The sequence below is a fragment of the Gymnodraco acuticeps genome, unplaced genomic scaffold, assembly GCF_902827175.1.
Source record: "Gymnodraco acuticeps unplaced genomic scaffold, fGymAcu1.1, whole genome shotgun sequence".
NCBI classification, from domain to species: Eukaryota; Metazoa; Chordata; class Actinopteri; order Perciformes; family Bathydraconidae; genus Gymnodraco; species Gymnodraco acuticeps.
The window spans coordinates 478,696-584,009 of record NW_022989937.1 but is presented as its reverse complement, the minus strand read 5'-3'; the positions used below and the strand labels follow the sequence as shown (position 1 = coordinate 584,009).

Genomic DNA, 105,314 nt, shown 5'->3' with positions numbered 1-105,314 from the left:
GACAGACAGCAAAAACAGAACTTAAATACACACAAGACTAATCAACGAAACAAGAGACAGGTGAGGAGGGAGGAGAAAACACAGGGGCAACAGGTGAAAACAATCAAGTAAACAGGTAGGAGGGAACACACACAGACAGGAAACCAAAGATGGATCTAAACAAGACAAAACACAACGCAGATAGAAAACCAAAGACAGATCTAAACAAGACAAAACACAACACAGACAGATCGTGACACATTCTTTCCTCTCAGTAGAAAACTGTAAAAAAAAAAAACTTGATTTTTTTATATACTAACTTCAAAACACCCTACCGTGACAATTAGCATATGGTGCATTGTGTTTACAGTTCATATATATATATATCAAAGAATTGGAACGCACTATCATCCCAGTAGGCTTAAAACAATAGGAAAAACCCTCTGAGATGCATTTCAAAGAATGATCCCTCCCTTGGAGAGTTGGTGCACAATACATTAAAATAAACAGAGAGAGTTGTGACAGAAGAAAATGAGGAAATTATGTGAGACTTTAGTCAATAATACTTCACTATATGCATGCAATAAAAAGCCTGGAAACATATTATGTTGTCCACAATGGACAGTGGATTATCTATCATTGAGGCCACTATACTGCCTATTAGGACTCCAGCTACATTAATGCTACTTTAGTGGAAAAAGCATGAATGTCCATCAAAATATGGTTTCTCTCCAGCACCAGCAAGAGTGCACAAACTACATATTTAATATGAGTGTCCTTGGAAGGAAGCCCTAACCACAAAACAAGTGTAGTGTTATACTAAGCTCTGTTGGCCTTCGTTTTAATAGATAAAGTATTCATTCACGATACATTTTTTTACATAATTTTCTTTTATTAACCTTATTGAGGTATAGAAACCATTAATTTTCGTATAATATAAAATAAACAGGCTTTGTGTGTAACGGATTACCTGTAGCTGGATAACGTAATTAGGATAAAAAAAAACTGTATTCCCTTATAATCACATACAAAATCTTAATCAGATTATATATATTATATATATATATATATATATATAGTAACCTTCCTGCTAACTACATATATATAATATGAGTCTTCAGAAGGAAGCCCTCACCTGAAAACAAGTGTAATGTTATACTTTGTTGGCCTTCATTTAAATAGATAAATATAAGTATTTATTCAAACCAACAGACATGTATTATACTTAAGTACATCATTTCTTTAATTAAGTCTATCAAGATATACAGTAGAGCCTATTTTAAACCATGTTTTCCACGTTTCTGATCAAATATCCTTGTGCTTTCCAGTGAGTTACAGGCACAAGTGTTTGTCGACATCCTCATTTGTGTCTTCTGCTCGTTTTTAATGCCTCCCTATTATGCAGTCTGTTGCTGCCTTTGTGCACTTGGCTTGCATTCACCCAACTGCTGCAGCCTCCAACAATTCAACGCCCACCTCGGAGACACTTGTCACTTCTTTGTGGTTGTTATCTCTCAGTAATCCTCCAAACAAGTGCATGATTTGTGCGTGTGAGTGGATGAAGGATTGTGTTGTATGAATTTAATGCGCAGAATTGACTTTTTCGTTTAACTGCTGCTCTGAGGGTTCAAACAGTACCGAATTCTGCCTTGAGTTACATAACTTCAGCTGAAATGACACGATTTTAGGAGCTTAACTCAGGATAATGAACATTTAAAGTCATTACAAACACTGTTGCAATAGGGAAGCAATTCTTAACAAGGGTTCTATTTTCTTTTATGTTAATGTTAGTATGTTGTTGTTCTATAAACACATTTCCACTGAGCAAGCAAAGCATTAAAAGCGTTACATTTGACACTTATCTTCAAAATGATAACAACACGCTGCATATTTTATTCACATTAGGCTCAGCCTGTTCTCATGTCATTCCAATTATGACCTGTTTATAGCTGTGTGGTCTTGAATCCTCATCCTCTGATCACTGCCTGCGTGTTCTCATTTACCAGATACTGGTGGTACAATGAATTCATTACACGTCTTGATCACCCAGCCGCTTGTTATTACAGGCAGACACCGGGTTTTGCTGCTCTCTCCCGACCAATTTCGCCTCCCACAACACAGGAAAAGATTGCAATATTCCTTGCAGGTGTGGTTAGGTCACGGGCGCTGAACCAATGATAAAGTGTTTAATACCATGCATCTCTTTCCCTATGGGCCAAGTATTAAATTGTGCAGTTGGTCTAAAATAATACAAAGAGCTAAACAGAAATACTTAATGGTTGAGAGTTATTGCAAATTCTCCTATTAATAAAAAAGTTTAATGTTTGCGCTTTTGTATTGTGGAGGTTGAGAAGATTCTGAAAATAAGTCCCTATGGTATTTTGTACAAAGACACACATACATATGTTGTATCCATATATATATATATATCAGGTGGTTAGCTTAGCATAAATCAAGAAGAATCAGCTAGCCTGGCTCTGTCCAACCTGAGTACATCCCTTCCTATCTAATGAGGACCAGTGACAACCCGGAGTCACGGCTGGTTGCCTAGCAACCTCACGGTCTAACCTCACCTGCTGGCTCCAGCATCATATTTATTGTTCAGACATCAGAGTGCTGTCCGTGTTCGAAATCCATTGCTCTGCAAGAAAATTATCAAACTATTATATTAATAACACCTTAACCCCAATTGATTCCAGAAAGCATTTATCATTTTTTCATCAGTTATAAGATAATAAATTACATAATGACAAAAAAAAGGGTGATTAGAAGGAGAAGTCACAACCTTGTGTATTTACCAAATGTGAGTACTTCTTTGGTAATATTGGTTACCCAATTCGTATACCCCTTAACCATTTTCATGTATAATGCCATAGAGTGGTGCAGTGATGACATTTTGTTGTAGACCCTCCCTCAATAAAAAGCAATGGTATTTTTCCAGCTGGATGTTGCGATATTGCAGCAAATGAGCTCTGTGGCCAACACACGTTTTTGATAGTTAACATGGTTTGTTTAGCATGATTATCTCCACATATTAATACACCTCTCTGATTTTGGAAGCGTTAATGCATTGCCCATAGTAAAAAGCTAACGTTTCGCTAAAGGTGGACTTGTGTTAGGGGTGTCACGATTCTCATGTTATGTCACGTTTTTAGGTTTGGGTTTAGTTTGCAGTTCGGTTCTCCCTGTCTCCCTTGTGTAATGTCTATAGGTTACTTACGTAACCCCAGTTCTCAGAGTAACATGAAGTGAGATGTCTCACTATGGGATGCGCCTCATCGCGGAGCAAACAGAAGCATCAATCTCATTACGCCAATCCTGATTGGCTGGTGATCTTGACGTCAACGTCAGGGAATCACCCCCTATAAGTAGCTTGCGCCACGACGCATGCGTCATTCAAAATAAGCACCTCTTCTCGCTTCACCATAGCAAGGAGGGCCATCTGGTGAGACATCTCACTTCATGTTACTCTGAGAACTGGGGTTACATAAGTAACCTATAGTTCTCATTCATAACACTCCGTTCGATGTCTCACTATGGGAAATTGTAGCTCCCGTATTGCCAGACGAACTTATCTCGAAAATCACCAACCAAACAGAACTTAACAGGTAGAGTCCCGACTCAACAAGGTGCCCAGCACTGCTCGGGCCACGCTTGGAGCGGAGACGTCTAGCCTGTAAAAGCGGACAAAAGTGAGCGGCGAGGATCAGCTCGCTGCTGCACAAATGTCTTGGATAAACACCCTTGAACAAAGCCCAGGATGTAGCCAGGCCCCGAGTCGAGTGAGCCCGCAGACCCGAAGGTGCTTGCAAACTCTGACTCGTATAGGCCAAAGCAATTGCTTCCACAATCCAGTGGGAGAGCCGTTGCTTAGTAACAGGCTTGCCCTTGTGAGGGTTAGCCCAGGACACAAAGAGTTGGTCATTAAGACGAAGCTCCTTTGATCTGTCCATATATGTGCGTAAAGCACGGACTGGACACAACAGATCCTGCTGCTGTTCCCCGGAGGAAACCAGCGCCGGAGGAAATGCCTCAATGTCAATTGGGGTACACGAACCAACCACCTTTGGTGTAAAGGCAGGGTTGGGCTTCAACAACACTCTCGTTTGCCCTGGGGCGAACTGAGTGCATGAAGGAAGTTCAGAAATCGCATGAATATCACTGACCCGCTTGGCGGATGCCAGGGCCAGTAACAGCACTGTCTTGAGTGACAGATGTTTCATGTCAGCTCCTTCCAGGGGTTCAAATGGGGTCATTCTGAGCCCATTTAAAACCACTGCCAAGTCCCATAAGGGCACCAGTGACCTGGAGACAGGGAGGAGCCTGCGAGCTCCCTTCATAAAACGGCAGACCAAAGGATGTTGGCTAGCCGTCTTACCCTCAAAGCCCACATGGCATGCAGCAATAGCAGCCAGGTACACCTTGATCGTGGAGAAAGCTCTGTGTTTATCGATCAAGTCCTGTAGAAATGATAAAATCACCCCGACAGGACATTGAAAGGAGATGTGTCCTTCTTGAAGGCACCACTCCTCAAACACCCTCCACTTACAGTCATAAAGAGACCTGGTGGAGGAAGCTCTCACACTCTGAATAGTGTTTATCACCTTCTGAGGGAGTCCCACTGTATTCAGATTGTACCACTCACGGGTCAGGCCCATAGTGCCCCGCGCTCTGGGGGTGGATGAAGGATCGCCCCCCCCGCCTGAGACAATCTGTCCCTGCGTAGAGGGGGCTGCCATGGCTGCCCGCACAACCGCTGATATATCTCCGCCAGCCCGTACGTTGCGGGCTAGGGCGGAGCCATCAGGATAAGTGTGTGGCGTTGCTCCTTCACTCTGGCCAGAGTTGGGGGTATCAGAGCCAGGGGTGGGAACGCGTACAGAAGACCCGGAGGTCAATTGTGTACGAGTGCGTCCACGCCTAACGGTGCGTTTAAATCGTGCATTAAAGAGAACAGCTGTCATTGAGCATTTTCTCTTTATGCGAACAGATTTAACGCGGCTCTGCCGTAACGCACCCACAGCGGACTCACGATCCTTGGATGTGGAGTCCAGTCTGCATAGAGTGGTGCACCTCTGGACAGTAGTTCTGTCCCGAGGTACATCACTCCTGGTACATGCGTCACTCTCAGAGAGAGGAGACGTCTGCCGCTCCAAGGGATCAGTTTGTGTGCCAGTGTGTGTGACTGGAGACAACGCAACCTCCCTTGGCGGTTCATACACGATACTGTGGTCGTGTTGTCTGTCCTCACGAGGACATGGTGTCCTCTGATAGAAGGCAGAAAGCGTTTTAGGGTGGGGAACACCGCTAAAAGCTCCGGGTGATTTACGTGCGCCCGCTGGAGGTCTCTGCTTACGGCGACCTTCGTAAATACCCTATCAGCCTGTCAGACATGCGTCCGTGGTGGCCACCTTCCGTGAAAGGACAGCACCCGTAGGCGCGCCCCGTACTAGAAAAGTCGGGTGCGGCCAGTGGCGTAGTGCCATTACGCATTTCATAATAACCAATACTCTCCGCACGCCGTGGCGCACGGGGTTTAGTTTTATTATGAGACCCATGTTGAGCAGGTGCTTTACGAGGACATTTGTCTGCGTAATCTGACTCTGCTCGGCGGGCATTATAGATAAAACCCTCCTTTCTAGGAGAGAGAGAATCTCTCCCTCCAGAATATGGGTTGACTCTCCCCGGGCTTGTGAATACAGATAGCCCGAGAAGCGAGGGGAGGTGACGGTGACTTGGAGTCTGTAGCTCCGTGTAACCGTCTTGAGAAACCCAAGCAGATGTCGTGAGCATCTCCCGCTGTATGCTCCTTAGAGCCAGCTGAGATGTCACGTCTCTTCCCCTCTGAGTCTCTATTTGTTGTGTTATGGGGCCCTCCAGTGTCTGAGCACTGTGGTGCCCCATTTCGACAATCCCCACCGACACAGCGCATGCGTGTGGCGGTGGTGCCCTTACGGCTCCAGCCGGCACTGCGCATGCGCGTGGCGGTGGTGCCTTCACAACCCCAGCCGGCACTGCGCATGCGCGTGACGGTGGTGCCTTTACAGCTCCAGCCGGCACTGCGCATGCGCGTGGCGGTGGTGCCTTCACAACCCCAGCCGGCACTGCGCATGCGCGTGACGGTGGTGCCTTTACAGCTCCAGCCGGCACTGCGCATGCGCATGACGGTGTTGCCTTCACGACCCCAGCCGGCACTGCGCATGCGCGTGACGGTGGTGCCTTTACAGCTCCAGCCGGCACTGCGCATGCGCGTGACGGTGGTGCCTTCAAGACCCCAGCCGGCACTGCGCATGCGCGTGACGGTGGTGCCTTTACAGCCCCAGCCGGCACTTCGCATGCGCGTGACGGTGGTGCCTTCACAGACCCGTCAATTGTCCGCCCTTTGAGAGAGGCCGCTGCTCTCAGAAGGGGAACAGTTGACGGACTGTTTATTGTTTTTATTGTTTTTCTTTTCATTTTTTCGAGCTGCGCCCTTGGTTCGAAGCCTGGATGCGTTAGCGGAAAATGATTTATGACAGAAAAATCAATAAGTGTGTGACATCAATCAATCAATCAATGTTTATTTATATAGCCCAATATCACAAATGTTACAGTTGTCTCAGTGGACTTTACAGTTTGTACACAATATCAGTATGACAATATGACACCCTCTGTCCTTAGACCCTCACATCGTACAAGGAAAAACTTCCAAAGAAAACCCACAGTTTAAAGGGAAAAATGGGAGAAACCTCAGGGAGAGCAACAGAGGAGGGATCCCTCTCCCAGGACGGACAGACGTGCAATAGATGCCGTGTGTAAATTGAAAAGATAATACATTTGCAACATAGGTAGTCCAAATGTTTGGAAATGCATGTGTGTATAATAGGAAAATGAATCCACGAGGATATCCATCCAGGACCTATGATCCAGGACCACAGCCACGACTCAAGATCCAGGGCTCACGATCCAGGACAGAGGAGCGCAGGATCATCCATGACTCCGGATCCCGGCGTATATAGACACCAAACAAACATGTGTTTATGCGGACTTGAGGATGGTGTTGAGGCATCTCTCGAGGCGGCGGGAACACATTTAGAGCTGGGGAACCGTAGACTTCCAGCTCTGTCACAGAGGGGAGAAGGAGGGGCTGTCACGCCGCTCGCTTCTTCTTCCTCGACTGCTGGCCGAAATTCTGGGTTGGCTGCGCCTGGGCTGCAGCCGGAACCGGAGATTTTCTAGGCCAGCTCGCCTTCGTCCCCTGCCTGGGCTGGGGACTTGGGGCGGACTGCGACCTCTGCGTTTTCGGTATTTTGAACCGAGCAGGGTTCGGGGCAGCTTGGACGAAGGACTGAAGCGGCTGGGCCCTTCGAGGGAGGCAGAGGTGGAGGGCCTCGTCCTCCTTCTTTTTCGACTCGCATCTCCTCTGCATGGAGGCAAGAGCGGAGCCGAAAATCCCCTCGGGAACGATGGGCATGTCAAGCACATCCTCCTTTTCCCGGTCTGGGAGGTTGGTGAGGTTGAGCCATCTAGCTCTTTCCTGCACCACCATAATCCCCATTGTTTTGCCCGTGGCCTGGACGGCGCAGCGTTGGACACGGAGACAAATGTCTGTGACCGCGGCCAACTCGTCCAGAACGGCCGGTCCAGGATTACTCGACATATCCTCACAGAGCTCCGCTTGGTATGCGGTTAGCAGTGAGGAAACGTTCAGAGCCCTGGCGGACAACGCTGCGGCTCTGTAGGACCGTTCAGTCATGGTCGACTGGAAACGGTCCACCTTCGCTGGCAGCGTGGGGTTCCTGCTTGATGACGGGCCCATCCTCGGTAGGAGGTGGGCTGCCACCAGCAGTTCCATCGGCGGTATGCGGAGCAGGCCGAGCCTCTCCATACCGTCGCAGTCTAGGGAGGAGGCACCCTGGATTGGGGCCTTGTTGGTAAAGGGTCGGTCCCTCCACGAGACCGACACCTCATCCAACATCTCCGGGAAGACCGGGAGGAGTTGCCTCCTTGTCCTCGTTGCTTGGGGAGAATGTTTCCCCTCGTAACGGGACCTGGCGGTCTCCTTGGCCATTTCGGGCCACGGGATGTCTAGCCTGGACGCAGCGCGCTGACACGCGGCCTGCAGGTCCATGCTCAGACAGGGCGAAGCTGGTGTGCTATCGCCCGGGAGAGCAGCCATCGCTCCTGGCTTTGCCGTTTGAGCCGATGACATGAAGATATCTTCTTCTTGCTCATCCGAATCAGACAGGAGGGACTCAGAGGTGTCCTCTTCGTCCTCCATGTAGTCTAATTCCAGGATATCCTCCGCGGGCGAGATCATGGTGAGGTCTCGCCGGGAGCTCCCGCCTGGTGAGGCGTGGGGCTCCGTTCCCACGTCTCTTGCCGCCACCGGGTCCCGGCCTGACACGGCGTGGGATCCCGGTTCCGCAGCTGCCGCTGTTAGTGAGCCCCAGACCGACACAGTGAGGGGCTCAGTCTCTGCAGCGGACGCCCCCGTGTCTTGATTGCCAAACGGCGAATCAGTGGACATGAGGGAGTCCTGTTCCAACAAGCTAGCTTGGTGTGCTAGCCGTCGGTGGAGGCTCTTTCGGGTGAAAAGGGCGCAATGCCCGCACGAGCCGGAGTTGTCGATAGCCTCCTGGGCGTGTTCCAGCCCAAGGCAGGACGAGCAGACCTGGTGTGAGTCTGTGCCTGCTATCTTCAACCCTTAGCCGCATGACCGAGCCTCCGAGTCCCTGACTCCTCTGGTGTGAGGGGGAGAGGCGTCCATCTTGTTCGCCTCGTGGCGTGGAGAGGACCCGCTCGTAACAGGTACGTCGTTGAGAGAAAAAGTGTTACCAACCCGTCCTTAATCCGGAGAAAAAGGGACGGTGTGGGTCCTTTGTTCTCAAAGAATATTGACTGGTGTGTCAATATACTTCTAATCCTTTTCTCCTCCGTGAGAGAGAAAAAGAAAAGCGTCCTCGCTACCGTGGTGTCGGTAGTAAGGGGAAGCTAGCTAGCAACGGGTGCGTAGCTAGCTTGAGAAAAAATCAAAACCTTACCTTACTTTTCGGGGAAAGAAACGGCGAGGTCGATTTTAATACTAACTGGCGTTAGTATTACCGTCTTCTTGCGAAGCAGAAGGAGTAGCCGGCGAGCGCCCGTCGACCAAAATGGTTATATTTGGGTTCAGTCTGTGGACCGTTAAGCTTGTCCGGCTACTATAGAGATGTGCTCTGAAGCGAGAAGAGGTGTTTGAATGACGCATGCGTCGTGGCGCAAGCTTCTTATAGGGGGTGATTCCCTGACGTTGACGTCAAGATCACCAGCCAATCAGGATTGGCGTAATGCGATTGATGCTTCTGTTTGCTCCGCGATGAGGCGCATCCCATAGTGAGACATCGAACGGAGTGTTATGAATGAGAACTGGTCCCTCTCTCTGTGTTTTTCCTCCCTGTCGTTAGTTTCCCTGGTATGTCTGATTGTGTTCACCTGTTGTCCTTGTGTTTCTCCTCCCCTGCCCGGCTGTTTCTCGTCTCGTGATTACCCCTCCCTGTATTTAGTCTTGTCTCTTCCTGTGTTCAGTGTTGGTTCGTCTTTTGTTGGTGACTGAGTTCACCGGTGAGTGTTCTGTTTTGTCTGAGTTAGTTTCATTATCCTTGAAATAAAGGTTTATCAGAGTTATCTGCATTTGGGTCCTGCTTCCTTCACTCAACCTTGACAGTACGAACCAACCAAGAAATGGACCCAGCAGATGATCCATTTGAGGTGGAATTACAACATTTTTCCTTTTATTTGGCTTGCTGCTATGATTGGTGGAAGGGAGCGTCCAGTGTTCTGCAGAAGGAGGCCGCTCTGGTAGAGGCGCACCGGTTGGCTATGGAGAAACCAGGCTTGGTGAAATTCTTACCTGGCTGGATTTTGAACTTCCTCTGGGTGTGTGATTTCCAGCCTGCTGACTACAAATGTCTCGGTGTGTTTCGTCCGGAGCAGAGGTTGCGCTAGACTTTTTCGCTGCCCGTCATTTTGACGGACAGGATCGTAAAACTTCTGTCAAAATCCAGAATTACCCGTCGGCCTTTACACTTTGGCGCTGTTCCGAGTTTGTTCTAATCTGTCAAAATGACGGACTGCTTTCAGATTTGTCCGTCATTGTTAAAAAATCCGTCATAGACAGAAAATATTCGGTTAACGCGACCTCTGGTCCGGAGTCAAGCCCTGCTTCTTCTCCATGTCCTGCTCCTGTCCAGGAGCCGTTCTCTGGAACTCATCTGGCTTTCGGAGGTCCACGGAGCCTCCAAAAGGCTCCTAAGAGAAGGAGTCGCAAGTCCAGGCTAGCAGCCCGAGCCCCAAGAGCCATGGTTCCAGCCCCAGTTATGGCCCCAGCGGCCATGGTTCCAGCCCCAGCACCCATGGTTCCGTGCTCCAGTGCCGGCCCACACAGCCAAGGTACCGTGCTCCAGTACCATCCCACAAAGCCATGGTTCCGTGTTCCGGTTCCTTGCCCAGCAGCCATGGTTCCGGCTCCAGTGCCGGCCCCAGCAGCCATGGTCCCTGCTCCAGAACCGGACCTTACAGCCATGTTTCCGGCTCCAAAACCGGCACACACAGCCATGATCCAGGCTTCAGTTCCGGTTCCCACAGCCATGGTTCCGGATCCACTTCCCGCCATGGTTCCGGCTCAAGTACCGGGCCCAGCAGCCATGGTCCCGACCCCGGCTTCTCGTCGCCTGTTGGCTCTGCGGCCGACGCCAGCTCCCCATGTCCTGTCGGCGTACCGGCCGACTCCAGCACCTCGTCTCCTGTCGGCGTACCGGCCAACGCCAGCTCCCCGAGGCCTTACGGCATACCGGCCGACTCCAGCACCTCGTCTCCTGTTGGCTCTCCAGCCGACGCCAGCTCCCCGTGTCCTGTCGGCGTACCGACCGACACAAGTTCCCTCTCAAGTCCCCTCTCAGGTCTCTTCTCGAGTCCGCCCGAGACCTCCACCATGGACTCTGCCTTGCCCCCGGGCCGTCCGCCCGAGACCCCCACCTTGGACTTTGCCTTGCCCCCGGGCCGTCCGCCCGAGTCCCCCTTCTCGGCTTCTGCCTTGCCCCCGGCCGTCCGCCCGAGATCCCTTCCGGGCCCTCCGCTGTGCTCCTGGGCTGTCAGCCCAAAACCCGTCCTCCAGACCCCCTCCACCCACCCTGGTGGCCCTAGTTTTGACTTTTTGCCAAGGAGTAAGCCAGACGTTTCTGTGTTGTGTATTTGCTGTGCAGCGTGACCTTTAAGCAGATTTCTGACTGCTCGCAGTGTGGATGAGCAACCTGATTTAACCCCTCTAGCTGGACGTGCTACTGTTTGTTTAAAGGACAGCTGTCACACAACCTAGCATGCAAGGACTTATGTAACCCCGCTGAGGTGCACGAGATCACCGAGGTAGGGACAGGCCTCTATACAGACTTGTAGAAGGTATGATGGATGTGTAACTTTCTCACTTTTTGCCTCAATGCATACAGTTTGTGATACATAATGACAGATTCTGTACACAAGAGAAGGAAGGAATAAGCTAGTGAAGATCTATCCGTGGATATATAAGCACAGCAAGAGGAATTCATTTATAAAATGGTGGCAAATTAACCATTTAAAAAACTATTATAACATTAAACATTTAAAATAGTTATTTTTTTGTTTTCCAATGTCGTTTAGAATGATCTTGAATACTTAATAAATCATTTACATATTACTTTGATAAAAATGTCTTCAAATCAAATGTGATCTTTATTTAAGTAAATTACTAGTTGAATTGCCTTTCAAGTTATTTTTCATACAACTTGATAGGAACTTTCTTATTTCAATCCCTTACTTTTTTCCAAAAGGGCTACATACAAACAGGAATGTATAATTATTGATATACACTGTAAAATAAATGAGTTTGTAAAATGGTGGCTAATAGAGAACTATTAAAAAAATACATTACTTTTTTCACCAGGACTACATAGAGATAGGAAATACAATAGCAATATGACAACAAATATGTGCAGTACATCAGAATCTAAAAGTGGAAGAGCTGTGCAGTTTAGAAAGAGTTAGCATTGAGCAGAAATGTGCAGCGTATACAGGGAGGCTCACATTCTGTATGCATGTACTGAGTACACCATCATGACACCATCATGACACAAACACTGTACATCCAGCGTCCCAGGGCTCACTCCAGTCACAGAAGACCTTTGGAAACATGAACGCAGGAAGGCATGATTGTTTTCTCAGAGGCCTTGGAGGTGAAACCAAATGTTGAGCCTTCTGTCTCTGTTGCTTCTGCTGCCTGTCTGCACAACCTCTGCGTGAGTATAGGCGACATTTACGATGTAAGCCAGATGCCTGTGATCCAGAAGGCTCTGGGACAGTGGTAGGGAGTTTCGTTGAGAGGAGGGACGAGGAGGGACATACCTGCTGCCTGTCACTTTGTCCCTTTGGATATATTTTTTTTAATTAGGTTTATTTTACGTTTAGGTTACACAAGAAGAAGTTCAAACACTTATTACACAAGAAGAAGTTCAACACTCATTCGATTTATTGTAAATATAATACATCTTAGTTTATTTTTTTGTTTTACATTCTTCCCTTTATTTGTTCTCACTGAAGAGCGCCGGGTGTTGAAGCAAATGTTCATAGTGGCCAAACGGTTGTACTACACGTTTTAGTCCGTGTCGTCATTTTACACCCAAAAATACTTTCCTAGAGACATTTCCTTACATTAGGAAGGAGATAGCTGTATACCACGATTATATTTTTGGAGCTATATCAACTACCCACTACAATCACTTGAATAGCCTTTATTTAAATCATTAGGGTCTAAAAGTTGTCAAATGTTCCTTCTCTTTTCATTTGACTAGCAAACAGCAGACAATTGGAGGCAGGGTCAAATCCAGTTCTCTTAAAACATCCATGTTCCTGTTCCTATTTTTTAATAGTTTCCTTTTTTATTTTCAAAGTCTTCTCCTCCTGTTTCACATCTATTTCCTGTCTTTGTGTGTTTCCCGCCTTTATTGATTGTCCTGGCTTTATTAACTCCACTTGTTCCCAATTAGCCCTGCAACTACCTGCACCTTATCCCCTCATTTGTTCTGCTTGTATTTAACTCCCCATTTTTCAGTCAGAAATCCTCTACAACTTTTACAGCTTTAAAGCAGCTAACAGACAGTTAAGATAAAGAAAAAAGGGGGAGACTTACATTAAATAAAAAGGCAAAAACACGTTAATAAAGCAAAACGTGAAGTTACGTTAAGTTTGGTCCAGTTCTCTTTGCCTTGCATTTATCAGGCTATATGTCTTTATTTTAGACAAATCAGTTTGCTTTAATATCCTGTAAACCCCAGCTCCGCTTTCCGTGACACCCTTACTAATTTCCCTGATAACCCGTCTTGGAAATAGTGAATAAAACAAACTGATATTAAATATCACTCATAATAATTCAAGACAAATTTGATGATTGCTAAAGTGACTTTCACTTCATAAGACATAATTACTCTCATCCAGACCTGGCAGTGAGCACTCGTTTTTTATGAGAGCACAGTCAGTATCAAATTAGGTTTACTGTCTCCTCATCCGACCTTTTGAGTTAGATTATAAAATTGAAATGTCATGTACCCTATGTTTTAATCACTCGGGATATTAACACAGTGAAATAATATGTCCTACTTATCAGTCTGAAATGTCAAAATGAAAGTTGCTTATATTTATAGCTTTGCCTCCATCATTATTTGCTGTCAGTCAATAAATAATTATCTCACATTTGGCAGGAGTCTCAAACTGTGCAGACATGAGGAGAATACTAAGTATAATATTTGATTATTTATTGACTTACATTCTTTGTTTCACTACTGTATTCATCTCGATAGTTATCAGGTTCCTGCTGTATCTTTATTCAGGGTTTGATTTCCATTTTGCACAGCAGGTAATTACAGAGTAGACAATGTTAACTCTTACCTTCCACTAAATCCGATTTGTTGTAATAAGGATGAAGAAAGATTGACATGGCTATTAACATCGAAAAACACTTGTGTTATCTGGTGGCTGCCTATTGGTTGCGCAATCCTTATTAAAAGTAGTACTTTCATTTGCATTTGCAAAGGACGGGCATTTTAAAATGAAGTACAAGTACATATCATGTTGTATTATTGCTTTTCATTTGTTGTTTATGTGTTGCTATCCGTCTAAGGTTTTCATCGTCATAACTACACTGTAGCTATGTACGTACGCATGACCAATAAAAAGCCTTGAACTTACCTGCAAACTTGAGGGCGTAGGTTTTAACGAATATAATACCATAAGGTTATAAGCTGTGAGTGGGTTATTTAAACATATTGACATTGAAAAATATTACTGAGATCATATGTTCTCCTTAGAATGTGATATTAAAGAGGTATTAAGATAGGGGATGTAAATACCCTCTCAACCAAGCTAGCAGCTCGGACAGGCAATACTTAAAGACTGACATCAACTTGCTAACGTGCTCACAATGAGAATGTTAATCAATCAGTCAAAAATACATTTTGACTGAAAAAAAACCATGGATAAGTGACAGTTTCACCATATTAGAATAAAATAAAAATAAATAACAAACTATTATTAGCAGGTATAATATTTATCATGTTAACTCACCTTCGTTTAGCGTGTTAGAATTCCGTCATTTGCTAATTAACACTTAAAAACAGGCAGAACAGATTGGAATGCCCTTTGTTTTGCTAGCTTTTGGGGTAGCTATGGCTCAGGAGGTAAAGTGGCCATCTAATAGTTGTTGATATACTGTATATATTGGATTGATATGTAACCAAGGTGGTTCACCGATCAATGGACAGCGGCTGTGACCGAGTAAACATCCTGCCAAAAAACGAAAACGTCACTGCAGGTAGTAGGACGTGTTGGGAGGGAAAAAGCTTAACCGTGAAATATTACTGCCTTACAAGATTCAAACTAAGTGTTTTGCAAAGTTGGCAGTAAAAAATTCAAGAGCCACTCTTGAATGTTAGTTTTATGAATGCAGATATGTTTCAATAGATAAGAAAAATGTTGCTACCAAAACCAAAACAATTGAGAAAAAACATCCTGTGATTTAAATTCCTGGACTGGGAAGTATTGCCTCAAGCAACAAATAAGCCAAATGAAGGGATACATTCCTCTCATTTAACCTGATAGTTTTGTTTTTCCTTTTTTCTAGTGAGCTGTTTCATGTTCAATCCATTAAATGTTATATTTTACAGAGCCTCAATTTGGTGTAATTAAAATGGCTTTACAGCGTAAAAGCTGAGATGAGGACATACATCAAACCGGAGAGAAAATATTTGATGTTAACATTATGAGTAATTGGGAGTGTAATGAATTATGAAGCAATAAAATGTGTGAACACATTTGAGGTTTTATATCTTCCTCTGCATGGTTTCCATAGATGCCAGAGCTGTGTTCCTCTTTGGTCTCTGGTTCTGTCTTTACTGCTTCTATTTTGGTCTCTCTCTCAGTCCAAAGTGTCAAGGGGTGCAGGTGGGGAGTGGCGAGCCAGTCTCTCACCACAGGGACAGCAGCGGTGGAAGGTTGTCTAGCCAGAACCCCATAGAGACATTAGCCCCATACTGTAGGTACATGCTAATGAAGAGAGTGGAATCAATATTCCTGCCATCCTCCCCCCAGACACACACACGTTTGTATTTATGCACCTGTGAGGACCACCGAGGACTAATTGTAGTCCTCAGTCCCAAAATTAAATGCAAAGCACAACCTTGACTCTTAAATAATTAATTAATTGTATTTATTTATATTTTCAGGGAACTCACTTTGCTTTTAACTGCCTTTAACACTTCAGATTCTTACCCTTTTTTAGATGTTTGTTGACACGTATGTTAAGAGGTTATTCATGTTTGGAATTTGTTCAACATTTTCGGAATACTCTCAGTTTATTTCTTGCCAATTGTTATGTCTTGTCTGTTAGTTTAGATTAAAGGAATGGTTTATATGATTTAGTGGCATCTAGTGGTGAGGTTGTAGATTGCAACACATCGAACACCCTTCCGCTCGCCCCTATCAACTATTGTGGCCTTCAGGTAACGTGAACATGTTAAATGCCCTCTTTTTGGTCATTGTTGCATTGGACAGTTGTAGGCTACTGTACACACAGAGGCCGACTATGATTTGTTGTTCTGTTTGGTGGTGTTTTTCTTGTGTAGCATAAATGGAATAAGTGAACACCACATTTCTTTGTGCAGGCCTGTGTTGCATCATGAAAATAAATTATCCTTGAAAGAACACTTGCTCTTATTTGTAAATACAGCTCATTTTCAGTTTAAGAAAACAAGATGATTCATAATTGCAGGTGATTATACACTAATGAAAACACTATAAAAAAAAACAAGTATTTGTTTTTAATTATTTCTAATATTTCACCCAAATCCTACACACTGGTCTTTTTGAAGTCTTGAAGTAGAGGAAAAGGCCAGCTTGGCTCACTCCAAGGTAAAAAGAAAATCATCCAACTGGCATCTCTCAAGCTTGCCAATTTACACCATATCTTGTTAATCTCCCCACGAAGCCAGACATTTCAGCGATTTTTTGCGTTCACAGATTTCACAGGTATATTTCTTGTTAGTCTTTATGCCAAGCTCATATAACGTCTCCGGAAACCACATTTTAATCCTTTCCACAGAGCAGGACCTGTATAATGATCTATTGCCTCTATGGAGAAATGTCTTATTTGTCAATGTCTTTGTGAGGAAATGTGGTCCTCATTAGTATAGAAATGTAAGAAAACACGCTGACACACACCTCATATCTTCATGCCACATGCGAGACGGGGCTCCCCTGTGAGTCAGTGTGAGGGAATGTCATAGAAGATTAAAATATGGGAAAGATGAATGGGTAGTGTGGTGTGTATGGGGAACAAGGATAGGGAAAGAGTGTGTTAAAGCTGATCTCAGAATAAAAGTTGCATAAAGCAGATTGAGATAGAGAGAAGAAATAATAACAAGTGAAATAAAAAATAAAAGAGATCCCACAGGCACTCCTTTCTTTTCATGGCGTCATGCTGTGATCTGCTGTTCACTGGTAATACAGTAGCAGACTGATTAACTCTGAAGACTGGATTCCAACCATCTCATTGGCAAGCTACCAAGGATATGTAGCAGGACTTCCTTTGAAAACCTTCAAAATAAAACAATAAACACGAGGGATTTTTACAAAATCATTCCAGAGATTTGGAAATAAATCAATTTATTCACAGGTATATATACAAATCTTGTTTTTAGATGTTTGTCTCGACACTATATATAGACACTCAATTAAATTGTGCACAGGAAACAGTGATTGAGTGAAATGTGAGCCAGGTATTGATCTGTTTTAAAATCCAGAGCTAATCTTGAAGTCAGCATTGTCCACCTCTGATGTAATGATTTATCTGTTTCAACACAACTTGATTGGAGAACTCATCACCGCTGAGTATCTATGAGAAGCCTTTCAGGTGATGCTAATGTGACATTTGATCTAAATCCACTGTTCCCCTCTTTGTTGTCTTCTTGTGCTTTTCGTTTTTCTAAATTTGGGATTAACACGAGACATACCTGTCTCCCTAAAAACCTACGTAACCAGTCAAAAAAAACTGCATTCTCTATTATTATTTGTAAAATGAATAAGCAAATCTTTTTTAACACTTTAATTTTTTTGTTCGGTATGAACAAGGTAAGCTCATGTCTTAGGTCAAGTCAGCACTTTGGCAAAAATGCAGTGAGCGTTACATTTAAGTAACAGGCTTATGTTTTAAATGTTATATTTCATTCCAAACACAAACAGCGGCCTCTGGGGTGAAGATCCCGTGTCCTTCCTTATGCAGGCGTCAGCAGACTGACCACGAATGTGAATCTGTGAATCACGGAAAGTGTATCTATGAAACTGAAAATATTTTTGGTTGCAATGGAACGTAGTTCGTGGAACAGGCAGAACGTTCTAGTAAATTATATTTTTAAAGTGGCCATACAGTGTGAAGCTCTTTGGTCAAATGACCTGCTGGACAGAAGAACAATTATGACTTGAACACAAACAAATGAAAAGGTTAATGGTGATGTTGGCAGTAGGTAACTTGCCACCATAACAATAGAGTGGTGCAGTAATCACGTATTTTTGTAGGCGAAACCAGAAGTCAGCATCACAAGGGCTCCCTACTCAAAATGTCCACATTGGATTTCAATATATTGCAGAAACTAAACTTTGAGGCAAACACTTTTTTATGATACCTGACACATTTTGTTAAGCAGGATAATCTCCACATATAAAAACCACTTGCAAATGCAATTGGAAGAAATAAGAAAGCTACGGTTATGCTAAACTAACTGCATCACTGTCTCATGGCTGCGCGTCATCGCCGCTAAGATAGAGGCGGACTCTTGTCGGCGCGATGACGGATAGTTGTTTATTTAGTCAATGATAGCAACTGCCGTTTCTATGAAAAACAGAAGGTTTGGCCATTCACCAGTGGAGTGTTTACCAGAGGTGTGGACTCGAGTCACATGACTTGGACTCGAGTCAGACTCGAGTCACACATTTTATGACTTTGGACTCGACTTGACAAAATCACAAAAGACTTGCGACTCGACTTGGACTTGAACACCAATGACTCGGGACTTGACTTGGACTTGAGCCTTCTGACTTGAGGTGACTTGCTACTTTAATTCAGGAGTCTCCAACACGCTGATCGCGAGCTGCCGTTAGAAGAGAAGACTCCCGTCGGGGAAAGCAGAATCTTCAGCCGCTCCTACTCTTGCTGAGAATCCTTGCAGGCAGGGGCGGGTCTTTATTTAGCTGGGCCACCATGCGGCCAATCATGCGAGGACACACTAGGATCATGGGTGGGGGGCAGACGCTCCAAAGAGAGCAGGTGTAGTGGTACAGGCCAGCTGCACAGAGCGACGGGGAGACGGATTTAAATGCAAGTGCGTCGGAAAAAGTCAAGAAATGAGCGAAAACCGAAAAAAGAAGCAGCATCTGCTGCTTTTCAATGATATTGGAGAAAGCAAAGCTGAGTGCAGGATTTGTAAAATGAAAATAACCTTCAGAGCAGGGTTTTTTTTTGGTAACCTCAGGATTTACTGTCAGAGGTGGGAGAAGTTCAGATCTTGTACTTGAGTAAAAGTACCAGAGTGTAGGAATACTCAGTTACAATAAAAAGTCCTGCATTCAAAAAGTAAAAGTAGAAAAGTATTAGCATCAAAATATACTTAAAGTACCACCTGCAGAGGGATCTAGATGCAGGTGTTCTCTTCCCCATAGAGACCGCCTCGCTGCACATTATCCCTTGCATAAAGATAGATTGTGGGTCCCTTACAACATGTTGTACACAGTGGAAATAAACATTCTGGTTACCTCAACATCAGGGATCTTATACATTAAACTCCTTCTGAATCAAACCGTCACGGTAGCCTTACCTTACTGATCCCTCTTAAATTAGAAAAACACACGTTACTTTACCAGCAGAGAGAAAATGGATTATTAAATTATTAATGTGACTAATAAAGAGCAATTTGATTATTAAGTATTATTCTGTTGATCGATGTCATTACATTTGGTGAAAAGCACATAATGACTTGTTTAAGACTCGTTTTGTCAAAGTGTAGGACTTGCCCATCCTGACTTGAGACTTGACTCAGACTTGCAAAACAATGACTTGGTCCCACCTCTGGTGTTTACTGACATAGAAAAAAAGGGGAAAATCGATTCAGCTTGTGTTAACCAAAGACCTTATTTAATCTGGAAATGTATCTCCCAAAATGACTAGGAAAAAAATAAAAGTAAATAACAGTTGTCATACCTTGTTATTAAAGATGATAGGGATTTGACTTTGACGAGGAAACACATGACAAATAGCAACTAAAAGAGACTGATTGGATTTGACCAAATATAGTTTGGACCCAGCTGGATTACTAAGAACTAATAAACACGAATGTTGTTGTCACTTAATTTCTTGCCATTCTTTATTTTTTTTGTGTCACCTATTGCCAGCTGGTGTTCACTATTTACCAGCCATGACTCACCAGTAGCTTATTCCTCTTTCCCAGCATCTTCAACTGTGCAATAGAACCCCCTCTCTGGTGACCTTCATCTGTTCATCTCTGGTCTCTCCGCTAATTTACTATTAATGACTTCCTTAATCAATCCTCTGTTCTTATTGTGTCTGCATTCTATAGAAATAGGCAGAACATTGTATAGTGACTGTGGTTGTCACTTTAAAATCTCACTTTTCAGAAGTCCACTTTAGCTTTTTTGAATTTTACCTCGAGATTCTTAATTCTTTGTAATTGACTGGATTTGAATTATCTAAGGAATTAGTGTTTAATCTAAAATAAGACACATGGAGTATTGAGTCTTTGAGTATTTGGTTCAACTTTGGTTTTCACAATGTCTCTAACCAATTCATTCATTTCTTCAGTGTATCCATTCATTCCTCCACATGACAGCATCAGGAGCGAGCCTGACTTGCAGCCATAATTAAGGATCAGTGGATGAGCAGAGTCCTGCAGGCTTTTTTTCTTTATGATCCCCTTTGCTAACATTTGCAGTGCATACAAATGACGTCAACCCTGTTGTCTTTCGTTATTTAACGTTTTCATCTGTATTGAAGGGGCTTATCTTTTATTCTATTGCATGCTTTTACTCTGAAGGCAGATGCAGCCCAGTCTCACAGCTGTTGCCTTGACTACACCCCCCCCTGTTCTGTCTCTCCCTCTCTCTCCGTGCTGATGCCTCTTTAAACCTGGAGCTGCCACCAGGAAGGATGCTCTGCTTGCTTACTGGAGAGAAAACATAAATAGAAGAAGAATAGATATTTGTTCACAAGGAGGTAGTTTTCGTGGAAGCAAGAGACCAACTCAGTGAGAGAAAGTGTGGGAGTGTGTGTCAGTTAGACCCTCGGACTCCCCACTCAGTGATGTAAAACGTGAAGGTGGATTTTGGCATGTGGAGGAGCAGGTAACAAGGTAAGCCTCATGACACTTCACTGATCACTCACAGCATGGAGTTACAAGCTGTTTCCTCGCACGACTCAATATTAACTGTTAAAAAAGAAAAGATATTGACACTTGGTTTCATCAGCAGACAGGCGTAATCGTGAGGTGTGAAGATTTGGGCATAAATGAACAAATAAATAAAGTTCCCCATGCTGTTTTATGATGAATGAGAATGGATTTGCTGTAGGTGTTGAAAATGTGGTGCATTCACAGTGAGAGTTTGGGTGGATGACGACACTTCCCTCCCCCAACATTGTGGGATGAAAATGTAATCAATGAAGTGATTAAAAAAGTGGCATTATGGGTGAACGGTTTGGTGAAGCCCGTGGATGTGACTCGTTTTTTTTAAGCCGTAACGAGATTGCATGTGTACCCAGGCCGAAAAGATGACAGCAACACACTTCACAAGGTGGATAAGACCCTCCCCGAGAAGCTCAGCGGGGGTGACACATGCACGGTGTGAAGTTGGCGGCTGGTGCGCGGCTGTGAGTGGCCCTGCAGCAGAGCACCACAGTCCTTTTTCTGTACCCCCCAGAGTAGCCCTCTAAAAGCCTGTGGGTGGGGGAATAGTGTAGATATACTCTTTCATGTGGATGAGTGCTTGCTAAAAAAAAAACTTCTATCCTGACCTTAACTATGAGAAACAGAACTGAATTATAAATGAGTTAAGCTCCAGAGAAAGGGACTCGGCTACTGACTTGGGCGGGCATTAATGGAGTATGGCAATGACTCCGAAAATTGCGTGCAAATTAAATATTTTCGTTGTAATGGAGAGTAGAGTTCAGGGGAAAAAATTGTCAGGAATGCATTTGTAAGCCGGATCTAAAAATAAAAAAGGGGCGTTCAGGAATAACAGTTCGAAGTGCGTCAAATCTCGTGTCGATGAATATCAAACTAAGTTTTCTTCGTGATAAATGCTTGTCGTTTTTCTTCTTCTTTTTTTGTGTGTCTGTAAGCAAGAGGGATGCTAATGGAGGAGAGATAGGATACAGGCGTCACCGCTGCAAGATAGAGAGAGCGTGTCTGCGAGAGAGTGTGTGAGGTGTTTCCATGGCAACCTGTCAGGGGTGTGTTTGGTCCCCGGAGACGGTGAGGAAAGGAGGGGAGAAGAGAGATGAGAAGCGAGGAGAAAACTATCCCTCGTTAAGGGTGAGAGGGGGATGGGAAAGGAGATAATAGAGGGAAGAGGGAAAGGTGGTATTGTCTCCCCTGCCCCCCCCCCCCCCCCCACCTTACATTACCCCTCCTATTGTTTTCTCCTTTCCCGGATTCCTTCCCTTCTCTCACGCCACCTCCTCTGTTCACTTGAAAGTAACTGTCGTGGCTTCGTTGGTGTCATACGCGAGGCGTTCACTGTGATCATCAAGTGCATCAAAGTGTTTGAACTCGTCGTAATTCGTGATCATTCTCTTTCGGCTTTGGTTGACACATACTTCCTTGAGGTGTCTTTAGTGAGTCATACTGACCGTGACCAGAGTCTCTACATCCACAGTTCAGACCTGTTAATTTATCACTCGTCCTCAAGAGACTTAACATGCAACCATGTGGCTGCATCAGCCAGCTGGACACTTTAATTTCCTTTTACATGGAGCCATTAATGTAGGGAAGCGATGCCAGTCTTTGGACTTAATCTGATTCGTTTTTTTAGTGCTGATTAGAGCTGATCTCTTATATTGGCGTTGTTTGGACCTCCATGATCTGTGGCTATTAGCTTCAACCCAACACATCCATACCACACCAATAGCCAAATATAAAGACCCCAACATTAATATACAAGGAAAACGCAATGTAAAAATGAAGGCAGGAACACTAAAGCTCTAAAAAAACAACGTTAACATTATTGTTAAAGGACAATTGCCATCTGTTGCAGCAACAAGTGTCCATTTTTTTTTTAATGACGTAGGCCTACCATTGAAAAATATAAAAGCCAGTATTCTGATACTTGGTTCTTTGCCAAAATGGCATAAAAGCTAAAGACAATCTCATCAATTCAAAAGGTTTTTAAATGATGCCTATATCTACTACTTGCACAGAAGTTAAGCAAATAATGCCCTGGTGAATTAAAATAATAATATGATGAGGCAGGGGCCTCATTTATAAAGCCTTGGGTAGGATTGACGTGGGAAAGTTGCTTACGTAGGACAAAGCAAACAATTACGCACCGACATTTTCCGATTCATAAAAGACTGCGTACCGGCGCAGGACTTGCGTACGGCACTTCCTACGCCAGTTTCCCTTTATAAATCACAATCGACTCGAAATGCGGCGCAGCTTTTGCGGGCTTCACGTAACGCCCATATTTGCCTATAAATAGTCAAAGAAACGCCCATTCATTCATTTTGACTGACTTTATGAAGAAGATCGCAGGAAATGACGACAGAACAGCTAAAAAAGACATCTCACACTGTGTCAGATTTTGGTTATTTTGGGGAGGTCGAGATAAATCATATTGTTTGGTGGATGCAGTTTGAACCAGAGTAGCAGCATGGAGGTCGGACTCATCAGAACAGAGTGGGCGAGCTGACCAATCAGAGCACAGTGGGCTCACAGGGAGGGGGGGGGGGAGGCACGAGCTCCAACAAGCCGTTTAGGACAGAGTGAATACACATACTATACAGAGATGCTGTAAGTATGAGAAACCAATGTGAGTTTGGAAAATTGCACAATTTAAATCTATTTTAGTATACGTCAACAATGGAATTATGATCAGTAGAAATGGCCATGACATGGGACCTTTAAATAAATGCAAGGTGTTGCACTGACGTATCACTGAGGCCTGCTAAGCAGTCACTGTGTTTAAGAGCAGCTGCTGCACGGTCGTACTAGAAATAATTAATGATCAGCTGTCCTTCTACCAGTGCCTGTTTTATTGTGCTTGCTAAAGTAAGAATGACAGAAAGTAGTTAATTAGAGGGTAAAATGATTTGTATTCAGACAAATTCAAGTTGAAATTGTGGGTGTCTTTAACACCTATTCTGCTTTTAGTGCAAAATAAAGAACAGCTGGCCGCCTGAGCAGCGCCATAACTGATGAAAAGACTAAAGTAGCTTTAACAATTATCTTAAGTGTTTCTTAAGTATTATTTTTTTTCCAGATGTTGGAGATTTCTGCGAATATATGAACATGCTTCTATTTGTCTGACCGAAATCGTATCATGCTGTTTTTGCATTATTATGTAGTGATACAGTATGGTCAATGATATGGATTACCAATGCAAAGCAAGTTTAAGAAACCTTTTTTCCTTGAACGGCCAATGCTGAAAATGGTGGGCCACTGGCCAAAAGCAAACACCTATTGTATTTTAATTTGTTGTGTAAATACAAAATGGTTCTAGCATAATCAATAATAAAGGATCCTTACTTACTTACTTACTTACTTACTTAAAGAGCATGTGCACCTAACAAAACAACTGAAGAAATAACTATAATTTGTAGTTATTACTAAGATAATAATATATATTGTGGTTTTCGGTGGGAGATATCTGGTGGACCAAATAGGACCTTATAGAAAATTCATCCAAACACGGAATTATAAACGATAAGGTTCTTTAAATGAAGTGATGCAAATGGAAATGCTTTTGCGATGGCATTAAGAACTCCCTGACCTCCCAACAAAAGGCTCCATTGGTTGTCTATGCAAGCCGAGCCCCCAATGTCTTTTAAGCAAATGTTCAAAGTGGCCAAACAGTGGTACTACAAGTAGAGACTCTTTCCCATTGACTCTTCCAGTTCTCTTTAAACATCCATGATGCGAGCAGCTTATTACGTCCCATATTTACGTTTATTGTTGGGCCGAGATTTCAAGTGGCAGCAGTAATTATGACCCAAGGAAGTAAGGTGATATACAGAACTAAAAAGTATGCGTACGAAGGAGGAACAGGTCAAACAAACACAAGACCTTTTCCAAGGATTAAAAGTTAACATCGATGCCAACATTAAACATTAAATTATGCCACGTGCATATTGCCCCAACCTCACGTACACAACATACCTAAGTTACGTAAAAGCAGTTATTTTGACCTAATTGTGATCTTTTTCTTTTCTCTTTTCAGGAATCCTGAAGTCAAATGTAATACCTTTTAAGACCTTTTTTAAGACCCTTTCCATACATTTTAAGACCTCATCGCCACTTTGAGTTTTAACCGGTTACCTTGGCGACACACTTTACCTCACATTGACTATATACAGTATTGATTGTCCTTCCTCCTTATCTTCCAACCATTTGGACGCAAACTTGCATTTCCCCATAACGATGTTGTTTAACAACCGGCGTAAACGGACCTTCACACGCTATCAAGCAGTGAGCGTGCGATGTCCCGTTCAGATGACGTCAAATCCAACGGGATGCCAGAAATAAACTACACAGAATCTCACTACACAACTACGCAATGATTACATTCAGGCAGACTGTAGAATACAACCTCTTTGGACAATTGATATACTTATTGAAAACAAGCTACAAAATGTAATACCTTGGAAAATGCTGTTTAATACTTTTTAATAGCCTTAATTTTCGCTAAATTGATTTATCAACTTTTAATACTTTTTAAGACCCCGCGGACACCCTGTAACATAACCAGGTCGTTTTGTTGACTAAACCTTGAGCATGTTAACCACATGTTTGAATCTGCAATTGTTCACCTGTCGCTGTTACTCTCCTATGATCAAGTGTTTAGTTATTTGAGCCTTTGACAAATAACCTCTTCTTTTGATTGTGTATGAGGAGGTTTTTCTTCAAGAGCCTGCTCAAAAGATAGTTAAAAAGTAAGTAATCTGATGGGTTAATCTAAGGAGGTTTGCTAAAATGGCTTAAAAACTAAAGACTGTACTAAAAGAGGAAATTCCAAATTCAAAGGATATTTGTGTTGTGCAAAACAGCTACAGTGAAGATTAGTTTTAAGGAACTGTTGTGTAAAGGAGGTGGCAGAGAAAGTGATTCACACATATGATTTAAGACAATAGAACATATATACATTCTCAACTAACACTTACGGAGAAGCAAAAATAGAAACACATCATGGGAAAAAAACCGAGAACAACCATTTAGTGTAGCAGACCGTATGCTAATTTTTTAATCCCACTGCTCTTGTCCTGAATGCAGATATTGGCGAACAGGACAGTGAAGGCAGCACGCTATGGGTGGTTACTGGAGACACTTTTTTCAGTTTGACAGAGAAGACAAGGCGAGTCTGTGAGGCCTTTACTCGACTGTGATTAGCATTGCAGATGTGGTTTTCTGTAGGCGTCAGATTCAACAAACTCAAGGTTCCCCCTATCTCCAGTGCATGATTAAAATGTAACAGTTATGCGTAGGAAATTCACAAGAGCAGAATTATGCTCCGACACTCACAAAGCCTATTTTTTGCTCAGGTATGTTGAACCTCCTCCTGCACACGCTCTTTTTCTTTCCCACTTGAACATCAATACAAGGGCACGACCCATATGGGTTTGTTTTTTACACCATAGCCAAAAGCCAAAATCGTCTCATAACACCTTTTTATTTTCTATACAGTATGTGAATTTTGTAGAGACACGAAGAATAAAGACAATAATGGAAACTATTTCAAAACATAACCTTTCAAACAGTCATATTTCTTCACTCAAAGCATGGTCACAAACATCTGCATAGGCATTATAAACATAACAATAGTCGTATAACCGACAAACCCGTCATCATAATAATGATCATAACAATAAAACGCCTTCACGGTTATGCAATCCTGTTGAAATGTCACGATCCAATCAATTCAGGTCACGATCCTCACGCCAGTGTAGTATTGATCTGCTTTTAAAATAAATATGTGATCAATCAAACATATATTGCTCTAGACAACAGAATGAAGCTGATTCTTAATGAAAGCCTGTAGCAGCTGGGTCATTTATCAGAAAACACACTACACACTACGCACACAAAAACACATGGACAATGGCTGTAGTTTCATGGTGCACAGATGGTATGAAATCTAGCCGCTAGAGGAAGATGCACATACGTATATACGTATGTGTAGGTTTGTAAAATATCTTTATTATTTATTAAATAAACTGTGACAACTGCAATATTTAGATTAATACATTGTAACCACTTCTCTCACACATTTCTGCTTTAATAATAAATGTATTCCCATTTAAATGCCACATGGGACATGAGCACTGAGTCCATATGCTCTGTACTGTCTTGACCCACTGCAATTACACATTGCATTAATAAATAATAAGGTTATTTACTGCCTTAATGTAGGCAAATCTATATTCTGTGTTGTATCACAGCACATATACTAGATGAAAGTGCTTATTTGTGTAAAATAAAAACCTTAGAGGTGCTAAAAGTCAAAATGTTTCAAAGGGCCTGCCACTCTGCTGCCACATATAAAGATGCGGCCTCTGTGATGTCAACAGCACATAATGGCACACTTCGTTCCCATTGAGGGGAGGAAAGCAACAGGCAGGTCTCTGGAGGACACACTCCTGCAAGAGACGCCAGTTCAATGGGGAAAGGCTTTCAGCACTATCGAGTTCTCCTGTTAGCTTGGGCTTCCCTTCCTCTGGTATCATCACGTACACGGAGGAAGGTTGACATTCTTCATAAGCCTATTTTTACATTATTTAAGAGCACGGTCTGTAAAAGGAGCTGGGCACCCTTTTTTAAGCAGTACATTTATTAACACAGAAGTGGAGTCACTTTCTGAGCTTCTTATGCAAGATTTAAAATCCTAACCCTATCCCTTTTCACATCTTCAAAGTTAACTGAGGCCAGGGGTATTATGTTTTCCGGTTGTCTGTCTGTAAATTCGTACGTTCAATTGTTGTGAACGCTAGGAGGGAATTTCTTCAAATTTCGTTAGACCACAATAATTTTTAACTTATCCAATGTCTTCAAAAATGTAGCATTAGCTGCAAAGCTAATTGCTATGGCTAACAATGGCTTTCTTTGGTTGTTGCATATTGTTAGCTAATCACACAATTAGCTAGATGCTAATTGACAGCAGCATAATGATTTGCAATTTATAGAAACTCAAAAAATTGTTTTACTCTTGCATACAATTGAACACCATTTCCTTTTAAAGTCAGTTCAACCAAATGACACGTTTTGCCCTCACTCTTTTAATTAAAGGTGGGGTAGGTAATTTTGGAGAAACCAATTGACCGAATTGAGTGCGCTAGAATTTTAAAATACACAGCCGGAAAAAATCTGCCACTTCCTTCAGACTTCCTTACAGAGCCCCTCCTCCAACACACACAAACGTGCACATGACCAATGAGGGCACGAGATAAGTTTGTGCACAGATGGAAGGCTGACAGGCAGGTAGGCCATCCAGTTACTTTAGCCGGGCCGGCTAAAATGATTGGTCGTGCTTTTTACAGTACTACGGCTTCCACAGATGACATTTTTTTATGGATTTTTTGTCAAAGCACTTAAGATATTCATTGCTATCGGGATGTTAAGAGCATTCCATGGAATATAACAAAAAGTGTATCTCGAGCCGGTTTCTCAAACTTACCTACCCCTCCTTTAAGATGTCCATCTCTGATAAAAAAACAATCTTGTTTTTCTTACCAACTGAATTTGTTAGTTTTGGTAATCCAATTGCCTATTAAATCTACATTCTAATGAAAACAATACAGACTAATGAAAGAACCATGTTTTTTTAACATCTAACAGATGTCACAAATGACCCTGGTTGCATTAAAGTTAATAGTTGCCATAGTGTATGGCAAAAAGACAAACCTTGTATCTTATATTCTGCATGATATTTGTGTTCCACTGGACCAGACAGATTATTGTGGAAACAGACAGCAGAGGTGAGGAATTAAATGTGACATTAGCCAGGAGGCAGATTTGATATCAGAATGTCAGAGTACCTGCCTGTCCTCCTATCTGTTTCCACTTTGGTATTTTATTCATTTCAACAGCGATGCCCGTAACCCTGCACCTCCAGGAGTTCTGCCTGTATTTGGCCTGTAGTCTATCATTAGCTCCCTCTGATCTCTCCCTCGCTGCCTCCCTCCCCCTCTGCTACGGCAAATTGACTTTAGTCCCAAATACAGTCAAATAATAGAAAGGCATAAGAGGGAAATATATGACACATTGTTCAGGGGATAGCAATGTCAGCCCTGAGGGGTTTAGGAAAGTAAAACATAAGGAGACCAAAATGAGCAATAGAAGGTTATAAAGACATTTCTGAATTGGATAATAGAGCAGAAATGATGCCAAGAGTCAACAGGGAGGCATTTCAAAATGCCATTTAAAGTGCACGAACGGCAGAGCATGAAATAAAATAAATCTGATACAGAAATTGAAAGTGAGAGCAGTGGTAGGTTAGCATGGAACATGATATAAAGGAAATGCTTTGACCTCAAAGTATAATGTAAAGACACATTAAATATTTTTCCTTTTCAATTTTGAATCCGCAGCTTTCGTGAAAATGAATACAGATGACTGCAAGGCTAATATTAGCTGTTTATGTATAAATGTGTTGGATTCCAATGTGTTGCAGCAGCAATTAAGTACAATTATCCCCCTCCCCATATAAGCATGCAATTGCCCTGTGAAGTAAAGATAAAGCATATCAAGCTGTAGAAATGTAATCGCAACACCAGGTGATAGACAAATACAAATCACCCCTATTTCCTGACATTGTATCTGGGGTAATAAAAACATATGCTGATTGCCTGTCATGTATGATAGAAGGGAAGATATGGCCTGCTGTTGCACATCTCAGAACAAATATTGTTCCAATCTAAGATGGTCAATATGGCTGTATTCACCTCTGTGACAGCATACAGGATGGCTTAGCTTACGAGCTCAAATAAAGGCGGCGAGTGCCGATACAAACAGGTTGTTTGCTCATGCAGGGAACATAACAGGAGATAACACCTGCTGTACTTTTACTTACTTTCCTGTCAATGCCATTAGTCCAGCTAGCTTTAATCTGAATGCAATAACCCTGTCCCATTATAAAGCACTTCACAGAACACAAAGGCCAACAGTGTAGCAACAGACCTGTGTGTTTCCAGTTGTGGAGCCTCTGGCCTCTCAGCTGTGCTGTTGTTTGGACGCCAGTGCTCTGTCATTCTCTGTCTGAAAGCACACTCCTTGCCGTGGGGCCGTGTGGCTGGTTGACGGCCAAAGCCACAGCTTTAGTGGCTTTTTTTAGATTGAAAACATCATCCAGATAATAGCTGTGTCCTTCCTCGCTGGTACACTGAGCATCTGAACCAGAGGTAGTTTGCATTGCTGCCTATCAATCAGGGTTTTTTAAAAGTTCTGTTTTATTTTAGGTTTCAATAGTATTATAACCTATATAGTTTAGCATTATACATTGTATTTAGTGTATTTCAGTCTGGTCTCAAGGGTCTCACTAGCATGGCATTTAATACTAACACTTGGGCAGTTGTTATCATGTGCTACAACCAGTGTTGGGTGTAACCATATACTGTATATATAAAGGGTGTAACGCGTTACAAAAGTAACAGAGTTACAGTGATGTATTACTTTTTGCTGTAACGCAGTAATGTAACGCATTACTAATTACATTTGGGTGATATAATACCCGTTACATTTCTCAGTACAGTACGTTACAACACATTTTAACCCGAAATTAAGTGGTATTTCGTTTTATAAGAATTCACCAACATCGCGAGACATTCCGACACCAGAGAAAAATTGTGTGGGTAGATTAGTAAGCCTGGTGTTAACGTAAGGGTTGACGGTCATTATGGGGAAAAGAAGACCCGACAGGCTGATCAGGGAGCCCGACCCGAAGCGGAGGGATCTTCATGAGCCTGAAGGGTGTTATTTTCCCCATAATGATTACCTTGCTGCACATTATCCCGCTTATTACACGGCCATATACTAAACAAACTAAGGAATCGACCCCCAATATCAATTGAAATGATTTTATTGACTTAAAAATTATCATATTTCTTCCGCTAAGAAAAAAAAAACTCCGTTCAACGGCGCACCAACGGCTGGAACTGCGACAACAACAACTTTACGGCAGAACTGTCTAACTCTGTTTACAGTTTCTGATCCACTAACAAGTCCTTAAACACTGCAGAGCCCATACCGTGTTCCAGTGGCGTAACAAGGTTGTGATTGGCCCCGGTGCAAATATTGTTTTGGGGCCCCCCCCCCATCGCCCCAAACATAAGCGCATGGACACACACAACCACTCATAAGTTCCACATGTAGGCTATCAACAACAGCCTGCCCTGGCCTCAGACCACCACAGCCTTACAATGGCACAGCGAACTAATCACACAATTACTTTACAGAATTAATCGAGATTTCAAGGACGCTGTATGACAAAAAAAACTGTATCCTTTCTCTTTTGAGTGCCGCTCTTGTGCTTTGGTTTGCTGTACATTATAAATGCAAGCTATTCAATTTTTTATAATGCTGCCGAACTTGCTGCTGCTAGCTACAGTACCTATAACTTTTGAGGTTGATTAAACGGTTCGCTCATCACACAAGGTATCACATGACATGAAAGGGAGCAAGGTCATTGGACAGACAAATTACAAATGAATTTAGGTTGCTTGGTTACTTTGAAGATTGCGTGAAGCGGTCAATGTAAATGGCGCCCCCCCCCCCAAAAAAAAACGCCACTGCCGTGTTCCTGTTACGGCCCGTCTACACTACAGGCATAAAAAAATCTTGAAGCTGGGCATGTCTGAGGCTTGGCAATTTCTCGCGCCCAAGGCGACCAACAACCAATCAGGAATCTCCCGCCCGCCCCCGGCATACAAAGCAATAGCAATGTTAAAACGAAGTAAACTGGATATAAAATCCCCAAACAGGCGAAAACCTACCAGTTTCATCCACTGTCTCTGCCACCTCCCTCCATGCCTCGCTCCTCCGGTTTGTATCCCGGTAGATGAACAGAGACTGATCATACAGCACCGGGTGATTCACTACCGCTATAATGAATTTTCCCTCCATTTTTTGGAATATGAGGAAATGACCTGCGTAGTCTCTCTCAGCATACACACGGTTTGATTGGCTAGCGCTTGTACTGTCAGATTTGCATACGCGGGATTTGATTGGTTGATGCCAAGCATCGAGCCTCAAAAGTTGAACATTGTTCAACTTTTGCCGATAGATGATCGTGATGCTTGCAAAGCCATGCCATGCTCCCCACAATGCAGTTCGGCGAAGTTTAAAAATGTTCTACGTCACCCCATTCAAATGAATGGGCGAAGCGTTGAAAGCATTTTACGATGCCTGTAGTGTAGACGGGCCTGTCTGCCTTCTTCGTGCTATATTGTTGTGTTTGCCCCAGCCGGCGGGGGAAATCGGGCTTAAGAGGTTAACAACGTGTCACATGTTTTTAATTTAATTTAATTTAAATTCAAACCTTTATTTAATCAGATTGGTCCCATTGAGATCATAGATCTCTTTTTCAAGGGAGACCTGCAGCATATAGGTTCCACATGAAACATAAAACAATAAAGGACATCATACATTATATTTACAGGATACATTTACATAGTTATAGACATTTACAAGTGCCCATAGTATCAACGAGCATTTCATTTAGCCTAGCTTTAAAAACATGCAGAGGAATGAGATTGCTCAATTTCAATTCTTGCTGAAGATTGTTCCAAGCAAGTGGAGCTGCGCACATAAAAGCTGTCTTACCTAAGACAGTACTTGCTCTTCTTGGCACATCTAACAATACTACATCATGCGATCTCAGACAATAGCTGCTTGCAACTCTCTGTGTTATCAGAGAGCAGATATAATACGGGAGTTTACCCAACAAAGCTTTATAAATAAACTAGTGCTGTCAAAATTATCGCGTTAACGGCGGTAATTAATTTTTTGAATTAATTGCGTTAAAATATTTAACGCAATTAACGCATGTGCAGAATGGCCCGCCCCATACGTGCCACCAGTGGCAGCGCCAGGGTATGGCTGGGGTAGGCTACACCCATACCAAGAAATGGCTTAGCCCCACCATGAAAAATGATGTTAAAGTAAGCAAAATAAAGACTGCCAACTCGCGCGGAGTAAATTGCACAGACAGCAGTTAGTAAGATTGATTTCAGTAGCCACGGTTTTGAAAACTTTTGTCACGTAGTGATCGTCTTCTCAATAGAACATCTTTGATAACGGCGTGGTGTTGTTGCAGGAAGTCCCGAAGGAGAATACTTTTGCTGTAGTACAGGGGTGCACATAACTGGTACGCAGGTTATGTGCGTAATCTGAAATGCGTACCGTCACTTGTGTCAAAAAGCGCATTTGCGTACCGACGTACTTGTGAAGCTTTTCCAGAAGGCGGTTAGATCACCGGACGACAGAGTCGGTCTCTGTGTGCACAGACAGGGCTGCTGTTAACGTCGGTCTGTACAATGGAATTGTGCCAAAACTACGCCAACCGGCTGCGGAGGGAGACTCCCCCCCTTCACTGGAGAACTGCGCTAAAACAGCTGATCACAACGTTCACACTCTGTGATCAAGAAGTACTCCACTAGCCGCCACCGCCGCCCCCCCCCCCCCCCCCCCCTCTGTCGACTTTCCTGAAGTACTCCCCCGTTGATAGAAATCAACACGTAATGTATTAAGACCCCACGGTCTGTGGGGTCTTAATACAGGTGTGTGGGTTGTCTTTCATTTTGACACGCAGAAAAATGTTATAATAAACATAGATACTGTATGTTAAATGGATATATCCGCCTTCTTTCATTTATCTTTCCATTCCCACAACAATATACATAAATAAATAGCATATTTTTGACATAGTTCGAATGGTGATTAATCATGATTAATTAATTTTTAAGCTGTGATTAATCTGATTAAAAATTGTAATCGTTTGACAGCCCTAAAATAAACGTGTACCAATGACTGAGCCTCTTTACAGTAAGTGATGGCAAACCTGCCTTGGCATACAGGGTACAGTGATGTGTAAGTGCGTTACAATTTGTGACAAATCTCAGTGCGCTGTGATAGGCGGCATCTAACTTGTTCAGGCAGGTGCAATAGTCCAGCACAGGTAAAAAGGTCACAGTGACTAGCCTTTTCCTGGCCTCAAGCGAGAAACAGGACTTGTTTCTGAAAAAGAAACCTAGCCTAACCCTCAGCTTTTTAAGCAGGCTATTGACATGAAGTTTAAAAGTAAGACAATCATCAAGCCAGATACCTAGGTATTTTTAACAGGCAATCACTTCTAGTACTTGTCCTTGCATAGTAACAATATCTAAAAGAGGCTCTGGTGTCTTTTTGGCTTTTGAAAAGAGCATTACCTTGGTTTTGAATTGACCAATCAGAATCGAGTATTCAACTAAGCAGTGGCGGTGCCAGAGATTTTCTTTTGGGGGTGCTGTGGGGTAGCTTGACGTTTAGAGGGTGCTCAAACATTTAGGGTTTCCAATTAATGTACCGGTCGCAACACTCCCCACGCAAATACACAGTATATCAGTGACTGTTACAATGAAGTCTCGATAATAAGCTCACGGCATATAGGTGTAAGCAGGGGTAAAGTGCTATTTTTATAAGTGGTGGGTGGACCTAACATCCTCTAGGGGGGAGGATTTTAAATGCAATGTAATGTAATTTTTTTTTTTTATATTGAAGTTAAAAGCATCAATCTGGTGCACTTTGAGAGCAAAATGAAGAGATCAATGGATACATCTCTCAACACCCATATGAAACAGAACTGTAAACAGATGTACTTTTTCTTTATGGATATTTTACAAATCACTCCCCTTTTAAACTCTATTCTTGTTTTACTGTCATATAATATTTCATACCTGTTTTTCACTTATTCTCTTATTTTTGTATACCTATAATCAGTCGGGGTCGTTACTCCAAAAAGTAATATATTACATATTACTCATTACTTTAAAAAAAGTAATGTATTACTTTACTTCGTTACTCTCTACATAAACTCGTTACATTACTTTTGCGTTACTCAGCAACAGCCTATAACAAAAACTTAAAACTTAGGCCTACAGTACATGTGCACACATATCACAATCACTATTGCAATAAGGAAGACATAACACAAGTTAAAGTTATAGCTGTTAATGACTCAGCCATGTCTCTGCACTGCAGCACAACCCCTATGACAGTTGCATGTGGACAAGTCACGCAAATGTTACGCAAATATAAACCTGCGGCGGAAATCCCTAGTGACTAGAAATATTTTAAATTGTTAAAAGTTAGACCTATCACATTTACCAATCTTATCTACCCCTGGAACTAGCTAAACTAGTAATATGTTTATTATTTACTGTCGTGTCGGGTCACTCATTACTGGATCAGCGAGCTGCATGAGACTGATACAGACGGGCTGTCAGGAGAGGGAGATGAAAAGAGAGGCTCCGTTTATTATTCCCGTGTTATTATCCAAAGTTACTGTAAACTTCTGAATAATGTAATTACTACTAGAGTCTGTCAAAGGGATAATCTAGTAATTTTTTCGCGCAATGTTATTAACTGTCAATCAATCAATGTTTATTTATATAGCCCAATATCACAAATGTTACATTTGTCTCAGTGGTCTTCACAGTGTGTACAGAATATCAGTATGACAATACGACACCCTCTGTCCTTAGACAGACTGTAGTGTGATTACTGAATGTATAACAGTAACGCGTTTCGTGCAATGTTAGTAACTGTAGTGTGATTACTGAATTTATAACAGTAACGCGTTACATTACTCCGTTACGGAAAAATGTGATTACAGTAACGCGTTACACCCAACACTGCCTATCAGTGACGTGCGGCGAGGTTCATGGCTGGTGAGGCACTGACTCTTTCAGAGTCAGATTACAAATATTATATTTTGACCTTAATCGAAATATTCTGTTATTTTCAAAAGCTTTTTTAGTCTCATGCTTCGAGTCATTTTAAACAGACTATTCAACAAAAGGATACCCACAATCTAAATATTGGATTGTTCTTTCTTAGTAAGATCCCATTTTCATTAAAATTGTGGTCTTACCTTGACTTGAAGATGAAGTCCATGCTATCCTTCTGGACAACAATCTCTATTACTTTTTTGTAAAAGTCCTCCTTATCTTCCTCTCGTTTCAAAAGTCTAGTTTGTTGTTTGCGTCTACCGTCTCTGCGTAGAATAACAGTAGCAACAAGAACCTGTGGGCTCACGTATGCCCCCTTCAGTGCGGCAGAGGTTATGGCTAAGGACAGAGGGTGTCGTTTTTCTCATACTGATATTCTGAACAATCTGTGCTGTTGTATTTGCTGTAAAGTGTCTCTACTGTAGGCTAATTTTATTATATGTACAGCACTTTGGCTCGACCAAAAATCGTTTATAAATGTGCTATATAAATAAAACTTGATTTTATTTTATTTGATGGCTGCCTCCACTGGTGCGTTCTCATTGCCGTTGTATGATGAGACCAGCGAGCCTAAATATCATATACGTGAAATAAGTTATTTAGAGACTATGGATGGCGAGGACACATGTAATAAAGGGATCTACAAACATTACAATTGTGACCTACAGTGAGATGGTAACAGGCATGTGCTTAGTCCCTGCGCTCCAGCCAGTTTCTGTGGGGCAGTGGCGGCGCCTGGGTATGGCTGGGGTAGGCTACAGCCATACCAAGAAATGGCTTAGCCCCACCTTAGCCCCACCATGAAAAATGATGTTAAAGTAAGCAAATTAAATTAAAAAATAAGCAAAAAAAATGTGGAGAACACGGCTTGCGAAAATATACGGGTCGTGTCCACAACACAAACTGCTCCTGCTGTAACAACAAGTGCACGTTACTGATGCAATATGGTTGAGACCATTCGGGCTTATGCTAGAAGAGGGGTGCAAGGAATAGTCCAAGTAGTGGGGAGTTTTATACACTAAAGGTGTGGAAATTCTCTGGTGTTATAATATCAGCGCGGCCGCGGTCAGATCAAAATGCCTCCGAATGCAATTTGAATAGACCTACAGCCAATCAGAGCAACGAAACGTTGGGTCTGCGTCATGCCTTACTGATCGAGATCAATCGGAACCGCCATTCAGTATTCCTATTGGATCTTCAACGTGTACTATCATACGTCACGTTCACAGTGATCCCTTTTTATTTACTACAAGACAAATGTACCGTTTTATTTCATACAGTTCCATTCTGATTGAGACAGGGAAATAATCTAAACCTCACGCGTGGCGTTTCACTGTCAAGGGGGGCGATATAGCGTGTATGTAATTACATTGCAAATACTGACTTGAGTCCCACCACTGTATGGGTTAGCCCTACCATAGATTACCCAACAAAAATACTCTGGCGCCGCCACTGCTGTGGGGTGACGCATATGAGGTGAGGCAGAGCTCATCTGTGCCTCACCACAGTAACTGGCTGGATCGCGGGCACAAAAGAAGTGCCTGCGCTCCAGCCAGTTACTGTGGGATTACGGGAGGCAGAGCTCGTCCCTGCCTCACTTCTCATCGCTCCCATGTAGTTGTAGTGGAGCTCGGCAAATTTGGCGATTTTGACCATAAAAAGCGATTGGAATCATACAGAAATCACATTTACAACACAGATCAGTGGAGACATTTTATTATTATTATTATTTAGTTTTTCTTTAGATTTTCCCCCGTTACATTGGAGTATGCCTCCCCTGCCTCCACTGACTGCACGTCGCTGCTGCCTATAATGATCATATAAACGTGTGCCTCGGAAATAATTGTTTACATTAATCGTGACCAAACCGTTTGAGACCCACTGAGATAACTTAGACTAATGTTAACTATCTAAACACTGAGATAGTCTTTTACTTCACCTGAGATTCACAGTCTGACAGGAGAGAGTTCTCCCTCCACCTTGTTGTTGAAAAAGCTTCTTACTGTATATCCGTTAGCGTAGCACCAGATGCTAATAACAAAGATCTCCGTTACCGGTGCGCTCTCTCTCTCTCTCGCTTGCTCGCGCACACACACAAAATGGCTCGTGCCACACAGAGCCGAGATTGAATGAAACACAGAGACCCAGAAGTATGTGTACTGTACTGTAGCATATTATTTTCCAATCAATCATTTTTCAAATTATGAATTTCACACACATAAAAAAAGAAAAGACATACATTTATTGGGGGTGCTTAGGGGGTGCTATGGCTATCCTGGGGGAGCTGCAGCACCCTCTAGCGCCCCCCTGGCGCTGCCTATGCAACTAAGCCGTGTAATAAAAGTTGTTAGTAGCCTTGATGGGACAGAATCATGCTCTCACAGAAACAGAGAGCTCCTGCTTCAGGACACTGAGAAATAGAGCGAATGAGCTGCAAGGTGTTATGTCTCACAGGCAAATATTACTCAGTATTGCATAGAAACCTCTATGCAGAGACGCACACGGTAGGGAACTAACACAGAAAAGGTTTCGAGTCTTTTGCCAGGTGTTTATATGTCTGTCTGTGGACAAATGGATAGTCGTGATTAAAGAAAAAGGTTGATTTTAAATATGTGCATGGTCAGATTATGGGGGATTAAGTGACTATTGACAAAATGGTCTCTTTTCTCATTTATTTAGTTAGTAATTTATTGATTATTATATATCTTTCTTCTATTTATCTCTACTCTTGCTGTCTTTGTGCTGCTGTAAGAACTGGTTTTCCCCTCTTGCTATGCATAAATGTCTTACTTAGCTTTTGCTATGTTGCTGCTCAGAGGGTTTTATTGAGTGGTACATTACCCTTATTGCTTTTTATTCCTTTGATATATATCTTGGCTTGGTTCTCAAAGAAGATACAAGCTATTCAAGGCTGTTTTTACATTTCAGATTGATTCTAGGTGAATTTTTGACTCATCTTTGAACAGCTAAAAGGTTATTTTATAATTATAATACAAGAATGGATTGAATTGAGTTCTGATTGAATTAGAGAGAACTGTAGTTTCGTATGGTTTCCCTAACATTATTTGAATTACACAAGTTCCAAAGTTCTGTTTGAAATAACACAACTATCAATGACTGGGAAAAAAGAGGACTATTAGAAGATTCAATTGTGTTTCTTCCAAAACATTTCCAATTTATATGCTCTTCCAGATTATACGTAACATTCCACAGCTCTTGTCCTTCCAATTTCGTACGGAATCCCTTGAGCCTGTGTATGCCATTTAATCCATTGTGACTGTCACGATCTGTCTGTTTCCTGTTTTATTTTTGAAATATCTTCACTCCCTGTGTTAGGTCTGTTTTTACTTCCTGTTTCTGTGTTTTACCTCCTGTTGGATTTCTGAATGATGTTCACCTGGTGCCTTTGTGTTTTCCTTCCCTCCCCAGCTGTGTCTTGATTAGTATTGCATGTATTTGAGTTCTGGTTTTCTGTTTGTTGTTGTCAGATCCTTTTATGTCATTTGGGAATTATTTTATGTCAAGGCATTTTTTGTTGCATTCGTACGTTCTGCATTTGGGTCCACCCTGCTGTCCTCTCAATCATGACAGTGACTCTGCAAACTACTATAGCCTATGGAGTTTTAACTTATGGGTGTACTGTACATACATTTGATAGCGCAATAGCAGAATAAATGCTATCCATAAATATTATCGAAAGAAAATGGGGTTGGATATGTTCAAATCAAATGTATAAACCTACTGTATGCCCTCATAAGAGAATAAAGCGGATTACAGAATGAATTCACTGAAAATATCTCAAACTAAATGCTGATACAAGCAACCTCATAAACTGAAAAGATTATTTTGGTTTTTGTTGGCTCTTTCTCTCCTTTGTGATGAACAATTCTGTTCTTTCACTTAATTTTCCCAAGTCAGATTTCTCATGAGAGGATTGCCTCTAATTTCACCCTTAGACATGTGCAGTGTTGCACAAAACGCCATTATTCTGCTGTTAAGTGGGATATTTGACTCAACAAAGTGGTTGAATAAAAAATGTTGTTGTATCAACTTGCATTTCAATCTCCTTGTTTATACATAGAGTAAACTCGTTGCTTCATACGAATTCTGGACAATCCAGAGAATCAGGTTTGGACATTGTCCAGAGTTTACTTTCACATGTGTAGCCCAACAGAAGTTTTTCTCTTACTTAAAAAATACTCCTTTGGCTAGAGGAAGCACGAAATGATGCAGATTACACCACAGTCCTGTAGCCGGTACATCATTTGATCATACACAACCTAGTTTTTGCAGTTCTTTGTACGACATTCGTCAGCCCTTCCTGAAACATGTTTGCCATTGTCCTTGTCTCTCCAGTTAGAAATATTTGTGTAAATTACCGTACTCCTTCATCCTCAGTTGTGTTTTTTTTCTCCAATTTTGTGCCAGCGGCTCATCAAACATTAGACATTAGAAGATGTTGGACAAGGAAGCTGGCAGGGAAAAGTCCAGTTAATGTCCTTTACAAATAATTTGGAGATTGACATTTGCCTTCTTACAGTTTCTTCAAGTAATGTCCAGATTTCAGACTTGTCTAAGGTTTGAAAGCATGTGTTCATTTCACAGAATGGGACATGATCATAGAAATACTATGGATGGACAGAAATAGTATAATTTATTGTGTTCAAATTATAGTGTGACTTCATTGCATTGAGGTACTGTATACAGAGTCATGGCTTGTTGAGCTACAAAAGCTCAAAAATAAATTAATAAGTCGGTTTGTTGCAGATTGCTCTCTCTAAAGAAAGAATACTATTTCGGCGAGCAACTAAGTGGTTGTAATGTTTCCGGCCATTTATCAGTTTTAATGGGTCATTAAAGGAGAGGGAGCTCGCAGGATGCACTCAGGTTGCCAAGACATGTGCTAAGTGCACTCAGCATTCCCACATGGACCCCCAGTCACTGGGCTCCGCCATATTTGGACAATAATTTGTAAAGCCGCTCATGTCTACAAAATCAATATTTCTTCATGTGTTATTCACATGCATTTTATATCGTCTTATGAGTTGCTTGAATTTCTTATTTTCCAAAAACCCTGAGATTATTTTTGGGAAAACAATCATGAAAATGGTCTCAATGATTCAAGTGCTACTAACTTTGGGTGCTGCCCAAAAATAAAGAGTATTGCGCCTGTGTGTCATGAAGATGTTGCATGATGACAGAAATTATGGAAATGCCCTCAAAATACCCTTTTCTTGATGTGAATATAGTTGTCAGATATTATTTGTGAGAGAATATTTTAATCCGATCTTGATTGTATAGAGTTTCTCAGCTTTTCTTAGAATCTGTCTTATTGCAAACATGCTTTTCGTTAAAGTCATATGATCCTCTCTGTAAGTTGAGGTCACAGGTCAAGAAGCTTCTCTGCTCGTCCTGTGGGGGAGGGTTTCCTTTTCTCCTTCTTTATGAGACAAACAGTCCTTTGTCTCGACATCTGGCATTCATTAGAGGAAAGCCCGCGTTTTCAAGGCTCCTCCCTTTCTCATGTAAGGTCCTGTGTGTCTGTCCTTTGTGGTCAGAGATGGCTTGGTGGCTGCACGAACAGTGTGAAACTATGTAATCTCTCCGGCTGTATTTTCGTACTCTTTAATAAACTCAGTGTTTTGGCTAACGACGATCCAGTCTCCATCATTTCACCTCAGCATTGCTGTACGGAAGTTTTCCTCACATTATTTATATACAATAAATGTTGGGTTGGTAAAACAACAGATGGTTACAACTGGATAACAGTTTCATGATATTAAGGCATGCCACAGCAACAAAACTAAAGAAAATAATGGTGCCAAAAGTCCAACGCCAAATGATATTTTTTAAGGTTTTGTAAGGAAAGGCACACCCAGAATTCCACTGCACAGTAAACACCTTAATCTTGCCTGTGACCTTTGAGGTGATCTGACTTGGGCCCTATGAAAAATAAAAAGACAGGACTAAAAACGTATTAAGGTCCAGATGTGAAATATTACTAGAGAAAGGTGGTATCAATTTGTTAGAAATGTCTCTGGTAGCCGGAGCAGCTGCCACCATTTACTCTGCTGCTCTGTGCTCAGCTGATAGAAAATAGATGAGGTGCTAATGGATGCGTGCCACCAGTAGTTCTCCATCCTGTGTAAAAACCCAGGCATGGCTACAGAGGCCACTTTGTCCTCAGTTTCTCTGTATTGATTTCCTGGCATTTTATTTATTTTCTTGAATGGTACAATTTGTAAGATTCTGAATGTTGGGACAGCTTGGTTGCTGCATATAGACAGAGAAAATGTGACGTTTCACTTTACCAAAAAAGGAGTCGGGCTGAAATATTTCATGTGCTACTTTTTCAAATGGATGGGTTTTTTAAACTAGCTTCTCCAGGAGGTTTTACTTTAGGATACCAGTGGTTTTGAAGACTACATGAGTGAAACACTCTTTAAACGTATACTAGAAGCTCTATCCAAACCACACTTCCTTCCAGCACAGGCAGTATGAACTCATCATTGTGCAGTGATATCATTTCCCCTTCTCGCTTGGTCACAAAGTGGATATCACACTATGCATAATCTCTGGGAGTATTGATGCATGCCTGTGAATATGAGTTATTTCAGTTTGTTTAATCACAATTAAGTGGTTCAAACCCATTCATTCCCAAAAGAGTTCAGTCTATGTTTGCAGACAGCCAATTATGCGGCAGGTGTAAAAGGCAGGTTGTTTCCTTTGAAAGCATCCAAACTGCTCACACACACACACACACACACACACACACACACACAGTAATTGAATGCTTTTACATTCATTCTGTGGATCTGCATTCTGGAGTAAACAAATCACAGAATAACAGGTTCTCAGTCTGGGTGAGCCTCAGGCTTTTGTTACATTTTAAGTAAGACATCCACAAACACTATAAAGCAGTCACTGTTTTTATTAATGCAACAGCTTCACCTATGGAAGAGCTACATTAGTGGAATTAAGTCATTATTGATTCTGGCAACCAGTAGAAATTGCAGAAATGCTGTTGTTTAAGCCCCTGTCACACTGTCCCGAAATTGACACCCGATGGACACACGAATATGGAATTGTGAATTTCGCACGAAGATGGCCCCGAACCACACACGAAGGCAACATTTACATTACATTTAAGACATACAACTGCAATGAAAGTACCAAGAACAATTATGTTACAGTACTATGATACTGTACTGATATCTTCAGACTTTGTTCTTTACTTTATCCGTCGTTATATGTAGAAAATATTACGTTTTCTCCGTAATGTTGTTTCCATAACAACAACTTCCTGTCAACTGTCCTTCAAAATAATATATTATATCCTTTTTAGTTTCACAGAACACAAATTGGGTTATTTACATAATATATTTACATGATTTTGTTGTGCAATAAAACAACCCGATGGACACACGATAAAGGAAATGTTCAAATTCGGCTGTGATCGTAGCAACATCGGGCCATTCGTGACGGCATCTTAAGCCTTCGTATGATCGCCGGTGGAGTTTCTCAGGCTCCGGCAGCAACTTCGTGAGCAGTGGCAAAATCTTTGGCATGCCAAAAAATTGCCGAAGGACCTTGCGAAGGTTCATTTTCGTGTTTAATTTGTGTGTCAATTTTGCCCTTCGTAAGGCCATCGTGAGGGCATCTTGTTTTCATCGGTGCCATCGGGCATTCGCCCCGATCAGAGTGAGGGTGAATGCACCGATGATAACATGAAGATGACACGATTTGACAAGATGCCCTCACGAGTGCCTTACAAAGTTGCCGCTCACGAAGTTGCTGCCGGAGCCTGAGAAACTCCACCGGCAGTCATACGATGGCTTAGATGCCCTCACGAATGGCCCGGTGTTGCTACGATCACAGCCAAATTTGAGCATTTCCTTTATCGTGTGTCCATCGGGTGTCAATTTCGGGACAGTGTGACAGGGGCTTTACTGGAAAGATCTAACTGAGGAACCTGGTCTTATGAAACAACATTTTTTAAATAGTACTCATTGATCAATCTAAAACAGTGGTTCTCAAATGGGGGTACGCGGACCCCTAGGGGTACGTTGGAGTACTGCAGGGGGTACGTGAGATTTATTTTATGTTAATGAAATATTTATACATATTTCAAAATGCGAAGTGTAATAACTGCAGTGGCCTTCCTATCACTGAGAATAACAAAGATCCTCAGTGAAGCACAAGCCCATGTTTCTCACTACATTGTAAGTACAACTTCTTAAAAAGATCAGTTCAATGCAACTAATGTCGTCTTAATGTTATTGCATGATGTTGAAATTGGTTTGCCATGAATTTAGTGATGGATTGTAAACATTTGAAATGTAGCATTTAAGTGTTTCTCAGTTACAAGGTTGTTGTTTTAATAAATCAGACACCGATGGTGCAGCGCTGTACTGTACCTCTTTATATAAGCATTTCTTCCCTAACAAATTGTTTTTGCGCTGATCAGGGGGTACTTGGCTGAATTTTTTTTTCAAAGGGGGTACATTATTGAAAAAAGTTTGAGAATCACTGATCTAAAAGATAAACATTACTGGTTTCTGAGATGAGAGGATTTGCTCGTTGAACTATCAGTTGGTCCCTGGGGAATTTTGACGGCCATTTTTTGTCAAATCTAAAATGGTGTACTACATAGATAGACTAAAGACTATGACCCTAATGGAGGGGTAAGTTCAACACGGTGTGGTTTGTGTGATATATCATTAAACTTGTGAAAAAGGTGATTATAGCGATTACCTTACTCTAAGGTGATAAAGGGAGAGATATAGGTAAGATGCAACAGTTGGTCAAATTCAACACTGTTTGGCCGCATTATAGCCCATAGTAGGGGTCTCGGCCGATATAATGGTGCCAGTCCCCTTGTGGTGGACCCGGTATCAAATCTGGCCTGGGACAATTTGCCGCAAATCATCCCCTTTGTCTTCCCCTTTCTACTCTGTCTCTTCAATAAAGGCCCCCCCAAAAAACGTTAGTACGCAATCAGGATGTCAAAAAACGCTTGGTAAGAGTTATTCTCTTTCTCCTGAATCAATCATCAGTCCATTAGATTATCAGCTGAATTATATATCGGATTCTTTGATAACAAGTTGAAGGTACATATCTCTGTACCAAAGAACTTAAGAGGGTTAACTTGGACACCAAATGGGTATATCTAATCAATTACCACTCCAACTTCATCATCAGCTGATTTGGCTTGTGACTGTCTTGGGAACAATGATATTCAGCTTGTAAGAGAGAAAGAGGTTGAGAAGAGCCATTGCCCGATTAACCCGGGTCAGCTCCAAAGTAACACAAAACTCCTTGTTTCCCCCAATGTCAGTTTGCTAAATCAATATTGTCATGATTTAGATTGTTAGTGTTCTATTTAGAAACGTTTTCTGCGGTGCAGTGTTGCGTAGTTTCAGGTTCATATTATGTTCATATTCGTCCCATTACCTAACCCTTACCCCAACCCCCTGAGGCTCTTGGAAGATCTGACCAAAACCAAGCCAAGCCCAGTACGTTTCTTAACACGTATTCATCCCTATACCCTAACTAACCCTTACCCCAACCCAACCCCCTGAGGCTCATTGGTATTCTTACCAATAGAAATCCAATGTCCAAAAGAGTTCCCTCACTGGGTTTTCTAACTCATTATCATCCCAATGCCTAACCCTAACCCAGAATCAGCAGAAATTGAGCTGTCTTTTGCTGTATACCTTTCCAGATGGTTGTACGCGGACATTTTGACAAGCCTGACAATTGTAGCATTTGTGTGCACATGCTACACACCAAGTTCGGATTTTATTTCTACTTGCCCAAAACCCTTAACACTAACTATACGTATGAGTCAATGACAATCATATCAAGGGAAGAAGCTAGAGGTACTACATACTGGTTTTCTACCCAATTATAAATGAATAAAACACTTTGTTATACATCTTGCAGCTGACTAAAGTGATTGGTAGCTGATTTACAGTATGTTAACCCACCTGATTTCCTACTGTCTCTTGAAAACTCCTACGTAATGTCCGTCATCCTAACACTGTGCATGCTGAGGGAGACTCTGTCAGAAAGGGTTGATGAGAATGACTCTTTCCTTTCCACTCCAATGTCACCTTGGCTGTCACAGCGACTTGAATTTGCTTCGAAGCCCGAGCGATTTCTAGGGAGTGGAGATTGCTAATCCGTCAGAATGATTTGGTGACAGGCGAAAGTGCTAATCCCCCTCAGTTATTCAGTGCCAGCGAGGACAGCCTAATCCCTCGCTGTGGGTCGAATGTAAAAAAAGATATGACGCCAACTAAACGACTCTCTAGGAAAATGATAGGAGAAAGTTCCAGATATTAACAGCGCCAATATTTACTGCTCCCCAGTGTATATGGTAGTAAATACATTTTGGTTCTAAAATAAATTCATGGGAGTACTGACAGATGAGTAGTAAGACAGTCTGTTCCTCAGGCTAATGGAACTGAATGTGAAAACCTAAAAAGTTTCTTTAACCTGTTTAAGGGCTATATTTCTATTTTGTTTGTGGAAAAACCGACTTAGTTTTCACATATTATATCATGTTTTAAAACGTTTCCAGAGGAACCCATGAATGCAAGTGATGCTGCTTATTTCTCTTACCCTTTCCCAAACTCATCTGAAGCCAGTGAGAACATTTCCTGGCACAAAACGTCCACTTGAGTTCAAACATCCGTCTGAAAAAGAGCTACTTCAGAGAACCACCTCGCAATATGGCTTTCGTCAAAATTCTTGTTATTAATATTTGCTAGCGGGCAGAATTAGTTCCTAGAAATGTGGATCTGAACACAGAAAATAAGTGGAAGAGACTTTCCCGGAAAGAAGTGTAAGTTCTTAGAATGAAAATAGTTGGGAATGAGAGCATATGAGTGTGAATCCCTTGGCAGATAATAGGAAATGACTGATTTTAAAAGCTTGTATTCATTATAAAGCTGTCAGAGGCATCCTGCTTTAGTTCCGAATGTTTACTTCCGAATGTTTACTTCCGAATATTTACTTTATGGAAATGAGGTGTGCAGTGACCCAGAGGGAGTGTGAGGAGAATAGCAGCAAGATGTCCTCAAGCACTGCAAATGAATTGGAAAGTTCTATTCAAACTGGACGAGTTAATCACGTAATTATTAGCACTCGGATGCAACTACACTTTTGTTCTGTGTGACCTCTCATTCACAGCGGTGAATCACCATTGCTGACTGAATTAGTCTGAATGAGTGATTTGACAAAAAGGTCTAAAAATATGTTTTCATTCTGGAGCACGCATGTAGAAACGGGCAAAAATAAAGAATGAATTTGACATTTGGGAAAGAAGCCTCTGCACTAGCTTACCAATATGAATTAATACAATGTAATATTACGTAGGATTTGATGTTTATATGAGATAAGAATAGATTATACTTTTATTGCAAAGTAAGTCACAATTGGGTTTTAATTAAAAATATATATATCAATATATCATTTTGACATATATCATGTATTATCAGATATCCTTTATTCCTCCCACAGCAAGGGAATATACATTAAATTGTATTCCGATATATTACATACATTCATATACATTATACAAAACATTTATACAGTAACATTATAAATATTGAACAATGCATATTTATAATTGTATTTATCAATCATTATTTAATTATAGCATATTTAAATGCATTAAATTGTATTGTGCTATTATCACTCTCATACTTGGCGAGGCATATCCATTTCAAGGTATATCCATTTCACTTAAATGTATTATTACCTATACACATTAAAAAACATATGTACACTGACTAAGTGCATCCAATTATACATTTGTTTGCCCACTTATGGATCACTATTAATGTTATTAATCCCATTGGAATAAATACACACATATATCTGTATTTGGTTAATTGAATTGATGAATTGATTGATTGATGTTTGATCCACACATGAAATAATAACAAATGAAAGACTACAAAAAAGACATGCCCCCTCAATCGCATAAATGTTCATCTAAAGTATTGGTTGAAAAAAACAAATACACCTTTCTCAATATTAGCAAAATAGCTAGCTTGATAGGTCACATGAGTCATGACAAAACAAGAATATTATTGTCTTGAATTTGGTAAATATAGCCCTCTACTTCCTGCATTACATTGCTAGAGGGCAGTACCCTGGCCCTTTCTCATTTCTCTAATTCCCCTCCTCGACTCCTATCCTCGTGTCTTAGTCCCGCCCAGAGGAGATGCGAGTGGAGGAGTCAAGGAGTCAAGGAGGGGAACCGAGGAGAGAGGAGGGGAAGCAGCAGGCGGTTAGAGAAATGAGAAATCCTCTCCTCTGAGCGGTCATTTTAAAGAGAAGTCCATCAATGATGACAGGAGGTACAGCAGCCCTCTGTCTGATGGACAGATGTGTTCATGACCACTTGTATATTTACATTTAATTCATTCACAGTGCGGTATAATTTGACAAACAGGCTACAGATGCGGACATATATACACACACACACACACACACACACACACACACATATAGGTATATATTTATATAAATATATACAATTTCAGAATTAAACAAGTATGAGAGCACTCTCATAATAACGTAAGACTATCAGAGACTGGATATATCCCCCCCCCGGTTGCTACAATGAGGAAATGAAATTACGGGCCAAAAGTTTTATTTACAAGTATTAAAAGTAAGCATAGGACACCAAACCAACTGAGACCTGTCTGTCCGCCGCATCTACAGTACGCACACACACACACACACACACACACACACACACACACACACACACACACACACACTGTACCACACGCACTTAAGGTAAGGCAAGGCAAGTTTATTTATATAGCATTTTTCAACACAAGGCTATTCAAAGTGCTTTACAAAAAATGAAAGACATTAAGAAAATGGCATTTAAAATCAGTCATTAAAAAGAAAAGCTAATAAAATAAACATTACAAGAAAAAATACATGGATAAAAGTTACAGTGCAGTCTAAGATATGAATTGTTCAACTAAACATTACAAGAAAAAATACATGGATAAAAGTTACAGTGCAGTCTAAGATATGAATAGTTCAATTAAAAGTAGCGACAAAAAGAAAAGTCTTCAGCCTGGATTTAAAAGTAGTCAGAGTTGCAGCGCACCTGCAGGTTTCTGGGAGTTTGTTCCAGATATTTGGAGCATAATAACTGAACACTGCTTCTCCATGTTTAGTTCTGACTCTGGGGACAGAAAGCTGACCAGTCCCTGAAGACCTGAGAGATCAGGATGGTTCATAATTTAGCAGGAGGTCAGAAAATGTATTTTGGGCCTAAACCATTCAGTGCTTTATAAACCAGCAGCAGTAATTTACACACTTTACAACACACATTTACAGCTCCTAAAGCAGGGATATTCAACTAAAATTCAACGAGGTCCAGTTAGAGAAAATGTCCCCATGCAAAGGTCCGGAACATCAAAATGTCTAACTTGCTTTATGAATTAGTGTGTGATATATATTGAAGTGACCTGTAGCTTTATCAACGTCTGCATGTAATCAACAACTGACTGTCAATCAAATAAAAAAAGTACAATTCAAAAACAACAATATTTATTGTCAATTAACATTGCACTATACAGATATACAATACTGTGGCTATGTGTAATGTTCCTCTCGGGCTGCATTTACAAATAAAATAGAGAAAATAAATAAAATAGCTTTTGAAAATATGTGCATCTTAAAAGTGCTTAATTTTAGATAAATAAAATAAAGTGTAGCAGCAGCTTGAGTTTCCCTTGTTCTTTGTTAACCGTTTCACATCATGACTTAACAGTTTCAGCCGATTATAGAACAATATCAGTCTTTACATCATAACAATTGAACAGTTTTAAAGTTTCTCTTTCTTTCCCTCTTATATTGCAGTCCCTCACTCACTTTTTTTTATTCAGTGCGAGAATTGAGCTCGAGCTTGTCCTGCCAGGAGTTTGTAAATCTGGGCTGAAATGGTGTCAGGGCCATTCTCATACACATGCAGGTGCTCATTGGTTACAGTGATGCAAACACAGGTATGGTGAACAAAGAGAGAACTATTCGAAGCAGAAAAAAACAGCGTAATATACCATCTGACAAAGGCCTGTGCTATAATGCTTCAATTAACTGGCTATTCTTTATAATATACTCAGATCAATAGGAGACAGAGATGTTAAGTTATAAATCAAGGGTTTTTATAATTATTTAGGTGGGGACCTTTTTTCCTTTCAATTTTTACAACATCCTCCGAGGGCCGTACAAATGATTGAACTCAACCTCTGCTTAAAAAAACTAAAATCACAGCCCATTCATTTGGCCTTTCTTTCATGCTGTGCAAAGAAAAAGCAACCTCTTAATCCACATATCTCACCATGACTCGCGCATGCATGCATGTGCACGGTTGTGGCATGACCACCAAAACAGAAAGATATGGACACAAGATGTGTGTAAATGTATTTAGTATCCTATCCATGACCATGTGAACATGACTTAAGTGTGGGGGGGGGGGGCTAACCTCCTCTAGGGGGGTCCGGGGGCATGCTCCCCCGGGAATATTAAATATTGAAGTTAAAAGCATCAATCTGGTGCACTTTGAGAGCAACATGAAGAGATCTATGAATACATCTTTCAACACCCATATGAAACAGAACTGTAAGCAGATTTTTCTTTTTAGATATTTTACAAATCACTCCCCTTTTAAACTCTATTCTTTTTATTTTTAACAACTTTTGTGTTACTGTCATATAGTATTTTATACCTGTTTTTCATTTAGTCTCATTAATAACTATAATGATCATATCAAGGTGTGCCTTAACCTCACTGAGTTGAGGTTATTTGAGCTTCTCAGGAGAGAGCTCTCTTCCACCTGGTTGTAGAAAAGCTCTTTAAATTCGTTAGCATAGCTAGCTAACCAGATGCTAATAACAACAGATCACCACTGTGCTTACAACTAAAGACACAGCCACGTAAACGGCTCCTTATGGTCAGGGGCGGATCTACGGGGGGCAAGGGGGGGCAGCTGCCCCCCCCCCCCCCCCCCCCCCCCCCCCCCCCACTGTAGAGCCTTGCCCCCCCAGCTGCCCCCCTAACTTTTGTTTCCCTAAAACTGTACTAAAACAAACCTACACTATTTCCACAAGCTTCTCAAGCAACAAAACAAGCATTACATTAGTTAAAATTGAATCATTTTAAATATCATTTTAGGCCCGTTAAAAACGCAGCTACGGCCCTGCATTAAACTGCGGAGCGGCGTTCACACAGACCGCGGCTCCGCTCACACCGCTGCAGAGAGGGAGCGAGCTGTCCCAGCACCTATGGATCAGCTTCCCCTGGGAGCATTTCCGTTTCCACTAGTTTTGTTTTTACTAAGGACGAGAGCTTGAAACTAAATATTAATAAAACGCTGCCGTTTGAATCGATAGCGTTTAACAGACGGGCGCTGTTTGGGGCGTTACGTTACAAAATACTACGCAGACAGCGTTAGCTGGGAGATCGATCACTTTGCTAAACTACGCGGTAGCCTACTATTAAATCCACGTAAACTACATATCACAGCCATGAGGCCAGATCAATGAAACCAGGATACATCCTTTACCGTAAAAACTGGATCCAAACACAGCTGCCTGTGTGCGCTTGATCAATGCTTTCTGATGTTATATTTATGATATGCTACATATTAGCTAGGCTACATGGCCCTAACGTGTAAAGTTATACAAGCATTTGTACCAGTGCTTTTCACAAGTAGACTCTTGCAGGCCAGAGTATAGGAGTGATTCAACAACAACAAAAAGACATAGAGAACAGAAAGAGGAAAAGGAAAAGAGAGATGAAGAGAGCAGGAGGAAGAGGAGGAGATGAAGAGACCAGGAGGGTCAGAGCAGGAGGAAGAGGAGGAGATGAAGACATTAGTGAAGAAGAAGAAATGTATGTGAGGAATAAAGATGAAATATCAGAAAGAGGGACAGAGGCAGGGATCAGGAGGCAGATGAAACTCCAGCTGGACCACATGGTATGTTCTTATTCTCCTTACATATTCCATTACAGCAGCACAATCTAGCAGCTCTTAGTATTGACAAATATTGATTGAAATGTGTTGCTGCACAGGTCACCTGTAGCTCTCTGAAGAGATGGGTGATGTCATTTGTGTACTTAATTATAATTAAGTACTTACAGTATGCAGAATTCTGAGTATTCTCTGAATCAGGTGCCTTTTGGGTCTTTATATCTTTGAAAAATGAAACCAAAATGTTTGGTCATAACATCTGGTATTGGACTACTTACATTTACCCACCTCAGTCACAAAATATAAATAATTACTAGGAATTTCCTTGAAAAAATGTAACATGGTTGAAGTTTTTGACAAAAAGTAGGCATGAGACCTTGTTTAGCTAAGATATGGCACCACATGGAAGTCAAGGACATTACAAAATTGTAATATTTTGCAAAACTATTGTTTATTTTTGTAATAAACAATTATTTACTATTATTAATTCATACAACATAGTTGAAATGTTGAGCTTGTCAATCTTAATCTGAAAATACAAAAACTGAAATATAGGTAAGAGAAGAAACTGACACTTTTGTGATGTAATTCCCTCAATGCAGATCACACATGGACTGATCCATTATTTTAATAGGAGGGTAAATGGTATGGCGTGACGGGGTTGAAACAAACTGAGGGACAATATTGCAATTTCATAGATAATTCAAGTATTTTTTCAGAATTGATTTTTGATCAGTTAAAGTTGACAAGCATATGATTATATTAGCAGCAACATTTTGGGATAATTGGCCATTTTGATTTGTTTAATATTAAATGAATATGTAATAATGCTTAGTGAGGACATGCAAATATGTCTGTCTAAGACAACCAATTTTTTTTTAAAACAAAATATATATTTAATTTTACATTGTAATGCAAAACAACCTGTTCCATTAATTCATTGCTTTAAAATACATTTTGTAGTTTCCTTTCATTTAAAATGGTTGAGGTAAGCTTGGGGGACTCAAAGAGCACCCGATTGTTTGTCTGAACACCTTGTTTCTCTTGTGCATTAAGAACACTTGTGTTAGGGCATGAATTAACAATAAATAGGTTATATAAAGTATAAAATACCACGTACTGTCCGCCCTCCTATGCCACCCTGGCATGACCTCTTGCCTCCCCTTTGCCCCCCCATGTAAAATGTTCTAGAACCGCCACTGCTTATGGGTACTGCAATATTTGAAGGGCTGGAGCAGCGTTCCGGTGCTCTCTGTCCAACCCAGTCTCATGGCATTTCGTGTTATAGCTTGCACATCTTCCGGTGCAAACTGAAAACTCATCTCTTTCGACTCCACTTCGAGCGATAGAACTATTAACGAAGCACTTTTATACTAATAAAGGACTGGCTTTTCTAAAGCCATTCGAGTAGCACTTGAAATGTTTTTGCTCTATGAAACCTGATGTACTTATATGATTCTGTTTTCTTCAAGTTGTATTTTGTTGGACGAACGCACTTCTTGTAAGTCGCTTTGGATAAAAGCGTCAGCTAAATGCAATGTAATGTAATGTAATGTGTTCACCAACACGATTTTTAATCTATTGATTCGTGTTTACCAACACGATTTCCCCCTTTTTTTCGTGTTGCACAGCACGATTTTAAAAGCAATGTATTTCTACTGGTAATGACGCTCATGGAAGCACGGCATTCGTTTGTGTCAACTGCCCTTAAAGGCAATGTGAGCGTCCATTCTCATTGGATAACGGAGAATTGTACACCCGGAAGTAAGTATTCCTCTTACTGTCGATTGATTTTACAGTGATATCTGCACTACTCACCGACTAAAAAACACCGGATTATCCTTGTTAATTACACAACATTGATTGGTTTAAATTGTGTGCAATGCTTTTGTATTTTTCCCCTTCGATTCGGAGAAACAAATATTTTTTCGGAGTAAAGGATAGCAGAAGACACTACACTACCCAGAATCCCCAGCTATCGTTTAGGACTACACCATGTGCTCTGTTCGACAAACCCCGTGATAGTCCTCAAGCTCTGTGATTGGAGAGTGTGCTCCGAGGGTTACCGAGCCTCGAACAGCACTTGAAATGGGATGGAACCACGCAGACTGTCCAAAACTGGATTTGAACGGGACCACCGCATCCCCCCCACCCCGTCCCCAAAACTACACATGCTGGCTATTCTGTTTCGCAACATGTTCTCTATCTATGGCACGTCTCTACTGGGAGTTGTAGTTTTAAAAGACGTTTTCATATTTCCCATAATAAGAAGTTGCCAGTATTAAACTGTGTACATCCCTGGAGGTTTAGGGGATAGGAAACACTCACATTTAAAACATATAATTAATAAATGGGTGAAAATGGCTTGTGCCCATAATGGGCAGCATTAATATATATACACACATGCCAGCTAAGGTCAGAAGAGCTTTATTTAGCAGCTGGTCTTGTGTTTTTGACCCCTGTTGTTAATTGATAACATTACATTACATTACATTAATTAATAAGCCTGAAACATGCACTTGTCAAGGTTCAGAGGCAAATTTTGCAAATATGGCAGTAGCCATCGATCAGCTTAAGATATACTTTATTGATCCCAAGTTGGAACATTTGCGTTACATCAGCATGTGTAACAGTTGTATGCAGTGGTGTTTATTTGTAAATCATTTAGTATAATCACATAAATTCTGTGTTTTATATTTAACAATTCTGTGTTCTTTATTTATTGATTGTTCAATACCTGACAAGGCCGGAGATTAAATATCTACATACATCTTATAAGAGTATAATACATTATGTATAATATCAGTTAAAATAAGTGCTTCAACATAGTTAACATTGCTGGAGGTATGCACAAATATTGATAGATGTCTTGTAATGCACTATTGAGGAACCTGCAACCCAAGTTTTTCATTCAATGCAGAACTACACCATAGTTGTGTGGGCCTATATGATATGTCAATAAACCTTAGAAAAACTTGAAATCTTGAAAGGGATGTGCAAAATAGTCATTATATACAGTCTTTAATTAACTATTAGTAGAGAATAACGAGTAATGAATATACTTTATAGGGATCCTATTAATATCTAATAATAAAAATAATGAAATTCAATAACATGCTTTAACCACTAGGTGTCCCTTTATATCAGCTGTGCACCTTTATGGTGTAAATACAGCATATCTACCAATTGGATCAAATATAAAAGTCAGCCGAATTAGTGTTGATACTGCAAGGAGACGTATTGTGTGAAAAGAAATGTAAGATGTTGTTTAATTGCTGATATATTTATGACCCACGTCACGTTTTCAGTTCCTCATGTTTGTCTAGAAGTCTTCTCATCAGGGCTCTATAAATACAGAACTACGGCAGATATGTAATATTTAATGCAGCCGAACCGTGTATTACAATGCCGGTATGTGATGACTTTCAAAGAGAAAAGCAAGCACACTCGGAATAAAGTATTATATATATTTTAAAAATGTTTTCGGTCTGTTTCCGGTATTTGTTAATGACGATGTGCTGTGAGATGTGAGACTGGAATTGCACATGGGAAAATAACGTATCTTTAGATGCGGATTTTGTTAAACTAATATGTTTGCACTGTGGAACAACACTATACATTGACGGGGAAGGGGGTAGCAATAAAGATAACACCATTAAACAGTTACACAACATAACAGAAATAATATCGATAGTAGCGTCCCTAGCAACCACCTTGGTAATAATGAAAACTTCCTGTAAAAAAGTAATCTTCGTAATAACTAGCAAACTAAAGATCATGTACATCCACTGCACACATAATCTGAAATAACAACTCATATTTCTCGCATCAAATGACATCAAAACGCATTTTAATGGCCAAACTAACTTTAAATAGGCATTTTTCACCGAGAATAAAACGAAGTTCGGCCATGTTTTTTTTTTTCTGCAGGGAGAAATTTGAAGATCACGTGACATAGACGCTAGCCATTGGAATGAATGGTGAAAAAAAACGGGGTTTGTCAAACAGAGCACATGGTGTAGTCCAAACGATAGCTGGGGATTCTGGGTAGTGTAGTGTCTTCTGCCATCCTTTACTCCGAAAAAAAATGTTTTCTCCGAATCGAAGGGGAAAAATACAAAAGCATTGCACACAATTTAAACCAATCAATGTTGTGTAATTAACAAGGATAATCTGGTGTTTTTTAGTCGATGAGTATTGCAGATATCACTGTACAATCAATCGACAGTAAGGGGAATACTTACTTCCGGGTGTACAATTCTCCGTTATCCAATGAGAATGGACGCTCACATTGCCTTTAAGGGCAGCCGACACAAACGAATGCCGTGCTTCCATGAGCGTCATTACCAGTAGAAATACATTGCTTTTAAAATCGTGCTGTGCAACACGAAAAAAAGGGGGAAATCGTGTTGGTGAACACGAATCAATAGATTAAAAATCGTGTTGGTGAACACGAAATGCCATGAGACTGGGTTGCTCTGTCAGCACTCCTTTCAGACGAGACATACCACGTGAAGACACGTTACGCTCGTGTTGTGTTCAAGGAACCTGTCCTTGGCCAGGAAAAACAGGTACTCGCTTGTTTAATTATTTTTGCGGTCGAGATTTCTTCTTCTTTTTTGAAGTGAGAAGTTGTCCATCAGTCGGACTGACGGACGGACTCCCCACCCCCAAAACGAAAACTCTTCGGTTCTCCACGAATTACAAAAGTCACCCAAATCAGCGTTAAAAAAGCGGGAGGCGGGAATCCCCTATTAATGTATTAATTATAGCTCCGGGTCCGTATAGGTCGGCGTCTGGGTCCGGATCCGGACCGCGGTCCGCCTGTTGCCGACCCCTGTAGGACCTAAAGTACATAATATATATCAGGATACAGCGGTTGTGTATTTTATTATGTGAAGCACAAAATGGTTTTTAGACAAATATCGACTCTTTGTTTGTAGATATCTATTAAAAAGCATACAAATAAAGAGAGTAGGCCTGTTATACTGAGTGATATATAGTATACACACTGCTCTGCTTTCTGCACGGACCTCACAGCTGTTCTCACTGTAAACATCGCGTCTGATGCAAGCAGTTAATAAAATAATATCCAGGGGATGCATGCAGAGCTGTCATTGGCTGAGATAAGTCCGGCCGTGCTCGACTCGACTCTTTTAAACATCTCTGTTGCCGAAAATACATCCGTGGAGGAGTCGCGGAGGAACCATCAGTGTATCCTCGATTATAGCTCCTCCAGAGAGCCTCCTCGATGCTCGATCCTCGGTCCTCGAAGTGCATTTAGAGAAATATGTTAAGGTTCGGCAAAAGGTAGGACCCAAATGCAGATTAAAAGGGAAGCGGGTTTCAAAACAAAAAGCGAGCTTTAATACAAAAAAGCTGATGAACATAAATAGCATGACATGAAACACATAGGTAACACGAGGAAGATACAATACCAAAAATGATCGTGACCAACATGGAGGGAGACAGGAAAAACAATGAACCGACAAGGCACACAGGGGAAGACTGACTAAATACAGAGAGGGGTATGGACGAGACACAGCTGGGCAAGGGAGGCAGAAACACAAGGGCAACAGGTGAACACAATGAGACAATCAGACACAGGAGGAAAAACAAAGGAAGGAAAACAAGAGACAGGGAGAACAGAATGGCAAAACAAAACCCATTACCAGACAGACAAAACTAAAACCGTGACATAACACCAAGATCGTGACAGAACCCCATAGTCAGGGAGCCGGGTAAAAGGACGGACCGGGTTTGTGACCGACTGGACCACCGGCGGAATAGGAACCAGTGTTGTCCGGACAGGAACCCTGGACGGCACATGGGCTGGTGTTAGTGGGACCCCGGACGGAGCAAGGGCTGGTGTCGACGGGACCTCCAACATGACAGGACATGGTGTTCGCAGGGAATCTGGCGGCGCTGGTGTCTGCGGAGCAGGTGTCGGCGGGACCCCCAACAGAACAGGACACGACCTTGGCAGGAAACCCGGCGGAGCAGGTGTTGGTGGGACCCCCAACAGGACAGGATATGGTGTTGGCAGGAAACCCGGCGGAGCAGGTGTTGGCGGGACCCCCAACGAAACAGGACACGGGCCGTTTCTCAATCTCGAGGATACTGGCTTGGTAGTCGCATACTTCCAAGTCACTTCCTTCAGAAACGAAGCAAGTATGCTTCCAAGCCACGGCTTCGGAAAACGAAGAAGAATGGAACAGGCTAACAAGTGTGCCACTCTCTCTAACGGTTTCAACATAAACTGTACCGAAAATAAATACCTCACGATGTCTATCTAATTATAATAATAATAAATTATATTTCTACAGCGCTTTTCTTGAACCCAAAGATGCTTTAATTATGAACTTGCAACATTTTTGGTGATAACAAATATAACAAAGTAACATATTTACCAACACATGTTCTACGCCACTACATACTTACATTTAAATGTGTGCTGCGTCGGTTCAGCCATTCTTCGCAAGGGTTTTTGAAATTGGTCCGTGCGCAAAGCATTGTGGGGATTTTAAGGACGCAAAGTCTACCCATGTGCAGCCTCAAAATCTCCCCCAAACCAAGGACGCAGCCTCGGTGGAATTCCAACTATGCTGGAGATTGGAACAGTACTTCGTCGGCACTCGATGACGTAGCATCCTTGAAATATTGGCTTGGAAGCCAGTATCCTCGAGATTGAGAAACGGCCATGGAGTTGGCAGGAGCTTCAGCGGAACCCTCAACGACACAAGGCGTGGAATTGGCAGGACCCCCGACGAAACAGGTGTCGGCTGGACCCCCAACGACACAGGACATGGAGTTGGCAGGACCCCCGACGAAACAGGTGTCGGCTGGACCCCCAACGGCACAGGACATGGAGTTGGCACATGAGTTAGGACTTGAGAAGGGACTAACGAAGGGAAATGAGAAGGGACTTGAGAGGAGACCTGAGAGGGAACTCGAAAGGGGACTTGAGAGGGGACTCAAGAGGGGACTCGAGAAGAGACTCAAGAGGGAACTTGAGAAGGTACTTGGAAAGGGACTCGAGAAGGGACTTGAGAGGGGACTCGAGAGGGGACTCGAGAAAGGACTTGAGAGGGGACTTGAGAGAGGACTTGAGAAGGGACTTGAGAGGGGACTTGAGAGGGGACTTGAGAGGGGACTCGAGAGGAGACTCGAGAGGGAACTTGAGAGGAGACTTGAAAAGGGACTTGAGAGGTGACTCAAGAAGGGACTTGAGAGGGGACTTGAGAGGGGACTTTAGAAGGGACTTGAGAGGGAACTCGAGATGAGACTTGAGAAGAGACTCGAGAGGGGACTTGAGAGGGGACTCGAGAAGGGACTCGAGAGGGGACTTGAGAAGAGACTCGAGAGGGGACTTGAGGAGAGACTTGGAAAGGAACTCGAGAGGGGACTAGAGAAGGGACTTGAGAAGGGACTTGAGAGGGGACTTGAGAAAGGACTTGAGTCGGTCGGTACGCCGACAGGACAAGGGGGGTTGGTGTCGGCCGGAGAGCCAACCGGAGACGGGGAGCTGGAGTCGGCTGGTACGCCGGCAGGACACGGGGAGCTGGCGTCGGCCGGATAGTCGACCAGACACGGGGGGCTGGAGTCTGCCGGTACGCCGACAGGACACGGGGGGCTGGCGTCGGCCGGTATGCCGACAGGACACGGGGAGCTGGCGTCGGCCGAAGTGCCAACAGGAGACGAGGTGCTGGAGTCGGCCGGTACGCCGACAGGACATGGGGAGCTGGCGTCGGCCGGAGAGCCAGTACTGGAGCCGAAACTGGAGTCGGGACCATGGCTGCTGGGGCCGGTACTGGAGCCGGAACCATGGCTGCTGGGACCAGAACAGAAACCGGAACCATGGCTGTGTGGGCCGGTACTGGAGCCGGAAACATGGCTGTTGGGGCTGGAACTAGAGCTGGGACCATGGCAGCTGGGACCGGAACTGAAGCCGCGACCATGGCAGTGTGGACCGGTACTGGAACCGGAACCATGGCTGTGTGGGCCGGTACTGGAACACGGAACCATGGCTGTGTGGGATGGTACTGGAGCACGGAACCATGGCTGTGTGGACCGGTACTGGAAACGTAACCATGGCTGTGTAGCCGGTACTGGAGCACGGATCCATGGCTGTGTGGGCCGGTACTGGAGCACGGGCTGGCCTCCTGGCCTTGCGTCTATTAGAGGTCTTTTGGAGGCTCCGTGGAACTCCAAACGCCAGGCGGGATCCCAAGAAAGGGTCAGAGAATGGAGACTGGCTCTCAGGGCTAGGTGAAAAAACTCTGAGAAACTCAGGCAACGAGCTCCTCAACCATGGCACGTTGTCCACCTCCATTTGTGCTTTTTTGAGGACAGCCTCTTTGTCCCTTCTAGCCGAGGTTCTACTCCACTCAGCATGAAGACACCGAAGAGTGTACTCTAGATCGAACAGATCTATGTCAAGAAAAATATCCGCTGGGACCATAGCTGGTCGGTTCATTCTGTTAAGGTTCGGCAAAAGGTAGGACCCAAATGCAGATTAAAAGGGAAGCGGGTTTCAAAACAAAAGCGAGCTTTAATAAAAAAAAGCTGATGAACATAAATAACATGGCATGAAACACATAGGTAACACGATGAAGATACAATACCAAAAACGATCGTGACCAACATGTAAGTAAGTAAGTAAAGTTTATTTATAAAGCGCTTTTCACAGACAAAGTCACAAAGTGCTTGACAAAACAATAAGACATCCATATAGGAGGCGTACAATGATCAATGAACCCACATGTTAAGAAGTCATAAAAGCACCAGAGCATAATTTGAGACACAATAAAAACACAATAAAACAAAACTTACAAATGAAATTTAAAACAAAGAAAAAGAAAAACATAGTATTAAATGGAATAAGATCAAGCACACCGGTTACCCAAACGCCTGACCAAACAGGAATGTCTTTAAAATAGTTTTAAAAGAGTCAACAGACTCCACAGACCGTAGATGAGCAGGCAGAGCATTCCATAATTTAGGAGCCACTGCTACGAACGCTCGATCACCGCGGGTCTTAAGGTGGGTACGTGGGACAGACGTACCCACCATTTTGCCTGTGAGACCTGAGTGCGCCCACTCAGGTCTCACAGGCAAAATGGTGGGTACGTCTGTGCTGATGTATAAGGGTGAATTAAGTCGGCCACATAAGCAGGAGTCTGACCGTGCAAAGCTCTGTAGGTGAGAGTGAGGATTTTGAACTTAATCCTATAAGCTACAGGGAGCCAGTGAAGGGATCTGAGTATCGGGGTAATGTGGGACCATTTATTTGACCGGGAGAGAAGTCTTGCAGCTGCATTCTGGACTGACTGCAGACGACCAAGGGCAAACAAGCTGAGAGAGGAGAACAACGCGTTGCAGTAATCAATGCGAGATTAAATAAATGCATGGAAAATCATTTCTAGGTCGGGTGTTGAAACTACAGATATCAGTTTGCTAATATTTCGTAGGTGGAAGAAACATGATCTCGTCAGTTGCTTAATATGGGTATCAAACGATGCGGATTGGTCAAATATTACCCCTAAGTTGCGTAGTTTGGAGTTGGCAGCAGAGGAATACGGTCCAAGACTTTTCAGAATCAAGGGCGTAATCATTTCTGGTGCAACAACTAGAACCTCCGTCTTATCAGCATTGAGTTGTAAGAAGTTATCTGCCGTCCAGTCCTTAATGGCGCTAAGACATTCTAAGAGTCTTGATATCCTAAAAGCCTCACTAGGTTTGAATTAAATGTGGAGCTGGATATCGTCCGCGTATAAGTGATATGTAATGTTAAAGCTATTTATGATCTGTCCTAAGGGTAGCAAATATAGGGAGAATAACAGAGGCCCCAAGACCGAGCCCTGCGGGACACCACAGGACAGTGGAGAGGAGTCTCCAATCGAGACGGTGAAACTTCTATCAGCAAGATATGATGCAAACCATTCTAATGCTATGCCAGATATGCCCACCCAGTCACGTAACCTCTTGATCAGGATATGGTGGTCTACAGTGTCAAACGCTGAACTTAGGTCAAGAAGTACTAACACAGAGCAATCACCCACATCAGAAGCCATCAGGATGTCGTTAGAAACCCTCAGGAGAGCCGTTTCAGTGGAGTGCTTTTTCCGAAAACCTGACTGGAACTTATCGTAAATATTGTGCCTCTCCAGTGCAGCAGTGAGTTGGTTGGCCACGACCTTCTCTAGAACTTTTGAGAGAAAGGGTAGTTTAGATATAGGCCTGTAGTTCACGGGCAAGGCTGGATCTAAGTTAGTTTTCTTTAATATGGGCTGAATAGTGGCATGCTTAAAATAGGAAGAGACACATCCTATAGACAAGGAAGTATTAATAATAGTTGATACAGCACTGCAAATGGTTGGTAAAACTTTTTAAAATAGGGAAGTCGGTATTACATCCAGGGGGCACGAAGATGGCTTCATTTTCCTAATTAAATCCATCAGGTATTGTTAGTTGATAGGTTCAAAGGAGCCAAGCATAGAATGGGATGGAGAGGGGCTAGAGTTGGGCAGTGAAATCCCATGATTTAGATAGCAAAGTAAGCAGTCCGGGCTTCTTTTACTAATGCATTAAAAGACAATCTTAGATCTTTGAGATAAAGGCGATGCACTTCCAGCCCAGTGGTTTTCCATAGTCGTTCTGTCCTGCGACACTTCCGCCTCAGGCAGCAGACAGCGTCCGTTATCCATGGAGAAGTATTGCAGATAGCTCTAGTCCTATCCTTTAGTGGTGCAACTATGTCCAGCAATGTGGAGCAATGCTGATTAAAAGACTGTATTAAAAGCTCTACATCGTTCATATTAGTGTAAAAATATCACAGCAAAAGTGAGCTGCGAACTGATCAGCTGTACTCTGTAATAATGCGTGAACGACGTAATGATGTTTTGAGGCACATGGGGTCGGTTTTTACAGATAGATTAAAGAAAATACATTTATGATCACTGATCAGTAGATCCTCACAACGGATGTGATCAACATCTAGTCCCAGAGAAAAAACAAGGTCTAAGGTATGACCACCCACGTGAGTGGCGCCAGAAACATGTTGCTTGAAATTAAAAGATTCAGTAATATTAAGAAATTCAGTGGCTACAGAATTTGTGGCATCATTAATGTGCAGGTTAAAATCACCTACTAATAAAACTTTGTCCAGCTTGATAATAGAAGTAAGAAAGTCAGTTAACTCAATTAAAAACTGACCTGCTGGACCAGGAGGTCGATAAATTAAAACACAATAAAATGGCTTTTGCCCACCAATTTTAGTCACCTGTAGTTCAAATGTAATGAAAGATTCTGAGCAAACCAATTGGCAAGAGAACTGCCTCTTCCAGACAACTGCGAGACCACCACCGCGGCCCGACAGACGTGGAGTGCCAATGTATGAGAGCAGTCCGCTGGGCACAGTTCATTTAGATGGATAAATTCCATATTCCGTTGCCACGTTTCAGTCAGGAATAAGAAGGACAAATTCTCCCTTACAAACAAGTCATTTAAAGTGTGAGCCTTGTTTGCAACAGAGCGTGCATTAATCAGACACATTTTAGCTGAGGAAGCCACTGTATCACCATCAGCATAGGGAGCTTTGATTACAACTGGGCTGATCACTCTCGCACCACGGCAATTGTGATCATAACAAGGGCGTGACCGCCGGTCCGTAATTCTGACCGGGATCCCCATCGGCATTGAAGTGGAAGCTGAAATATGCACAGGTTGGGGTATAGTTGTAGGGGACCAAGCCACAAGTGGGTGCTAGTGTGGTTTGTAGGGGAAACAGTGGCCTGAGATGACACCGCCGGAAAGGGGGGTGTGTGAATGTGGAGCGGCAAAAGTCGGGGGAGACAGGAAAAACAATGAACCGACAAGGCACACAGGGGAAGACAAGACTAAATACAGAGAGGGGTAATCACAGGACGAGACACAGCTGGGCAAGGGAGGCAGAAACACAAGGGCAACAGGTGAACACAATGAGACAATCAGACACAGGAGGAAAAACACATGAAGGAAAACAAGAGACAGGGAGAACAGAATAGCAAAACAAAACCCATTACCAGACAGACAAAACTAAAATCGTGACACCAAGATCGTGACAAAATGAGATGTCATTCAACATGTTGCACTGAAATCAATTTCCGGGTCACTACCGGACAACCGAGGAGTCGAGGAGGGTAAATTAGTGAAATGAGAATGGCCCCAAGCCCCCAGGAAGAGCTCTGGACAGTGACGCAAATGTTTGTAGTGGCAAAGTATTACAACTTCTGTGTGATTTATATTACCATACAATACAATACAGTGTAGAGCCGATGAATGGGAGTCAGAGGCGGTGTTTAGTATGGAACTCCACACTTTATTTTCCATTAGGTTTTACAAAGGGAAGAATATCTGCTACCTGCAACTGTCAAGCTAGAATCAATACAACAACACGGTACAGTCTCTAACAGGTCCGTGGTGCAACACACACTATATACAATGGTGAATTATGTCCCATAATGTTCCACTACAACAGCTTTATTTATAAAGCACTTTAAAACCTCCAGACCAAAGTGCTGTACAGTCAAATAAACAAACAAAAACATACACAAAATCACACAGCACAGCTCACACACCATAATACAAATAAAATAATACTTTATTCCGAGTGTGCTTGCTTTTCTCTTTGAAAGTCATCACATAACGGCATTGTAATACACGGTTCGGCTGCATTGAATATTACATACAGTGGGGCAAAAAAGTATTTAGTCAGCCACCAATTGTGCAAGTTCTCCCACTTAAAAAGATGAGAGAGGCCTGTAATTTTCATCCTAGGTACACTTCAACTATGAGAGACAGAATGGGGGGAAAGAATCCAGGAAATCACATTGTAGGATTTTTAATGAATTAATTGGTAAATTCCTCGGTAAAATAAGTATTTGGTCACCTACAAACAAACAAGATTTCTGGCTCTCACAGACCTGTAACTTCTTCTTTAAGAGCCTCCTCTGTCCTCCACTCGTTAACTGTATTAATGGCACCTGTTTGAACTCGTTATCAGTATAAAAGACACCTGTCCACAACCTCAAACAGTCACACTCCAAACTCCACTATGGCCAAGACCAAAGAGCTGTCAAAGGACACCAGAAACAAAATTGTAGACCTGCACCAGGCTGGGAAGACTGCATCTGCAATAGGTAAGGAGCTTGGTGTGAAGAAATCAACTGTGGGAGCAATTATTAGAAAATGGAAGACATACAAGACCACTGATAATCTCCCTCGATCTGGGGCTCCACGCAAGATCTCACCCCGTGGGGTCAAAATGATCACAAGAACGGTGAGCAAAAATCCCAGAACACTACGCCGCCAGGGACTCAAATCCTGCAGTGCCAGAAGTGTCCCCCTGCTTAAGCCAGTACATGTCCAGGCCTGTCTGAAGTTTGCTAGAGAGCATTTAGATGATCCAGAAGAGGATTGGGAGAATGTCATATGGTCAGATGAAACCAAAATAGAACTTTTTGGTAAATACTCAACTAGACGTGTTTGGAGGAGAAAGAATGCTGAGTTGCATCCAAAGAACACCATACCTACTGTGAAACATGGGGGTGGAAACATCATGCTTTGGGGCTGTTTTTCTGCAAAGGGACCAGGACGACTGATCCGTGTAAAGGAAAGAATGAATGGGGCCATGTATCGTGAGATTTTGAGTGACAACCTCCTTCCATCAGCAAGGGCATTGAAGATGAAACGTGGCTGGGTCTTTCAGCATGACAATGATCCCAAACACACCGCCCGGGCAACGAAGGAGTGGCTTCGTAAGAAGCATTTTAAGGTCCTGGAGTGGCCTAGCCAGTCTCCAGATCTCAACCCCATAGAAAGTATTTGGAGGGAGTTGAAAGTCCGTGTTGCCCAGCGACAGCCCCAAAACATCACTGCTCTAGAGGAGATCTACATGGAGGAATGGGCCAAAATACCAGCAACAGTGTGTGAAAACCTTGTGAAGACTTACAGAAAACGTTTGACCTCTGTCATTGCCAACAAAGGGTATATAACAAAGTATTGAGATGAACTTTTGTTATTGACCAAATACTTATTTTCCACCATAATTTGCAAATAAATTCTTTAAAAATCAGACAATGTGATTTTCTGGATTTTCTTTCCTCATTTTGTCTCTCATAGTTGAGGTATACCTAGGATGCAAATTACAGGCCTCTCTAATCTTTTTAAGTGGGAGAACTTGCACAATTGGTGGCTGACTAAATACTTTGCCCCACTGTATCTGCCGTAGTTCTCTATTTATAGAGCCCTGATGAGAAGACTTCTAGACAAACTGGAAGAACTGCCGCCAAAACTGAATACGTGACGTGGATCATAAATATTTCATCAATTAAACAACATCTTACATTTCTTTTCACACAATACGTCTCCTTGCAGTATCAACACTAATTCGGCTGACTTTTATATGTTATAAGGGGCGTGGTTCGGCCCTTAGCTGTGATATAATGAGCATATATCACGGCCTGAAGTGAGCTATTGCTTTTATAAAACGGTTACCAAGTGTGGCAATATGAAAGAAAAATACACACTCTAATTTAAATAGTTTTTATTAGTAAATAATGATGTTCAAAATAAAATAGTCCCTCCGTTGCCTTCTGCACGAAACATAGTGCGAGGTGGTTGCTATGCAACAACACTAACAGCTAGCGAACATATTAGACAGAGAGCGTTGATCCATTATTTGTCTATTTATTTACATTCATTTGTATGTTGCCGTTTATTGTGTACCCACTGAAAAACTGTCCAGCATCAGTAGCATGGCTTACGTGGTTACTTGTATTCTTTCACACACAGTGACGTCACGAGCTACCCACAATGCAACGCGCGCCATATATATATATATAAATACGCCATTTTCCTGGAGGTGCTAATATCCTGGAGGTGCTAATATAAACAGCTAGGTAATGTAGCCAGGCAGAGCGCACTAGGTTTTTTTTCTGAATTAACGACCGAAGAAATCGCTGCATGTCTTCGGATTACATCTCTGGACTTGAGGGGTGTGCTCTAGGTCGTTACCAGCGTAAACTAGAGCTGTGTGGGTTGTCCGATTGATTGCCCTTACAGACTGCCTGCAGATGTATGGAAAAACGACTCTCGAAAGTGGCCTTCGGGTCGATTTTGGCAGCATCTACGTCTATCTTCTGCAAACACCAGGTGAATACCCCACTTGTCACAATAATATTATCATGCCAATGCATATATGTGGTATTTTAGAGTTGACTAGATATTGATTAAGGCAATAGACTATGATATTCTGCTTGCACCTCATGTGAAATGGTGGATACCGGAAGTACGGTGTTGCCCTCGGCCCAAAACCCGTATGTGTGTGTGAAAGAATAGGTTGAGGTTGTTCTAGGCCAGGGGTGCCCAACCAGTCGATCGCGGTCGATCGCGGGGAGATTCTCAGTCGATCGCGAGATGTGTCTAAAAATAGAACAACAATATTCTGTTTTATCGTTAATGTCCTATAACATAATCTTCCTGTGCCAGAATAATGCACTTGAACGCATCAAAGCTTTCTGATTGGCCGGCGTGACCCCATGTGTCGGGGCGTGGCTGGTGGGCAGTGGGCACTAGTTGGCTGACGTTGTCCGTGTCAACAGGAGTGACAGTCCGCACACTCACTCACAAGACCGCAATTATGGCAGAAGCAAAAAAGCCCAAAATATATAATTTTCACTCCGAGTGGGAGGATGATTATTTTTGTATCTATTCCAATTCAAAGTCCATCTGTCTCATCTGCAATGCGAGTGTGGCTTTATCAAAGAAGGGTAATTTAGGAGCGGCATTTCAAAACAGTACACAAACGCTACGAGACGGAATTCCCTCCTAATTCTGCCCTACGCACCCAAAAGGGGAGGGGCCTGAAAGGACAGCTAAATGCACAGCAGTCCATTTTCACCAGGCCCAACAAGAGCTGGGTTGCGTTCCGATAATCCAAAAATCAGCTCCTAACGTCTAACCCTATCGTCTATTCCTTGACCTCTGAGTGAAACGTCACGGGGTTAAGGGATAGTGGATAGGATAATTCAAAAGGACTTAGGAGAAGAGACCGCGGTACTTTAGAGAATCCGACTGCACTTTCACTATCCGACGTGTTTATGATGCGCCAGCGGACGTCATGAATGTGCGTCTGCTGCTGTGGGGAAACTATGGAAACTACAGTTTTCTATACAGCGGACTACAACATGGATGTTTAATAAGAAGGAGGGACTACTGTAAACTCATCTAGAGACTCTGCACCGTGCTCTGATGCTGTTGTGTTATGCTTTATGAACGTGGACAACAGAGAAACATATTCTTCATGACCAAAGTTGGAATTGAAAAAAAAAAGGAAAGTGAAACTTATGCTCGTCACCCTCTCCCTCCGGTCCACATTAATACAAATGATCCCAATACGTATGATTGTATGAAAATATCTTAAAATCAATACAAATGTATTTATTATAAACGTTAGTCCTTAACATCTATCACTCTGTATATCACCATTCAAACATCTTTTAAAAGTTGAACAAACTCCACACAGCTCAGTAAAGACTGTGAGATGTTGACTTTATTTGACCATTTCAGTAAAAACTAACGTTCATATTTCTCTTTTTGATTATAATACTGATGAACGTTCAGAAAAAAGCACTTTGGCAACTTACCACAAACGTTTTAAAATGCTTAATAAGCACCGTAACTTTCATGATATAATTTCTCGGTCATAATCGGTTGTTTCCGTGAACGGCCGACTGTTGAGTGACGGCAAATGCTGCGGCTGCAATGCATTGTGGGGCAGCATTTTCTCCTCTCCTTTCGGTTAGGGAGGTCCAGTGGTTCCTAAGCTAAAGGAGGTTATAAAGGAAGTTTGAAACCTCCTTTCCTTTCATTTGGAGAATTGGAACGGCACTTATCATGGCTGCCACTGAGGGACTTCCGGGTCATTTCACACCGTTAGGAAGGTTCCTAAGCTAAATGGACTATTGGAATGCAACCCAAGGCTGCTACCATAGCATCTTATCGTGTCAGTCACGTTCTTGCGAAACACATGAAGTCTTTCAAAGATGGCGAAGTTGTGAAAGAAGCATTCCTGGAGGCTGCTGACGCGCTTTTGGGGGACAGTAAAAATAACAGAAGCATTTCAACAGGTTTTTGATATAATAAAAACTCAAGTTAGATACCGTTATTAATCAGCTGTAAGTTTTAGTTTGTTTGAACTTATTCATTATAATTATTGTACAAAATGGTATAAGAATGCAAACATTCAGATCTGTTCTGTTTAAATTGATTATAGTCTATTATCAATTCAGGTTAAGAAACTAGTGTTGCTTGCATCCTATTTTAAAGGCATTTCTTTGTATACTCTACTAAAATGCAACAAAAAAAGGGTTTGATTCTATTAATTTTGTCTTTTTTATTGCACTTTGGCAGCAGATTCCTGTGTAGCTTCAGATCTGAGTTGTCTTATTAGTAAGCCTAATTTATACTTTTGTAGCAAAACTATTTTTTATATAATGGCAAAGAAAGGGTTCAGAGTCTTTTCTTTTTTTCCTGTGTCATATGTGGCAGCACTGTTCAATGTTTCTTGAAAACATTACCCACTGTAGTGTGACGTGTGAATAAACTCCAACTCTGTATCAACAACACTGTTGTGTAACTTCAGTTATATACTTGTATGTGTGTAGATTAGAAAGAGGTAAGAGAAAGCATCTGCAGTATTTTATGAAGTATTAATCGTACAGAGGTCAGTTTTATACAAGTAGAAGTGTGTATTTACCTGGCAGTAGGCTGTCAGTAATGGTTATGCCTCTCTATTTGGACTGGTAGATCTCGGCAGACTAGCAACTTTAAAAGTAGCTCTCGGTTCAAAAAAGGTTGGGCACCCCTGTTCTAGGCTGTTGCTTGGCGTGGTGAGAATATTGCTCCACTTTCTCCGGTCCCCGAGATTTGGCTTCCAGTAGCTCTGGAAAGCTTTCGCACCTGTGGCCACTAACGGTCATAATGTATCTGCTTTTGTTTCAAGACCCGCATCAGAAAGCTTTTAAATGGTGGTACTTTTCCAGTTGGTCTACCTGCTCTTCACGTAGCTCTGCATGTCGTCGTTTAGGTGCTTTTTTTTTTTCTGGAGATAGGCATTCCTCAATCCACTTCTCCATAGAAAGACCCCCCCGAGGTCGAAGTTAATCTTAAATGTTTCCATCTTATGCGTTGTAAAATTTTTTCGTAACGGAAGAAATGTAAATATATTTATAAAACTGACAAGTCAAATCAAGCAATCTGATTGGTCGATAGTGTTTTTGCAGACCTCTTTGATTACAGATATGAAAACATCGTTGCTTGCTTTAAAAGTAGCACAATTCATTATGTCAAACCTTGGAAAGTATCTAGATATCCCTGCCCTAATGCCAAAGGAACTGCACACTGAATATGTTTTGCCGTTTGATGTCTATGTCTGGACCGCTGCGTAAAAAGGAGGTTTTCTGCCCCGTTACTTCTCCGCTGCTTTCTTGTTCCAGTTTCAGCCCAACGGTATACTGTTTTTCTCAGACGCGGAGGGATACTGACTTGTTGTGAAAAGTAATTTACCCGTGGTATACGCTCAGTATATCACAGCTAAGAACCAATCAGATTTCTTGATTTGACTTGTCCGTTTTATAAATGGTAGTATAGGGTTGAATATTAAGCCAGAGCCTGCGGCTGGTTAGTTTATCTTAAACCCTGACAGCACAGTAAACCGTGAGCTTGATACTTGCCAATGTGCCTAAGAACACGACTACAGCTCACTAATTAACACATTGTATCTTGTTTGATAAATCCGTACAAAATTGATGTGGAAAAACAGGAATTGTGTAATTATAGGGGATTATGTGCGGGACTATTTCTTGGCCGGAGGCAGTGATTTGCTGCAAACAAGATATGATTTCGTTTTTGTGTGAGCTTTAGAGTTACTGGTAGGTTATATACAGTATTTATTATTTATATTTGAACCTTTGGATACAGCCAGGAGAGCTTTTTCCAACTTCCAATAATGTTAATTCAAATCAAATTTAGACAGAAGAAACAGACAGTGTACCAATAACTGATGTGTTGCACTCTTAAACGTGATTTTGCAATGGTAGGTTGAACTTAATTATTTTCAAAATCCCATATGTTCTATATAAGAGTCCAATAAAAAAAGGATATTGTATCATATCCGTTCATCTCCCCAATAATTGAATCCAGCTTGTTGTATTGACTTTTATCAAAGCTTCAATGAACAGAACACAGACACAAGAGGACAACATATCTCTTCTTAAAGTAAATACAAATGCCTTATTTATGAGGTTCCTTGCTGTTTTCAAATGAGAGCACTTTCCATTCTTCTTATTTCCTCCGAGAAACGTCTGTTGAATCTTAAAATCAAGGACGAACTTTAATCAATACTTGGGATCAATGTGGGCACCATATAATTGCAACAGGGCCCTACTAGGACAGTACAAATGCCTCCCTTGAGTTTTGCTTCGAACATAAAAATGTTGACAACAAGAGACCGTCTAACATCAGTGGGCTCCTTTTCCCCTTTAGATGTAAGTTAACACTTGACCTTTTCAGGCGACGCCTCTTCGCCTTTGTGGTTTGGCGTCATCTGAAATTGAAAGGGACATAGTTAAGAATGAAGCCAAGGGAGTTCTTTCACCTTCTGAAGAAAAAATGAATCATATGTTACATTAATCTTCTCTGGTTAAGTAAAACCTTGTATTTGGGCTATTTTTTTAATATGATTGTGAGTATTTCACACAAATGAAGATAATCCCAACCCCTACCCCAGTTTGCAGTACACATTGGAAGGCACTACAAACTTTGCAAATAAACGATAATGCAGTTTTGAAATAAATGACATGGAACTTGTCTGCACAAGATAACATTATAGGACTGGGTGCAGGAAAAGAAAACGCTGTTATATGCTATGACAAATCTTATTTTGGTGAATGGGAAAGAGGCCTATGAATCAGTGTGGTCGGTAGTACACATATACCATGAAAAATGGATGAGTTCTACCTCCCGAGACTAAAATTAGACAGGAACCTAATATGGCAAGTGTCCTTCAAGTAACACTGTGATTTATAAGCAACAACAAGACACACAGGGTGGGAAAAAATCTGCTATTAAAATGGAAACCTAAGCAGCCATTGAGATGAAGCATTGGCATCTTTTCAAGCAATCATTTCACAAATATGATTACTGTGTGACTGTTGTTCAATGACAACAGTGAAGTAGAATACACAATAGCAGAAAGGGATAAACGTACAATGTACTATGAATATTACATTTTCCGTTTTGCAAGCTTTAAATGTGAGTGTGTGCATGTTAATGTTTTGGGAAATATACTTAAGCAACTTAACTAATTAATTAATACGGAAAGACCTTAACGGACCTTTTTTTCATTCCTTTAAAAGCACCTGTGGGCAAAAGCCAATAATGAGTTGCTTACATTGAAAAGTGCAGGCTAAATGGCTTGTGAATAAATCAAATTGTTTAGGTAATGTGTGCATTGATGCAAATTAGAAGCTCACAAAATGGCCTGAAACGTCTTTTTTTTTTGGCTGACCATAAATTGCTTGTTATTAGTCATCTAGAATTAGGTGTCCAGGTTATGGTTAGGGTTGAGAAAAGAGCCACAATGCTTATAAGACCATTCACGCTAAATGCATTTGGTCAGTTCTCTAAAAGGCTGCATCAGCTCTAGATCTTTAAACCTATTTTTCTGGTAAAGTCTTAAATATTCGAAAGTATGAGATAACATGAGAATGAAATGACCAGACGTCAATACTGCTTGATTTCTAATGGCCATTTGTTGCCATTCTGACATTAACTTTAATTGGTCTGGATTGCATTACTTAATAGGTCTCCTTTTAGCTCTGTTTTTTACTCCACCAAGTTCTGATGGATATATTCAACCTAATATTGCAGTGCGCTTACATTGAATGTAGTGGAATGCCTGGTGCGTTTCATGCAGGGGCTGATAGGGATGTGGTTAACCTGTTGCGAACGTCTTACATTTTTTTGTCCTGGGAAGTGTTTTATAGTAGGTTTTTAGAGCTTTTTTGTTAGACCAACACTGATGAGAGCAGTCAAAACAAAACAAAAGGCAGAATTAAATCAACTAAAATGGCACTCAGAGTGCCATTTTTCACCAAGGCCAACGCATTCACATCTTCCTAGAATGGTCCCATTGCCGGGGGTTGGAAAGTCTTTCTTTCATTTGTAGTGTGTTCATGAGCTTTAAGTCATAATGTGATAGGGAGGCCTATATTATTGCTTTCACTGCTCAGATTAAATGTAATGTTTGCGTGTAAACTCATAGCAAAGGAAGTAAATAAGTTAAAATATGCAAACCAAATGTTCTTCAGACTTTCCGACAGGGGCGCATTCTCAAGGATTTTCCAGTTGTTAATTCATTCTTCAGATTATTCTGTCACCATATGAGGCAAGTGAAACAAAAATTGCACAAATCTAGCAAATGTTTATGTAATAGAAATGTGGGATCCGCTCCCATTTTTTATTGGGTTCTTTCTTGACCCATTCTACACCCTTCCATTATGTTTCATGAAAATTGTGCCAGTAGTTTTTCTGCGTACAGACAAACAGACACCCCAAGCAAAAATATAACCATCTTTGCTGGGATAAAAAATAACGTATATGCTTCAGAGAGCTAAGAACTGCATAGTAGATAAGTCTCTGTGGGGTTGTTACTACGAGTGACACCTTTCACATACATGACATGGTCATTTGATCTATTATAAATCTGAAAGCATTTGATTCCGACTTGCCATGTTGAAAGTGTCACAGAAAAGTCATACATTCTAAAGCAGTGAGATTGCCTCCACATAAAAGTGACCTGGGTGCTTATTCAGATTTGAGCACATATGTAACGAAAACCACATTCAAAAGGAATTGAGATTGCCATGAGATTGACATTTGAATTGAAACAGACAATAAATGAAAATATGGCACATGCTGCTGTGATATAATTCCTCTGGTGGAGGAGCGTTATGTTCACATTATTCATGTCTTAACAGCATGGAGGCTCGGTTACAGAATGTTTGTGCTTTTTGTTTCAGTTCTGGTGGCTCGAGTTTAGAAGCACTATGCAGTCCCTCCCTGCGTCTATCAGTATGAGCAAACACTGACTAAGTATTAACAGGACTAAATCCAGAGACTGCAGGGTAAAGCAACCTCCCTGGTGAGCCCGCAGCACAGCAGACGAACAACAAGCCACATGGTGGAAGACAGGATACGCTGCTGATGGCTCAACAAGGCAGCGCTTCAGAGGAAACATGGCCAGTGGTGCAGAAAGGAGCTGCTTAATTGGCAGAGTTTGAATGCACAAGCACTAATTAGCCGCGAGGAACAAGATTCTACTTCCGATTCCCAACAGCATTCTGAAAAAGACATTTCGTACTCTGTAGGGTGGTCAGTAAGCAGAGTTCTATTATTCCCAGAATATAAATTTGGTTGGCATTTGTTATGCATACACAGTGAATTGTCATTAACCAGAGCACAAGCACAGAACTAAATATTAGGGATGCTTGTGCTTTTGCACAATCCACATCTCAATGGTCTCACATCTTGAAAGACATGCAGTTCTCATTCTCTACATCCTCTGTGTAATGGTATGGACATAATTAAAAAGGGCAATCAACAGGGATTTGCTTTGTTCCATCAGACGACTGTATGAATATAATATGTAACTCTCATGTTTCGTTAATGCAGCGTATCACAACCAACAAGGTTCCCTTTTGAATAAGCATCAAATCACATGTAAGACACCGCTAGTGAATTGTAAACACAGTTTGCACGCATGTTCCTTTGCGCAACAACACGCAGACGCAAAATTGATTGGTTTTAACAATGTTTCCTTTCAGGTAAATTATCATGCAGAGTATGTCATGTTATATGCTCAAACTGCAGCAATTATTGCCTTCTCATGTGAAATAATTCCATTATTCATGCCAGTATGATATCTGGAAATGAGCAAAGGCCCATGTTAAATATTTCAAGAGAAAAAAGCAGGAAGAATGAATACTGTGCACTTAATACCAATATACAGTGACAAATTACATTTAAAATAAATACATGGTTCTTTTGTCCTAAAACTGAATAAACAATTGTGGTATTGAGTAAGATTTATGTTGAGAAAAATAACAATGGCTTTTTCCAAAGAGGCGGAGTGTAAATTATTTGCATCCATGTAAGTGAACTCAAAGCCTGATATTGGTGAGACTGTGCAAAGACAAAGGAGGATTTATAGTAGAGATTGTTATGCACAGTCAGCACACAAAAGCCTTTAATGTTGCATACCCTGACCACATATATTTTTTGCTAAAACATTAGCTTAAACCACACATATTTGGCTATGATAATAACGTTAACTTAAACCACACATATTGTGTTAACTATGCTAATAACGTGATCTTAAACAACACATTATGTTAACTTTGCTAATAACATTAGCTTAAACCACACATATTTGGCTATGATAATAACGTTAGCTTAAACCACACATATTGTGTTAACTATGCTAATAACGTTATCTTAAACCACACATATTATGTTAACTTTGCTAATAACATTAGCTTAAACCACACATATTTGGCTATGATAATAACGTTAGCTTAAACCACACATTGTGTTAACTATGCTAATAACGTCAGCTTAAACCCCAAATATTGGGGTAACTTTGAAAAAAAGTTAGCTTTGACAATGCGGCACTGGCTCAGTATGTAGGGAAATGGCCTTGGAACCAAAGGGTCGCCAGTTTTTGTTGAGTGTGAACTGATAGCTGGAGGGATGCCAGTTCACCTTCTGGGCACTGCCGAGGTGCTCTTCAGCAAGGCCGAACCCCTAACTGCTCCCTAGCGCCAGACTGGCAGCCTCTTTGCTCTGGCACCACAAATATTAGGCTTAATTTGCTAATAACATTAGCTTAAACCACACATTTTAGGCCAACTTTGCTTATAACGTTAGCTTAAACCACACATATTGGGGCTTGCTAATAACGTTAGCTTAAAGTTGTGGTATTGCAGATGCTGCTTCTCACAAAGATACAACACAAAGCATTGATTTAATGGACATCGGAGAGAAAAAATAAAAGTGTCAGGCACAAATTGTCAATAAGTCATTATTAATTCATACATAATTATATGGCGATCAATGCTGTAATTTGGCGTAATTTAAAATATTAATTGTAACAGTTCAATTAAGTCCTCCTCAGTTTCAAATAAATTTGCTCTGCTCCTGTCACAGGCAGTAGATGTTAAAAGTGGGGTGATAATGAACAGGATTTTAATAGTGCTCATCTTCACAGATTAAAACCAACATGTGCACCGCAGCGTTGCTTGAGATCTCCTTGGAAGAGCTGAAATCACTCTCTCAAGCTTTACTCGGTTAAATTCACATTCGAAATCAGAGTCAAGTCGTGCAAACAAGGGTTTTATCTAATCTCGTCGGCATGGCTTTCCTCATTGCTTCGCGTATATCTGCTCTCTCTCATATGCCGCTCTCTTTATTCTTCCCTCTCCCTGACTCTAACAGTGACTCATGCATCAGCCTATACAGCTCCTTTTTCAGCCGTCAGATTTTCTACAGTTTCACTGACTCTAATCCAATTCAGAACCAAATCCCAAAACGCTCAATCCTGTAGGCTGCCCTTCTCAATGACCCTCTCTCACCATTACCATTTACCTAGAGTTCTGCTGGATCTTGAATGTTTTCAATCTTGGCCATGACACGGTTGGCTCCGAGTGTTTCTAAAAATATGCCTGGGGTCCAATAGTTGAGAAATGGCCACGTCAAGTGAATTATATTTATATGGCCCAATATAACAAATTTGCCTCAGGGCGTTTTACATTCTGTGAGCACCCTGTGTCCATTACAGAATTTATACATTTCGTTTTTTCAAGCAAATTGATTAGAGGGGTGCCTTTTAGAATGTTTAAAACCCAGAAATTATTCAATTAGTTAGCATTTTACAACTTCCGGTTCCCTCTTCTTCAAGCTGGCATTTTGGTTTGTGTTTTTCGTAAAACTCTCTATGAGGATGATTGTGTAATTTAATCCAGCAGACACTTAACAATTGAGCCAAGATAGGCTGATATTGCTTTTTGACATTACTTAAAAATACACCAAATACATTATAAATGTCACGGTTTGTGCAGGAAGTAGGACCCAAATGCAGATTAAAGTAACAAAAACTAGCTCCTTTATTTCAAGGCTCAACTATAACAAATACAGAACAGAACACTCACCGCAGACCAAGTCAAAACACAAGACGAACCGACAAAGACCTCCAACGGGACAGGACATCGGGTTGGGATTTGAGAAGGGACTAGGGAAGGGACTAAAGGAGGGACTGGAGATGGGACTAGAGAGGGGACCAGAGAGGGGACTAGAGAGGGACTAGAGGAGGGACTAAAGGAGGGAACTGGAGGAGGGACTAGAGGAGTGACTAGAGGAGGAACTAGAGAAGGGAACTCGAGAGGGGACTCGCAAGGGGAACTAGAGGAGGGACTAAAGGAGGGACTAGAGGGGGGACTAAAGGAGGGAACTCGAGAGGGAACTCGAGAGGGGACTCGAGAGGGGACTCGAGAGGGAACTGGAGAGGGAACTTGAGAGGGGACCCGAGAGGGAACTGGAGAGGGGACTCGGGTAGGAACTTGAGAGGGGACTTGAGAGGGGACTCGAGAGGGGACTCGAGAGGGGACTCGAGAGGGGACTCGAGAGGGGACTCGAGAGGGAACTTGTGTCGGTCGGTACGCCGACAGGACATGGGGAGCTGGCGTCGTCTGGGGAGCCAGCAGGAGACGAGGTGCTGGAGTCGGCCGGTACGCCGACAAGACTCGGGGAGCTGGCGTCGCCTGGGGAGCCAGCAGAAGACAAGGTGCTGGAGTCGGCCGGTATGCCGACAAGACTCGGGGAGCTGGCGTCGGCTGGGGAGCCAGCCCTGTAGCCGAAACTGGAGTCGAGCCCATGGCTTCCGGGGCCGGTACTGAAGCCGGAACCATGGCTGCTGGGGCCGGAACCATGGCTGCGGGGGTCGGAATTTAAGCCAGAATCATGGCTGTAAGGTCCGGTTCTGGAGCCGGAAACATGGCTGTAAGGTCCGGTTCTGGAGCCGGAAACATGGCTGTAAGGTCCGGTTCTGGAGCCGGAAACATGGCTGTAAGGTCCGGTTCTGGAGCCGGAAACATGACTGCTGGGCAAGGAACCGGAACACGGATCCATGGCTGTGTGGGGTGGTACTGGAGCACGGTACCATGGCTATGTGGGATGGTACTGGAGCACGGAACCATGGCGGTTGGGGCCTGTAATGGAGCCGGAACCATGGCTGCTGGGGCTCGGGCTGCTAGCCTGGCCTTGCGACGACTCCTCTTAGCAGCCTCCTGAATACTCCGTGGACCTCCATAAGCCTGACGAGTTCCGGAATACGACTCCTGGACAGGAGCAGGAACTGGGGCAGAAGCACTGGCTGACTCCAGACGGACCACACCGAGACGTTTGTAGTCAGCAGGCTGGAAATCACACACCCAGAGGAAGTTCAAAATCCAGCCAGGCAAGAACTTCACCAAGTCTGGTTTCTCCATAGCCAACCGGTGCGCCTCTACCAGAGCGGCCTCCCTCTGCCGAACACTGGACGCTCCACTCCACCAATCACAGCAGCAAGCCAAACCAAAGGAAAAATGCTATAGCTCCACCTCAAATATCTGCTGGGTCCATTTCTGGTCGGTTCGTTCTGTCACGGTTTGTGCAGGAAGCAGGACCCAAATGCAGATTAAAGTGACAAAAACTAGCTCCTTTATTTCAAGGCTCAACTATAACAAATACAGAACAGACCACTCACCGCAGACCAAGTCAAAACACAAGACGAACCGACAAAGACAGACGGAAAAACCAGAACTTAAATACACCCAGGACTAATCAAACAAACACGAGACAGGTGAGGAGGTAGGAGAAAACACAGAGGCACCAGGTGAACACAATCGGGTAATCAGGGAGGGAAAACAGACAGAAAGCAACAGGCAGGAAACGGGGGTGAACAATTTACAAAATAAAACAGGAAACCCAAAGATAGAAAAAGACAAGACAAAACAACAACACAGACAGATCGTGACAATAAAGGTATTTTAAACCCATATGAGTGTCTGTATGAGTAGAATTCTCAAAAAAAACATAATCTCAACTGATATTCTTTTGATAATGTATGTAATAGCTAATGTAAATTTGTTTTACTTCAGTTCACTGAGCTTCCCCTGAAACTGCTTGAAGCCCTCCTGGGGATGCCTGCCTCACACATTGAAAACATCTGTCACATCTATAAATAATTCATACAAAGTTGAAAGTTCCATCAATATATGTTGCCAACATAAAATATAACAAGAACTGTATCACCTTTACCCCTATAAAGTTGATATTGCACACAGCCTTTAATATTATCTCATCTTACACAAAGTGAGTGACATTAGCTCATAGGTATTTCTGTCCATCGAGAGAATATAAGACTGGGAGGAGAGGGAAATATATAGTTTGCTCATAGTGTATTGCATTGATGACATCCTGTATTTTTGTCAGCCGATCAAAAAAATAAATAACAAATAAGCTCTGTGGCAAACACACATTTATGATACCTACACATTTGGTTCAGCAGGATATTCTCCACTTATTAACACCACTTTGGGATTTTTAAAGTGGTTATGCAAAAGGCAGAAGTAGAAAGCTAGTTAAGCTATTAACAAACTACATCACGTTGCATGGCTGCGCGTAGTAGTTTTATGTAGTCACTTTTCAGCAACTGTTGTTTTCATGACAAATAGAATATTCAGACATTTGCAAGTGGGGTAATTACTGACATATTTTAAGTGGTTGAACAAAACATGAAAAGGAGTCATTCCTGCACCACTCCAAAGCAACATTCTACACTATGTTCACCGGCTAAATTCTAAGTGAATATGGTAGCTTGCACCGTGTAGTGCCAGACAGGTAGCACACAGTGGGTTAGTGAGCACTGACATGTCCTTTTATACAGGAAGTTAGATAATATGTATTACTATGACCAAAACCTTTCATATTGCACACAGTATTTGCCTTTATTGTCCAAAAGAATATTGGTTCAGCTCTCAAAAGTCATTTTTAATACCTGTAAATGTGCCATTAAATGTAATTTCCTGGTTTAATGACCACAAATCAATGAGATCACAGAGTACAAATTGGGCTTTCTTGGTCCCTTATTGTTTATTACATTTGGAACAACCTTTCCATTAAACCTGAACGCACTGCTTTATTTCTCCCTACTCCCTAACAATTGAATTAGATTTTTACATTACATTACATTGCATTTAGCTGACGCTTTTATCCAAAGCGACTTACAATAAGTGCGTTCGACCAACAAGATACAAACTTGAAGAAAACCGAATCATATAAGTACATCAGGTTTCATAGAGCTAAAACATTTCAAGTGCTACTCAACTGGCTTTAGATAAGCCGGTCCTTTATTAGTATATAAGTGCTTTGTTAGCAATTCTATCGCTCGAAGTGGAGTCGAAAGAGATGAGCTTTCAGTCTGCGCCGGAAGATGTGCAAGATTTCCACCTGCTTTTCACCCCCTCCTTAATCTGCCATTCCCAGAGAGATTGTTTTAGCTCTGTTTAGCTGGAAAAACCGAAACCTCGTTAAACAAATCTCTAGCAAACTCTGAACAGGTGCTACACAATACAAAATAAATTATAATCTGCAGAAGCCACCGTTCTTTGCCAGCTAGCTATGTTTATGGATTTTCTTTTCACTTACCACCATTGTCAAACTGCTTCTTCTTGGATGTTTTCTTTCATTATGGATTCTTTGAAACACCATTCTGCCATAAAGGATCACATACTATCATATCATAAAACAGTCTGTCAACCCCTATCAGCTGTCCATTCAGGCATTCTGTGGTGGGAGAAAATGTCTTATAGGCAAATAATGAAAACCTGAAAATAAAGAAAAAGGGTTCTGTATGCCAGATATGGATTGGGACATCAAACAGACTGCTGGTCTCAAGCAGAATCAAAGCTACATCATTGTTCAAGGCGGTGCTGAAATAATATTTTAATCCATGATTTACAGTCTTGGGGAATCATCTTTATTTGATCAGTTTCTGCACTGACACCTGTTGATCATGAAATGCTGAACATGTTTTAAGAGGAGCTCTACATCTCTGTAAAAACAAATACATTTGTGTCTGTAAGAGAACTCTTGGTCTTTTAGGATTTCCCACCAGAAAAAGCAAAAGAAACACAAGGATAGGTATTTTTCCTGGGTATTTTTCTGATATGAGCATAAATATGTTACAGAGAGGTTACACCAACTGAGCCATGGTAAGAATTCATGTTTCCTGACACACAACTCTCCGACAGATCACCAAGACCAGTTCCCCCACCAGACAACTGGACTGTAATTATTGAACAGGGAGGCAGCGAGGAACAGAGGCTGACGGGTAAAGGCAGACAGATAAATACAAAAAGACAGAATGGGGCTTGTGGACGGATAACAAGGTAGACAGACAGAGATAGTTACCAGAGACGCAGATGGATGGGCAACAAGACAGCTCGACAAATAGCGAGGCGTCCAGAATGACAGATTGGAAACACCTTAAACTAGCCTGCTATACCAATGACACTGAATTTCCAGGGATGTATTCAATTTGTTAGTTTTCTCAATGCGCAGACTAATAATATGAACAAATGTCACGCTCCTGGCTATTTCTTCCCATTTCCCATTAATGTGATTGGCAGACTACAGAGCGGATGGGAGTAAGGGTTTGTAGTTGCTGTGGCAACGGCCTGCTCTTTGTTAAAGGCTACATTCCTGGCATCTGATGTTTCTGCGCTGCGATCGATAGAAAAGCCAGCCTGCAGGGACTGATGAGCGGACTGCAGCTTTTGCCAGGCCAGACAGGAGCGGGGAGGGAAAAGGAGTTAGGTGGAAGATGTGTGAACAGGAGGACGGAGAGATAAAACAGCGATAGGAAGAAAGAGGGGAGATATGGAGATGCGTGCTGTGCTGCCGCGGAGGGGTGAGTGCTGTGGGAAACAGAAAAGAGTGTGTGTGCTCTCCTTCTGCCTCATCTCAGCTATTTTCCGAATGTCACTCACCTCACTATCAAAGTAAGGTATGTGTCTGTCTGTGCGCTCATCATCTGCTTACCCTGGCTGGATTTTGCTTTGCAGTGATTGACAGAGCTCTGAAGGCAGTCAAAAGCTTTTCAAAGGGCACCTTTCATATTTCTAGCATTTTTCTTTTTCGCCTTTATGATGTGCATTCAGATATCTAATCAAAGATAGTCATTAGCTGAATGCAGATACTACTGGTGATGAGGCAATTATGGTCAGCCTAACTGTCTACACAGTTGTCAATTCAACAACCTGTGGCTGTTAGAGGTGTTTTTCTGTCAAGGTCTGTGTCTTTTCAAGCTGTTAGGAGACATGAGTCTCGGAGAACATAAGGCTTTACAGTTGAACCATGCATCCCTCCTCTAATTAACCCTGTCGTTATCTTCTCTTCCCGTAAAACCCCTGTGTATTGAGACTGGCATTGGAGAAAATGAACGAAATGTAATGGAGAAAGAAAACCCTCACAAATCAATCAAACAAACAAAAAACCCACCATTTCTTTCCTACAATCCTAGCAAACTTTTTTCTAAAATACCGTACAACTTATAAAGACAAAACAATAGGTGTCAGATTTATTTTATTTCTTGGTTTTCACGTATCCTGTTATGTAAAGCAGATAATGCTGCCATACCAATATGTTTTTTATAATAATGAGCTGACAGTGTGCCGAGAGTGTGTGTGCTTCAGAGACAAGCAGTGACTGCAGTGATGTTACTCTGCCCTACCCTATAGACTGGGATTCAAGCCTGCAAGTAATGCACAAACATTCAAAAGCAAATGTCTTTATCATAACATTGCTTTGAAAAAGCTGGGACATTTCAGGAATAAAGGTAGCACTTCAAAATGCAACAACTGAGATATTTAAAAAAGCAGTAATTTGCAATTACAAACAGAAACAGATCATTAAAGCAATGAAGCAAATAGAAAACAGCTGTGGGGATTATGTAAATGTGTTATTTCCCATGATCATTGTGCTCATTGCTTGGTGTTATATGGATCTTTAAAACGTAGATATTATGCATTCTCTACATAGAAATGATGTACATTTAAATGCCAGAATTTAGTAACTATAGAAATCAGTGTACTCAATGTATCAATGAGCCTGTGAAATGACTTTTTGAAGATAGTATATATTGTAAAAGAGATCGTTGATCTCAATGGTATTTTTACCTGGATAAATAAAGGCTACAAACAAACAAACTAACATATTGTTGCCATTCTGGGGTTATGTGAGCAATTACTGCTTGAAACTCATGGAGACAAACAAGCTGCCACATCATTATGTTGATTTTATGTTTTGGTTAAAACAATTGCAATACAGTCCATTCAACACAACACCCCCTCAGACACACATACTGTGTACAGTATACTCACCATTACCATTGATGCAAGTAATTCACATGCAGCAACACCAAATCCACATGGACATTTAGCCTCACTGCACTCTAACAAGGGTCATTTCTCGCCATCAGGCTGAAACATCGACCATCCGCGTGAAACATCCCCAGTTAGCCTGCAACCTTTTCTGTTAACACAGTGTTGAACGTTCACATTTTTCCACAGATGAAATTTCTCTTGCTGTGTCTTACTCGGCTGCTAGTTTAATTGTATCATATCCACCTTGCCAGGAAAAAGGACAGTTCATTAAGGGAGAAAGTACATGGCAGTTTAAAGAGACCTAAAGAGTAAAAGGTTGAGCTTGTAAAAAGGCGGGGGGCAAAGACGTGAAGTCCATGTGAGTGGGAGTATTCTAACACATGTTCTTGTCTTCTGTCTTGCAGAGCTTGTTCGTGATGGTGCCTTGTATGGACAAAAAGCTGTGCCATGACAGAGGGCAACGCGGGTAAAAGAGACATGCGACACCCAGCCCTGAACCACTGCCACCTCTTCCTGGGCGGGGCCTTGCTGCTTCTGCTGGCCAGCCCGGCTCTGAGCTGCCCCGCCCGATGTGAGTGCTCTGCCCAAAGCAAGTCGGTTAGTTGCCACCGAAAGCGTCTGCCCACCATCCCTGAAGGCATCCCCATTGAGACGCGCGTCCTAGACCTCAGTAAGAACAAGCTACGTATCATCACGCCGGACAACTTCTCCTCATTCCAGCAGCTGGAGGACCTGGACCTAAGCGACAATCTTATCAGCGTGGTCGAGCCCGGCTCATTTCGTTCACAGCTTTCTCTCCGCTCGCTCAACTTTCGCAGTAATTTAATTCAGCTGGTTCCTGCGGGCGTGTTGTCAGGCCTGACCAACCTCACCCGCCTTGACCTCAGCCACAACCGCCTGGTGGTTCTTCTGGATCATGCCTTTCAAGATCTGCGCAGGATGGCGTCCCTAGAGGTGGGTGACAACGAACTGGTTTTCATCTCTCAGCGGGCCTTTACAGGCTTACTTGGACTCCAAAGTCTGACCCTGGAACGTTCCAATCTGACAGTGGTTCCTACTGATGCTCTGGCACATCTGCACAGCCTGGTTGAACTGCGTTTGCGCTACTTGAGCATTAGTTTTCTAAAGCCTTTTTCTTTTAAGAGGTTATCACGGCTCCGCCGACTAGAGATTGATTACTGGCCCTGGCTGGAAACACTGCCTCCCCTTTCACTGCATGGCCTCAACCTCACAATGTTGGGCATAACCAACACTAACCTGTCTGCCTTCCCCGGCGCGGCACTGCGCAACCTGCCCTACCTCACACATCTTAACCTGTCCTACAGCCGCATCCAGCACATCCATCATGGAGAGCTGGGCCCACTACCACACCTGGTAGAGCTCCACCTCCAAGGGGCTCAGCTGATTTCTATTGAGCCCTTTGCATTTGTGGGCCTTAAATCTTTGCAACTTCTGGATGTGTCACAGAACCGCCTGGACTCTCTGGAGAGTGGAGTGTTTGCCTCACCAGACAGCCTCCAGAGGCTCTGTCTGGGAGGAAACCCATTAATGTGCGACTGCAGATTGCTTTGGCTCCTCAATAGCCATAAGCCCCCCTCTCTGCAGATTCTGGATGTGCAGCCAGAGTGCAGCGGCCCTGAGCATCTCCTGGGGAAACCTCTCCGTGACCTCAAGGAGCCTCTGGTCTCCAGATACATGACCTGCACCAAACCACGAATTGGACCCAACACGACCCAGCTGCTGATGGCTGATGAGGGTCAGCCTGCCCGCCTGAACTGCAGGGCAGAGGGAGCGCCTCGGCCCTCGGTGGTATGGATTTCACCTCACAGACGCTACATCACAACCAAGAGCATTGGCAGGGTGGAAGTCCAACCAGATGGTACCCTGGAGATCAAGGCAGCGGAACTGCATGACAGCGGGGTGTACTTGTGTATTGCCAGTAACCCTGCTGGCAATGCTAGCCTGTCGGCCTCTTTAGCTGTGAAGAGCCTGGGACTTGCGGACAGATCTCACTATACTAACAGGAGCTCAAACTATCTGTCAGACTCTAATAGCACATGGGGGAATGGGACAGTACTGTACAACATGACAGTCCCTATAGACCTTAAGACTATCATTATATCTACCGCGATGGGCTGCCTGTCTTTCTTAGGTGTGGTCATTTTCTGCTTCCTGATTCTGTTTATCTGGAGTCGAGGAAAAGGACGACATAAGAGCAACTTTGATATAGAGTATGTCCCTCGCAAGTCAAATGGGGCAGCAGCAGAAGTGACAGAAACAAGTGGCCCACGACGGGTAAACATGAAAATGATTTGAAAAAGATGCAGACTGATGCATATGATGGCATAGTCAACTGCAAAGTGCACACACATCAACTGACAAACAAAAGTGATACTGATATAGTGGGTGTCAATATGACAGTGATCTAGTGATAAAGTGGGCATGTGAATATAAAAGTGATATATGAAACCGTGGACGTGTTTATTTGAAATAATGTTCTCATTGAATATATACTATAACCAACATATCAATATGAGAGTGATATAGTGCTGCAATAGGCATGTGTTTCAGTGGTGATGTAATGAGTAATGATGTTGTCGACTCACCGTGACATCAAGGTGAAGAAGGGAGCCGCTGGGACTGACGGGACATCTTGGCGTGGCAATCATCGCTGCAACATGTCAGGACTAAATTGTGTAATACCCATCTTAGCTGCAGTATGAAAGGTGTGTGCTATGTTCATGTATGAGTGTGTGCGTGTATGTGCGAGTGCATCAGTGTGCGCATGTTGCATTTGTGCGTTTCTTTGTGCATGTGCACGCATTGCCTTTCTCGTTGGACGGAACAATGAAAAAGAATGATCGGGTCCAATGCATTTTCCCAGGCCTTTGTTCTTGTTCGGTCATTGTAACAACAGTATTGTCACTGTTGAGTTAAACAGAGGTCTATCTATGTTTGTATGCAAAATCACAGTTATTATATTGAAGAGAAATGCTGCATCAATTTTGAAATAGGTCATTGTCCCCCTTGGAATGACTCAGATTTTTATAAACTCAAGGAAATGTTAAACACACTCACAGTAGTTACAATGTCAAGTCTGAGCTTTTTGTCTTTATCATAGAGCTCACTTACCAGCAACACTAGACTCTTTTCCTGAGAAATGGTAGTGGTCAGTGTTGTTATTACTCTGGAAAAGCTTCCAGCTACAGAAATGGGATGTTAAACCCATTTTATAACATTATAAATCATGGGCAGATTTTCCTGCCAGGAAAATCCCTTGATATGATATAAAAGAGTCGCTCGCCAGACACAATGGTGAAGATTTACTGGCCAGTGCCCTCTTTTGGACAAGGTAAAGTTGAGCTTCGTAGATTTATGGGTTGAGTTTCCCCCCTCTCACATTTTTCTTTAATCGCACCACTTCAAGCTAGTGTGGCCGGATTCTTCCCTAGGGCACCATGGGGTAGTGGGTATTTAATAGATGGCAATTTGAAAGTTGTAGTGGAATCTTGTATTGTTTAGTTCTTCTGTTGAAAATGTTTTAAATGTAAAAAAAACACAAAAAAACAGTAAAACCAATTAAGGGCAATTCTTTGTAATGCAGGGACGTGGGTGTTAACTTGTGTGATCCTGTTGTGATAAAATGTTCAAGGTTGTATAATTGTTTTCATATGACAAATGTATGGGTATATTTTCAAAAGGAAATAAATCTTAATCATACCCCTAAAATTGGACTTCCAATGTTCTGACTTTACAAACATTTTTCCTTTTAAAATCCTTTTCTAGTCCAAATTCCTTTTCCCGAAGTTGATTTTCTTTTAAACCATTTTTTAAATCATGTTAACAATTACATTTTGTGTCACAAGTTTTCCAAGCTTATTTTTGCTATGTTCATCATGTCATATAGTAAATATTCTGTTGTATCTACCCAACACGTCTGTCCTTTTTACTCTACTTTAATATAACAGGGACAATTTGATTTGTAAATTGCTTATTTCTTCTTGCTTTTTAGCAGCCTTACTTGACAGCCCAGCCTGCCTTCTGCCTTGTCTTCAAGATGAATGACAACCACTTTGGGAATTTGAATTTTTTCAATCTTATCTCAAATATAATCATGCTTACACGCTCAACTAAGTTTATGGACATGCCCAACATTAATCCTGCTAACATCAGCATGTTAATATTGTCACCATGAGCATGTCAGTATGCTGACGTAAGCATGAAGTACTGCTGTGCATTATTAGTCTTGCAGAGAAGTGCTAGCTGCATGTGGTTCTCTGAAGGGTCAAAAGTGTACTGAACACTGTTAGCCATTAGCTTGGCTGTAGACTGTGGAAACAAAAGACTTCCTGTCTCAAAACAAACCTCTCTGTTCACTTACAGTGTGGGCTATGTCTCTTGGTTTTGGCTTAAGTGGAGCATCTTCTCACACATAACAAAGTCATGACAGTTCTGACACATTCTTGATCGTGTTTTTCATATCAAAGTTGCTACAGTTATTAGCAAGTCCTGATTTGATTGTGCATCACACTTCCATGTGGTCCAGGTGGGAAGTAAAAAAAGTGGACTCCAAAGAACTTTTTTGCTGTTCACACTGATCAGAAACCATAAAAACTGGGACACATTGAGGGAAATGTCACAATTGGGACTTTTGATTTAGCATGTAGGCTATGTAGCCTAAATAGCCTATAAGAAAGTGAAACATAGGCCTACCACATAACAGGACCTGACACTTAGGCTGCAGCCACACGGAGACGATACGGGTCGTATCCGCTACAGTTCTCTACATGTATCATATAGATGGTTCGGCCACACAAGGCCGACAGGGAAACGCAGAAACGATAACGATAACGGGTCCCAAGGTGGGTAGATCTGCAGACACAACGCTCTGGGGGGCCAAACGGCTCCGTGATTACGCCCTATACGATCATTTCCTGATAACGAAAATACTGACAGGCTGTCAGGAGAGGGGGAGGAAAAGAGAGACTCCGTATATTATTCTTATATTATTATATAGAGTCGTTATTTGTTTTAAAGCTCAATAAATAACAAAGAAGACCTTTGACCGGTACTTTTATAATTTTGACCGGAAGATTTTAACTTTAACGGACATGTTGACCGGCGGAACAAAATTATAACGGAAACTCTGCCGCACGGTTCCCTCGTCCTTTGGAAGAGGCGGAGAGGTGGGTGTTTTTCATCTGCTGGTGGACTACCGGGGAGATTTACAGCAGGAGCACACGCTTGCCTCGGGGAGGGAGAAAAAGAGCCAGAGCCCTGGCCCCTGCCTCTCCCCACCTCTGCTGCTAAATCCACGAGAGGGGTCTGCCTGCAGACCTCCACTCTCAGGACAGTTCCGGTGCAGACCTCCACTCTCAGGACACCTCCACTGTCAGTACAGGAAGTGACAATTCTGACGTGTGCTAGCTAATAGTGATGCTAATGATAGCTAATTCCTAATAGTAGTAGGCTATGTGTGTCGTTTGTACAGTGCTACTTATATGTTATGTAAAGCCTGCATACTTATATGTGTTTTATTTCTGTATTGTTACAGTTTTACAAAGTAAAAGAAGAACAGTAAAGTCAAGAAAGAAAACCTTGCATCTTTATTGGAGGACTTTTAAATGTTAGCTAACTGTCTAGCTACGCATAGGGATACACGCTGTAAGGGCAGAACAGTTCAATCAATCTAAGTGATGAAAAGTGATACTGTACTGATATTAACTACAATACAAGGTGTTCCTATCTATATACGGCAAAAATTGTCAAAATCCGTTAATATATGGATGAGTGGGGAGGGGGGGGGGGGCTGGACACAGGCCGTGGGGGGACACCCGAGACCGGGCAATGTCCCCGGTAGAAACCGGGTGCAATAGATAAAACCGGGGAAAATAGGGGGGAAAGTGAAAAAAGGTGTCCGAAAATAGGCACTCGTGAGCAGTGTTGGAATAACACGTTACAAAGTAACTCGTTACTGTAACGCCGTTATTTTTGGTTGTAACTAGTACTCTAACGCATTACTTTTTAAATTCAGTAACTCAGTTACCGTTACTACATGGTGCGTTACTCCGTTACTGCGTTAGTTTTTTTTATATAGTCAACAGCCAGGCGAACAGAGATGAGAACTGTACTTAAGTACAGTACTTGAGTAAATGTACTTCCTGTGTCACATGCGGAGACGGGCTGTGGGCGTGTTTGTGTTGTTTACTAACAAGACTATCATGGCGGCGGCGGAGCTCAAGTCTAGTTTCTCCACCTGGAGATATTCTCACTATTTCACTTTTGTCGAGCACAAAGAAAAGAACGTTTTAGTTAAATGTAAGTTGTGTCTTGGCAGGTCAAAGATCCTATCTACTGCCCAAACCAGTCATTCAAATCTCTTAAAACATCTGCAAAAACAACATGCTGGGACGAAGCTAGTAACTAAGACCACAGAGACTCAGCCGACGCCACTCCACCTCCACCTAAGCAACAGCGGCTGGATTTTAACCAAGGGACTGCTGGCCAGGGAAAAGTCGATAAAGCCATTGCACGGTATGTTGTAGAACACATGCAGGCTATTGCTACAGTGGAGTCACCCGCTTTCAGGGAGCTAGTTAGCATGATAGCATGTCCGGGCGGCACACGGCATATGGGACGGAAAACTTTTTCCAACTACCTGGAGAAAGAATATACAAAAATGGAAAGCCAGCTAATATCGATGCAATCCAGATTGCATATAATGCATGTCAAGTTGATCAACAGATTGTATTATTCTCCAATGCAATAACAGTACTGAAATGAAGAGGCGCATTCACACTGCGGTACTTTTCCCACAAAGGTTCATGTGAACTTAGTTCATGTGAACTCTTTTATCGCGTTCACACCAAAAAAAGCCGGTACTAAAATTAGTTAATGTGAACCTTTTTACCCCCACGAAACTAGCAGGGACTTTCGAGCGGCTCTTTTGTGAGAAAAGAGCTACATTTCTGATTGGCTGGAAGGATTGCAAACCACGCCCCGCAAAACTCCCAAAAAGTTTTGTGAAGCCGCCATTTTATTATCCTTCCATTAGCATTATTAGCATTAGCATTAGCCCAGCGCAGAAACGCAGAGAGACTAACTTATGGCAACACAAAATAAAACATGGGAGTGGTGGAGATGAGGAGGTGTCGGCGTTCTGGCGATTTACTCGGAAGGCTTCAGTAGAAGCTGCTGGGACTCCCAGCAGCTTCTACTGAAGCCAGTCCCTAACTCCGGGGACTTCCAGGTGGGGACTTTGGGCGGCAGTATACTCCGTGAAGTGGTTTGCGGCCTGCCAGTAAACCCAAAGCAGAAGAAGAACAAGTGACGTCAGCGGCTTCATTTGCCTAATCCACCCCCTGGGACTTTGTCCAGTGTGAACGCGATCTGTACTTAGTTCATGCGAACTAAAGAGTTCACATGAACCTTTGTGGGAAAAGTACCGCAGTGTGAATGCGCCTAAGGCTATAAGGGCATTAATGGGAGCCTTTTTGTTAAGTAACTAAAACGTTACTTTTCACAATAACGCATTACTTTTTTGTGTAAGTAACTAGTACAGTAACTGAGTTAATTTTGAAATGAAGTAACTAGTAATGGTAACTAGTTACTGGTTTTCAGTAACTAGCACAACACTGCTCGTGAGGCGGGCAGAGTTCCCTGTCAACTCCCGTTACATTCCTCCATGGTGTCATTTGAGCGAAAAACTTTGACGAGAACCAGGCTGGGGGGGGTCAAAAGGGCTTGACCAAGGCCGACCCAAAGTGCACAGTGGACGGACTCATCACCTCCGTGATGAGTCTCCATTGTGATTTGAAAAATTCCATCAAACGAGTCCTTCGGTGGGCGGGAAAAAAAACGTGTTCGTCAGAATCTTCACTTCCTGTACTGACAGTGGAGGTGTCCTGAGAATGCAGCCTGCACCGGAACTGTCCTGAGAGTGGAGGTCTGCAGGCAGGCTCCCATGAAATCCACCGCGGAGAATAAACAGAAGGGCAACCATGGCAACCATGCCTGCTCGTGAAGTCTTCTTCGCTGCTTTTGGTGTATTTTGTGGCAGAACAGCGCTACTTACAGGCCCGGCATATGTACTAAAGCGTCTCCAGCGGGTCGAGTGGTCTCGTGTGGACGGACACGTTTCTAGTGCCGATTGCGTGTGGACGGAATACTTTTTTGATATTGAATTTGGTTCGTTACCGTCTCCGCGTGGCTAGGGTCTTAGTTAGGCACATGCCTGTAGGCCAATTTCTGAATTGATAAAGAGTTCTCAGCACCTTCCTTCTTCACTGCCTCACCTGAAAGTCAGATAAAAGGAAATACTAATTTGGTATCCCTATCAAACAAGTCTTATTCAGACAGCACTTCATGCTATCTTGCTAACTTGTGTGAAAGCTCACAGGGAATATTCAGGGTACTTCTGTGGCACCACAAAAACAAGATCAAAGTCACTCCAATAGGCTTTTATCATTATAGGTTCCCTTTTACAGAGCGAGCGCTGTAAACAATGGAGAGGAAATTTCATGAATCTATTACTGTAGTATCTCCCATTGAAAAGGGTTTCTGAATCATGATTCAAGTTCATACAAGCGGTAAACAGAGTGTAATTTGCTTTAGAAGTTTAAAGATTACCTTGCTCAGTGCTCTGGCAAAAAGGAACATGCTATTAGCATCATCTATCGCAGTAAATATGTGGTGCCAAGACTTTAAGTGAATTAAATGAGTTTGATTGGTCTCAAGCAGTGGTGTTCACCATCAGGGTCATGCACCCTTTTTAATAATTTCCCATCTAAGAGATCTTCATAAAGAGTCTGTCAAAACGTTGCAGCCTCATCAGATAGCATAAATCAAAGTCAAGCTGTTCTGTGAGCCTGGGTGCTGCATCAGTGAGAGGTTAGCGTGGTAGTTAGAGATGAGCTCAGGCGGCATCTTCTGGGTCTGTACAGTGAATCCAATGCAAGCCTTCAAACTCTATACTTTTATATTCAGCAGGGGAGGGCTCCACTGGTTGCAAAAGTTATTCAGATTACATAGAAGTCTATGAAAAAATGAACTGATTTCTTTGACCACAGGTTTAAAAAATAAATAAGATTGTATAGAAGTCTATTAAACTATGACCAGATTTCTCAGATTTCTTTGACAACAGGTTTAAAAAAAAAGAGCTGATTGTATAGAAGTCTATGAAAAAAAGGACCAGATGCCTAAAATGTATTTCAATACAGTATATGGTCTCAATCGTGAGTTTTAAGTGTTCTTAAAAAAGCATTATGCTTTATGACATTGCTTACTTGTGATTGTAATGTATCATTGACCTCTTGTGTTACCTGGTTCCAATAAAACAAGATGGCGACGGCCAAAAAGCAAAACCGCATGGCAAAAATGCCAACCCAAAGGCTTTAAGCCGTATAGATCACATACATATGTGTAATATCAAAGTATCTATGTCCTTTTCATACATTTGATGGAGGAGCTTCATCATAATAGAGATCCAGGTTTCCAAGGGGTTAACGAGTTTTATTTATGTTTTTTATATTACAGGAAAAATAAAGAAACATAGACCACCTGTTTTATGAGATTATCTTTACTTAACAGCTCAGATAAGTTTCAATAATTTTTTTATTTGACATATAGCCCAAACATTTTCCGACACTTTTCTGCAAAAGCATTGACAAACCTGCTGTCACGGAGAGCCGCTGTAATTGCCCTCTGTATAATGTGCGCTACACATGGCATTTCAAGTCGGAGTTACAGTAATGTAAGTGAGAAAAGGTTAGGGTTTGCTCTTGAAGTTGCAATATATCTCGGCTGAAGAAATAGGACTAAAGTTTCAAAGTACAAATGTTGGTCAAAAAGTTTACCAAGATTCTTTGAGGAAGTCTTGATTTTGCTTAAAACAATCAGGGCTGATGGGTTTATTACTTAACTATGACATCTTGGCTTAGTTTTGATGATTTTTAATTATTAGCACAAAGTTGGAACATTTTCTAAGTCTTGGCTAAAGCATCAACAAAGCAACTTTCACGGAGAACCACTGTGATTCTCTTCTGTTTAAAGTGTGCTACACAGGGCTTATGTTTGTAGTTGAGTTATTGCTGTCGCTATCATATTGCAATCACTATCTGTTCCTACAGTGGTGACCTGGTCCGCTATATCCCACTCCTGTGCAACTTCCAGAAACTGGCGCCTTCCTCCGTTTTTGCCCGACCTAAAGCAAACTATTGCATTTGCTATTTGTCCGTTGTCCATTGGGGTAAAACTTGTAATTAAGTACATTTGCGTAAATTAAGATGTTCATATGAATCGCCGGCGTAAACACGTTAATATGTATATATGTATGTTGTTTTTTATTAAATATTTCTTTGGGCAACCAGTGCCTTTATTCAACAGAATTGTTGAATGGGGGAGACATAGGGAATGACATCCAGCAAATGGTTCCAGGCCAGATTCGAACCTGGGCCCTCTGTATGGGGACCAAACTGATGTACATGGGCCGCCAGCAGTACCAATTGAGCTGTACGGCGGCCCTGAACATGTAAATATTGACAGCCGTACTCCCATCTAAAGTCCAAGTAAGCTACATGTGGTCACATCTTCACAATTTGTAATGCACGCAATTGGTGTAAAACTAACTGCCAGCCCTCCAGAATGCATCGAATTCAATCAATGTTTATTTATATAGCCCAATATCACAAATGTTACATTTGTCTCAGTGGACTTCATAGTTTGTACAGAATATCAGTATGACAATACGACACCAATAATTAATTCTTGACTCACTGACACGAACACTGGCATGAAAAGATGTCTGTGTCTTGTGAGAGTGAAATTCAGTTGAACAATGGGCCTATTTAAAGCTGACTGCGAGGCTTGTTGTAAGAAGAATTAATGTTTGAATTAATCGCCACATAGCTTTGCTTTTCTCCCTCCATGATTTAGTATCCGCGGGAGGCAACAGGGCAGGGACTCATAACTCACAAATTAATCATTTTTAATCATTCATTTCACTTGATGGCTAACTGCAGTGCAACAGTAAAAAATGGGCTCTGATAAGATGCATCGATATGTAAATGACGTGTTTCCCTCAAAATAAAGTTATCGCTTTGGTATTTATAGGAGCGATACTGCAGTGCTGCTGAGTTTAAGGCAGCTTGAACACTTAGCCGCCTACAGCGCTAGTGTTCACATGGCTTGCGAGTGAATCCCAGTGGGCATCACTAATACGACTGTAATTCTCCATGGCCTCAGCACAAATCACACTGCATGCCATTGCCTACAGGCCCCCAGCTGTCTCCATACACATGTAACGCTCCGCAGCCTTCAGAAGCTTCCGGCCCAGGCTCAGAGAACTCCGGGGAGAAGTCTGTAAAGTAACGTCACAATGAACCTTTTCTACATTTGGAGATTTGACCGACGGCACAATACGATCCGCACCCCAGGGGTCGACCACTGACGCAATGTGCTTCTTCTCGGTTATTGCTCTCATCTTTCACACTGCACCTCTCGCTGACACTTGCCACAAGCTGCGTTTTAATGGGGCTGTTCCACGGAGATGAGATGAGTGGTGCTCCACTTTGACCAGAGCAGGGTTACGCAGGGAGCTACTGGTGGAAGTGGTTTAAACCATCACTGACAAATGAGAGTAAAATCCACTGCTCTTCAGAATGAAATATCATCACATTTCCACAGAAAACTAAATAGCTACTCTAGATATATATCAGGTTTTCTTCATGGTCTTCCAACAGCTGAGGCTTTATTTCAAAATCATCTAGCTACTCTTTCTTCTCCATTGGTTTTATGGCACCCGACTGGAGTATTAGTGTTGTTTTTCTTGAGCCAACCAGCGTTTTATTTGTACATGGTGGATGGGAAAGCAACTGTATTTGAATGTTATTTTTCATAGTTGTTGGACCACATTTCGGAAAACTAACTAGCGCCAGTTTGCACATCGAAGGCTTCATCTTCTTCATAAAACCATCAGATCAGATACTCCCTTCCGTCTGCTTTTCACTGCTGCAGAATACATTTGCCAATGTCTGCCAAGCTGCAACTTTAGGAGCTGTAAACACAATTATAAATCTGGGGCTCCATCTGTTTTACACTATCTAGTGTTATTACTTCTGGTTTTAATATGGGTCTTTAAAAAAATTAATGAATATCAGGAATCAGTTAAATAACTTTCAAAATATTTTTTCTTCTTTGATTTCTCAGTGATATGTGAATTGACAGGTCAATTACTGGAGTATTTTATTTCAAGTTGTTATCAAGCGTGTTTAATGTACCCACCACATCTGCATTAATGTACTGTAAATGCAAAGAAGGCTGAACAACCGTGCTGATGGATGGTCTGAGGAGAAGAAGTTCATCTTTGTGGCAACAATTCACTTTCAGAGCTTCTTATTAGTGGAGTCCTGTGTGGCATGAACTGGCAAGCCAGCTCGATTAGCGACTGACCTTTCATTAACGTCTGTCAATCATCGACCAGCCTCAGGGCACTGCCGCTGCACCAAACTCCGATATTTTTTATGGATTTGGGTTACTGTTAACTTGCATCAAAACAGTACCAGACGTCTGGAGAAACCAGACATTGAAATGATTGGAAACAGAAGTAAGGCAGGGGCACTTTCGATAAAGAAGTTTGATATCTCATCAAGCTGGTGAGATTTGAAGTGTACTTTGTCACATTGGGAAACAAATAACAACCACAGTTTGGAAATAATATTATTGTCTTTTATTGTGATTGTAGTAATGTGTTTTTATTACATGTACAGCACATTGGCTCGACCAAAAATCGCTTTTAAATGTGCTATATAAATAAAACTTGATTTGATTTGATTTGAGGACTGCTACTCAAAGTCTGGATGAATATACAGAGGCTGTGACATCATACATCAGCTTCTGTGAGGACAGCTGTGTACCAACACCACCAGGGTGAGTTTCAACAACAACAAGCCCTGGTTCACACCAAAACTGAAACAGCTAAGATTGCAAAAGGAGGAGGCGTTTAGGAGTGGCGATAAGGCACGTTTTAGGGAGTCGAAGTACGTCTTTGGCAAGGCGGTGAGAGATGCTAAACGACAGTACTCTGAGAAACTCCAACATTAGCTCTCAGCAAATGACTCTGATCTGTCTGTCGTGGTCTAAGACAGATCACAAACTACTAGTGGTGCACGATAATTATCGGTCCGATATTAGGAATTATGACGTCATCCCGATAAACCCAATAAAAGTATTAATAGCCCAGATAATATAAAATATATTTTTTGGGTAAAAAAAAAGAAAGAATACTGCGGTGTGGGTGGATTGGGATGAGGGACGCTTGTTTTTCACTCGGCTCCTCCCGTTTTGCCAGTACTGTGGTATTAGTGGTTTAGGAAGAGGGGAGTTCTTCACAAATCCAGCGCTCCCTAACTCATGCTTGGCTGTGACGTAAATGATGTGCGGCCGTGAAGCCAGGACAGTAAACAAACATGTCGACTCGTCGGTAGTATGGGACTATTTCAAAGTTTCAGAGTTAGATAGTTCGCTTGCTATTTGTATTAACAAATGCAATGCAGAAGTTCCACGAGGAGGGAAAAAGGCAACGAGCTATAATACTTCCAGCCTGATTAGTCACCTGAAACATCGCCATCGCTACGATGGTGTGTTAAAAGCGTACGAAGACGCCTGCGCTGCTAAGCTAGCGGCGAATACAAAGCCAGCTGCAAAGGCACCGGGGCTTTTACCTATCGACGAGGCTTTTGAAAAAGGCAAGAACTTTATTTGGGAAAATAAATATGGTCACTTTGAAGAGTCAAAACTGTTCTTGGCTTTGTTTTGTTCATAGTAGTAATGCTCATGTCATTTGCTCACTACTAGTCTTTTTTTTACCACCAGGTGTGCAAAAACTACAGGTACATTTAATATATATATATATTATATTATTATCGGTTATCGGTATCGATCTTGAGAAGCAGGAAGTTATCGGTATCGGTTTCAAAAAACCAATATCGTGCATCTCTACAAACTACACGCCAAAAGCCTCCCCCTCCATGAATGACCGACGCCTTGCAAACGATCTGAGGCAGTGTTTACACGATAACGCAAACGGTTGTATCCGCAACTCTTCTCTTTCGTTTAGCGCGTTCGGCCACACGAGACCATAATGGAAACGTGCAAACGGACCCCGCTAACGATAACGGGTCCCAAGGTGGATAGATCTGCAACCGGAACGCTCTGGGGGGGCAAACGGCTCCGTGTGTACGCCCTATACGATAATTTTCTGATAACGATGAAACCATAGTCCCACCTCTCCCCACCTGTGCTGCTCACTGCTGTAGCATGGTCAGTAGCTACTGTCAGTAGCTACTGCTAGTGCTACTGCTACTGACCATGGTACTGACCATGCTACAGATGTTAGTGCAAAATCTACAGCTCGACCATGCTACAGATGTTAGTGCAAAATCTACAGCTCCTCTACCACACTTACAGGCCCGGCATATGTACTACAGCGTTTCCAGTGGTCTCGTGTGAACGGACACGTTAAATGAGCCGAATGTGTGTGAACTGAAGACTTTTTTGAAAACGAATTCGGTGCGTAAACGCAAACGTTCCCGTGTAAATGGGGTCTGAATCAGTTCTACTGTAGATTTGAAGACAAAAGGCGCTTTCACATCAAGTACTTTGCCGTACTTAGTTCATCAGAACTAAAGAGCAGATCGTGTTCACACCGGAATAAGTTCCTGGGGGAGGATTAGTCAAATGAAGCCGCTGACGTCACTTCTTCTTCTTCTGCTTTGGGTTTACTGGCAGGCCGCAAACAACTTCACGGCGTATACTGCCACCCAAAGTCCCCGGCCGGAAGTCACCGGAGTTGGGGACTGGCTTCTACTGAAGCCTTCCGAGTAAATCGCCAGAAACGCCGACACCTCCTCATCTCCGTTGCTCCCATGTTTTATTTTGTGTTGCCATATGTTCGTCTCTCTCCGTTTGTGCGCTGGGCTAATGCTAATGCGAGGAAAATAAAATGGCGGCTTCATAAAACTTTTTGGGAGTTTTACGGGCCGTGGTTTGCAATTCGCCCAGCCAATCAGAAATGGGAACCTTTTTCTCCCATACCTGCTCTCTAGCAGCGACTGAAAAGGGGGTGAAAAGGTTCTCAAATGTTCTGAACTATATCGGAAATATACTGGGAAAAGTACTCCGGTGTGAAAGCGCCTAAAGAGTTCAGTCCTGACACCATCGCCCATGTCACCTCCCAACAGCTTCAGTCTCACACCTCCACGTCCCCCTCCCCTTCAGTGTCCCACTCTCCCACACCACTGACCCCCGACACATCAAATTCTCTCTCAATCAATGAAAGGGATGTAAACAGACTTTTCAAAAAACTCAATAGCAGAAAAGCGGCTGGCCCTGATAATGTCTCCCCCTCCACCCTGAAGCTCTGTGCTGATCAGCTGTCTCCTGTATTTACTGACATCTTTAACACCTCCCTGGAGACATGCCACGTCCCAGCATGCTTCAAAACCTCCACCATCATCGCTGTTCCCAAGCAAACAAGGATCACAGGACTAAATGACTACAGACCCGTCGCCCTGACCTCTGTGGTTATGAAGTCCTTGTCCTTGTCCTGTCCCACCTGAAATCCATCACAGGCCCACTCCTGGACCCCCTGCAGTTCGCCTACAGAGCCAACAGGTCTGTGGACGATGCTCAACATGGCCCTTCACTTCCTCCTCCAGCACCTGGACACAGCAGAAACCTACTATGCCAGGATCCTGTTTGTGGACTTCTGCTCCGCCTTCAACACCATCATCTCGGCTCTGCTGCAAGACAAGCTCTCCCAGCTGCACGTGCCCGACTCTACCTGCAGGTGGATCACAGACTTCCTGTCTGACAGGAAGCAGCACGTGAGGCTGGGGAAACACGTCTCTGACCCCCGGACCATCAGCCCCGGTTCCCCTCAAGGCTGCGTTCTTTCACCTCTGCTCTTCTCGTTGTACACCAACAGCTGCACCTCCAGTCACCAGTCTGTCACGCTCCTGAAGTTCAGACGACACCACCCTCATCGGACTCATCTCTGGTGGGGACGAGTCTGCCTACAGGTGGGAGATGGACCATCTGGTGACCTGGTGTGGGAAAACCACCTGGAGTTCAACGCCCTAAAAACAGTGGCGATGGTTGTGGACTTCAGGAAGAACACAGCCCCACCCGCCCCCATCACTCTGTGTGACTCCCCAGTAACTGCTGTGGAGCCTGCACGCCTCCAGAACCCTGAGGCGGGCAGGCCCCCCCACTGACACTTACCTCAGCCTCAACGTAGTCTCTATATGCATTATCTTAATGCACACAATGTTCATACTGCTTACTGCACATATTTCTTGTTTCATATTTTATATCCTATAATTCATTCATAGCATTCTATTTCCATGTAAATTACTGCTTTATTTTATTGCTATTTAACTATATTTTATTACGGTGTCCATAAAGATGTTCTGTTTTATATTAGATTTCTTGTTTTTTTTATATTTGTATGGTCTGCACCATGCATCAAGTCAAATTCCTCGTATGTGTGAATCTACCTGGCAATAAACCTGTTTCTGATTCTGATTCTGATAGGAGTGCGGGCACACATCTTTGCCCAGCACCCTTCAAATGAGTGAGAAGAGCAAAGTAGAAAACACAAATGGAAAAATAACCTAAACTGATTTAAAATGTTCCTATTGCTCATAGAAAGACCCTTTAAAAAATGAGTGATACATTACATTTTAATTTCTCCCCAAATCTCCCAGGTCCCATCACCTACAGTTTTGGGACAGAAACATTTATTAAGTTGAGTAAAAAACCCTCTGGTTTCTCTTACCAGTTTGTCATGCCTCACTTACAACACCACACATGTATTTGTTGTATCTCCCCCCAAAATGCAAGTGTGTACTATTATTTTAAAGTTTTGGTTAATAATGATTAATCAATAAGGATCCATCCTCCGTTAAGCGCTGGTCAGCCAGCAGTCAAAGTGATGACGAGGCAGAAGTCAGCGCCTTCAGTGGATGAAGAGGTCACCGCCATGTTAAGAGGGTCAGGAGAGCTAATTAGCCAGAATGAATGACGGGGACCTGAGGGGGCAAATGCAATTACCAACAGAATGAAAGGCATAAGTAGAGGAGATAAACCCACGAGATATCCGCTGACGAAAGTATAAATGTTTAACTTTAAGTACCTGAAGCTAAAATCAAATATATTCAGCGTTTGGTGGGCAGAGCTTTGAGATAGCAGGAAGCTGGACACACAAACAGCTTCAGGCTCATCACCACACAGCAAACACTCGAATCAGTGCTTGTGCACCGTAGTTAAATATATACTGTACCGCGACTCTGTCAGGGAATTTATAGACAATATGACATCTACGATGACTATGTAATCATTTCCCCTGCTCGTCAAATTAAAGGCAGTGCTAAAAAAGCTGCAGGGGTAACAAGTAGCCTAAATATATACACCCCTGTCTCAGCAGGCTCTGCCAGATGAGTTGGACTGAGCCTGTAGACAGCAGAATGTCAATTCAAGCACGTCGAACAAAGAGAAGCAGCCTGAATAATCATTATGGCCCGCTCAGCTATTTCCCAAAAAGGAAGCAATAAGCAGCAGAAGTGCCGGCGCTGCGTGTTTCACGTTGCCTGTTTGATTGTTTGATCCAGGATAAAAGCCGCGCAGGAAACACAGAAGGCTGTCTGCTTGGCTTCCTTCCAAAGACCGTCACCGTTCGGGAACTACTGGGAGTCCCTTAATGTCTTAGCAGTATAGGAGGATGTCGAGAGGAATCTCAATCTGCAGAAGGAAGACTGGGTTTGATACTTAACCATTTCTGAAGGCACAAAGGAAATAGGAGCAACAGGGCATACACCTATCTTCATAGATTCTGTTACGAATGTCTCAAAATGTCCTACACCCCTGAGTGTTCTACTAAGCTAAATCAAGACTTCTTCTAAGAATCTTGGTATTCTTTTTGGCCAACATTGTATTACTAAACTAATCTAGTCTTGTTTCATTTAGTCTTGTGTCTTCATCTTAAATTGGTGGAAAACAGCAGATAGTCATAAGCCTAACATCAACCCGATTAATTCCTCCCTCCCTCCCTACATTTAAAAAATGTACTAATTAAACTCAAGGACTTGCATTGCTTGGTCTTTTTAATAAATATACATTTAGCAAAGTTGTTGAGCCCTATAGCTCTCCGCTTAACCGATCTTCCCACAAGGGCGTTTTCTATGTTCATCGTTTACATTTTAAATCTAAAGGAAAACCGTGCCTTTGTGGTTTTAACTCCTAAACTTTGGAACAGCCTTCCTCTATTCCATCAGATCTGCTGATTCTGAAAACTCATTCACATTTAAAATACTATCTGTTTAGTTATCTTTGTTTGTCTTATTTGTGTTCCTTTATTCTTGACATGTCATGCACAAGTAAATAGCTATGTGTTTTTATGTAGGTAGGTACAGTATATGTGTACTTGTATTTGTGGTTTTTAATGTGATATGTGAAGCAATGAGAACCTATGTCTTAAAAAAATATTATAATTGATTATCCATAATTACTTACGAGAAGCTTGATGAGTTGGAGTAAAATAGTTAAATATGAAAGAGTATACACCTGACACAAAAATGCTGCAAAATCCCAGAACATGTTAAACGACAGCATCCAACGCAAATACAACTCGAGTACATACCACCTAACAAACAAGGATACATTTAAAAGGCAACTAAACCAAATATTTTGGTCAGGGTTCATAAAAAGGTGAAAACAAACTCTTATCTTGCACATAAAAGTTAGATGTGCTACATGCCCTGACACCTTAATTTTCTGCCTTTCTCTGGGACTGTACATTAGCATATATTAGCATTATATTAGCATCCATATTATCCAATATGGATGCAGTTCCTCTCACATAGGCTGATGAAAACCTATGAGTGAGAAGGTGTGTGCAGCAACAGAAAGCTATACAAAGTTTTACAGAATACTGAGTGAATTCTGGGCCTGGCTGCTCAAGTCTGATTTCTGAGTGAAGCAGCCCCACCGAGTGCCACTGGCACTTAGACATAGGGAATTGGAAAACAAGTTCAAAGGGATTGTGGAAGCTTTGGTCTTGACCCAAGAAAACCTTCGAGGGACAAAGCAACAATCTTAGAAAACAGCATGCTGTTCACGGAGATGGTATGTTTGCAGGAGGATGCAGCAAGGTGAGAATAATAATTAAAATAGATTCCCAAGCAGAGATAGGTTGAAACTGGAAGAACTTATAGAGAGGAGCTTTGTTGTAGAGCTCTGTGTGCCACTGGGAGAAGGATTAAATGGTACATGAAAGGTGTACAGTACGCTGAGCTACTTTAGCAGCTATTACTGGAAGGCTGTAAAAAAGTCCCTTGGAATTTGTATTCAAATGAATTTGCAGGCTCATTCTTTTTGAGTTGAGGGAGGATTTCAAAGCCAGACAAGGCATCTTCATATCAGTTGCACGTGCATAGCCTAGACCCTCCAGAAAAACGCGGTCAAAAATCCTTGATTATGCGATCAAACATGCAGGGTTTTATGTGATTTTATGCTGTGAAATTGCGGGAAGTTGTGAAATATGCGGAAAGTTGTGAAATATGCTAAATATGCGGAAAAAATAAATATTGGGATGTCTTGTTTATTTATTCTCTCTCACACACAACCTGCCACTAACGTTAAACCCCTTTACTATTCAATTAAACACATTCAATGTTTATGTATAGTAAAAGCAATTGGGCTATTTTAATCACACTCTCTCTCTCTCTCTCTCTCGCTCTCTCTCTCTCTCGCTCTCTCTCTCTCTCTCTCTCTCTCTCTCTCTCTCTCTCTCTCTCTCTCTCTCTCTCTCTCTCTCGCACACACACACACACACACACCACACACACACACACACACACACACACACTTCTCCGCCTCATTCTGTTTTCATTTACTTGTTCGTTATCTGACCAGCTTCAATCTTGTAGGCTACTCACTTCGTTTCTTGTAGCCCTCGAAAGGGTTTTGGAGGTTGATGCCTCGGTGAACGTGAGTTGTTTGGCTTTCTTGTCCGCAGCAGCAGAAAGCGTTCGAATGTTTGAATGAATCAAAGTGGGTCGTCACCGTCGATGTTCTCTTATGCTCCAACACACAGTTGCACGGGGTGCAGAATAGTTTCCCCCCACTTTCGTGCAAGACATCGGGGTACTGCTTTGCCCGGTCTTTAACAGAAATGTTCGTCGGTAAATGAGATGGATTAGATTTTTTCATCTTGGTGTTTTCTCTCTGTGTGAGCTCTACGGTGTTCTTTACCTTCTGTGATGCGCGAGCTGATGACGTCGTGTCATCATCATCATCACTTCATGTCAAGACGAGTTAACTTTTTTTTCCCTCAACTTTGTGTGGAAAAATGGGGGGATTATGCGGCCTTTTGATAAATATGCGGCCTTTTAAAAATCTGCGCCATTTTGCTGATTATGCGGTAAATTCTGCGATCGCAGAATCGCGTTTTTCTGGAGGGTCTAATAGCCTATTCATCATGCATCGTCACATGCAGTGACATGGAATAAACAAATGAAATGCTAGCAACAGATAAGCATTTAAAGACATATCTGCATGTGAGGGTGACCTGAAAACACCAGTACAAACAAATGATGTAATCACAGCGATAGAGAAGAGGCAGGTGTTCCAAGGCTTCACAGCTAATAAAGCATGATGGGCCAACCCAGTCTCACGGCATTTCGTGTTATAGTCACGAAATCTATTTATTCGTGTTCACCAACACGATTTTCCCCTTTTTTTTGTGTCACACAGAATGATTTTAAAAGCAACGTATTTCTATTGGTAGTATGTTTCGTGCCTGCACCATGTATTTTTGTCCGGTCGGGTCTTGGAATACCAGAAGCTGTGTGGTTCATAAAAACATGTTCTTACTCAATATCTTACCCTAACCCTATCCCTTTTATTTTAAATTGTATAATGTCGGAGTTTTTTTGCCGTCCGCGAGGAAAATAAATGGGGCTCAGAGCCTCAGAAAACTGAAATCTGTATTTTTTTTCCTTCTAATTTGTTATTATTTGGTGCAGGGCAGGCACGAAACATACTACCAATAGAAATACATTGCTTTTTATCTGTTTTTCTTCTAATTTGTTATTATTTGGTGCAGGGCAGGCACGAAACATACTACCAATAGAAATACATTGCTTTTTATCTGTTTTTCTTCTAATTTGTTATTATTTGGTGCAGGGCAGGCACGAAACATACTACCAATAGAAATACATTGCTTTTTATCTGTTTTTCTTCTAATTTGTTATTATTTAAATTGCTTTTAAAATTGTTCTGTGACACGAAAAAAATGGCAAAATCGTGTTGGTGAACACAAATTAATAGATTAATTTCGTGACTATAACACGAAATGCCGTGAGACTGTGTTGGATGCAGGCCCGGTTCCAGAACAAAATGACTCAGGGTGCATCTGAGATTAGAGAGGGTGCAGTGGTAAAGTGCTATTTTTATAAGTGGGGAGTGGGCTTAACACCCTCTAGGGGGGTCCTCACCTCCTCTCTTCCCGGCATGCTCTGCCGGGAAGATTTTTTTTTTAAATATTGAAGTTAAAAGCATCAATCTGGTGCACTTTGAGAGCAACATGAAGAGATCTATGGATTGGATACATCTCAACACCCATATGAAACAGAACTATACACAGATTTACTTTTTCTTTATGGATATTTTACAAATCACTCCCCTTTTAAGACCGAAATGTCTACATGCATAGCAGAAGATGGCATCTTTTTTACAGGAATATTCCAGCCAATCTCTGTTTTGAAACCATGAGCTGCAAAATGAGCGCCTTACCCCACTGTGCAGGCGAGTTGGGTACTTTTTTAAATATACCTGGGCAGGCTCTGTTTTGCCGAGGTCCTCTGGCACTTGCGGGCCGCCGAGGGGTGGCGGTGTTTGGGGC

General features: G+C 42.1%; 1 protein-coding gene across 2 annotated transcripts; it reads left to right on the top strand.

The window, feature by feature from the left end:
* Positions 1 to 20,703: 20,703 nt before the first annotated feature.
* lingo2b (leucine rich repeat and Ig domain containing 2b) lies at positions 20,704 to 87,085 on the top strand. 2 transcript variants are annotated; one of them, XM_034210077.1, is made up of 2 exons: positions 20,704 to 20,933; positions 83,761 to 87,085. In XM_034210077.1, the coding sequence occupies exon 2, from the start codon at positions 83,804 to 83,806 to the stop codon at positions 85,670 to 85,672; it is 1,869 nt and encodes a 622-aa protein (XP_034065968.1). In that variant the 5' UTR covers positions 20,704 to 20,933; positions 83,761 to 83,803; the 3' UTR covers positions 85,673 to 87,085. The 2 variants fall into 2 exon arrangements, with proteins under 2 accessions (XP_034065968.1, XP_034065969.1); XM_034210078.1 differs by lacking the exon at positions 20,704 to 20,933 and adding an exon at positions 81,706 to 81,882.
* Positions 87,086 to 105,314: the final 18,229 nt, after the last annotated feature.

Bases quoted from the DNA above. Each gene is read 5' to 3' on its own strand.
- lingo2b (XM_034210077.1), top strand. From the start codon at position 83,804: ATGACAGAGGGCAACGCGGGTAAAAGAGACATGCGACACCCAGCCCTG.